This window comes from Cyprinus carpio, chromosome A1 (assembly GCF_018340385.1).
Source record: "Cyprinus carpio isolate SPL01 chromosome A1, ASM1834038v1, whole genome shotgun sequence".
In the NCBI taxonomy this organism is placed as follows: domain Eukaryota; kingdom Metazoa; phylum Chordata; class Actinopteri; order Cypriniformes; family Cyprinidae; genus Cyprinus; species Cyprinus carpio.
In genome coordinates, this window is record NC_056572.1 from 14175702 (window position 1) to 14285733 (window position 110032).

At 36.6% G+C, this 110032-nt stretch overlaps 1 protein-coding gene across 8 annotated transcripts; it reads left to right on the plus strand.

The window, feature by feature from the left end:
* Window positions 1-49679: 49679 nt before the first annotated feature.
* LOC109071062 (runt-related transcription factor 1-like) lies at window positions 49680-106276 on the plus strand. Of its 8 annotated transcripts, none has more exons than XM_042747086.1 (10): window positions 49682-49872; window positions 50667-50805; window positions 51001-51821; window positions 51916-52062; window positions 89665-89921; window positions 91033-91189; window positions 95578-95682; window positions 97049-97216; window positions 103534-103659; window positions 104107-106276. In XM_042747086.1, exons 3-10 carry the CDS (start codon window positions 51758-51760, stop codon window positions 104619-104621), a joined length of 1539 nt encoding a protein of 512 aa, XP_042603020.1. In that variant the 5' UTR covers window positions 49682-49872; window positions 50667-50805; window positions 51001-51757; the 3' UTR covers window positions 104622-106276. The 8 variants fall into 8 exon arrangements, with proteins under 8 accessions (XP_042603230.1, XP_042603146.1, XP_042603020.1 ...); XM_042747022.1 differs by having other exon boundaries at window positions 50667-50744; XM_042747212.1 differs by lacking the exon at window positions 50667-50805 and having other exon boundaries at window positions 49681-49872; window positions 51699-51821.
* The last annotated feature ends 3756 nt before the right edge of the window (window positions 106277-110032 follow it).

Below are 110032 nucleotides of genomic sequence, written 5' to 3' on the forward strand. Positions count from 1 at the left end.
AATGATTCTTGAGCAGCAAATCTGCATCTTAGAATTATTTCTGAAGGATCATGTGACACTGATGAAACAGTCATGTTAAATTGTAATAATATTTCACAATTTGACTGGTTTTACTGCATTTTTATCAAATAAATGCAGCCTTGGTGAGCAGAAGGCACTTCAAAAACATTTAAATGTTAAAAACCCAAACTTTTGAACAAAGTCTACATATTGTCATTAACCTCTTTTAAAAAAGTAATTAATGAAGTCATTAAACTGTCATCAAATTAACAAATAATATTAATAATAATAATAAAAAAGAAATTAATAAATAAAAAAATTTCTGGTTTGCATGTTTATCCCACCAGTGCACTCCTCAATGTATGAAAATATATTTTAGGGTGTTAAATAAGATGGCATAGAGGATGTTATCTTAGGTTGACGGGCCTGTGAAAACACACACACACACACGCACGCACAGAGTGTAGTGATAAAGTGAGAGCGGTCAGCCCCCCTCACCCCTCCTCTATCACATACATCACTGACTCCCGTTTGCATGACGGTACGCATTGATCGGCCGTCATACTGATCACATTACAAGCCGACCAGATTAGATTTGCATTTTTAATTTTCCTTCCAAAAAACTCCATTGACCGGGAGATGAGAGGGGAATTTTTGAGACGCATAAATGTTGGACAGAGGCCGTAGAGGTCAATGGTGGATTTAAGTGATGTGCATTAAGAGACCGTAAACCTCAAGCACAGATTCAAGGTGAGACTGGCGCTCAAGATCATGTTTACACAGCAATAATATCACCAAGACAGTCCTTAAGCTTAACCTAAATTAGCCCTTATGGACTGAACAGTACAAAACCCCATTAACAATTAACATCATGTAAGTGTCAAAAAAGTGTTAGAGGTTTTTTTTTTTTTTTTTTTTTTTTTTTTTTAATTTGAAAAATCAAATACAGGCAGACTTGACATGTATTGAATCAACTGAATCGCCTTTAACTGAACTAATGGACTGCAGTGAAATGTTCAGGATGTTGAAAATTAGATAAATATTTACAAGTCATGAGGCATACATATAGTGCTTTTTTGCAAAAAGTGACACGCATGTACACTACGATTCAAATGTTTGTCGTCAGTAAGATTTCTTAATTTTTTACGTTTTTAAAAGTCTCTTATGCTTGCCAAGGCTGCACTTATTTGACCCAAAATACAGTTAAAATAGTGCAATTGTGAAATATTATTTGAATTTAAAATAACTGTTATTGACATACCAATGAGTATATTGTAAAATGTGATTTATTCATTTGATGCAATGCTGAATTTTCAGCATCATTACTCCAGTCTTCAGTGTCACATGATTCTTCAGAAATCATTCTAATTTGCTGATTTGATGATTAAGGAACATTTCTGATTATTATTAATGTTAAAAACAGTTGTGATGCTTCATATTTTCAGGGAAACTGTAATAGATTTTATTTTTCAGGATTCTTTGATGGACAGTAAGTTCATAATAACAACAATAATAATAATAATAATAATAAATGTTATCATTCACTCATCCTCACGTTTTATTTTATGTTTTGCAGAATAAATGCATACAGGTTTGGAACTACACTACTGGGTGAACTATTTTTTTTTTTTTTTTTTTTTTTTTGCAGGCCACTTTGAGCTTTCAAGAGTCTGTCCAAAATTATGTTGGATTTCTAATCTAGTACAAAGACTGAATGAGACTCTTTAACCAAATAGATGGTTGAGTTTGACTTGCTGCGATCTAAGAGTAACCTCATGACACCTAATCATTAATAACAGTATATGACATGTAACTGGCTGTAGTGGGAAACATTTTAACCCTTTGTTTAAAAAGATAAAATCTTTTGATTGTTGCTTATCTTGAATACAGCCTTAGTCTTGATCACAATCAGAGTGCTTGATATTTATGGCTTTTTGCTTTTGATTTCACAATAGATTGGTAATACACTGGAAAGTGGTGGAAAAACAAGTTCATGCAAGCCAGATTTGAACTCATGTTCTTGAGATCACCCACACAACCCACTATGCCATCTTGCCTGATCAAGTCTGTTGTATATTAGTCTCTGATCTCAAGAGGTGCACTAGCTGATGCTAGAGGCTGTGGTCTTTAGCCTTCTTTTTAGTCCACCTGCCTCCCATACCAGTGACCTGCAGTTCGAGTCCCGTTTGGAGCAGGTGCGAGTAGGACCCATTGGGTTACATATGCAAGTATCCATGGCAACTTATTCTCTTTTTGTTTTGTTTCAGGGTTAATTTACTTCAGAGCTATCAGCACATGCTTGACCTATTGACTAGACTCCAGTGCACGTGGATAAAGCACTATTATAAGTTATATTTATTTTATTCTAATATATTTACTACATTTTATTGAATTCAAACTTTTTTTTTTCTTTTTGCAACAGGATGTTTTCTTTAATGTATTTATTCATTTATTTTTAAAGATTTATTTGTGCAATTTTTGCCTTTATTTGATAGGGCAGTGTAGATTTTGACAAGTGTCAGCGTGTTGCCCACGAGGCTATCAGTGCAGGCTATAATTTCTATAATAAAAATACATATATAATATGTCCTATATAATCAGCATCAAACAAACAATATAAATTTTATTCTCAGTGAGTTAAGAAGAAAGATTTAACAAAATGATTGAAAAAAGATTGCACAAACACCAATTAGTTGGCGATATGCACTACGTATGTAAATGGCCATTGAACAAAAGAAGAAGAAATAAGTAGTAAGGCATGCTTTTTCTTAGTGTCTGTTTCACTGGTGACTCATCAGTTCATCACTCTTTTGAGGATGTCTTGTGTGTTAACCATGAACCCACTCGGAGTTGACTGAACTTACTCCTAGACACGTTTTTGGAACCAGCATTCCTCAAGTAAGCAAGGTTTGGGTTAATCAACCAAGAGTTCAGGGTACAGTATATGTGATGGTAAGTTAACCTTGCTTTCTGGAATACCCCCAGGCAAAGAGCAGAACAAAACAGGGAGTATATACACAGACTAACTGAGGGAGCTAAACAGAAACACCTGAAAAAAATATTTAACTAATGAATAACCAAGGAGACTAATTAGGAACTCAGGCATGTAAACAGGAACATAGAAAACTAAACCAAAACAGAACATAGGACAGCATTAAGTCACCTCTCGATATTTTAGCTGACCAAATGTGATGAATATATACTCTAGCATAAATTTTGATCGTGGTGAGTTTGCTTGTCATATATCCATATTGTTTACACTAAAACTGTAGATGCTAACACAGTCAAAACGCGTTGTCTGTGCATAACTAATGGTTTTGACCGAATATTATTTTTGGCTGCCAAAATTCAGTGCATCACTACATAAAAGAGTGCAAAATATCCATAGATTGGACAGAAGAAAGCCAACACTTTGCTTACAAGATCCTTTATGTTGTAATAGCCTTTAAACGTCATGTTATTATTTAATGATATCATGGAAAGTTGACACTGAAGTACCCAAGTTCCCAAGATTCTTTGTGTTGTAAAATTGCCTTTGAATGTGAGGGTAACAGTGGCTTGTTTGGCATGGAAAGGACTGTTGACTGTTATTTTAAATCGCTACACCCCGTAGAAGATTCAAAGCTTCTGCTGTGAAGGCCTAAGCTTTTGTAAAGGAGCATCTACTGTACATGGTCATTTCTGATTCGAACACGCTAATGTTTGTAATTTAGACTGACTTCTTCCGAACTCAGGTCGCATTAAAGAAAGAGGGTAAGCAAACAGAAGTCTCCGCCACCTCTTGTTCTCTTCCTTATTTCCCAATCTGTTTTGTCTTGACATATCCATTAACTCATAAATCCAATACAGTGGAGCTCAACAGAATTTATCTTATACGGGTCTACAAGTGAGGTTGGGTGGAGGGAGCGAGAGGAGAACAGAGAGGAGGAGAGAGGGATGGGAAATGATGTGAAGATCAATCGGTCCCTGGGCTGTCACTCCGCTCGCTCATTTTCACATCCATCTCCACCCCTCCTCCCTCCATCCATCGGAGACTGACACCACCCCTCCTTTTTTTGGCATGCCTGGCAGATTCTGCAGGCGCGGCTGTTTCAGGGCCACAATAATCCAATTGAATGTGGGATCAATGACAAGCTGTGGTCAGCGATCTGTAGTCGCTCCGGCTCCCATTGCTCGCTGACCACAGGATCCCCAAACCGCTGACCGCCCAACCGGCATGGCCTGACCACTAATTTGGTCCACTATGCCGAGGCTCCCGGCCAAGGTGGGCAAGTGAAACTGGCATGTGAAAAGCCTAAAATAAACTGCAGTCATGATTCCAAATGTTTAATGTTGGACACTTTCCTGTTACTGGTTCTAGTAATAGCAAGAACATGAGTTTACCTTAAAATTAATTATCTTGGTCCCATTACACTTGAATTGATGCCAGATTTTATACTTGAAAGTTTCCCAACTTTTGTCAACTTTATGGACCAAAAGTTATGCTTTTTGCCTGAAATTTGAGTGGTCAAGAAGTCTGCACCATTGCCTCTTCAGAGTTTTTACTGTAAGTTAATTTGAATAAAAGTGTTGAATAAATAACTACTTTCTGTACATCATCACTGTATGTTCAATATGTTGAAAAACACTCACTTTGCTTAAGCTACCTCTGGTTGGACACGTTACTGCAGCTTAACTGATTCTCGTAATGGCAAGGTCATTCGTTTACCTTAAAATTAATGGTCTTTGTCTTCCTTTTATGCAGAAACTGATGGCAGAATTTATACTTGAACGTTTCCCAGCCATTGAGAAATGAATGGACCAAAAGTGGTACTTTTTTGTGTGAAATGTGTTTGATAAATCTGCACCATTGCCTCTTCAGAGTTTGTATTGTAAATGCATTTGAATAAAAGTGTCTACTAAATAATGATTTACTGTTAACAATCACTTTATGTACAATATTTTGAAAAACACTTTTTTTTAACTGTATTTATTGCATTGCCTGACCACTATTTTGGTCCACTTTATTAAATGTTAAACATGTTCTTGTAGCTCAACTACTCCTAGTTATGGCCAAGGTCATTGGTATACCTTAAAATTAATGCTCTTGGTCCCCTGTTCACACTTGAATTGATGCCAGAATGTGAAAGTTTCCCAGCTCTTGACAACTTTATGGACTTAAAGTGATGCTTTTTGCCTGAAATTTGAGTGGTCGATAAAGCTTCGCCCGTGGGTGTTGGTCAGCCATCCTCTCCTCTTGATTGTGTTTGTGTGCTTCTTGTGTGCTTGCGGTGTTCTCGGGTTTCCTTAATGGTTCCCAGGATGCACTGTGGCTGTGGCGGGGGGTCTCAACGAGACACATGAGATGCAGTCCAGCAAAGGATATGGCCATCATTGACATCTTCCACAATTCATATCCTCAGCCATTGCAGAGAATGCACACATCAGTAAACACCTTTCCAATTCGTGCATTATCCACTAACAGCATTAGGAAGTTGGAATCACAGGTGATGGAAACACTTGTTCCATTAGAGTCATGTTTTTGTGCCATTTTTCCAAAAGATTATAGCACACACGCTCTCTCACAATAACCTTTCCTCTTTCCCAGGAGGTTTCAGTCTATGCATGGCAAAACTTTTCTACATAGTTCACAGTTGTTGTTTTTTTACAATAATCACACAGAATCAGCATTATTCTGGTCTGAGGTTTGCTCAATATCTTCGTAAAACTAATTAAACAAAGTCGGTGCATCTGATGTGGATGGATGGCTTTTTAATGATGTCAGCTGAAGTGAATATGCAAGCGTTCCAGCACCAATAGCAGATTGCAGATTGATTTTTCTAGGGTGTCATTACATATTATTAAAATCTCACGCACCGAGTGAGAAGAACATTGTTGAAGACACTGGATTAGATTGTGGCATCTTGCAGACATCAGATGGTACATTTAGTCTCCATCAACAGGCTTCTTCTAGATATGTGCTTCACCATTTCAATGCTCTTCTAAATCACAGAAATTATAGTCATGAAATGCAGTACTGATGGAAACTTACCAAAATAGACAAACTGTAATTAGTGGATAGTGATTAAATTGATGATGTTTCTGCACAACAGATTACACAATTAGAAGAAAAATAAGCGACTAGACTACTTATTTTCACGTAATGGACCAAAATAATGAGACTATTGTTTTCTCTGCTTATAGATGAATTGAACTTGTTTAATAATTAACTTTGCAGCATTGACAGTTATTGAACTGAATTTAAAACAATATTGAATTAAATTGAATTAATGATACTATTACCTTCTGTAGAGAGGTTTTACAGCTGAAATTTAATAAATGATGTTTCATAAATGATTAATTTTACAACATTAACATTAGTTTATCACTGTGAGATGCTGCTTTGAAACGATATTTATTTATTTATTTTGTATAAAGTTCTATATAAATTTGGGTAGCATTTACCTTGCTCTGCAATTGCTTACTGGCCCAAGTCAAAATAACCCACCCAGAAAGGTATAATTCAACCAAAAACAAGCTTTGTCAACATTTTTAAGATATTTTGAAAAATGAAAGTCAGTGGGGTCCAGTTTTGTCATTCCTCAAAATATATTTGTCCATGTTCCATAGTAAAAAGAAAGTCAAGTTTTAGAACAAAATGAGCGTGAGTTAACGATAACAAAAATCTTTGAGAGAACTGTCCTGTGAGGACTGTTTTGACTTTGAGCCACTTAGCTAAGCATCCACCTAGCAACCGCATAGCAACATTCTAAAAACCTTTCAAAGTGACTTCTGAGCAACCCGGTATAATGGCGGAGAGGTTAACTTTTTTTTTTCTTTACATTGTAAATTTTAGTTTACATTAAATTGTATTAATGATTATTTAATTGTCTATAGAGTATTTTGTGTTCAGTGAATGCAAAAAAGTCTTTGTCATATGATTTCATCCTCTTGTGATTAACACTGGCATTTACCAAAAGCATCAAAAAGTATCAATTTTATTGATGCCATCAAGATTTTGTCTTCTGGAACAGGATGTTCATGTTAGTTCTTGTTGATATTGAATGTTCCAGTCTGTGTAATTGTTTAAGGTGTGTATATACAGTATATACACTCTACGTCAAAGCACTAATTTTTCTTTCATATATGAATTGCCTCAGAGAGCCACTGTCCCGTTGCAAGAGTTCATGGGTGTAATGCGACCCCTTTCCTGTGGGCCCTTGGTGCCAATCTGGTCCAGGCTCCAGCTCAGGGTACCATTGATTTCCCAGCACAGGCCGGACGGCCCACACCAGATAAGAAGAAAGAGGATAGAAACGCAGTCTCTCTGTCGGCCCCTAGTCTGTACTGCTCTGACAGCAGCTGTACATCAGTCCAAATGATTACATGTGATGCTATTTATTTCTTTATTTGCATCTACTGTAAAGATCTAGTGTTGATGTCTTTTCAGAGTTTTAGTCCTCATATCCATGATGATATGATATAGCATGATATCTTTTGGAAACACAAGCAGGTTTATCTGTCAGTGTATTTTCAGCCGTATGAAGTTACCCATAAGCACCTGCAGAGGGTGTTGCAGTGTCACACGATACACTGTGCTGACACACAAGCATCAGTTTCTTATTAGCCTATCCGCTGTTCCTGGATCAACTGAACAGCAATCCCAGATGGGAATCGTCATTGTTTTAGCATCAGAGATTACCTCAGACCATCAGATATAGCTACTTTAGCTCCCAGTAAGAAGCATTTTACTGATTTTTACTCAAATATGAGTTTGGGGTCAGTATGATGAAGGAATTTTTTATTTTATTTTATTTATTTTTTTTGAAGAAAGGGTGCATGGAATTAATAATAAAAAGTGACAGTAAAGACATATAATATTACAGAAATTTTCTTTTTCAAATAAATGTTGTTATTTTGAACTCTCTATTCATCAAAGATCCCTGAATTTCTCATGGAAATTCTGAGCTGATATCCACATATTTGAAACATTTGAAACAAAGTAATACACCCATTATTCTCATGAGATATGAAAGAGCAAACTCTATGAAATGTACAGTAAAGTGTTTTTAAAATATTGGATGTTTTAAATGTTGTAGCCAGGATGGCCGAACAGAACCTGAAAATTTAAACTGATGTCACATTTGAAAAGTTGTTGAGATCAGAATGAAAATGGTCTGATTTTAAACAAAATCTCATTTTCCATTTCAAACAAACTGAAACCCAAAGATCAACTGAGAGCGAAATGGAGTGAAACAATGTCTGTCTTCACTCGTCCCCGGGGAGAAGTGAGACCCTTTTAAGTGCTGTCTCTCTCTTCCTCCTGTCTTCCAGCCCTTCATCCTTCTCTCAGCTCGCTGACATCCTATCAGGCTCAGAGCCCAGTAGTCGATAGCCCATTAGTAAATAAGGGATGCATAATTGATTAAATATGCTTCAGATACATATTTCAGCCTTGGGTTACCAGTCATATCTCTTTGAGGAGTTTAGCTTTAATTAGGGTCTCCAGCAGGGGCGTCTCGCTCAAGTGTCTGTGAGTAACGGCACTCTGGACTGTCTCTGGTGACAAGGACGTTAAAAGGGAATGAGGGTGATTTGGTGTAAAGGGATGGTGGAGATTTGGCTTGCTGTCAGAGCATTCTCTCATTTGCAGCCTCTGGTAATACTATACCTGCTCAAACCAGCATATGTTGAGTCTTAGATGCTGGTGTGCTGCTCTCTCAACCAGGCTTCTTAACTTGCTTAAGCAACGAGTCTTCTTTGGTCATGTTAGTTGATCAGCTTTGGTAGATCAGTTATAGACCATAAACCACAAAAACCAGTCTAGAACAGAATGCAAAATGTTTTTTGTTTTTTTAAGCTGGTCTTTTTAACAGGGATGACACAGACATTTCACTTAAAATGGAAATAAATAAATAGTATTTTGCTAAACGAAAATAAAGCCTTTTTTAGAATCACATTTCTGCAGTTGTTTTTCTTTTTTGTAGTATGTAGTTTTTTTGTCATTTAAATTGGCATAAATTAACTCAAGTAGTACAAAAAATACTACCTTTCTTATCTTAGTAAAACCTTTTTATTTTAGCAAAACTACAAAGAAATACTACTGTACCATTATGTATAAACACATAACACACATTAACAGTTTTGCAATTTACATGTAATGCTAGAAGCTAAGCAAAGGTGAGATGAGGCGGATCCATGTGCAAGCTGAGCTTATTAACAAATGATAAGAATAAGTGGTATAAATACACAGGGAAATGAGTTAACAAGGTGGGAGGAGCCAATGAAACACCATATCAACACAATGGTGTAACTAGGGCAACAAACAAGGGAGCAAAGGAACAAGGCAAACAGTAGGTGAGTACAGAAACAATGGAAATGGAAAACATTTCAACTCAAAATTCTTTCAACACAAGACTGTGATTGTGACAGAGCCCGTTTTAAAGCTCCGAGGCTGCAGAGCTGGGGATGTCGGCCACCTGTACTGACATCAGTGGTTGGTCTGCCAAACTGGAAGCCAGACTAAAACACATTTGGACCGCCTGGGTGTCTTCAGATGCAACATTCACGATGACCGGGACCACTGGAGTGGCATCCGTGATGGCTGAAGACTGTGGTGTGACATCCATGATGGCTGGAGGCTCTGGCATTGTGGCCATAATGGATGGAGAATCTTAAGTGGCAGCCATCTTGTGGAGAGGCTCTGGACTGTTGGCCATCTTGTAGAGAGAGACTGTTGGCTGGCAGCCATGATGGGACAAGACTCTAGAATGGCAACCATGATGGGGTCAAGGCTCTGGAATGGCAGCCATGACAGGTCGAGGCTCTGGACAGAGGCCAATGGGCGAATTTTTGCCAGGATGCCGGGGTTACATCCCTACTCTTTTTCAAAGGACATCCTGGGATTTTTAACAACAACAGAGAGTCAGGACCTCATGTCTCATCTAAAGGACAGTGCTTTTTGACAATATAGTGTCCCGATCACTATACTGGGGCATTAGGACCCACACAGACCACAGGATGATCACTAGTGTTAATTTTGTCAGCTATTTTTTAATTTAGTGTTAGTCCTGTGTCAAATGTATCTTTTAGTTTTTATTACATTTAGTTAACTTGCCCTTTTTTAGTTTAAGTCAAGTTTTAGTCAACTAAATGTCTGAGCATTTTAGTCAAGTTTTGGTCAGTGGAATCTTACACATTTTTGTCATATTTTCATCTTACTGTATAATGGTTAAATTGATAAATTATTATTTTGCTCAGTTTTAATTGCAATCATTGATGTCATTTGGGAAATGTATTTTTACATTTCATCAGAAGTTGCTCTTTCATCAATAAGCATAAACCAATAGAATATCAACTCACATGCATGGTTTGTTTTACCTCATCTAGTGTACAGATTCATAACAGGATATCAATGGAGGCTAAATAAACACCAAAGACTTTATATGTACACTTGCCCTGTTTACGTTATGAAAACTAGTGTAACAAAATCCTACTGTCAAATATTATAACAAAGAAATTCCTAATAGTAATTCCAATACTTCCAAATTGCATTAATGTTTTTCTTTTAAAACAAAGGCAAAAAAGACTTATTGCCACACTGAAGTTGCATAAATAATAGACAGATTACTGCACCACTCACCTCCCCCCTTAAGTACCGGCCCAAGTCTCTTTCCTGGAATTCAGCCACAACAAATGCCTTCCAGCTTCTAAAAGAAGCCTTTTGCACAGCTCCTTCCCTGGCACGTCCGAAATCCAAACTCCCTTTCATCAAGGAAATTGATGCGTCCACCACCGGGTAGAAGCTGTTCTGTCTCAGTGGCAGTGTAAGCCTCCAATCCTCCATTCCATGTGCCTTCTACTCCAAAAAGCTGTCCCCAGGAGACATTAGCTGGAGGGAGCTAAACTTCAATTCAAGGTAATAACGGACCATCATAATCTTGAATATCTCTGTGATGCCAAACGAAAAACCCCCTGGGCTTTATTCTTTACCCACTTCAATTTCATTGCCACTTACAGACCCGGACACAAGAGTCTGAAGGTGCTCTCTCCTATATGCATCACCTAGAGAACAACTCCACACCTCCAGGACCAATTCTCCCTCCAGCCGTCATCATCTGCCCCATCCAGTGGTCCATCGATGACCAAATAACAGAAGCCACTTGTTTGGAACCAGCTCTGCTGAGAGGTCCTGAGGGGCTGATCTATGTACCATCACCTCAATGTTTGTTCCCCATGGACTCAGTGCATACGTCTCTGGGCTCTGGAGATGCAGGCAGCCAGAAAAAAAAAAAAAAAAAACTCTCTTGCTCCTATGCAATCAGTACTGGTGGCCTAACATTACACAAGATGTCTCCCGGTATGTAAAGGGTTGCTCAGTCTGTGCCATCTCTAATACTCCATGCCACCTTCCTGAAGGAAAGTACCACTATATAGTACATACCTGGAAGTCTGTGGTCTTATATCATAGTGGATTTCATGTCCGACCTGCCACCTTCAGATTCTTCAGATCCTTCCTATGCTCAAAATTCCCTTCGTCAAACCACCACTGGATTAACACAGTTCAAATGCATACTCTGTTTCCAGCCCGCCCTGTTTCCCTGGTCATGAGAGCTGTTGGATATTCTAGCTGTGTACCATTGGTTCCAGGAGAGTGAGAGGGTCTGGGACTCAGCTCATGTCTATCTGAAGCAAGTAGTACATAGACAGAAGTGCCGGGCTGACACATGTTGCTTACCACTTCCCAGTACCATACATGACAGAAGGTCTGGCTCTCAACCAGGGACAACCATCTTTGACTGCCTTATCATTAGCTGAGTCCCCATTATATAGGTCCATTTACCTTCCAGAGGCAGATTAATGAAGTCACTTATTGGTTAAACTCACCTTCCTACTTCCGCAATTCACCAAACTTTGGTTATGAACTTGAAATCATAACCATCTGGTTTCTTCATCTTAAGGTTCTGGTGTTGCTGACGTGCATCCTCCTCCACCAGAGGTTGCTGAAGAGGAACTCATTTACAAGGTTAAGACCATCCTGTACTCCAGATGACATGGCAGCTGTCTTGAGTATTTAATAGACTGAGAGGGGTACGGCCCTGAGGTGGGGGGGATTACTGTCACAGAGTCAGTTACACCTTCAATGCCAGACTTGTCAGCTCCACGTACTCAATCCCAAACCCCAGAGTTCCAATCCAGCATCTGCAAAAGCTCATCAATACACAGTACTTTCTTCACCTCTCCAGCATCTGGACTCATTGTTCACTATTGTGCTGCTACTCACCTGTCGACGTTTCATCTTCAGTCCTCTTCTATCTTCTCCCATCAGCGATCCATCCCATGGAATCCACCTTCATCCTGCAAAGACATACACCTTTACTCACCAGTTAAGTTTAAGTTTCCTTCCACAAACTCAACTGCCATACCTGAAATATTTTTTGTCCCACATCTGCTTATATATATGTATATATAAGGTATAATAAATGGCTTGCAATGCATTGAAGGATTTTAAATGCACAACGTGGTTGCGAAGTGCATTTAAAATCCTTTTTAACGCACAGCAAGCCGTTGATTATCCTGCTTATTCCATGATTATTTGCCAGCATAGACAACTTCTGGAATTTGAAGATCAAGGTAAATTGTACTTAATTTGTGTTCCGGGAAACATACAAGTATCTTCTGTTGCTTGCGAAGGGCAGAGCTAAATGGAAAAAAAAAATTATATTTCAACAAAATAAGAAAAAAATTGGCCATCTTCATCATGTTCAAAAGTTTTCACCCCCTAACTCTTAATGCATCTTGTTTCTTTCTGGAGCATCAGTGAATGTTTGAACCTTTTTTAATAGTTGTGTTTGAGTGCCTCAATTGTCCTCAGTGTGAAAATATGTATCTCAAAATCATACAGTCACTGCTGGAAAGGGTTCAAATATGCAAAGATGCTGGAAAACTGAAGAATCTGCAGGAACTTAAAGATTTTTCTGAAGAACAGTTTTCAGTTTAACTGTTCAGAACACACAAGGGACTCATGCACAACCATCACAAAACAGAAAGACAGTCGTGGCTCATCCACGTAACCACACACAGTATTAAAGGGTTAGTTCACCCAAATATTAAAATTATGTCATTAATGACCCTCATGTCGTTCCAAACCTGTAAGACCTCTGTTCTTCTTCGGAACACGCTGCTGACGTGTTTTCTTTGTTCTTTGTTATTGGGCGTGCCAGAAAACACGTCAGCAGCGTCATACGTCAACAGTCACAGCAGTCACACTCTCAACAGACCCGGAAGAGAAGACAATGATGAATAAAGTCGGCATTTTTGTTATTTTTGGACCAAAATGTGTTTTCGACGCTTCGACAAATTCTAACTGACCCTCTGATGTCACATGGACTACTTTGATGATGTTTTTATTACCTTTCTGGACATGGACAGTATACCGTACATACATTTTCAATGGAGGATCAGAAAGCTCTCTTACTAAATCTAAAATATCTTAAACTGTGTTCCGAAGATGAACGGAGGTCTTACGGGTTTGGAACGACATGAGGGTGAGTCATTAATGACATAATTTTAAAATTTGGGTGAACTAACCCTTTAAGAACCAAGGGTTCCCAAACTTTTGAATGGGGTTATTTTAATAATTTCAGCATTTTTTTTTTTGTCTTGTGGACTAAATGTAAACATCTTTTATGTACAATATCTTACTCAGGACAGTACTAAATAAAAAAAATAACATGCATTTAGCATCTCTTATTTTTTGAAAATTATTCACATTTTCACAGATTCCGCAAGGGGTGCCTAAACTTTCGAGCCCCACTGTATATGATCTTCAGAGTTACAAGTCTCAAAGTCCCACAAAAGGATTTATTCTATCTAAAAGAGATGGCTGATCCAGACCGGGCTAAACGTCTACGTCACGATGTGGAAATATTTGTGTAATGTCGCCCAAATGTTCATGCAAAGAAAGAAGGCGTGGTTCAAGTGGTGTTGATGCAGCCATGTCAGGGAGACACTGTGTATTCCTATGCGAAAGCAAAAACACTTTATTTGGCCTGGGTCAGCTGGCCAATCAGATTAGACTGCGCTCGTCGGAAGGAGGGGCTTTGTTGGAAACGATGTGTTTGAGAGAGGCGGGGCATAGAGGAACTACAATAATGTACAGTATTTGAAAAATAATGTTTTTTTTTTTTTTTTTTTTGAACATTAAAGCATATCAACATATTCTGTTACTCCAAATACACAAAATAATGCTCTTTAAAATAGCATCATATGACCCCTTTAAAAATATTTGGCATATAAAGAGAAAGGCCATAATAGCATAATGTCTGAAGAATCTAGCCAAGATTCACAGAGCATGTTCATTTGATGCGGTTAGGCATTTAAGATGATTTCCAGCATTAATTATTTTTATTTGAAACATTGAGGTTTATGAGTCAATAATGGTTATAGATTAGATATAGAATTTTTTTAATCGTGAGGTCTCAGAGCATTATGTCTGCAAACCACTAAGGACCAGAAGGCAAGCAAATATTATCTTGAAATCCTCATGTTGCCCGGAAGCTCTCAGTCGAATTGAGCAGCAGGAATGAGAAACACGTGCTTTCCATTTGAGACCTTTCACCCCTGGCATCAAAGTTACAGCATATGTTGAAAGTGTAAACACAGAGGGCCGAGCATCCATCCAGCAGAGCATGTGTCCCTCTCATCTCTTCTCATTGGTTTCAGCACCTTCTCCCTCGTCTTTGCTGCTGAACTAAATCTCTGCTAATGCTCTTTACAACTTTTAGAAGTGAAAGACGTGTAGTGTTATGGAACAGTTCAGTCAAAAATAACAATTCTGCCATAGTTTACTCACATTTGTGTTGTTCCAAATCAGCGTGACTTACTTTCTTATGAAAGCCTTTTCATCCCATGTAAGAGAAAAAAGTTGTGCTTTTGTAAATCCTAATAATGAAAGTCATGAAAGGTCATAATTATGAGATATGACATCACAGTTATGGCATAAAAACGTTGAAAGTCTAGATTATTAGATACAATTATAATTAGTTATGAGATAAGCCATGGTTATGGCAGTTGGAATACTGAGACAAAAACATAATTATGATGTCAAAACTGACAGAAAGTCTTAAATGATAAAATATGCAAAATATGTCAAGAGCAGAGCGCATGCCAGAATTTGGCAGTTATGTGACGTCACTGAACATTCTAAATCTCATAAGTGGAACTGTACTGTGCCAATGTTAACAGTAATGGAAATGAATGGTATTATTAACTTGGGCACTTCAAAATACATGAATAATTCTAGATATCTTATTATCTGAATGGTTTAGATTTTTAAAACACACAATCGCTTATTTTCCTAAAACACTGTGTGTTTGCTGCGTAAAAGTTTGGTCAGATTTTCTCATTCATCTGAACCATAGACTGTAAAAAAAAAAGATGGACGACGCGTCTCCGCTTCCTTCCACTATAGAAAAGTGAAGCCAAAGCATCTCAGTATGGGCGCTGCCATCTTGAGTAAATGATATAATTTGGAGCCAGAGTCTGCACAGTAGTGTCTTAAGGTGGAGCCATGGTATCAAACTCAGGCAGTCAACCCAATCAACCATAACGACACGCCCCTTTTTTATAGCATCAAATTACTAGCTAAAATTTACAATTTAACATATATAACAACTACCTTAAATGACCAAAACCATCTTTCGGAATTTTTTCTTTTTTTTCAAAAGCAGCAAACGTGCTGTGAAAAAACACAAACAAAACAAAACAAAAAAACATGGCCCGCAGGATTATATTAAACTCTGATGTTCAATTTTAAAACGGTTTAAAAGCAAGTCATGTAAAGACTGCTTTCAGTTTATGATGTTAATACAATCTCCAACCAGGAGAGTTCGTTAGTTTCCAGCTGCTCCCCGTATTAATTTCAGCGTAGTAGGGCGTGCGCTCTAACGTAAACAATTAGCAAATAATAAATGAAAACCTAATCATGAAAACAATATTTTCCAGTCAAGATGATAAACAGATTATCTTTTTAACAAGTTAAAGGGGATACCCATATGTTTGGATTGTTTGGAAATCTGTATTTTATTTAAATCGTCATCACACCACTGCTCACAACTGGGACTCCAGAGTTAACTGCCTCAAATGTCAAAGGAAAAATTAATAGTCAACAAAAGCTTTATGCCAAATGCATGACAGAAATGCTTGCACTGAACTATGTTCTTATTAGGGCCTCGCGGGTCTTTAAAATGTTTTGAAACTTGAAAATACTTGAAAACTTGTTACTTGAAAATAAAATGTTAATTGAAATAAAATACAAAAAAGTTGACAAAGCAACATTTCTCATTTTCATTTAGTTTATCTTGATGTTCTAAAATAACTAACTAAAACGTACACGAAAATTTAATAACTATATAGATAATTAAAAACAACAAAAAACTAATAAAAACAACAACAAAGAATACAATTACTAAAACTTTAACTAAAAGGAAAATATAAAAATAGAGCAGGAAATCAATTCAAAATATTAACAAAAAAGTTATAGTAGTACTGTACCTCAGTGATACTAAAATAACATTGCTTTACAATAAGGTGCCAGTGTAGGATGTGTACGTTGGGGGATGGAGAGCACTCTTTTGAAAATCTGCTTAGGGCCCCCATAATGCTAGGGCTGGCCCTGTTCAGGTCAGAGCGGGACATGAGTTTACTGTCTGAGATTTATTGTGTCAATCCGTGCCTCATCCAGTGTAGACAGAATCACTGATTATAATGGGTTCTGTTGTCTAATAGTCCTGTTGCGTCGCTAATGTCCAATGTAAACACAGGGTAAAATTAGCACAGAGCTCCAGTCTGCGTCAATGAAACACTGTTTCTTTGTTTGCTTTACTTTGCTACTGATTCATTTTTTAAACAAGACAGTATGATGGAGGCTTTTCAGAGAGACTGAAAGTAAACGATGATGCAGCGCTGAGTCTGACTAGAGTGGATCCAACAGTAATTTCGCAACACATAAGTGTGAGTAAACGTGCTTTTACCACCATTGCATTGTCTGTTCCAGACCATCTGATATATACTGAGCATTTATAGATTTTTAACCCAAATGGCCCATGTTGTTTTCAGAGTACGACACAGTATTGTCCATTTAATAAGTGAAACTGTTAGTCAATCATAGCAGTGGGTGTTAACTTGTGAGTCTCGAAAACACCCAGCCTATAAAAACAGTTCTGCAGAGAGGCTCAAAAACAGGATAGAAAATCGCATGTTACCTCTAAATTATGATGTTTTTTTATGTAAAATTCACATTAACATTATAAGTAATCCTCACATTATAAAATAATAAATAAAAATGCAGGTCATGACCCCTTTAAAGAGGGGTGATTCTTTTCCATACTCACCGTGCATTCCAAGCCTATAACTGAAGACACATGATAGATTTGTTTGAGGAAAAGACTGAAATTAAAGTGATTATTTATTGACAATTTCCTTGCTTTCTGCTCTCATACATTCCAACACACTAACTTTGATGTCAGTGACAAACCAATGATGAAAGACTGATATTAAATGTCACTGTTGTTAAAGGTTATTGTCATTGTCATCATTGTTAAAGATTTAAGGCGTAATGTCCTTATCCTTTATTGTGGCCTAAATACTCAGGTTTAAGTAAGTAAATAATGATACTTTTAAAGGATGTGCAAATATTTTTCCTGTAAAACAAGCAAAAGTGCATGCAGTGAAGATGGCAATTGTTTAGATATTTTGCAGTGATATGCACACATTATTCACATATGAGCAAATTCAGTATGTGAGAATGTTTCTTTAGTTTTCTCGGCCTGTAATATCCACACTACCGGTTCTACTCAGTGTTTTGTATTTGCATAATGTCTCTGGTGTCTGGTGTCATGGTTCCTCTTATGGCCCTGACAGGACAAAAAGGGATGAGCAGAGTCCCTTGCCTAACCTTGTGGTTTTGCGTTGTTGAACAAAGGTGCAGAAATGTGGAAGTGAAATGAGAAGTGTGGAACAGTTTGAGGTTTTAACATTTCTGTTGTTTAAGTTTGACACTGAGCCAGAGTGTTTGATCAAACCACAGCTCCAATCTATTCTGGTGGCCACCGCAAGCCAAAAGTAGCCATGTTTCAGGCAAAAGATTTCACAATTTGGTCCATAACAAATAACATATGAAATCTTATTAATGTCTCCAAAAGTTTCTCATTGGGAGCAATGAGATTAAATGCAGAGCTTCTCATGAGAAAAACACTTTAGTTATCTCATGTGTCTCTTCTACAGTAAAGAAACATTGTCTCAAATTGTGCTCAGATTTCTCAGGAAAATAGATCTCAGTATGAACTTAAACATTTCTTGTCAAATGATCTGAGCTGATCCTTCTTCATTTTATAGCTCAAAACTCCAAATGACAACCACTGACTCATTTGGGCCTGTTTTTATTTCTCCACAGGAAGAAATAAAGGAGAAACTTCTGAGGCAAAGTTGATATCTATTGAGCAGTATTGTATCCCACTTTGGCTGGATTTTTCCGCCCTGTCACGTCCTCAAACAATCCAAAAAAACAGAAGAGCTCTGTGTTGCTATGGAGACGATACAGTATGGGTATGTGCTTGTTGTGTGGTGAAGGTTGGGTTGGTTTTTGTTTATGAGTTCAGTTCAGTTCAGTTCTGCAAACAATAGCTGACCGCTTGGAATCATCACTGAGCTTTGTGATGAAAATTCCCTGAGCAATTAAACAAATAGCCATTACACAAACACACACACACACACACACAAACAGAGATACTTCCTGTTGTTTAATGGTAACGGTAAATGGTAAGTAATAAACAAAGAGACACTGAATGCTAAGAGAGTCAGTAATGAAGTCCCCTGTGTGTGAGCCAATAGAGCTTTTCTTTCTTTCTTTCTTTCTTTCTTTCTTTCTTTCTTTCTTTCTTTCTTTCTTTCTTTCTTTCTTTCTTTCTTTCTTTCTTTCTTTCTTTCTTTCTTTCTTTTTCTTTTCTTTCTTTCTCTCTTTCTTTCTTTCTTTCTTTTTCTTTTCTTTCTTTCTTTCTTTCTTTCTTGTTTCTTGTTTGCTTGCTTTTTTTTTGGTCCATCACAGATCCAAAAATATTACTCACATTTAAAAGTGTTATTTCTCAGATGTTGCTCCTTCAAAATACTTTTGTCAACTTAATGGAGATTCCGGTTGCATTTAATTATCAACTTTGTTTCAAATGTTTCATAAAAACAGACTCAAATTAGTCATTTGTTGTCATCCAGTAATAGTCTAGAGCTGTAAAATGAATGTGGAGCAGGTCATCATTTGACCAGCTGGTCATTTGATGAGAAATGTTTGATGAGTTAATATTGAGATTCCTGACCTTTGATTGCAGGGTTTAGTATTTTGAACAATGCTGAGCCCAGTTTGAGACATTGTTGAGATTTCTAGGGTTGTGTTTTCTCTGGAGATTCTCTATACGTTTTCTATACAGTCCCGTCTAGGATGAACAGGAGACGTCATTGGTGATTTTTCTTTTGTCTAGGCACACAAATGCTCTCATATTCGTGGTGTGGTTCTGTATGGTTATTTACAGCACATGAGGTGGACACCATGTGATTTCTCCAAACCAGGGGAACTAATAGCATTGTGTGACTCATAGGACAGTTACTAGCAGCTTTAACGACTAATCAACAACAGGCCTATAGACTGATGAGAATAGTGCTGAGAACAGACCCCAATTGTGTTATGCACACGAGCGGTAGTATTTTTAAAGGCTCTGCTCTTAATTTGATGTCAAACTGCAGCAGTAATTATTACATTTTTTGTTTTTTTTGTTTTTTACAACATGTTGTTTTCTGTGAAAGGGAACAAATTGCATCCATTCAGCTTTCTGAGTTTAAAGTGACTAACGGTCTGTACATATCTATACACAGTGCGTATCAGCACTGTACAACACATTGTTTCGCATAACATAGAACTTTAAATCAATTTAGAACTTTAGTTACTTTTAAAGATGTTACACAGTTTTAATGTTTTTTCAGATGCATAAATATTTAATATATATATATATATATATATAATTCAATTTATATGAAATTTCTTATTTTAATTCTTAATATAAAATATATTTAAAGAAGGAATATATATATATATATATATATATATATATATATACTGTTATAGTGTGTGTGTGTGTCTGTCTGTTTAAATAATACATTGAAGTACATAAATGAGAAGGCTAATGTTTAAGTAAATACTTAATTATTTACTTAAAAGGGTATACTATTAATATACAATTATGCTGAAATATATATTATTTATAGTATTTATGAATATAAAATACATTGATAGAAGTTATAGAAAACCTTGACATAAAATGTTGACTGTTTAAACATGGTAAATATTTAATATATACATGAAATAATTTAATATATATATGAAAAAGTAAAAATTACATTTGTAAAATTTCCATGGCATTTTTGTGGATTTTTGAGCACAGTACAGTAGTAATGACATGCTTTTGGACCTTTCCAAAGTACCATGTAAAATAATGGTAAGTGAGTATGGTAGTAGAACAATACCATGGTATATAAAAAGATAAGATGAACTGATACATATGAATGCAGTTTTAGCATGAGGTCACACTGTTGTTTGATATAATGCCCATAGATGGCGCTCCAAATACAGAAGGTTCATATTCCTCCTCAGCTGAGTCGAAGCAGATGAAAATATATAATCTTGAGTAAAACTCCAGACTGTTTTGATCTAGACTCCAGGGCTGGTTAGTTGTTTTTTTTTTTATTTTCTTTTATTATTTTTTTTGTTTGTTTGTTTTTGAAATTTTCCACAGCTCATTATGTCATATAAAGCCATAATTTGTCCCTTGAACATAAAAACAGAGAATTGCTTAAGTGAGTAAGATGCTGGTTCATAGTTTCTGAGCAATGACTTCCAACTGGATTTGTAGGTGTGAAACACTGCCTTTAAAAGTGTTGATGATGCTCTTACTCGGTTTATCCCCCCTACATTAACAGGTTATGGAAATGTTTAAATTTACACAGTGAATTTGAGCTTTCCAGAAATGCAGCTCAAAATTCATTAACATCAAAAAGTTTTTCTTTGCAGATGTTTTGTACAGGTTATAATACCACTTTTGGTCCTCCTTATTCTGTAATAATATGTCACTGTATCGTTGATAAAGAATCACTTACAGTTAGATTAGTCTGTTGTTCATTACCACGACTAACTGTGTGAAGCAGTTTCATTGGAGAACTAATTTACTAAAATATTAGCTCATCTACTGTATAAATGTTAGATGTTATGGTTTATGGGAAGGTCATAAATTCACTGTGGTTACTTTAAGCTGATTTAGCAGAAATAAAAATTCCATTTCAATTGTGTGTTATAGCGATGACCATGGCCATAAACATAACCACTGACCATTATTACTCATTGCTGTGGTCTGCTGTCTCTAACAATTCAAGCCATGTGGAAGCTTTCCCCAGATAAGTTTTAATTATTGATTTCTGTAATTGTACTTATGAACTCAAATGTATATAAAACTAGGTTTATATATTCGTCATCAATAAATCAATCTCATACATTTTAACTCACTAAATATTGCTTGTTACAAAGCTAGTCATATTTGAATCATGTTTATATATTTTTTAACTGAATAAATGTAAGTGTTTTGAAATGAGCAGACTTATGCTTCTAAGAGATTGGAATTAATGCATTTTGATAATATGATTAAATCGAAATAAAATATAATAGATTGAAATAGTTAATAATAAACTTTACTATGGTTTTTGGAGTGGAGGAATCTGACCTTTAGGTGAGAAGTTTCTCTTGTCAAGATGCTCCAACAAACAGAAGCCGTGTTTTTATTTCAGCGTTGGCTTAGACTTTTTTTCTGCATATTAAACTGGTTTGGTACAGAAAGTATATTAACATTCTTCACCTTTAACATTCATTGTTGGTGTCATACTCTTTTTTTTCATATACTTCTCTGCTAACTTCTCTTTTCAGTTACGGTGAAAAAGCTGAGTTCCTCTTTCCAGCAGTCTCATATCAGGAGCCACTCCTATGCAAAATCCTGCGTCACATCCTGCATCACACACCCTACAGCTGATCCCAGGTCAGTCTGCTACAGAACATCTACAGGAAATCAGCACTAAAACTGATCTGAGATCAGTCTGCTGTGAGCATTGATTATGATACAAGAAGAAAATGCCTTTCACATGGCTTGAATGGTTAGAGATAACGGACCACAGCAATAAGTAATAATGGTTAGTGGGTATGTACCACTGTAATGTTCAATTACCATATTGATTTACTGTGGAAAAAATACAGTATTACCATTATGGTCCGAAAACTGACATGTTTCTTACCTGTTTTCATCCTGTTTCATTTATGTATGACTGACACATTTGCATCACATTAAGTTTATTAGTTTATTTATGTTAAAACTTAGCAATCCAAATGGATGGAAATTTGATATGCAATTCAAAAACATAAATCTAAAATTTGGTCATGCTAGAGGCACATAAATGACACGCTTCACCTCAATGAAATCCCAAAATGCTTTGGGCCTGTGAAAACATTAAGTAACTGTAATATATTTTAAGTTTAAGTTAAGTTAAATATATTTTAAGGAAAGTGTTTAGTATCTCTCTGTGACTGTTTAATAGTGTGTGTGTGTGTGTGTGTGGCTGCTCACCATTTATCGCCCATCTCCATTATATCCTCTGCTCTGCTGCCTGTGATTTCATTCAGTTCCATTAATAAAGTATTGGATTGTTTTGGAAAACTTACCAGTCTGTCCAGTGTGTGTTTCCCTGACAGGTGCCTATGTAGGCAGGTATTGAAACAAAGCTAATTTTTAATAGGGCGGTTGTTATGATTTGCTTCACATTGATTGATATTTGAAAGATATCTCTCTGTGGCTGAGCTTCATGGGAACTTGTGGTCAGGACCGCTGTGTGTGTGTTGTGCAATTGTGTGTTTCATCATAGTAAAACAGCCACAGACATTGTTATTGTTCGCCTTTGTCCTCTTTGCCATCATGGGCAACCACTTCCACCACAAGCCGCTGCTTTCGAACACACTGCCGGCGGCCTGCAGATCTCAGACCAGATCGACCGTCCCACACACGTCTTCCAGTTCACTAATGTCTGATCTGAGATAAGCCATCCTCCCAGTGAGTTCATATGTAAAGTCATGGTTTAGCCTAGATAAGGCACTTAACTTTACTTATCAATTATGAAGCAAAGTGGAGAGGAAAAACACATATGGCTCTCTCCACTTTTCACTTTGTCTTCTCGAATTCTCATCATCCACTGGCCCTCACACTATTAGTCCAGTGTAGCCAGACATTAACAGTTTGTTTTGCTTTGAAATGCTGTTTAGAGGAGAAAAATCTGTAATAAAAGATTGCTGTTATTGTTACCTAAATCTTTTAAACATAATTTTGTTTTTCCATAAAAATAAAACAAATGAAATAAATATTAGATGAAAAACTTAAAGTATTGCTTAAAATTAAAGAAAACTTAAGTATTGCTTAAAATACAGTAATTAAATTACTAAAACTTTAACTGAAGCATAAAAAATAATTTAAAAGAATAAAAAATAAACAAAAACATAAAAATGACAAACACAACCAAAAAAGGTTAAACTAAAATTGAAAACTAAAATTGTAAGTTAGTTCAAAATATTAATAAATACTAAAATACTAAGTAATATTAAAATATTAACTCTTTAAAATAAATAAATAGAATTTAGATTGGAGCTAATGAAATTAATAATGAAAATATAAATGAATATTAAATTTAAAACTAACTAAAATAAAATATTAGTTGGTAAATGTTTAAAGTACTAAATTTAGTAAAACTACAACTGAAATTAAAATCTAAACAGAAATATTTAAAAAGAACAAAAAAAATGACAAAACACATGAAAATGACAAACTAAATATATAAGTTATTAAAAATATTAAAAGAAATACTATAATACTAAGTAATATTAAAATACAAAATCTTTAAAAAAGTTGGATTTTGATCATTTCATATTTTAAGATTAAATCTCTTAAAATTAATATTACAAATAATAAACATTATAAAGGTATGAAATTAATACTAAAATAATACTAATATACATGAGTGAAAAACTTCTAACGAGTTACTGATGACAAAATCAGAAAATATTTGTAGAGTTTAGAAAATATGTCTGTCCAAAAGTAATAAGTACTAATTATTTCACAGACTTTACCTAATTGATTCAAATAAAACTCATGATATGGTTGATGAATATTCTGGTAGTTTAGTTTTTCCACTTTTTACTCAAGTCAAATATGACTTGGGTTACTCATTATATATATGTGAAAGTTGATTTGTAAAAGCAGACCTTTTTCACACATTTGTGGTGTCACCCTGATGACTTCTGGGTAATTCATGGTGCCTGTAAATGCATCAATCCACGGGTCATTCTCTGTTATGAAAATCAGGTCTGTTGGGCAGAACAAAGCATCTTTTCTTTTAAAGTTAACATTCAAATTAAGGTGCCTCTCTTTGACTTCATTTTATTCCATCTCTTTTATTTCTCCTCCTTCCAACAGCCTTTTCTTTTTCAGACCAGAGTTGTCATTAAGTTTAATCTAAATTAATGTAGACTGAAGTTTCTGAAATAAACTCTTTTTTTGGCTGTTCTTAGCAGGAAGTTGATTTACCTAAAATGGGATTACAAATGCAAAGTAACAGTCTTTATTAGCGTAGTTCAGCAGCAAAAATATACAGTAGATCTGTGTTTGTGCTGTGGCGCGCTTCTTACACATCTAGTGTGAATGCTGTAACCTGTACTTTGTGAAATAGGCACACTGCTTAAAACTGCACAAAATCAATCCTTGTGTAAATTTTAATTAATATTTTCACATAAAATCTTTGTGCATTTCACATGTTTACAATATAACTATTTTAAGATGGATTTCATATTTCAACAGGGGAACTCTTGAAAAAAAAAAAAAAAAAAATTTTAGTACATTTCCATAATAAAAAAATCCTGATAATTTACTCACCCCCATGTCACCCAATATGTTAATCTCTTTCTTTTTTCGGTCAAAAATAAATAAAGGTTTTTGAGGAAAACATTCCAGGATTTTTCTTCATATTGTGGACTTCAGGAGCCAATGGGTTCAAGGTCCAAATTGCAGTTTCTGTGTAGCTTCATAGGGCTCTACACGATCCCAGCTGAGGAATAATGGTCTTATCCAGCGAAAAGATCAGTTATTTTATATATATAGTGGTGTGAAAAATTGTTGGCCCCCTTCCTGATTTCTTTTTTTTTCCATATTTGTCACACTTTAATTTTTCAGATCATCAAACAAATTTAAATATTAGTCAAAGGTAACAAAATAAAAACAACATGCAGTTTTTAAATGAAGTGTTTTATTGTTAAGGGAAAACAAAATCCAAAACTACATGGCCCTGTATGAAGAAGTGTTTGCCCCCCTGTTAAAACTGTGGTTTACCACACCTGAGTTCAATTTCTCTAGCCACACCCAGGCCTGATTACTGCCACACCTGTTCACAATCAAGATATCTCTTAAATATAACCTTCCTGACAAAGTGAAGTAGACCAAAAGATCCTCAAAAGATAGACATCATGCTGAGAGCCAGAGAAATTCAGAAACAAATGAGAAAGAAAGTAATTGAGATCTATCAGTCTGAAAAAAGGTTGTAAAAGGTTGTAAAGCCATTTCTAAAGCTTTGGGACTCCAGCGAACCACAGTGAGAGGCTTTATTCACAAATGGCAAAAACATGGAACAGTGGAGAACCTTCCCAGGAGTGGGCGGCCGACCAAAATTTCCCTGATTAGCGGCGACTCATCCAAGAGGTCACAAAAGACCCCACAACAACATCCAAAGAACTGCAGGCCTTACTTGCCTCAGTTAAGGTCAGTGTTCATGACTCCACCATAAGAAAGAGACTGGGCAAAAATGGAAAAATCCAAGACAAAAACCGCTGCTGAGCAAAAAGAACATAAAGGCTCATCGTAGTTTTGCCAGAAAATATCTTGATGATCCCCAAGACTTTTGGGACTGACGAGACAAAAGTTGAACTTTTTGGAAGGTGTGTGGCCCTCTACGTCTGGCGTAAAAGTAACATCGCATTTCAGAAAAAGAACATCATACCAGCAGTAAAATATGGTGGTGGTAGTGTGATGGTCTGGGGCTGTTTTGCTGCTTCAGGACCTGGAAGACTTGCTGTGATAAATGGAACCATGAATTCTGCTGTTTACCAAAAAATCCTGAAGGAGAATGTCCGGCCATCTGTTCGTGACTTCAAGCTGAATCGAACTTGGGTTCTGCAGCAGGACAATGATCCAAAACACACCAGCAAGTCCACCTCTGAATGGCTGAAAAAAAAACAAAATGAAGACTTTGGAGTGGCCCAGTCAAAGTCCTGACCTGAATCCTATTGAGATGCTGTGGCATGACCTTAAAAAGGTGGTTCATGCTCGAAAACCCTCCAATGTGGCTGAATTACAACAATTGGACCAAAATTCCTCCACAGCGCTGTAACAGACTCATTGCAAGTTATTGCAAATGCTTGATTGCAGTTGTTGCTGCTAAGGGTGACCCAACCAGTTATTAGGTTTAGGGGGCAAACACTTTTTCACACAGGGCCATGTAGTTTTGGATTTTGTTTTCACTTAATAATAAAAACCTTCATTTAAAAACTGCATGTTGTGTTCACTTGTGTTATCTTTTACTAATATTTAAATTTGTTTGATGATTTGAAACATTAAAGTGACAAACATGCAAAAAAATTAGAAATCAGGAAGGGGGCCAACAATTTTTCACACCACTGTATATATATACTGTATACACAGACATATGTGTACACACACACACACACACACACACACACGTGTGTATGTGTATACAGTATATATATGTGTATATATATAAATATATATACACTCACTGGCCACTTTATTAGGTACACCTTGCTAGTACCGGGTTGGACCCACTTTTGCCTTCAGAACTGCCTTAATTCTTTGTGGCATAGATTCAACAAGGTGTAGGAAACATTCCTCAGATATTTTCATCCATATTGACATGATAGCATCACGCAGTTGCTGCAGATTTGTCGGCTGCAAATCCATGATGTGAATCTCCCGTTCCACCACTTCCCAAAGCTGCTCTACTGGATTGAGATCTGGTGACTGTGGAGGTCATTTGAGTAAAGTGAACTCATTGTCATGTTCAAGAAACCAGTCTGAGATGATTTGAGCTTTGTGACATGGTGCATTATCCTGCTGGAAGTAGCCATCAGAAGATGGGTACACTAAAGGGATGGACATGGTCAGCAACAATGCTCAGGTAGGCTGTGGCGTTTAAATAATGCTCAATTGGTACTAAGGGGCCCAAAGTGTGCCAAGAAAATATCCCCCACATCATTACACCACCACCACCAGCCTGAACCATTGAGACAAGGCAGGATGGATCCATGCTTTCATGTTCTTTACGCCAAATTCTGACCCTACCGTCTGAATGTTGCAGCAGAAATCGAGACTCATCAGGCCAGGCAACATTTTTCTAATCTTCTATTGTCCAATTTTGGTGAGCCTGTGCGAACTGTAGCCTCTGTTTCCTGTTCTTAGCTGACAGGAGTGGCACCCCGTGTGGTCTTCTGCTGTAGCCCTTCTGCTTCAGGGTTCGAATTCTGCATACCTTGTTTGTTACGAGTGGTTATTTGAGTTACTGTTGCCTTATATATGTATATATGTGTGTGTGTATATATATATATATATATATATTTGTATTGTTATTGTATTATTAAGTGTAAAATAACACCGGATAGTGTTCACTGTATCCGTTAAATATAGATTAATCTTTGTTGAAAGTTGTGTTTTGTTGTTTGATTAACATCAGTGACACAGACAGCAGCAGGTATTTATAGACTTCTGTCCCTTTAAGACCGATTGCACAGATCTAGTATAATGATACCCTTGCAATATCTTTCTCCATTGTTCACGTTCACATCAGACAAAACCGACTGTGTTTATTTTATATTTTATATCACCGGGACGTCGAGCTAGTGATTTTGCAAGCCCTAAAATAAGCAGCAAATTGGGATTTTGAGGAAAACTCTTAGGGCCCTATCATACACCCAGCGCAATGTGACGCAAGGCGCAGCGCAAGTGTGTTTGCTAGTTTGAGTCCCGCGCCGTTCACATTTTCCAGTCCAGCTCCACGTCGTTTAATTAGCAAATGCATTTGCGCCCATTTGTGCGCCCATGTGCTGGTCTAAAAATAGAGGTGTGTTCAGGCGCATTGCTGGCGCATTGCTATTTTAAGGAGCTGAAAATAGACCAACTCAAACCTGGTCTAATGTCTAAAGTCAATGGCGCAATATTTTTTTTGTTATTTAAAGAGTGCGTTGGTAGAAAATGCACCTCTGGGCCAGTCCACAGTGCGCGTTGACTTTGCTTATTACACACAGGGATGCATCACACAAACATGCCAAATATTAAAACCAATAGGATTACAGTGTAAAAGAATATTATTGTGTTGGCTGCATAAATATAAAAATGTACTGATGGATAGTCATTGCATGTATTAGAATTAGGCTACCTATTTGCAATTCAGCCTATTACTACGTATAATGATGAATGAAATTGGCGAATTAATTGAACAATCTCATCGCGTGGAGCTTTGGTGGATTCCTTCTTGTCCCCTAGATGATCTGCCAGATCGGTTTCTTCGCTTGAGAAGCGTTCAGCTTTTCCGCCAACAAATTCCGGCATGTAAATAGCGATCCGCCCTGGCGCAAGCCCATCTCGCTCTTAAAGGGAATGGGAGATGACACTCTGATTGGTGTATTGAACGTTAAGCCCATTACTCATTAGGAGAATATGGACAACCCATTCCAAAAATGCGCACCGGCGCACAGACCGTTTTTTCCGTCATTAAAATAGCAAAAGTGGATTTGGACACGCCCTGAGTGCACCTGCACTGTGCGCTTTACACTTTGCGTTTAGATCAATAAAATAGGGCCCTTAATCTTTCCTTAATCTAAAAATCTTCCCAAAAGTGTTACCATTTAAACTCTTGGGGGGAAAAATGTAAAATTTATGATGGATTTAATATTTTAAGATTGATACTCTTGAAAAAGTGTAAAAAGTTTGAAAGATTGAACCTCTTGAAGAAAGTTTAAATTTAAAATCTGTTAGTAATAAACTCTTATGACATAAAAGCATCAGTAACTGAAGTGACATCCATATAGTGTGCAGTAAGCAATACACCAGTATTACATTCTGAACATACTTGTTCCCCTCATTTATGACTAGGTCTCAGTGATGTCAGCTGTCTGACTGATGCAAAGCTTCCGTCTCCGCGAACATGATCTCACACACCTGCTAACTGCTTCATTAGCTCACGTTACAGCATGCTTGGAGGCACGTCTGTCTTTAATGAACCCATAGCTGGTGTTTGTACCATTGTCTGCGAGTGTGTGTGCGAGTGTGACCTGTAATTAGGCCACCTTCGACAGCGTGGTGATCATGTGTCAGTAGTTTGAGGCGTGCTGTAATTACCATGTGCATGATCAAGTGTCATGGCTAGCCTGTTCACTGTATTTGTGTGAGTGTGTTAGAGCAAGGCGCTCAGTAATTAACATCTTTGATCTACTAGAAAGAAAGAGAGAGAGTGTTAGAGTAGGAGAAAGTAGGTGAGAGATAAAACAGGTGTTTATACCTCAATGTTACTCACCCACCGATGCACACATTATCAAGATAGCTAGGTAAAATTACTGCAGAGTTTAGTGTAAAAACAATTTTTACTGAGAAACTGCAAAGAAACAGCAAATAACAAGAAATTTTGAAGTAGAAAAACTTAATATTTTCTTCAATAATCTGTTTTATTTATAGCCTAACTTTATTTACAAAATAGTTTTTATTAAAATATATATTAAATTTATGCATTTAGCAGACACTTTTATCCAAAGTGACTTACAGTTCATTCAGGCTATCAATTTTTACCTATCATGTGTTCCCGGGGAATCTAACCCTCAACCTTGTGCTTGTTAACGCAATGCTCTACCACTTGAGCTACAGGAACAATATATATACATATATATGATACTGTTTTAGCAGCAAAGATACATTAAGCTGATCAAAGGTGACAGTAAAGGCGATGCAAGAGATTTCTATTTCAAATAAATGCTGTTCTTTTGAACATATATATATATGGTTTCCACAAAAGTATGAAGCATTGACAATAATCAGAAATGTTTCTTGAGCAGCAAATCAGCATATTAGAATGATTTCCGAAGGTGACACTGAAGACTGAAGTAATGATGCTCTGAAGCTCTGGTCGTTCAGTTGTGTTAACTTCCTATTTCACAAATTAACAACTATCTTGACACAGAAATGACCTCTGCTAAGATCTAACTGTGTTTATGAGGAAAACCCCAACACTTGTTGATATTCGGGTGGTTTTACTTTAAGAGTCAAATGTATGTTATGTTTGTGGGGTCTTTAACAGCTACAACCAGGCCAGAGGCTCCAAATGTCAAGGGAAGTGACCATTGACACCATCTCAACCACTGAACTGCGGCTCTAATGGCTGGAGGTCGAGGGGTGCGGTTGTCGTAGCTCGTGGTGCATCTAATTTTAGATAAACTAAAACACACACATGCAAACACAGCTTCCGTTGATTATCACTGAAATTGTGACTAACACTAATATGAACTTGTCCGTTTTGTCCTGTTTATTGCTTATTAAGGTGATGACAGCATATGGAGAGTATTTGTTTGTTTCTCTGGGTGCGTGTGTGGGGTCAGGGGTTTGACGAGTGGAAAGCGGATAATTGGCCCCTTGTGGATCAGCCCAAGAGGAAGAATAAAACCATTAGGCTCAGAGAATTTTCTTAAACACGTTGCTTTTTTAATGTGTGTGTGTTTTTTGTGCTTTATGAAAAGAGATGTCAGATTCTGCATATAGGGCACACTTATATGTCTCATCATTAAAATAAATAAATAAATAGAAAATCCTCTTTTTGTTGTTGTTGTTGTGAGAAATTTTACATTTAATTTTATTTAATTTATTAAATGTATATGTTATTTATTTTGTTTATTCATCTGTTTATGATTAACTTAATGCTTATGTTTTTTATTGGTGTGAACTACTAAATGTTATTATTTATTTATTTATTCATTATATATATATATATATATATATATATATATATATATATATATATATATATATATAATATATATATATATAATTATTTAATTTTTTAATCATCTGTTATTTGAAATTCTCAATACTCGTGTTTTTGTGAGAATGTTTACATTTAATTTTATTAATTCATTTGTTTTTGTTTTATTTCATTTGTTTATTTTGTTGTTGTTGTGAGATTTAACATGTAATTTTATTTTATGATTTGTTTATTTATTCATCTGTTTATTTAAGATTAACTTCAAAGTATAAGAATTTGGATTTTGATCTGTCCCACAACTACTTATGTTGATTGACTGTTTCCAAAAAAAAACTAAATAATAATAATAATCATCATCATCATCATACAGCAATGTCATAATTGACATAATCTGTTAATCATTATAATCATGTTCAGTTGACACAATCTATTGTATTTATGTTCAATTCATTTATTCATATTTAGGAAACACACACACACACACACACACACACACACACACACACACACACACACACACACACACACACACACACACACACACACACACACACACACACACACACACACACTGTCAGGATTGGACCTGTTTTGTCATGTGTTTCAGTTACTGTTTTGTCTTATTTGGTCTTGTTCCTGTCCTTCTTTAGTTTGATTTATTAAATGATTCCCCACACTTGTCTGTCCCTCGTTATCCTGTCTTTATAAGCCCCGGTCTGTTCAGTTGTGTGTGTGTGTGTGTGTGTGTGTGTGTATTTGTTGGATCTGCTTGTGTACTACTTGTGTTGCTCAAGCTTCTGTTGTGATGATTTCTAGTGTTTCCTTGATTAAAGTCTGCTAATCATTTCTACGTGCCTCCCGTTGCTCTTCCTGAACAGTGTAACGTGACAGAAGATCCAACCTAAAACAGTAACCTCCATGTGTCTACCCTCCGTTTTGTTTCCCATTTTCACCTAGTGTCTTTTCTTCCAGTTGTGTACCCTCATGGATGCCCTCCTTTGCCCAGAATATCTCCTCCTCCTGCTGGAGCAGGGGGAGAGATCACTCGAGGACCATACAAGACTCCGGCTCTTAGCATACACCACCAGCTACCCGGACTACCTGCTCTGTGCGTTTTATGACACCAGTTTAAACATGCCGTGCTGAGCACCGTCATCCGAAGATGGTCCCAGAGCGGATTTCGCCGCCTTTGTGGAGTGGATATTACCACTAGTGGATAGTACCACTCCTGACCCAGAGCTCAGCCCATCATCTCCCCGCGATGCGGAGCATCAGCCCGAGCCCACGGAGAGCCATTTCCCACTGCGATCAATGAGTCAGCGCAAAGCCGAGAGACTGAGCAGAGGATCACCCCGGACGTAGAGCTTAACCCGTCTGACCAGGTGCGAGAGCGGACAACAGTGCCCTCCATGTGGGAGCAATCTGCAGACAATGTGAGTGCGGAGAGGAGCTGTGTATGGCGCGGCGACTGTGCCACACCAAAGAGGAGAGGGCTCCCATTCCTAAGTTCTGGCGTGAAAGCCCGGAGGGTCATAAATTCCCGCCCTCCCACCTGCTCCTGCCTCCTCCGCTGTGGTCTGGCAGCCCCTCTGCTCGCCTTCAGCCCACCATCAATACAGTGCGAGCTCTGCGGGTCTGCCATCCTCCAGCATCACCATGGCTGGAGAATCCCTCATCTGCCTCCAGCCTCCTAGGCATGGATTCCGCCTTGGCCTGTAGACCCAGCGGCTCCACCTCGGCTTCTTGCTCCCTCACCTCTACGGTCACCATCGGGCTCCTTTGTCCTTCTGGCTCTGCCTTGATCAGGCTTCGACCTGCCATCGACTCTGGACTCCACTGGTCAGGCCCCCTGGAGTCGGTGGCCATTCCTCCTCCATGGCTCCTCCCTGCGTCGGCTTCACTGTGGGTCATCATCGCTGTGGCTGTGCTCTTCCTGTTCCGGGCACCTCCTGTCCCTCCCTCCTCTGTTACCTCCCTGGTCTCTGTCTGCCGGCCCCCTCCCTGGTGTCCGTCCTCCCCCTGAGCCTCCTCCCAAGCTCCCACCTATGCCTCCCTCTGTTGTTGCCTATGGTGCAAGGCCGCACCTTCCAGGAGGGGGCGAAATGTCAGGATTGGACCTGTTTTTTCATGTGTTTCAGATACTGTTTTGCCTAATTTGGTCTTGTTCCTTGTTTAGTAAGATTTATTAATTGATTTACCGCACCTATCTGTCCCTCGTTATCCTGTCTTTATAAGCCTCAGTCTGTTCAGTTGTGTTTGTCGGATGTAATCATGTACTACGTGTGTTGCTCAAGCTCCTGTTGTGATTCCCAGTGTTTCCTTGATTAAAGTCTGCTAAACGTTCCTACGTGCCTTCCGTGCTCTTCCTGAACAGCGTAATGTCACACACACACACACACACACACACACACACACACACACACACACACACACACACACACACACACACACACACACACACAAACACATACAAACTATTATTTCAATTGAAAAACCCCCAAATGTTCCACATTTAGCATGCAGCAAAATTACTTTTAAAAATTATCAAATAATTGATCAAATACATTATTTTATATTATTTATTGGAAATGTGTTTAATAATAACATAAGCATCTCCTGATAACATAAGCCTTATCATTTGCTGAAAAAAAAGTGAATGGTTTTAGCCTCTATTTTTTAGCTTATTGTGGAAAGTGACAGGAATAATACATAAACTAAGCAATAGTGTTTTTATGGGAGTTGTTCAAATCCTCTCAGTGGGACTATTAGGGTTCACTGACGTTGCCTCCTAAAGGGGAAGCGATAATTGGACGGCCCCTGAAGGATCTTATTATCTTTATCAGCTTTAGGCTTTAAACCAATCACCTGCTGGACAGCACTGGATCAACACACCCACCCACTGCAGTAAAATTGACTTACCTGTTGTTATAGTCAAGTCAAGTCACCTTTATTTATATAGTGCTTTAAACAAAAAAGATTGCGTCAAAGCAACTGAACAACATTAATTAGGAAAACAGTGTGTCAATAATGCAAAATGACAGTTAAAGGCAGTTCATCATTGAATTTAGTGAATTTAGTGATGTCATCATGCAGCTCAGTTCAGTTTAAATCATATCTGTGCAATAATTTGCAATCAAGTCAACGATATCGCTGTAAATGAAGTGTCCCCAACTAAGCAAGCCAAAGGCGACAGCGGCAAGGAACCAAAACTCCATCGGTGACAGAATGGAGAAAAACATTGGGAGAAACCAGGCTCAGTCGGGGGGCCAGTTCTCCTCTGAGCCAGACGAAACCAGCAGTTCAATTCCAGGCTGCAGCAGAAGTAAGATTGTGCAGAAGAATCATCTGTTTCCTGTGGTCTTGTCCCAGTGGTTGTCTGAGACAAGGTCTTTACAGGGGATCTGTCTCTGGGGCTCTAGTTGTCCTGGTCTCCGCTGTCTTTCAGGGCTGTAGAGGTCCTTTCTGGGTGCTGATCCACCATCTGGGCTGGATAGGTACTGGATCTGGGTGACTGCAGTGACCCTCTGACTTGAATACAGACTGGTTCTGGTGGCTATGGTGACCTCGGAATAAGAGAGAAACAGACTAATATTAGCGTAGATGCCATTCTTCTAATGATGTAACAAGTACATCAGGTGTTATGGGAAGTGTTCCCAGTTCCGGTTTAGCTAATTAATGCAGCCTAAAAATCCTTTAACGGATTTGGATATTAGAAGCGTATTAGTGTGCTATGTGTAAGCCAGGTTAAAGAGATGGGTCTTTAATCTAGATTTAAACTGCAAGTATGTGTCTGACTCCCGAACAATGTAAGGTAGGTTATTCCAGAGTTTGGCCGCTAAATAGGAAAAGGATCTGCCGCCCGCAGTTGACTTTGATATTCTAGGTATTATCAAATTGCCAGAGTTTTGAGAACGGAGCGGACGTGGAGGACTATAATGTACGTAACAAGAGCTCGTTCAAATACTGTGGTGCTAAACCATTCAGGGCTTTATAAGTAATAAGCAAGATTTTAAAATCTATACGATGTTTGATAGGGAGCCAGTGCAGTGTTGACAGAACCGGGCAAATATGATCATACTTCCTGGTTCTAGTAAGAACTCTAGCTGCTGCATTTTGGTCTAACTGGAGTTTGTTTACTAAGCGTGCAGAACAACCACCCAATAAAGCATTACAATAATCTAACCTTGAGTTCATAAACGCATGGATTAACATTTCTGCATTTGACATTGAGAGAATAGGCCGTAATTTAGATATATTTTTTGAGATGGAAAAATGCAGTTTTACAAATGCTAGAAACGTGGCTTTCTAAGGAAAATTTGCTATCAAATAGCACACCTAGGTTCCTAACTGATGACGAAGAATTGACAGAGCAGCCATCAAGTCTTAGACAGCGTTATTACATGCAGAGCTTTTAGGTCCTATAATTAACACCTCTGTTTTTTCAGAATTTAGCAGTAAGAAGTTACTCGTCATCCAGTTTTTTATATCGACTATGCATTCCGTAAATTTTTCAAATTGGTATGTTTTGCCGGGCCACGAAGAAATATAGAGCTGGGTATCATCAGTATAAAAGTGAAAGCTCACACCGTGTTTCCTGATGATATTTCCCAAGGGTAACATGTAAAGCGTAAAGAGTAATGGCCCTAGTACTGAGCCTTGAGGTACTCCATACTGCACTTGTGATCGATATGATACCTCTTCATTCACTGCTACGAATTGATGGCGGTCATATAAGTACAATTCTTTTATGACAGCTAAGGACACGTTAGGAACTCCATCAAAAATGGAGGTAAAAACTGTGTTCTTTCCCTTTCTAAACTGGTGAATCACGTATAGAAACATATGACAGGGCATTGCAAAAATATGAATTAACAAAATAGTCCAAATATATATTTCTAGTAGTTGTTTCTTTTAGATGGAATTAAATGGAGACTTTTGCTTCTCAGGTATGCTTTTAACATTTAATAATAATAAATAAATTCCATTTAAAAGTTCTCATAACCACAAGAAAAAAACAAGCATTGTGATAATTTTCCCTTTTTGAGCAATAAAACCCTGTTGTTAAAATTTTGAAAGTTTCCTTTACTTGTCATATGTAAACTTTATTTTTCTTATTTATTCAGTGCTGTGTGTACTTGCAGTAGTTCATGCATGGCTGTGTAAAGCTGCTCACAGTGATTTTAAGGCTCTGATGGGCTGACATGCAAACGAGGGGTCAGAACCCTCTGTCATGCCGTTTACCTCCTATACTCGACTAATTAGCAGATTAAACGCCATCGATAACGCTCAGTCCATTAATTATTGTCGGCTGTTGTGGGGCTGTATGCAGCGATGAGCAGAAGATAGGGTGGGTGTGAATTGATCATAAAGATAAATTCAGTTTAACTTAGATAGAAGCACAATGCATTTCTCAGATATTATTGGTCTCATTAGCTGTAAGCTGTGAGTAAATTGGATACTTTTTGAAGTTATTTATTGTTTTTTAAGTCATATTGAAGTGAATATAGGGATATAGATATGAGCGAGGGTAAATGGAACCACATGTTCCACTGCAGTTCATCCCTGATGTCATAGAAACTTAACTCTATTGTTTTAGGTAAGCAGCAACACCCTGTAGCAACCACACAGCAATTTTCTTTTGTAGCAGTTTGTATTTCACAATTCTGCATTTATATCGTGAAATTCTGAGTTTATATCTGAATTGTATGATAAAGTGTCACATTAACATTTGTTATTTTGTTATCCCATGGCGGAAACTAGCTTTCATAACAACCACATGTATTTTTATTAAAAAAAAAAAAAACTCATAATCATAACTCTGACTTTTCTTCTTAAAAAAATATGAGTTTATATCTTGCAATTCTGAGTTTATCACAATTCAGAATGTTATCTCTCACTGCTGAGTTTATCTGGCATGTCAGAATTGTAAGAAAAAAAGTCTAAAAGGTGATAAGTCATAAAATTTACTTTTTACATTTTTACATTACTTTTTATCCTATGAACAGAAACAAGCTTTCATAACAACTGCATTTTCATAAATATTTCATATATGAGTATTAATAAATCAATATAAATGAATCATACTTTGTAGAAGTTATTTTAAATTATAAAAATATTTCACAATATTACTGTTTTTTTTTTCTTTATTTTTGATCAAACAAATGCAACCTTGAGCAGAAGAGACTTTTTCAAAAATATTTTAACATAGTATCGTCCCCAAACTTTAGAACACTAATTTAATCAATAGTAGTTAATCAGCAACAGTTTTTCAATGATTAATGATTCATGAACTTGCATCCTTGAAGAATAATATTGTGTTACTGTGGTGCGTGTTCATGAAATCATGGTAATACCATGGTGCTCTTTGGTACTTTTTTTGTAAAGTAGGACTAAATCAGACCAGTTGTTCAAGTCTCTCCCATACTGAAGGTTAAGCGAATGTTTCCTTTGTGTGTGTGTGTGTGTGTGTGTGTGTGTGTGTGTGTGTGTGTGTGTGTGTGTGTGTGTGTGTGTTTTGTAGGGAGTGTGGGGTGAGTCGTCTGCCAAATACATTTACTGGAATGATGAGAAATGTGTGTGAAAACATTCACATCTGTCTGTGAGCGTCTCGATTTAGCATCGTCCCTCACGTACACTCAGAGAAACTTGAGCGCACTCTCAATTGGTGATCTAACACGCACCGTCAAACAGACATTAACTACATTTTTACAGCCATAATCACAGTCAAAACACCCTCTGTGACAAACACACACACTGTCATCTGTGTTTCAAGGCCTTGGTTCAGTTTCAAAACACCAGCATGTGACCATTTCAGATATTTGAGAGACAGTCGCTGGTTTCTCTTTAAGCCAAATGCCAGTCCTGTTAACTGGTGTCTCATCACACACATCTGCTTCAGCGTGGCTCAATGATTGCTCATTGCCGACATCATTCAGCAGACGTTAGACAGATAAAATGCATATCACACAACGTCTGTGCTGTGTTTGTCATGGCAAACATGACAGCGTAGTGGAGGTATTTGTGTGTGTGTGTATGCCATTTCAGGGTAAACTTGTGTCATAAAGAGATCTGCTATTCTGAAATGTGAGGATAAAGTTTAACTTTCATAATGTGACATATTTCAGACAGAAACTGCAGTATTTGAAAAGAAAATAAGGTGATAAGTGGTCTTAATATGTAAGTGTGATGGCCGATTGCACTGAAAGTTGATTCAGGGGTGGAAGAAGTTTAATTTTGTTGAAATGAAACTTTCTTAGGAATAACTGATGAATCAGTCAGAATGAGACCAGGAACATGCATAAGTAAATACAGTCAAATGCTAATTAAATGCAAGTTAAATAGGTTCTCTGCTTCTACTGATGTCTGCACATTTCCATCTGTGTGCATCTCAGATACTGAATCATAGTTTTGGGAAATCAGATTCATTTCTGAATCGATTCATTAAAAAAAAAATTGTCGCAATGAATCAGTTTAAAGAAGTGTTATTTTACTATCATTAAAATGATATTATAGTATTTATTAATATTTTGCATCAGGTTTTATTTGAATATTTTCTTTTTTCATTGTAATTTAAAAACAATTGTTGTTTTTATTTATTTATTTGTTTTCTTAAATATGCTTAGTATTTAAAAAGTTTTTATAAAATTTTATTTCGGTTTTAGTCGTAGTAATTTTCTTCATACACGATACTTCATCTTTAAATGAAATTGAACTAAAATAAAATATAAAAATACATATTTTATTTCAGTTAGCATTCATTTTATTTAAATGATTAATTAAAGCAATCACGCATATATTTTTAACATTAATAACACTAATTTAAAGGATATTTGTCAAATGCAGTTTTTATTGTTTGTTTTCAGTCAGTTCTCTCATTTCTCTTTTACAGCGTTTTACAACTGCAAATTGGTTCAACTAAATAATTAAAAGAAACCTTATTAAATGAATTAATATATATATATTAATTCATTCATTTGTTTATAGATGGTTAATTATCATATTTGTGTCCAGTTTGTTTTTGCTTTACAGTAATGTGTTTGTTTTACATAATTTGTGTGCATTATGCAATTTTTGTTCATGCAAATACATAATTTTTCTGTATGCAAATAAATAAGTAAATAAAAATAAATATTATCATTTTAAATGGAATTATTTTATTATAATTATTATTTTTTTTAAAATAAATACTTTTCATTTATATATTTATTTAAGTATTTATTAATTTTGCTGTAAATATAGCCTAGACATGTTCTCGACAGGTTTAAGGAGATTCACCCACATACTGTCTCTGATACAAAAGAAAGCTTCATTCATTAGGAGTGTTTTGATGTCAGATGTATTGTGTTCTTGCAGCAGAGAATGCCTGCTTTCACAATCCCGTCTGGGTTAAATGCCTCATATAATGATATCATCCTTCCTTTCAGGAATGAACTGGACTGTGTGGGTGAGAAACGCATGTGTGTTTGATGATTATATGTTGATGGGTCAATGGCCAGAAATGCTGTTGTGTCCCGGGGGTCTCAGTGACTCATGGAGTGTTTGGGGATCAAAGTGCTGCCGTTGTCTTTGTTATGAACACAAAGTGCAGGCTTTCTGCTTTCTTTGGTTTCTTCACCTGGTTTCATGTTTCACTGGCCACTGGGCCGACTGCCAAACAATGACAGTTATGAACATTACCGTAGTGCTTGCATACAGAAAGATATGCACTGTTTCTCTGACTTTAATCTTTCATTGACATGTTTGCTCGAACACACCCTCACTTGTTGTTCATCTTATTATAGCCCGGCTCAGACTACAGGAGTTTTAAAATTCTAACCAATTAGGAAATCTGGTTGAATATGAAACTGGAAATCTGGTCAAATCTTAAACATGCACACACTACAAGATTTGAAAATCATGGCGCATCACACACTACAAGATATACTCAAGATTATAATGTAATCTCACATGTAATCTCACATACCATCTCACATGTAATTTTAACTAATGTTTACATGTCAGCTAGCATGCTAGCAGCTTTCTACACTCACCCGGTACATTCAAAACTGAGGTGTTTTCACCACAGCGCTTCTCTGTGTCCTTACAGTTGTGGTACGTTTTCGAAACATTATTCAGACAGTCATGCTATTGCAAAACTTCCACAAAGCAGTATTGTCCATCTACAATCCAACGGGCTTGTACAGCAGCTCCGGCATACTAACTCTTACAACTCTTTTTTTTTTGAGTCAGCTTTGTTGTGCGTCTTTTGACGTGCATGTTTATTTTGCATGTATAGGGTGAGCAGTTTAAGTTCAAGTTGCAGCTCAACGAACGGACTGTATAGTGTTAACAGGTATTTAACAAAAATGTTGCTGAAATTGCACAGTGTTTGCTTGGCCGTACCAGATAATCCTCGCTGAACATCGGAACCGACCAAGGTTCTCAACAAGATTTTTTTCTCTGATTCTTGGGAGGGGATAAATCAGCCTAAAACTCCTATAGTGTGAACTCGGCTTAAGCTTACGTAATTGGTCACAGAATCGACCCCCTGCAGCTCTAAAGACATACACATACGTACAGTGGCCCAAAAGCATGAAAGCCATTTCTGCCATTGAATAAAAAATATTAAAAGGACGTCAACTTTGGTTGACTCTAACCCTAACCCTAACCCTTAACTTTTTTTTTTCTCAGAATTGCTAGAAAAAAAGTTTGAATTATGAGATAAAATGGTGCATTTATTTTTTAAATCCTGTGGCAGAAACAGGCTTCCATATAACAAAGGATTTAAACACTTAAGTCAGTCATTAATGACTGATTCTGAAAAAAAAAAGACATTAAGACATAAAAAATGTGACTTTTAAGTGGAATATCGCTTTGTGTTTAATGAATGCTAGTTTTAGCACATGTGCAGTACCGTCAGGATTGTTTTTTTAAAGAAATTAATACTTTTATTCAGCAAGGAAGCATTAAATTGACCAAAAAAAAACAGTAAAGGCATTTACCTGCATAATGTTAAAAAAAATTAAAATAAATAATTTTTGGCAAACTTATCATTGATTATCCAGCCCATAGTGATTTTTTTATCCAGCAGTGGTTTGTTGTCAGTGCTGTACCAGAGCCAAATTGTTAGTCTGCATTATGTGAAAGTGCAGTGGGAGGTTTGTGAGTATAATGCGGGTGTTGGACTGACAGGAACAGAGGTCATTCGGGAGGGGAATTCTCACAGTTTGCTGTTCTGTCTGTCTGGGATGCTGTTTGTGTCCTGACTCATCCTCCTCCAGCAGTGGGAATGTCAGCAGGTGTTTGGAGGATCTCTGCATACATGCCTAGCTCTCCACTTCCCTCACTGCCTCATTCCCTCCCCTGAAGGAGAGAAAAACCTCTTTAATGTCTCTGTAATGACTTGTTTCTCCTAAACTACACTGATATCACCTGGAGAGCAAATGGAAACGTTTGTTGAAGTGTCCTGCCATCTGTAACACAGGCTTTTGAAGTGAAGAAGTGAAGTGACGTGACAAACAGCCAAGTATGGTGACCCATACTCAGAATTCGTTCTCTGCATTTAACCCATTCAATGTGCACACACACAGTAGTGAACACACACACACCGTGAACACACACCCGGAGCAATGGGCAGCCATTTACAGGTCCTTCTCAAAAAATTAGCATATTGTGAAAAAGTTCATTATTTTCCATAATGTAATGATAAAAATTAAACTTTCATATATTTTAGATTCATTGCACACCAAATGAAATATTTCAGGTCTTTTATTGTTTTAATACTGATGATTTTGGCATACAGCTCATGAAAACCCAAAATTCCTATCTCAAAAAATTAGCATATCATGAAAAGGTTCTCTAAACGAGCTATTAACCTAATCATCTGAATCAACTAATTAACTCTAAACACCTGCAAAAGATTCCTGAGGCTTTTAAAAACTCCCAGCCTTATTCATTACTCAAAACCGCAATCATGGGTAAGACTGCCGACCTGACTGCTGTCCAGAAGGCCATCATTGACACCCTCAAGCGAGAGGGTAAGACACAGAAAGAAATTTCTGAACGAATAGGCTGTTCCCAGAGTGCTGTATCAAGGCACCTCAGTGGGAAGTCTGTGGGAAGGGAAAAGTGTGGCAAAAAACGCTGCACAATGAGAAGAGGTGACCGGACCCTGAGGAAGATTGTGGAGAAGGACCGATTCCAGACCTTGGGGGACCTGCGGAAGCAGTGGACTTAGTCTGGAGTAGAAACATCCAGAGCCACCGTGCACAGGCGTGTGCTTTTGAACCAGAAACAGCGGCAGAAGCGCCTGACCTGGGCTACAGAGAAGCAGCACTGGACTGTTGCTCAGTGGTCCAAAGTACTTTTTTCGGATGAAAGCAAATTTTGCATGTCATTCGGAAATCAAGGTGCCAGAGTCTGGAGGAAGACTGGGGAGAAGGAAATGCCAAAATGCCTGAAGTCCAGTGTCAAGTACCCACAGTCAGTGATGGTCTGGGGTGCCATGTCAGCTGCTGGTGTTGGTCCCCTGTGTTTATCAAGGGCAGGGTCAATGCAGCTAGCTATCAGGAGATTTTGGAGCACTTCATGCTTCCATCTGCTGAAAAGCTTTATGGAGATGAAGATTTCGTTTTTCAGCACGACCTGGCACCCTGCTCACAGTGCCAAAACCACTGGTAAATGGTTTACTGACCATGGTATTACTGTGCTCAATTGGCCTGCCAACTCTCCTGACCTGAACCCCATAGAGAATCTGTGGGATATTGTGAAGAGAAAGTTGAGAGACGCAAGACCCAACACTCTGGATGAGCTTAAGGCCGCTATCGAAGCATCCTGGGCCTCCATAACACCTCAGCAGTGCCACAGGCTGATTGCCTCCATGCCACGCCGCATTGAAGCAGTCATTTCTGCAAAAGGATTCCCGACCAAGTATTGAGTGCATAACTGAACATAATTATTTGAAGGTTGACTTTTTTTGTATTAAAAAAACACTTTTCTTTTATTGGTCGGATGAAATATGCTAATTTTTTGAGATTTTCATTAGGGTTTTCATGAGCTGTATGCCAAAATAATCAGTATTAAAACAATAAAAGACCTGAAATATTTCAGTTGGTGTGCAATTAATCTAAAATATATGAAAGTTTAATTTTTATCATTACATTATGGAAAATAATGAACTTTTTCACAATATGCTAATTTTTTGAGAAGGACCTGTATGCTGCGGTGCCCAGAGAGCAGTTGGGGGTTCGGTGCCTTGCTCAATGGGCACCTCAGTCGTGGTATTGCCAGCCCGAGACTCGAACCCACAACCTTAGGGTTAGGAGTCAAATTCTCTAACCATTAGGCCATGACTTTCGCACATGCAAACACAACTCACATTTTTTCCTTTCCTCTTCTCCAGTTGCTGGACTCCTGGCCTGCAGTGACTCATTATTATATTCATTATCTTAAATGGGAGATTAAAAAAATATCTTTAGTGGAATCTTTATCCACAGAGACGATCTACAGAACGAAATATGCAAGGAAAGTCCCTGTTTTTATCCCTTAAAGGAGAGGTCTAATGCTTTCCATGCATTCTGACTTACATGACCAAAGTCTAAAAAAAAAACAAAAATTGGATGTATGATGGAGTATTTCTGTGCCAAATACTCTCCTTCAGGGTTCGTCTAAGTTTCAGAAAGATTTTTTAGAGTATGGCCCTGTATGACGTCATAAAGTTGCACTTCTCCCAGAAGAGTGCGCACACATCAAGCAGACCCAGAGCAAGAGCAGCCCATCAACATGCTTCATTTGTTAATTCATTAGCCATTGTTAATTTGAGTTTATAAGTGTTTTGCCCCCGTTTTATGTCAATGTCACAGCTTGCAGACGATCGCTATGCAAAAATGTTGTGTGCTCGTGACTCTTTAGCTCCACCCATGGCACACCTCCAGGAGCTTGACTGTTTTTGAAGAGAAGCGTAAAGCTGTATCTGTCTTTTATAAATCTGATAAAACCAAAGACTCTTCAGAGATATGAAGGATGGAATACTACTCTATGGGTTCTCAAGATTAACATTGGCAGAAACTGTGTGTGTTATGTCTGCTTTAAGGGGAGACACTGCAGGCAAAAACAGAGTTTTTTCATGCACCTGTCAATATCTAGATTTTGGGATTTTTGGCTTTTCATAAAGTTTTTTTTCAGACTTATGGAAAGAAAACATCCAAAACACAGTGTTAAGTGTTTCTTTTATAGCACTTTATCTATTTGTGTCAATAGATTTCAATTACAATACATATTTTTAAAGGGCGGTTTTCTCAAAATTAGTTTTTTTCTCCAACTCTGAGCCATAAATCTCCACTTCAGTGGCACTTACACACACCGAACTTAACATATTTATTCCTGTCTATATTCTGAAGGTTTTTACAGAGGGATTTGTTCATATATAATTTTCTTTATTATATGCAACATTTTATTCCCCAAAAAATGGTGAAAATATATTGTTTTCTAGCTGTTCAAAGTATTTTCTGAATTATGGAGTGACAAAAAGTGATACCCAGAATTCCTTCTGTAAAAAACATTTGACTCTAGTATGTCAAAAAAATTCAACAAGAATTTTGAAACTGACTTCATCCAGTGTTCAGATTTTTGTACTAGAAATTTATGCAAATTACTTAAACTTTCATTAAATAATGCCTCATTCGCATATTTAAATATAACATTTTAGAAAACTTGTAATACAAATTTTTTTTTGCAATTATCAATGTAATCAATCAACTTGGTAAGTAAGGTGATAACTATTATTTTTTTTTTTTCCCTATTCACCTGCACAGGCATAAAAGTAGTTGTGAGAAATATCCTTTACTTAAAAATCTCTAACATGTTTTTTTTGTAGAGATAGGAATAAGGAATGAATAAATTATTTTTTCTTTAATTTAATCATGCAAGCATTATTTAGTTTAGAAGTTAAGTATGTTATGTTCCATTTAAGACTTATTTACTCTTTTAAATTTTTTTCTTTCTGGTCTGTGATTTTAGTACTCCATGGATGGACACGCAGGAATGTTTTCGGCCAGTGAAGCAATGAGTGTTTTTCTCAGGGATGTGACTATGCAGGATGCAGCATGATGTGTTGCCGTGGGAACACAGCAGGCGACTTGTGTGTAGGACAGCTGTGTGTCCCAGATATCAAAAAAAGAAGAAAAGAAAAAAGAAAAAGAGAGATAGACAGACAGCCCCAATCAAGAAAAAAAAAGTTATAATACATGTTTTTTTTTGAGGTTATAACAATAGAAGATCCCTGAATTGAACAACCATTTAAGCATGTTGAAGATTCTTTATATTCTGTCTATAGAATATTTTGTATACCAGAAACATTTTTTAAGGATGTTCTAAAGACAAAAACTGAAGAAGTTTGAATTCCTGAAAAGAATGTTCTAAAAAAAATCATTGATAATCACATCTTAAAGTTAGGATAATTTCCAACTTGCTTAAAACCCCAAAGGTAGAATGTTTAATGATTTTATTGGGTTATTTAAATTATTAAGCATTACAACATAACACATAATATATAATACTACTAGGAATGTTCACAAGTCCTCTGAGGTGGCACAGTTGTAATTGCTGTAATAATTATTAATGTAAACAGTGAATGAAGTGAAGTTTCAGCAGAAACTCTACAAAATCGACTCAACTATCTTAGTTTTTAATTTTATATTTACAGCATCAGTAGCATCAAAAGCGATGTTGAATAAATAGTGTGTGCTTATTATAATTATTACAGTATTCTGCAGTCTGGGCAAAAAGACAGCTGAGGTGATCAGCAAGTCTTCGGTAAGAAGTGCCATATACTCAAATACAGTAACACCAAAGCCTGTCATTTTCTGCTTAAAGGGGTCATCGGATGCCCATTTTCCACAAATCGATATGATTCTTTAGGGTCTTAGTGAAAAGTCTGTAACATAGTTTGGTTAAAATTTCTCAATGGTAGTATAAAAAACCCACCTTTTTCACCCTGTCAAAAACAGCTCTTTTTAGAGCAAGCCGTTTTGTAGCATTTTCCTTTAAATGTTAATGAGCTCTGCTGACCCCGCCCCTCTCTTCCGAGCCGCTCTCTGAGGGACTGTTTACTTTAGCCGCATTCATCGTGAAACTTGCTAATTTGCACATTATTAGGAAAGGCGATTTGCAAAGATTAAAAAAAGAAAAAAACTGTATACTTAATTTTTCTGTTGGTGAAGCTGGACCACTAATGATTCACGCAAACATAGACACATTTAGGTAGATCGGGGGCGCATTCCCTTCAGAAACAAATGTAATCCACTGCATCTTCAGCGGCTCAGATGTCAGGAGTAAATCACGACTGCAATGTTCATTATTACATCCAACAACAGAACACCTCAATCACTTAGGAGACATTCTTGTCTACATCTGCTCCAGTGTTGAAGCAATGGCAGACTGATGACAGCTCATACAGGGCGGGTCTAAGGTAAGATTAGGCCCTTTGTAAGACAAAATCCCCTCTGTAAAAACCTTTAACTTTAATACTAAACTTTAATAATAAACTTCAAACAATTTACTGTGCAAGTATGGTCATATCAATTAATTAGTTAAACATAATTCCGTCCCCTGCTCAAGAACCAATTTCAGTTCTTGACATCATAATTCATGTTCTTCAGACCTCTGTATTGGTTCTAGGTCTGGAATCAGATGTACTAACTGCTTGCACCAGAGCAAATCCCCTTTCAGCCTTACAAAACCACTATCAGGATTTACTAAATACACGCAGTGAAAAATTACCCATGAAAAGGTGTGGAAAGTTCTCTTTGCAGCTGACTTTATTGCATATGCATTTGTAAGAGTTTTCCTTTCAGTTGGAAAACTTATAGGAGGAGAGTGTTTAAATAAATCATGCAACGTGATTTATTAAGGTTTGTGTAAGTCAGTTTACTGAGATTTGTACCTTTATTTAACATCCAAAAACCCATTAATGTATGTGTTAGTATAGTTTATGCACATGTTTGCAGTGCTCTTGGTAGATTGTGTTGGTCATTATGGAAATGAGCTGACTGTATCTGTATATCAGTAGATCAGTGCAACTTTCCACTCTTGTCGGTGGTTTTATGGGATTGGGCTCTCAAGCTAACTTGCCCTGTTTAGTAAATTTGTCCAAAAAGTCCTCTAATGAAATCAGTCTGTAAAACTCTTATTATTGCATTATATAACCAATTATCATCTGAAAAAAAAAATAAATAATGCTTCAGCTTTTTTTTAGAACTGTCCTGTAGCTAATTTTACACAATGATTACTAAATTTGTCTAAAAATGTTTTTTATTTAATGAAAAATAAGCCTTATTAAAACGGTCATATGACGTAGCTAAAAAGAACATTATTTGGTGTATTTGGTGTAATGCAATATGTTTCTGTGGTTTAAGGTTCAAAAACCATTATTTTCCACATACTGTATATTATTGTTTCTCCTCTGTGCCACGCCTTTCTGAAACGTGTCGAAAAACCATTCTGAAAAACAGTGTGTGTGCTGATTGGCCTGCTATCCAGTGCATTGTGATTGGCCGAATGCCTCAAGCGTGTGACGGAAATGTTATGTTGCTTACCACACTGTGATGCCATGTGTCCCGGCACGACAGTGGGAACATAATTACTGATTATAATGACTTATACTGTGTTTTTATGCGTTACGTAGTGTATCGCTCTGCGTAAACCACATCTGCATTTGTGATTGGAGAAATGACAAACAACAAGCTCTAATCTACACTGCTTAAAACTTGCGTTTCAATAATCACAGACAAATCCTTCAAATATGAAAATCACACTAACATACAGAAACACACAACTGCAATACAGTCCACTCAAATCAGGAAACACCCCACTTTATAGAAACAGACAACGGCATTGTAGGCTACTGGGTTCAGGAAACAGTCCTCGTCCTCCGTAAAATGTGCTGCACACATCTGAATATTTGGGTTGAACTGTTCTGGAACAGTGTTGAAATACAACTTAACCACTGATTTCTAGTTGTGTCCTCTTTTGGAAGGCCAAAAAAGTAGCTTCGCTTTCACAACGAAACACAGCGTCTCCACAATATGGCGCCGGCGGCAACAGCGAGAATAAAAGTTATGCCTTCTTTCTTTGCGTTAACATTTGGTCGGCGTTATGCAAATCTTCCCACATCGTGACATAGACATGTGGGGGTGTGTTAGAATGAGCCGTTTTAGGGGGGAGTGGTTGACTCTTAACTTTGATAAATCTCTTTGGGTTTGAGAATTTAGTCTTTGCAACTTTACAGATCTTCTTTATGCATCAAAAGTTTGTAACACTCCAAAGAGTAAGGAAAAGTAGAAATAGCATCATATGACCCCTTTAAACAAACTATTATTTTTAAGCTTTTTTTTTCTTCTTTTTTTTCTCCGTCTGGGGCCTTAAATGGAGGATACTTTTGGTCAATACTTTTGGTCAATACTGCCAATTAAACAATATTTTGATAAATATGTTTTTGTGCTGGCTGGTTTAGGACTGTCATGGATAAATAAAGATGCCAATAAAACCGCCAGTAGGTGGCAGCAAGTCCCTGTTTTAATAAATAATTTATTTAATAATTCAAATCAAACGATTGGTTTAAAATGGCTGATTCAATTCAATTCAATTCAATTCAATTAGAAATAAAACAAGTGAATGGACCGTTGAATCACTGGATCACTTGATTCGTTCAAAAACGGATTCATTCAAGGAATGAAACACTGTGTTCTCTACTATTGTATAAAATTATTAGCATATTTATGCTTGCGCACATTTGGTGATATTCAAAAAAGTACATTGCTTGTGCAATGAATATAAAAACATAAAAACTCATACATGGATATTTTTTAAGGGCATTGCAAATGCACTCGAATGGGCTTCATCGTGCAGTGAATGCTTTTTTGTTTATGTCGGTGACATACACGTTAATGTCAGCTCTCCTCAGTACCTAACAGTCACACATACAGCAAAATGACATTATGATAGGGGATTGTCTTTAGATTTTAATCAAGGAAAAATAACCTTCTGTTGTCTTCTTTTTAAAGAACTTCAAAAGTTGAGTTTGAACCATTTTGCGAGAAAAATTGACGATAACCCTGCTTCAGCTTGTACGCAGCTTGTTACAGTACTGAGTTCTGGTCAATTAGCTAATATCCATGATATAGTTTGTGAATTATCATAAGTAGAGAATTGGAACATTTAAAAATGATAAGTTTAAAAAAAAAAAAAAACATTATTAATCTAAATGGGATGGTTTAGGGGGATGATGGTTTCACAGAGGAGATGCTTTTTGTTATTTTTTTTTCCACCAGGGGGATACCATCCTCCCACATCCCCTTCAATTCGAGCCATGCCGATACCACCTAAAGCACTCCGCCCACCACTCCCAAACCTCCCGTCCAAACGGTTGAGAGGAGAGCCAGGACACAGGTGTGGGTGTGTTTGGCATGTGCTGGAGGCGTGATGCAGGTGCACATGTGCCAATTTGGGGCGTCTAAAGCTGGAGGTGGACGCAGGTGTGTGGCTGCCAGATAATAGAGGCTTGAGGGTTGCAGGGGACCTTTTACGTTATGTGAGCATGGTGTTCTTTAGACAAAATGAAACGTCCTAATCAGTTGTGTGATGGGTAGGACTCTTGTGTGATATCATGACCCACTTGGACATGTTATGCAATGCCTTCATTAAGAGCAGGTGAGACTGTAATGAGGCCTGCAATTATGTTGACACCTGACATGCAAAACACATGATGTTTGATTTCATCCAGGTAATGCAATCAGTTTGGACAAGAAAAATATTTTGTATTTTAAATATTATTGAATTTGCATGTCAGTAAAATGTGGATATTATGGAGTTAATTGTTGGTAAACACTCTTATACTGTCACGGAGAATCAACAGATTAAAATACAGAAGACGCCAAACAATCTGCAAACTGCATAATGAAGTCTACAATTTGAAGCAGATAATGCAATCATTCGCAGCCTGATAATGCAAAGCATTTTACAAAGGGAAATGTTTATGCAATTCACTTTTAAAATAACTTCTTGAAAATCTGCATTCAAATATGACATTTTATTTTCACTAACATCGCTAAGACTGAAAGTATTTACTTGAGTTACACAATATGACTGTCACTGCATTAGACATCAAGATATCAACACAGTGGTATCTTTAAAAAAAAGATGCGATTTTATTGTCAGTAAATACATTATTTGTACACTTGAGTCACACTTACAGATTGTTGCATTATTGCATTAGACAACAAATAAATCAAACAACGCAGCATCTGCAAAGAAATGGTCTTAGATATATTCTCAGAATACCCCCCCATGCATTGATATTTATTGTGGCTTAAATGTCTTTTCATAGAGTATGTGATATTTCTAAACATTATTCTGATTGGATGCTGAAATTTTTAGCCTAAACAAGTGTTCACAATGTATGAGTTTATTGTGAGTAAATACTTTATTTTCTGTTTATCTTGCAGGCTCAAGGCACCATGCAACATGAAACACATCAAATATGATATTAAATCTTCACTTTAGTTCCATGTCAAATGCTAAAAGTAAAAATATTTAACCCCTAAAATTATTTGAATTACACTTAAAAGAATATAAATGTCACTGGTATGATATTTTCTCAGAATATTCTGTTTTTAAGGCAATGACATTCATGATGGCTTAAATGTCTTTGTATATTCTATGTGATATTTTTATACATAATTCTGATTGGACACTGAAATTTTTATACCACACAAGTTGTCACAATGTACGAGATTATCGTGAGTAAATACTGTATTTTATTTTCTGTTTGTCTTGCAGAACCAGCAGATGAGACAGATACAAAAGGCATCATGTAAATTTTGACGATCTGCAGTGCCTTTATGGCATCTGAGACACAGAACTAATTGTGTCCTCTGTTGGAGACAGATTTGCATGCTTTAACTTATGCAGCGCGACTTGCTTAACTCTAGTACACAAACTCTGACACACACACACACATGCATCGACTGTTAAACGCTGCTGCGTTCTAACCTACTCACTTTCAACCCCCTCTGTTCCACTCACACGCTCTTACAATTGAAACAGACCACATCTATTTCCTCCTTTTCAAGCAAATGCGGACAGGTGGAGGTTTGATAGACTGGCCCGAATGCCAGATAATGCAGAACAAAACCTGTGCAGAAAAAAAAAAACAGAATTAAATTCGCTAGAACATGTGACCTAAATGGCCCAATGGTGCTTGGATGCTGTTTTTCCCCCCACTTGTGGGGAACGGTTAAACTTGTTGTCAGACTAAGGGAGAAGCTTTCTGTGGGCCGCCACAACCACAAACCAAGTCTGCCACCGGTCACGGCTCTCTAGGCACTAGAAAACAGTGAGATAAAGATAGACAAGAGGGACTCAAATGCGAGAGGGGGAGGGAGAATACGTGTTGATGTCAGTGTGTGAATCAGCCAAATCGCCGAAAAAAAAAAACCCCACAGTGACTAGTTTGCGCTCCTGCTCTTTTGCACAAGGGTAAGCATCAGTCAACCACAGGCTGACCGCCGATCGCAATCTCCCGTGTCTGTGAACCATGCACAGAATCCAAGGACAGAACCGCCTCGCTGGACCAGCGCAAGGCGACCATGGGTTTCAGGGTGTGTTTGGGGTCGGATTTAGGGGGTGGAACGTGGAGGGCGTTTGAGCTTAACCTCTAGCATGTCATCATGGGTGTATTTTTCCCCTTTGCAGGGCAAAGCCGGGAGCCCTTCAAAATTCGGGAGCAGATCAAGTTGGAAGCGTTGGATTCGGACGAAGAGGAGAAGCAGCAGCCGCTCGCAATGGCCTCGAACAGCATCTTCGAAAGTTTCTCGTCCTACCAGTCTTGCTTCTCCAGGGGTGAGTATCCGAGGCAATTTTTTTATGATTTTGTGCAACCGAGCTCTTATCTCCATCCAGCGCGCATCAATGCAATGTTTGAGCAAAGTGACGACACCGAAGTGCTGGTTTGCAGTGTCAGTGGAGTACTGAAATCTTGTGGCTGAATCTGAAAACCACAGGTCTGTGGGTTAGTGAGTACTTCACTGGTTAACCTCATTCAACCAGCCAATGCATGGTGGACTCCAGCATGTCTTTTTGGATGTTTCCTTATTGACAAAAACTACAGAAAGGAAGCTGCATTTCTACTTTTCCGATTATTGTACTGGGTCAATCTTTGGGTTTTATAGTTAGCTTGTTGCACAGTGAGACTAACCTGTTGCTTAACTTGCATATTATGGCTTTGAGAGTTTAATAGGTCATAATGAATGTCTTTTTGGATGTATGCTTATTAAAAAGGCTAGAGAAAGGAACCTGCATGAGAGTTTGAAAACTTTTTTGGTTCTTGCATTGTGGCAGTTTAGTTTTAGAGTTAGTTTGTTGGGGTTTTTTTATGGCGAGGCTTGCGGTGTGTAACTAACAGCTGCGCTGTAGCAAAACTTTCAGAATATCACTATAATCATTTAAGTCAAAATTAATGATGAACCCTCAATAGTTTGAAGAAGTTGAGGTCTGGAAAGATGTTCTTTGGCACTGAGTCATATAACTTCAGTGGTGAGTTGTCTTTGAAATGCAGTTGTGTTGGAAAATGGGGAAGGTCAACCTTTGAATTGATGTAGTGTTGTAAAACATGCATTATGTGGATATGCATTGGTTCTTTTACTTATTTCTTGAGAAACTTGTTGCATGATGCTGTATTTAAAATTATTTTTACAAAATAATTTGAGCATTTCTGTTATGAAGTTCAATCCTAACTGAATGTTCTGCAGGAAAACTGTCTTGTAATGGCTCAAATAAAATAAAAATCTAAAATAAAATAAAATAAAATACTGTAATAAAATGATTTGTTAACAGATTTAGAGCTTCTTCATTCTGTGAGAAACTAACTGTAAGTTCTGTAATAGCTCTAGGCATTACATTATTTATTTTTGTAAAATAATAATAATAAAAATAGCATAATAAAATCATTGTGTTAACAAATTAAGGTCTTCTTCATTATATGAGGAAGAAGTCAAATTTTGACTTAAATCTCAGTTCTGTTTTTTATTATTATTTTTATGACAGACAGAGAGAACCGGCTTCTTTTTTAGGCAGCAGTGGCATGTCCTTACAGCTCTGGACTTTCCCTCCTTATTAAAGGTTCTGTAGTTTCTGAAGTGCTGTTTTTAATGCCTGTGGGTGTGTGAGTTCACAGCTGAGGCCCAAAGGTGATGCTCTAGTTTTATTTTCCCTCAAACTGAAATGACTGTGAATTATGGGTGAATGGAAAATACCCTGTAATGGTTAAACTGACTCATTTAGCTGGTGTGAGTGGATCATCACACAGATATATTCTGCTGAGCAGACTGACTCTTTTTAAGTCACTTCTGTTTTAAACATGCATTTTATTGCGGATCATGCTGTGGGATCATTTCTAAAGGTGATGTTAATGAGGATATGAGGTCTGGTTGCTTTTTACACAGTTGCTTCTTGAGAAAGTCTCATTTCAGTTTCCTGACTGTCTCTTTCTCATGCACGCATACATCTACGTGTATGCGGGTGCTTTCAGTTGACACAGGAAGTTTATCAGTCGCACCCGATGCATGTTTGTTCTTGAGCACATGTGAAAAGCCTCGATGTAACATCTCAAAGACGAGGCAAAGGCCACAAGAAACTTAATAAACAACCTTTACTTTACTGATGATGTAGGGTTACTGAACTGAAGGCAACTGTGTGTGCAGCTCAATACGTACGTTGTTTTAAAATGTGATGCCATGATGCTTTAATTCATTTTTTAAGGATTAGTTCAGCCAAAAATTTAATTATTTTGAAAAATCCAAGATGTAGATGAGTTTGTTTCTTCATCAGATTTGGAGAAATTTAGTATTACATTACTTGCTAACCCATGAATCCTCTGCAGTGAATGGGTACCGTCAGAATGAGAGTCCAACAGCTGATAAAAACATCACAATAATCCACACAATTCCAGTCCACCAATTAATGTTTTGTGAAGTGAAAAGTTGTGTGTTTGTAAGGAACAAATCCATCATGAAGACAGTTTAACTTCAAACTGTTGCTTCTGGCCAAAATACGAGTCCATAATCCAAAATAAAGCTTCCTCCAGTTAAAAAGTCCATCCCCTGTTGTCCTTTCACATCAAAATCCACCCACATATTTGTTTAGAGCTGTTCTGGCTTGTTAAGAGTGCTTGATCTGTGCATATTTCTCTCCTTTTACTGGAGAAACAATATTATTGATTATGGACTATTGGATATTTTAGTCGGAAGCAACAGTTTGAAGTTAAAAACATTTTAATGAAGGTTTTTTTTCTTACAACCACACAGCTTATGGCTACACAAGACATTAATTGATGGCTTGGAGTTGTGTGGATTACTTGTGCCTTATTGTGATGTTTTTATCAGCTGTTTGGGCTCCCATTCCAACAGCACCCATTCACTACAGAGGATCCATTTCTCTTTTTATTTAGAACTTAATTGACACTATAGAATGTGGCAAATTGTGCTGTTGTTTGGCAACTATACATTTAAACTCCACTTTTCACTTCTTAGTAACAAATTCTTTCTCATCTTGACTTAATTTGGACATATCCAGCACTGTATTTTAGTATTTTTCCCTACAATAACATTGGCAGTCGACTTCTCATTAACATAAAGCAGCTCTGCCCACTTATAGCTCTTAAACGTTATATAAAAATCACATTTATTATGTTGCACAGTACATACCCTGCCCCACAAGTATGATTATCTCAACTGGACAGGCTGTCTGAACATTGTTACATTATTAGCATATCTTTGTGCGCGTGTATCGGCAGTCGTGTTCGCTGATGTACATTTGCATATACATATCAAATGAGAATGTTTGTTGCATACAGCTCATTTGCATTTGCTTTTATCAAGGAAAAACTATGCATATGCAAAGTTGAAGTGCATGTCAACATATGTGCACATGCACATTTTAGGTGTTTCTGGTCTTGTCTAGTCACATTTCTCTTCTTTACTAGCAGCGCACTAACTGACAGTCATGTGTGAGGATTTACCCTCTATCTCTCTGTGGGATCGGTTTATCAGATGGTTTGTGTGTAAATCTAGTACATACACACATACACACCCTCTCTATCGGAATCACTATTCATACTTGCGCTTACAATTCTCATTGAAAGTTCCTTCTTTTGTATTATTTTTCAAGTCAGGTTTTTTTTTTTTTTAAATAAGGGAAGATTGCTTTGATATTTTGGTTTGACGTCATCATTAGCAGTGTTGGGGAAGCTGCTTTTAAACTAACAACTTGTTGAGCCTATGATAATTTAAAGTAGATTTAAGCATTTTGAAGCTTTAATTCAATCAACAGTTATAGTACAAGCTACTAACAAAAAGTAGTTAACCACACTGAAGCTATTTGACACCTTCAGTATGTTTGTAAGTATTATATAATTTATTTTTGCAATCAGAACGGTATTTAAAGAACTGAATATTCCTTCATTCAGTATTTTTTTTATTTATATATATGCTTATTTTAACTATTTATTTGCAATGAACTAATTCTTTTAAATAAATCACACTTCCCAAAGTGAGAAAAAGAGAGTAATTTAGTAGATTTTGTTTGTATATTGTCTCCTTTTGTACAGGTTGTAAAAGTATGTGTAAAGCTACAGTACAAGTGCAATTAAATATATGCTAAAAAAAACCTTCCTTTTGTAATATTATACCTTTACTTGAAGTTAGTAGTAGAATTAATACTTTTATTTAGTACTTTTTTAGTTATTTGGATATACTTTAAAACCATGTTCAACATTATAAAACCAACATTATAAAATTAAAGTATATATTTTTCGTAAAATGTACTCTTGTAATCTTTGTTTTGTTTACAATTTTCTTTCTGGTGACATCATCAGAAAATAAACTTTCTTTTTTTTAGAAGCAGAGCAAGTTATTGCATTTTGATTAAAGTTTGTTTGGGTCTTCCTTTGGTAGACAATGCATTTCTACTTTATTGGAGTAGAAATTATAGATTGATGCAGCTTGATGTACGCTAGTGTATGACTTTTGAAACTGGTGCCATCTTTCTTTATAACTGTATGGGGTTCATATGGTTAACTTTAGTAGGCTGTAACAAATCTGTGAAGGATGATGAAGAAGAGTTTTTCCACTTCTTATCTTCAAATGGAGCAACTTTCACACCCTTGTTCCCTGTTTTATTCTCCTGATTGCGCTCCATGCCATCTGGCACACTGGGCATCATTTCTTTCGATATATCTCTTGAGTGTTGCACCGTAGCTGAACATTTTACAAGGTTGCTTTTGTCCCCCTGTGGGTCAGAGTGTTGACAAAGATGGATTTATGGTGTTGTCAAGGTTGTTCTCGTGGCTGGTCGTGGTCCAGTGGACCTGCAGTCATCCCAGCAGCCTCCCGCCTAGCCATGGCTGATTCTGGTTATCTACAACCACAGGCGAAGGAAGCCGCTTTGCCTGGTCCATGCAGATTCGGAGAGGGACTAGCATAGGGTCATAAATTCCTGTTCCCCACTCCCATGTGTCCCTTTTGTCACTGGGGTGAATCTCAAGAGATGGCTGTATCAGAGTTGTGAGAATGTGGTCACCAGTATTAAATTAGCTGCTTTACCACACCAAGCAACCCAAAGTAAACTCATAATTTACCTCTGCAATAACAGGCTGAAAAGAAAAGTGCATCGGCATGGCATTTGATTAGAAACAATATAGCCCATTCCCAGCACCTTCCAAGAGACTTTTTACGGGCCTTTTTTTTTTCTTTTTTTCATGTTTGAGAAAATGTTATCAGAAATAAATCATATTAAACTAGATATTTATTTGTTTATTTATTTAGAAATAAGTCCATTTATAAAACGGTAAGTTCCATTCCTCGATTCTGATGGTCAGGAGCTTGTTTTATTATTATTATTGCTGTCAGGAACTATTTTTTAGCGGAAGGACAGCATTTAATGAACTTGCTTCAAAAAAGTAACATTTCAATACATAAATTTTTGGTTTTAATATTTTTGTATTGTGTGGTACTCAAAGCCGTGCTGTATCGTGACTAAATAACGGCTGAAGGGGTTGCCCTTCAGCCGTGATTTATTCACGATACAGCACGGCCTATCGTAACTTATTGCTTACACATATATTTATTAGACCTATAAGTTATGGAAAAAAATTGTGTGTAATTTTTTTTTTAATGCAATTAACACACTCGCCCCACCCTACCCCACATACGTCATACATGTGTTCGACTTGAAACAGCGCTGCACAGACCAATTGGTGTCTGCTCGTGGTGCTTTAATGTCATGCCCAGATCGGTCTATATATGCGTGTGTGTGTGTGTGTTTATATATATTCTGTTTTTACAATTATTGAATTTTTTTTTTTAAATATGTATATTATTATTATTATTATTATTATTATTATTATTATTATTATTATTATTATTATTATTATTTTATTTGTAATTATTTTAGTACTTCAACTTAAACTAAACAGAAATGTTGCCTTGGAAACTAGCTTTTTTGGGGGGATTCTATAATATTTGATATGTTTTGAAGAGCCTGTTATTTATACATTTTCATTACATTTTAATTTTTTTTCATTGATTTAGTTTTAATTATTTAATACTTCAACTTTAAACATAAATGAGGAATGTTGCCTTGGCAACTAGCTTTTTTTGGGGGGGTGGAATTCTGACTCTCTATAATATCTGATACGTGTTAAAGAGCCCTGTTCTGATATGAAATGCTGATGTCTCAATATCAGAGTATCTTGCGTGAGGAGTCGTCTCTCACTGGCTTATATTGAGTTTCCGTCCCCCAGTGTGTCGCTGTGCTGAAATGGATTTTCTGACCCTGCTCTCTTTACATGGAGCAGCTGCTGGGAGAGTTTGGCCCTGGTAATATTGAGCCCAGTGTCTGGTAGACAAGCAGGCAGGCTGGTCGCTATTGAGCCCAGTGTCGGACAGAACCACGATGGGAATGTATTGAGTGGCGTCACCAATGCGCAGCTCCAGGAAAGGAGATAAAGATGGTTAAAACCGGTGGAGGGACTGAGCCGATGGTCAAAACAGGCTTGAAGCCTGTGGTCATGTTTGAGACAGGTGTTCAAAATTGTTAACACAACCAAGACAGTGTCAAACGTCTCTGGGAAATGCTGTTGAGAAATTGTGAATATATTAAAAAAATTATGAAATTCACAGTTGTTGATTTGAACTGAACCAGCTCTAAACTTACTTCACTTGTTCTGAACAATGACACTGTTGTCAAACCAGAGCTACTTTCTGAACTATGTACATAGTTTTTCAAAACTGATATTTACTTACTACAGATGTTTTCCTTAACATTAGGCAATACATCTACCAATCTATCATTATTTTAGTAGAATTTGTACATTTTGACAAGTATTTTGAATTATATATATGTATATATATATATATATATATATATATATATATATATATATATATATATATAATATAAAATACACATACGGAAAAGTATAGCGCAAGCTAGTGTTAGAGGCCCTTTTTTGCCTTTTCTAATTGTATGATAAATAAAAAATAAAACAAATACAAAAATATTAGTGAAGGTGATTAGTTTCTTTTTTTTAAGAGAAGAAGCTGTTAGTAAATAAATAGAGTGCAAGTCTAAAAGGGGCATGTTTTTTTTTTTTTTTTATAGAATTAGAATAGAAAGTGCTAGAGTTAGAGAGTCAAATAATGATGGAAGAAATGTGTTTTGAGCCGATTCTGCTCGGATTGAGTTAGACAGGTCATTTCACCAGGAGAGAACATTTCATTTAAAAGTCTGTGAGAGTGATGTTGTGCCTCTTTGGGATAGCAGAATAAAGCGATGTTCACTTGCAGAAGGCAAGCTTCTAGAGGGCACAAAAGTCTGAAGAAATGAATTTAGGTAAAGGGGTGCAGAGCCAATGGTGGCTTTGTAGGCAACCATTAATGCTTTGAATTTTATGTGAGCAGCTATTGGTAGCCAGTGCAAATTGATAAACAGAGGTGTGACATGCATTATTTTCAGCTCATTAAAAAGTAATCGTGCTGCCGCATTCTGGATTAATTGTAAAGGTTTGGTAGAACTGGCTGGAAGACCTGCCGAGAGAGCATTGCAATAGTCCATCCTGGATAGAACAAGAGCTTGAACAAGGAGTTGTGAAGCGTGTTCCAAAAGAAAGGGCCTGATCCTCTTGATGTTTAAGCAATGTGGTCTGAGAAAGTCAACTGATCATCAATCATAACTCCAACGTTTCTGGCTGTTCTTGAAGGAGTTATGGTTGATGTGACTGGATGTTGAAATTGTGATGATACAGTGGGTTAGATGGAACCAGTTCTGTCTTAGCATGGTTGATTTAAAGGTGATGATCCTTCATCCAGCAAGAAATGTCTGTTAGACAAGCACAGATGCAAGCAGCTATCTTCAGATCATCAGGATGGAATGAGAGGTAGAGTTGAGTGCCATCAACACAGCAGTGATATGAAAAGCCATGTTTCTGAATGCCAGAACCTAGTGATGCCCTGTAGACAGAGAAGAGAAGTGGACTAGGACTAGGATCAGAGCCTTGAGGCACCCCAGTAGTTAGATGTTGTGACTTGGACACCTCACCTCTCCAAGATACCTTGAAGGACCTATCTGAGAGATAAGACTCAAACCACTGGAGTGTGGTTCCTGAGATGCCCTTTGCCAATAGGGTTGACTGGAAGATCTGGTGATTAACCATGTCAAAAGCAGTGGACAGGTCCAGCAAGGTAAGTATTGAAGATTTGGAATCCACTTTTGCCAGTCTTAGGGCTTCAACAACTGAGAGCAAGGCAGTCTCGGTTGAACACAGCTTGTTCAAGATTTTTTGCAATGAAAGGAAGAAGAGAAACCGGTGTGTAGTTCTCCAAAAGAGATGGGTTAAGGGTGAGTTTCTTAAGTAGTGGGGTTATACAAGCCTGTCTAAATGCTGAGGGAAAAACACCAGTGTGAAGGGATGTGTTAATGAAGTGAGTGAGTGCAGGTACAACTGCAGGAAAATGGCTTGAAGGGGATGAGATGGAATAGGATCAAGCGGTCAAGTATTAGGATGATTAGAAAGGATGAGTTTGGAGACTTCTGTATCAGAGAGTAAAGAGAAGGATGTAAACGAGTGTATGTTGGCTGGTAAGATGTGCTTGACAGATTGTGGTGTGGAAAATTGATGGTTTTAATTTTTATTAATCAAGAACGCGACAAAGTTGTCAGCTGTTAGAGTTGATGAAGGAGGGGGAGGAGGACAAAGGAGGGAGAAAAATGTTTTAAAGAGCATGCAGGAGTTAGACGAATTGTTATTTTTGTTATGATAGTATGTCCTTTTAGCAGTGGAGACATTAGCAGAAAAGGAAGAGAGGAGTGTCTGATACACATTAAGGTCAGTAGTATTTTTTGACTTGCTCCATACACTTTCAGCAACCCTAAGCTTAGAATGATGCTCACTGAGAACATGAGACCGCCAAGGGCCAGAAAGGGTGGTACGACCTGGCCTGGAAGATAAGGGGCAGACAGTGTCTAAACAAGATGTAAGAGTGGAAAAGAAAAGTATCAGTAGCATTGTTAGCATCAAGAGATGATAACTGTTTGGTGGGGGGGGGGGCGGGGGGGGGGGGCAAGATGAAACCATAGCAGATAGCTGGGAGGCTGAGAGTGAGCGAAGGTTACGTCAAAAGATGACATGTGGATGGGTAAGTGATGTGTCAGGGACCATGTTGAGGTTAAGAGTGAGGAGGAAGTGATCCGAGGTATGCAGTGGAGTAACCAGTACATGATCATTGGAGCAGTGTCATGTGTAAATAAGGTCCAGTTGGTTGTCTGATTTGTGAGTAGGCATTTCCAATCATTAGAGATAAGCAGACCAGTACCTCCACCTCCTCCAGTCAGACAGGGAGTATGGAAAAATGAAAAATTATTGGAGAGTGCTGCAGGAGTAGCAGTGTCCTCTGGTTTGATCCATGTCTCTGTCAGGACCATGAGGTTTATGCCCTGTCCACACGAATGCGGGTATTTTCAAAACTGCAGCTTTTTCTATGCGGTTTGGCTGTTCGTCCACACACAAACGCAGGACCAGGTCACTGAAACTGAACATTTTTGAAAATTCCTCCCACGGTGAAGATTTTCAAAAACTCCGGTTGCAGTGTTATCGTGTAGACAGCGAAACCTGAGATTTTGGCTTGTGACGTCAGAGCATGCGCTGTTATCTCCACATACTGGAATTTTTTTCAGGCTTCTGATTGGCCAACATGGCTTGACGGTTGAGATTATACCGCCACCTGTTGGCTTGGCATGCTCTTGACATTGCTTCATAGCATGTTTTTGCATTTTCATGTGCATTTTATAGCGCTTTATACAAAACCGATTGTGTCAAAGCAACTGAACAACATTAATTAGGAAAACAGTGTGTCAATAATGCAAAATGACAGTTAAAGGCAGTTCATCATTAAATTCAGTGATGTCATCATGCAGCTCAGTTCAGTTTAAATAGTATCGGTGCAATCATTTGCAATCAAGTCCACGATATCGCTGTAAATGAAGTGTCCCCAACGAAGCAAACCAGAGGCGACAGCGGCAAGGAACCAAAACTCCATCGGTGACAGAATGGAGAAAAAAACCTTGGGAGAAACCAGTCTCAATCGGGGGGCCAGTTCTCCTCTGACCAGACGAAACCAGCAGTTCAATTCCAGGCTGCAGCAAAGTCAGACTGTGCAGAATAATCATCTGTTTCCTGTGGTCTTGTCCCGGTGGTCGTCTGAGACAAGGTTTTTACAGGGGATCTGGGGCTCATCTAGTTGTCCTGGTCGCCGCTGTCTTTCAGGGCTGTAGAGGTCCCTTCTAGGTGCTGATCCACCATCTGGGCTGGCTATAGTGTGTGATGTGTGGTTTGTGAGTCATACTAAGAGTCGGTCATACAAACTGAAACAGAAGTGAAGCAAGGTGTAGAAAAGAGGATGAGTCAAAAGCGATCCCTTGCCGTTGTCCCTGCACGGTGGAGTTGCACAGTAGAGTCGATGGTCTTTACACTCTTCGGTCTTCAGGCAAAGGCTGCCGCGGTATACTAACCTTTTTTATACCCATTTGCCAACCAGAAATAGAATTCAGCTGAACACACTTTACTGTTAATCACAACAAAGGGCTAAGCAATCGCACAACACGGACAAGGTATACAATACAGTACAATCGCAAATTCAGCACGTCTAAACACAGTAAACAAAACAAGTGTTTCCTAGCAACAACAACTGCGCTAAACACCGAGACAAGAAATAAATACACTTACGATCTGCTTTTAACTTCCGCTGATTGACTGCGTCTCTCAGAGTATTTCTTTACACTGCCTTTTGCTAGCACTTGAACACACTTTACTGTTTATCACAACAAAGGGCTAAGTAAGGCACAACACTGACTAGGTATATATATATATATATATATATATATATATATATATATATATATATATATATATATATATATATATATATATATATATACATATACTGTATATATATCTGTGTGCATATATGCAAATTTGTTTACTTTTGTACTAGATTGTACTAGCTTGCCGCAATATTGTGTAATTTGTAATGTTAAAAATAAAATTAAAAAGTCTGACTCTGGTGGTTTGATGTGTATTTCTCCAGGAACATTTGTTTTGGTGTGAACGCACCCACCAGTTTCGTTTAATTTCAATAATTATTTTGAGGGCAGACATTGATTCGACTGACCACATCATATTAAATTAACCGCTGATCAGTCAGCCATTGATCTGTTCAAGTTTCATACTGAATCGCAGCCATTCCCTTTGTCATAATGAAGATTTCATGATCAAAATTACTTTTGGAACCCAAGCAAAGCTCAGATAATATGAGAGGTGCCCAATGTGTCATACACATGTGAAAGTAAAAGAAAGCAGCGCCCTCAGCTTCGTTGTGTATGTTCAGAAACCACAGAGAGGTTTTGTTAGTGCAGATAAGAGGTCGGGAACTCTTGAGTTCTTCAGTTCTCCTTCACTATTGCCTTCCCCTCACCCACTTTTCCTGTAAGTCAACAGCTTCTTGCTATGAGGGAGACATGTTGTTGAAAATAACTGTATCGCTGTGAGCCCGAGTCACTGTTTTAACACCTAAAGCCCTGCATGTCATTTGAGAAAGCGGAATAAGGCTCAGTTCAAGGCTCTGACAGGAAGAAGCAGCTTTTGCAAGGTGCGCGAGGAGCACGTCCCTCTCTCTCCGTCTGTTTTGTGTGCACAGGATATGTGCAAAACCCTAGTGCAACTCTAAACTGCAAATATCCTCATCATGTGGGTTTAATATCGAGTGTTCGTGAAGCTGCTTTCAAGCTACAAACTTTCATAATTCAAAGTAGCTGAACTACAGTCAGGCTACACTTAACAACACAAGTTGCTAATAAAAAGTATGTTATTTATATATTTATTTATTTACTTACTTTTACTGAACCTGTTTATTTATTTATAATTTTATTCATTGTTTTGATTGAACTTGTTCATTTAATTAAACTGACTATTTTCATTCCAACAGTTCAATTAAATCGTCAATGATCAAAAATATTAAATATTAATTCAACTATTTTCATTTAGACAGATCAAAATAAACAGGTTGAGAGTACAATTCATTCATTCATTCATTCATTCATTCATTCATTCATTCATTCATTCATTCATTCATTCATTCATTCATTTTTTCCCTGTTAATTTAATTGAACTGAATATTTTGATTCAGACAGCCCAGTTAAATCAGCGGGTTCCAAAATAGTTTATTTATCTTATTTTTGAATCCATGGATTTAATTGAATTTTAGATGAATATTTGTATTCAAATATTTATTTATTGCACCTGTTAATTTAATTGAACTGAAAATGTTCATTTACACAGTTCAATTAACAGGTTCATAAATAAGATACATTTATTTATTTGTTTGTTTGTGAACCTGCTGTTAAAAAACTGTTTAAAAACTGTCCAAAAGAAAATATAATAGAAGATGAAAAACATTTTAGGGGAGCATATTCAGCTGAATGCAAATGTGCAATGTAAAAAAAAAACAACAACAAAAAAAAAAACCTAAACACCTGAATGACAGTTGCACAACTGGACAACTGTGCTTAAGTTTGTAGCATCGTTGCTTTTACTTTAGTGTTCATGGCACTGTTAACATCAAGTAAATGATCATTTCATTAGAGAGGCTGCATGCTTTGTGTGTGTGCCTGTTTACAGCTGGGTTTGTGTGTTCTTGAAGTTTCTTTGTTGAGCATTTGTAAATGTGTGGAATCAATAACAGAAGCCTATCTGTGGTAATGCAGTGGTGACTGTGGCTACCTGGCTAGCCGCACTTCCGTACCCACATGCAAAGTAGCCTAACCAGAGATCTCATTCAGGCAAAGATAATCATGTTGAAATATGCCTGCAGTAAAAACAGAACTACATTAGTCATTGGCTCACTTTCTACATTTTTAACATTCGCAGAACATCCAAGAAGTAATGTTTTCATAACTTAATCTGGGGACGTTAGCAAAACGTTCTTAGAAAATATTTTTGTTAGCTGGGAAGACAGCTGCTTACTAACTAGCGTCAAACTAAAAATTAGTTACTTTCAAAATTGGCAACTTGCTAAACCATTTAACTGGCTGATTTGAAGTTTGAAATTTCTGCATAGACAACAAATTTGAAAGCTTTTCAAAACTTTCAAACAAGCTTTCGTCATGTAAACCTTCATAGGTAACACATTTAGGTTATAAAGACATTGTTGGAACATGTTTTGAAATGTTTCTGAAACATTAGAACGTATTTGAAGGTTACATTTCTTAAATGTTCTACTACTTTTACCCAGAATATAACATTAGCCGATTCATTGAATGAAGCAAGTGACCACAGACTTATGAATGTGCTTTTGAATCATTGATTCATTAGATTCGTTCAAAAACGGTGAATCATTTAAAAATGAAACGCCATTTTGGTGGGAGAAGCAACTGTTCTGCTTAGTGTAGAAATATTTTTTTGTTGGCAAAATAGAGCAAAAACAGTCCAAAATGGTCAATTAATATAATTAAATTATTGTTTATTGAGCTGTTGTATAAAATACATATCACGTTTGCACTGATATTCAGGAAATAGCACTCTTGCTTGTGTCATATAGCTGAATTATACTGTAGGCTAGTGTAAGAACTCATACAGGGGCATTCAATTTTGGGGGTATTTATATTAATTTTGGTGGGATTTCTGACCTTACATGACACTATTTTACACCAAAGCCAGATTAGCTTGCTGGCTGTTAAGCTTAATGAAAGGCTACTGGCTAGGTTAGGCTGGCTGTATTAAGATGTTTTAATAGTGGTTTAATTTCACTGCAGTGACAAACATTACTGAAGATCAGTGCAAACACAATTGTTACCTTTCTGTCAACCAATTAAGGCAGGTCCGGGGGAAAAAAAAGTCACTGGGCCAGGAGACATCTCTCTCATACAATTGGAATTACAATTAGACCTTCAATGCAAAAATTTAAATAATGATAAGTCGATAATAAAAACGCTTTAAAAAAGGGGGCATTTATCTAGCAGAGGCCAAAAGAGTCCACCACTTGGGGTCTATCTGTGCACTTGCCTGCTTAGAACATTCATTCATGTGTAAATGACATCATAAAGACGTTCTGAGAATGTTGTTCTGAGGACGTTTTCTTTTAACGTTATGAGAATGTACAGTATATCAACTATTAATAAATAAGAACAAACACAAATAAGAATAAGAAAGAAATTATAAGACAGTTCCAGAAACATTTCTTTAAGACCGTTTTGTCCTAATATTTAAATATATAAATAAAAAAAAGTTATTTGTATATATTATATATTTAGTGAAAACTGTGAGAACATTCCAATTAATTTTGGTCTAAACAAGGTAGTTTAGCATTAATTTGATTAATGTATGTCTGTTCTTAAAACATTAGTCAACATCTGAGTACAGGCCCCATAAAAATCGTAATATCTAGAGCTCCTAGAGACCAGTGAAATTAAACTTCTACGCATTCATTTCTTTATCTTGGTTGATGACCAGCTTTCGTAAGTCTCATTTTAAGAATAGTTAATCTCAGTGCTAGTCATTACCCAAATGAAAAAGACCACAAAACTCATTTCATTGGTTAAAGTTCATGCAAACAGCAACATTCAGACTGAATCTGAAACTACAGGGTTTACATGCATGCTTCTCTTTTTCTGTTAAATGATTGACAGGCCAGTCATTGGATGGGGGAGACTTCCTGATGGTACATCCTTTGCAGCATCAGTTATTGGGCCTGTGTGTGTCATGAGATGTCACAAAGACCCTTTCAGTTAGACAGTCTGAGAGTTCCTAACGGTGGCCTTACAGCTGCAGCTTCCTTCCTCTGCAGTATCAGCTTCACAGGAAGCTGTTTTTCAGTGTTTCACAGTCGCAATATTAAGTAGAAATTTTAAAAGAACTGCAGAAATCAACACTTACAAAACCTTACCGGTACCAAGACCGTCGCTAGTGGGTGTGTGTGTGTGTGGGGGGGGGTTGATTTCAAACGACTCCCCGAGACCAGCATGAAATACACTCAGGACAGTTGATGAGCCACTGCTGCGTGTCATCACGAAAGCTTATCATTTGCATGTTTTTTTAAGCCTTGCCAATTAAAACATTTAAAGAGATTTTAAAGCATTTAAGCACAAGTAGATGCAAAAGAACTGAGTATCAGATGCATGAGCACCGAATTGATTTCTCTTTCGCGTATTCTTTCAATTATCAATTTAAACATTCAAGCACAAAAAGACGCGAAAGAGCTTAATTCAACACCCGCACACTGTGTTCTGTGCACACACAGAGATCCACATCTCACAGCCTGCAAACACCGAATTGAGTTTTGCCTCTTGCGCTTGAACGGACAAATACATACAAACTTATGTCGAAATACCTGTCTTGGCAAGTATGTTCAAAATAACTGTTAGTTATGTCTTAAGTAAATGTAAACAGTTGAGAAAGAAATCAGATGTGTATCATTATATTGGATGCATTGTCTCTTAAAGTGACAGCACCTAATTTACTAGCTGCTGTTGGTGTCCTTAATGTTAAACCAAGAAAATAAAAGACAGAAAATCACTCACTGCTCTTGACTTGAACAACTTTGTAGTTTTAAGAAGAATTCATCTGTATTTAATTTAAACAGTAAGGACTATGCAATGATATTTTACATTTGATTATTCTGTTTTTGTACTTGAACAACTAAAAAAATTGTTTAATTTGTATCTTTGTTCCATTTATTTATTTGTGCTATTTACATGATTTCAAACAAGACCCACTGGTATAAGCCTGCACCGGGGGCCCGCAAACCCTAGCTATGGCCCTGGGTGGTACCATTGTACAGTGATGGTCAGATGGCTGTAATATGGTACTTTTATATGTACCATGGTGCTACTATGGTTTTGGGATATGTATAACATGGTTACCATGGTACTACTATGGTTTTTGGACATGCAATATGGTTTTTGGACATTTACCATAATACTGCTATGTTTTTTTTCTACATTTCTACAATTCAGAGTTCATTTACATATAATACGCAGAGCTAATATATTCTCATGGTTCTGCATCCTATTTTTTGGCCTGTACAGTAGATGCCTCAACACTATTTGACTGCAATCACCTCAATCTTCAATTCTTATCACATTTATTTACATAATCTCTCTCCGTCTGTCTCTTTTTCTTGCACCAATGAAATCAATTCTTCAGAAAGATGACTCACTTTAATACACAGATAGTTCCGTCTTGAATGTCTCCTTTTAAAGGACACATGCGGCAGTCTGTGTGTGCTGCTGCAAGAATGCCATCCGCAAACTTTACCATGCACGTCTGCTGCAGTAATTATGTACGTGTGACTCAGCGGCTCTTGGCTAGCGTCCTGGGCACAGTTAGGATCACCTGTTTCCAGCACAGTCATCCAGGCGCCCGTGTGTGTGTGTACATGGTGAGCTATGCTTTGTCAGAGGAGAAGGCAGCGAGCAGCAAAGCAGTTGTCTATGTTTAGTCACAGCATCAGTGATACAGCACACAGCCGGACAAACTCTCCTCTGGTCGCCGTCTGGCTGAGGAAGAAAGCCATAGTCATGTCTAGCCACCTTGTCTCGCTCCGTTTAGCGATATTGCTTAAACACGGCCATGCGGAAATGGATTACATGAACTTTCTGTTCTATCTATCTATCTATCTATCTATCTATCTATCTATCTATCTATCTATCTATCTATCTATCTATCTATCTATCTATCTATCTACAGTATCCATCCATCCATCCATCCCTGGTTTTCTTACCCAATGCCAAATTATTTTTTGCATTTGAATATTTTACTTTTGTTTAACGTTTGTTAAATTTATGCTTAAAACAACAAAAATGATGCATTTCATGAATTTAAAATTAGGCTAGTTAGTATTAGTAATACAGCATAAGTTAGAAAATTTTGTCTTGGGAGAAATTATGAGAAATATTTGAAAGAGATCTAAAATCTGAAGAGAAAAAAAAAAAGCTTTCTGAAATCTGAGACATCTTTTGATTGCAGCCTTTGGTATTTTGGCAAATCTGAGACATTATTGACATTTCTTATGAAAGGAGACACAAATGAGATCTTGGGGTCTTTTTCTCAGGATAAACATCTGAGAAGCAGGATACTTTCCATTTGTTCTCCATTTAATCTCGTCTCTGTGCAGAATAAATAAATGACCTTTGTGCCGTTTCTTTCCAGTAGTCTTCAGACAGTAATGCAGACTGTCTGTGCGATCCCACGCTGTCCTCTCAATCTCTGTAATCTATGGGAGTGAATTACAGGCTGGCTTCTGATGCCCCGCCCCCTCGACTTCTTGACTCCACCCACAGTTTGAAGGAGCCTGGACCATGTGGCGAACTGGCCCAGGATCAGAGAGAACCGCCGGCCCGTTTGATCTGCTTTCTGCACTGCTCCACACAACATCCGCAGCACAGGAAGAGGATCTCTAATAAAGCCTCTTCATTTCCTTTTATTTTCATTTCTCTACAATCTCCGTTCTTGCCGAAAAAAAAAAAGCCTATACATGCTAAACTGGATCAGCTGGTGACCATTGGAACCTTGACACTTTCCTGTGAAATTCGCCCATTTGAGACAGTTTTATACCTGTTTTAGCACAGCATTGCCCATCTAAATCCAGTTTAAGTGATCTAAATTATATTTAAATTTTTTTATTTTACAGGATAGACCAGAAACTAGGGAAAGAGAGGAAGGAATGGGTTCAGAAAACATCGCCAGTCAAACTCGAACCTGGATAACAGGTGTAAAGAGTTTGTTCCTTTCGTAGCTTGTGTAGACCTCAATATCTTTTGTTTTTATTTATTTATTTTTAACATTTTCACTAAAATTTAAATAATTAAAAAAATATATATTTTAAATGTATAAAATGATTTAATAAAATTTGTATATATATATATATATATATATATATTACAATATATATATATATTACATAATTTATTATTTTTAGTTAGTTAAATTTAAAAAAAAATTCAGATGGAAAAAATATGTACTGAAGAATCATAAACAGTAATACCAAAAACATGCTGTACATGTTTTATTGTATATGATCATCGTTATTCCAAAGAAAAAAAATAAATAAACCTTTCTAAACTTTTATAATGTTCCTTTACCAGCCTGTTTAGACTTCCCAGTATCTCTTCTCAATTCTTTTACAATTTTAAATAAATATGTAATAATTTAAGTTAATAATAATAATAATAATAATAATAATTAATAAATAAATAATACAAAATATTTAATGTAAAAGTTAAAAAATTGTGTATGTAATGTATTAATGTAATTGTGTAAATAACGTATTTAATAATAAATAATAAATACAAAATATTCAATATAAAAGTTAAAAAATTGTGTATGTAATGTAATTGTCTAAATAACATTTTTTTATTTTTTATTTACTAATTTACAATTTAAAAAAAAAAAATAGCATTAAATGTTTTGTGTATTATCATTATTATTCCAAAGGGGGAAAGATCATATTATTTTAGAAATGTTATTGTTTCATTTTGCCTGATGTCACAAATCCCTTTTCTATGAACATGACTCTAAAATGTTAAATGCACTTTTCACTATCCAACTGATTGATGAAGTACAAAATTGAGCCCCACCCTACATTTTTTCCCCCACTGAATATCCTGTTTGAATCTGAAATACTCCAGGTCATGTGACCTAAACTGTGTCGTATGTTTGTAAGTACAAGGCCTTGCCTTCATGACAGCAGTCAATAAAAATCCGTTAGGCTGTAGATCCATGAAGCCGGTTCACTGATACACTCTTCAATGATCCAGTAGAGACGCGGGGCCAGAAACTGGCAGCAGCAGCTTACAAATATTGATCAGTGTCCCATAAAGCTTGAATAGACTGGCTGAGGATAGGAGGGTGTTGCCATTGATTGCAACATGGCTCTTGACAGGAGCCTCTTTGTTCCTTTGAAGACTGTAACTGAGAGCGCTAATCGCTCCTTGACAAATGGTTTGTCTGATGTTTTATAGACAAATGATCTGTCTGACTGCTGAGATGTTTAGGCTGGATGTGCGAAGACAATAGTCTACTGTTCGCTGTCATCAGAAGTGAGGAACAACTGCAACGGCCTTTGTGCAGCCCGAGGCTAAACGCATGAGAGGAAGTAGCACCAACTCCACGTTTCTTTCTTTTTCTAAACCTGTCTCTCCACCTGCGTCTTTGCCTAAGTGCGGTCAGCACTTTTCCTGTCGCAGCATCTGTTGGTGAGTTTCTGATGTGCTGGTGAATGTCTGATGGTGAGGGCAAATGCAAACACAGCATGGTGGCGTACCAACTTCCCACATTCACCTGATCTAATGCCACAAGGCCTCACAAGCTTCATTCAGGGAAACCTCAACTCTCTACATGCAAAAATGTCCTTTGTTACCAACAGAATGCATCTCCAGAATGTTAAATTGAAGACATAAAATCCATTGCTGAAAGATACATTTATTAAAGCAACACTGTATATTTTGAAGCTTTTTATCAAAACAAAAGTCAGAATTGTTAAATAAAAAGTTGATTATTTTAATTTTTATTTTTATTTAGTGGTAAAACAATTATGAGAAATAAAGTCAGAATTGCAAGAATTTTTTATTCTGTGGCAGAAGTAAGAGTTATAGTATATTATATCTTCTTACATATTGCATTGTGTAGTATATCACCTATGTATAGGAGTATTTTGTACTGCAGCAGTGTAGTTATGTAAACTAAAACTATTAAAAAATAATTATGAAATATTAAATGAAATAAAACTAATATTATTACATGAAAAATGAAAATGAGAAATGACCCCTTGGCAACTCAAGTTGAAGTACTAAAATGACTAAAACTAAAATTTAAATAAAAATAAATTAAAGCTAAATATAAATATGCAAATAAGTAAAAATAAAATAGTGACAAAAGCATGTGACAAAATTATTACTTAAATTACTTGTTTTTTTAACTCATTTAAACTTAAAACAATTAAAAAAAAACATTAAAATAATGTGAATTTCATGCAATGTTTTTTTTAAGTCCTTTCAAGTCCTAATATTTTATGCATTTTTGCTTCTCAAGTGAATGCACCTGATTCATTTGAACTTGAAAATGAGACAAAAATACTCATTAATGCTAATACAGGGTTTCTCAAAGGAAATATATAAATTAATGCACTGAAACATATATTAATTAAATGTATATTCATGAAAAAAATATATATTCATTTAGTTGTCATGCTGTAGATATGTTGCCTAACAACAGAAGTTTCTGAGTAACTTCTTATCTGTCCTGTCTGATTAAAGTGTGTACTCTAGTAAGAAGTCACCTGTCACATTTGGCCTACTCCATTTAATTACATTAGCTGCATTTAAGTGCTGACGGTGATGGTGAACGACGTTTTAGAAGCTTGCGGTCATTCGAAATGCATGTGGCCACTTCATGCCACTCTGTCCCATCACTGCTGCCCCAAAGCTGTGAGACCGCAACAGGAAATGCCAATATAATGGTCGATACTGGCATGGAGCAGCACATGGTCAGAGCCTCTTCGCCAAACCACAGAAACCCTCCTAGACTTTGATAATGGACCATCCGTTGCACCAATGATGGGATCCGTCCCCAAGTGGACCTCCACCATACTTCTGTGATGTGGTTAGTGACTTTGCCACTTGCAGCGTTCCTCACTCCTCATTAAGGAGCTTTCTGTGTGTCCATTGTTAATTTATTTATCTGTGAATTTTTACGCGACGATCCCATTTGCTGGAATTTTTTTCTGGGTAATTTGGTAGGACCTCATCCGCATAATAGTTTAAGTGGAGGAGAGTGCAATGAACGGTGCTACTGGAAGAGGACTGAAAGTGACTTTTGTCCCAGGACTTTCTGAGTTATTAATTGATTTTGTGGGTGACTAATGACTTTTTTATTGAGCAATTTCCTCACGCTTCCTGGAGGGAGAAAAGCTGAACTGACCACACCAAACTCTGTGGCCTTGATGTGGAGGACGGCTTTCATAGCAGAGTTCTGGTTACCATCCGACACACACGGCATAGACTAAATGAATGTTTCCAAAAATGTACACTGTATATATCCATTGATATATATCCATTTAATCTTTTATTCAAAAATATCTAAATAAAATAATCAAACCTCTAATTAAAGTAAAAAAATAAAATAAAATTAAAGGGGGGGGAAATAATATTGTCAAATGTTTTTCTCAAATACATGTTCGCCTCAATTATTCAAATTACATCAAATTATCTAGCTATGGCTTCCTAGTTCACAGGATTATAAATATGAGGAAACATAAATGCCAAATTCCTTTAATCATCCGACACAATGAGAAAAACCGAAGAATGTAGTTCTGATGTGCAGAAAAATATTTTTGAGCTACACAAAATAGAAAGTGGCAGTAAGAAAACAACTGAAGCATTGAAAATTTCTTTTTCCAGCATCTTTTGTCTTAAAGCAAGATGAGGAAGATAGTTTGAGTGGCCAGAGATCACAGCTGGAGAACTGCAAAAAAAAAAAAAAAAAAAAAAAATGTATCAAACAGCACCTACATCGCTGCATTGTTTTGGAGGGTTTTGAAAAATAAATAAACAAAAAAATAAAGAAAAGAAAATGCACTCATCCAACTCCTGCATTTTCATTTGCCAGACACTACTGGAACTTCAAATGGGACTGGCTTCTATGGTCAGATGAAGAAAAAAAAAAAGAAAAGCTTTTTAGCAGAAAACACTGAAGAGAGGTTTGGTACATACAGGGGTAAAAAAAAAAAAAAAATATTCCCCATGTGTACAATTAAATACACTGCTGGATGTTTATTGTTGTGGGCCTATTTTTCTCTCTTTGGAGGTCCTGGACATCTTGTTTAGACACATGGCATCATGGATCCTATCAAATACCAACAGATCAAAAATCTAAACCTGACTGTTCTCACAAGAAATCATATAATAGGCCAAAGTTAGACCTTCCAAAAGGACAATGATCCAAAAAAAAAAAAAAATCTAAATCAAAACTGTTCACTGAGCACAAAACCAAGCTTCTGCTATGGCCATCCCAGTTCTCTGACCAGAACCCTATAGAAAATGAGTGGGGTGAACTGAAGTGGTGAAGCACCAACATGTAGCTGGGAATCTGGAGGGTCTGGAGTGATTCTGTATGGATGAATGTTCTCTGATCATCATGCATTATAAGAGAAAACTCAGAGCTGTTATCTTGGCAAAAGGAGGTGGTTTTATTAGAGGAAAAACATGTCCCCCATTTTAAATTCTTATTCTCCAATGAAAGGTTAGATTCTTGTACATTTTTTAATAAAATAAAAGATCAAAATAATTAACAATCCAGATTTATTTTATATTAAAATGCCCAAAATTATCCAAAATAAAAGTTTGTTTACATAAGATATGCGTGTATATAGATAGATAGATAGATAGATAGATAGATAGATAGATAGATAGATAGATAGATAGATAGATATATATAAATACATATATAAAAAAATAAAAATATATAAACAAAATCATATATATATATATATATATATATATATATATATATATATATATATATATATACATAATATGGGTATCAAACTAAGGACATGATATGATTCAGTTGCTTGTAGATCCACTTTTAGCTGCAATAACTTGAAGTAATCATTTTCTGTATGACTTTATCAGTCTCTCAGATCGTTCTGGAGGAATTTTGGCTCACTCTTCTTTACAGCGTTGCTCCAGTTATTAAAGTTTTTGGGCATTTGTTTATGCACAGCTCTCACCACAGCATTTCAGTCAGGATGAGGTCTGGTCTTTGGCTGGACTGCTGCAACCCCTTGATTCTTTTCTTTTCAGTCGTTCTTTTGTAGATTTGCTGGAGTTCTTGGGATCATTGTCCTGTTTCATGACCCAATTTTGGTCCAACTTTGGACGATGGCTTGATGGACTCAAATTTGACTCTAGAATACTTTGATATACAGAGGAGTTCATTGTCGATTCAGTGACTGTTAGGTGCCCAGGTCCTGTGGCTACAAGACCAGCCCAAAATCATCAGCACTCCACCAACATGTGTGACTTTTTGTATGAGGTGTTTGTGCTGATACGCTCTTTAGGTTTTCACCAAACATGGTGCTGTGCATTATGGCCAAACATCTCCACTTCAGTCTCATCTGTTCAAAGGACATTGTTCTAGAAGTCTTAAGGTTTGTTCAGTCGCAACTTTGCAAACCTAAGCTATTATACCATGTTCTTTTTAGAGAGAAGAGCCTTTCTTCTGGCAACTTTTCCAAACATGAAAAAAAAATTAATGTCCCCAACACTGCTTTTAACTCCCATATTTAATAAAAGGCAACGTTTCGACCCTGCTGGGTCTTCTTCAGGCCTGAAAGAAACATTACATTTTTTCACTTTAGTAGTTTCTTTCGTCCTGCACCTGCCAGAAGGTGGGATGTGCACACAATTACTTGTTTAACAACCTTTCCAAACATGCCATACTTGTCTGGTCTTTTTCTAATTGTACTGTCATGAACTTCATAATTTAACATGTTTACTGAGGCCTGTAGAGTCTAAGGTGAAGTTCTAGGGTTGTCTGCATTTGTAAGGTCTGACCATGGGGTGAATTTCCTGGAACATCCACTCCCGGGAAGATTGGTGTCTGTCTTGAATGTCTTCCACTTGTGAATAATCTTCCTCACTGTAGAACGATGGACTTCAAATTGTTTGGAAATGGCCATATTACCCTTCCCAGATTGATGACAGCAACAAATGCTACTCTTATATCATTCCTGATGTCTTTTCTCTTTGGCATTGTGTTAACACATGCCTGAAGGCTCCGCTCCAGACCAGCAAACTGCCAAAAATTCTGCTTTTATAGACCTGCTCACAGTTGCTGGTGGTCAGCTAATCAACGGTATTTGATTAGCAGTGCATTCCTGTGTTAACACTAAGGGTGTTACTCTGCATTGTTAATCCTTTTGGTCTTTTATTTTAAAAATGTACAAGAATGTAACTATTCATTGGAGGATAAGAATTTAAAATGTCATGTTTTTCTCTAATACATGTTGGACACAATTAAAGGTACCCCTTTATTTAATAATTTAAACCGAAGATAAATGAAAATTAAATAAACCTGGAATTAATTATATATTATAACATAATTTTATATATTAAATTTTAATATATAGTATCAAAATAAATAATATATAAATAATATTTTAGAATTGATATTTTCAAAAATTATATACTTTATGTAAAATAGGCTACACTAACTTTCACAAGTTTGGGGTCAGTTTTTTTTTTTTTTTTTTTAAGAAATACATTTATATTTCAGCAAATTGTTCAATATTGACAGTAAACACACAGACACAGACAGTAAAGTCCATCCCAAAATTACACAATTTACAATTAGCCCCCTTCATGCATGCAAAGTTTAGTGAGTTTTTTAGCTGTTGGAAGTGAGCTAAATATATTTTTATAGTATCATTCAATCAGGAGCTCTTTGTGTTTAATGAATTGGTCACTTCTGTTCTGTGACCTGTGTGTTTAAATGCACTAGTGTTTGAGAGCTGCTGTTGGACAGGGAGAAGCTGGTGAGTGTTTTTGTGTGTGTTTGAGATCTGAGCTCTGAGTCACTGTCTAAAGAGCCCATCTGCCTCCGCTGACCACAACTCATCCAGCGTTAACCGCCAGCGTTGGTCAGGCTGACCTTCTGCTCAAACAAAGCTGTTTTGTTTGCCACTGTGGCTCTGCGGTCCACGCTACATAATCACAGGCTCGCCACAACACGACAACACAGAGGTGACACAGTTGTCTGTCTTTGAGCTCATAATTTGTCGGTGAATCCCGGAACTCGGATTCAGAATACGGTTTAAGTGAGTAAACAAAGAAATGTCTGCAGTAAAACACAGGATGGATATACAAGGAAATGTGTGCAGTTGATGAAGGGAGGCACTTTGAGTGATTCAGTCGGGTTTAATTAGAGGCTTTATGTTGTGTGGAACAATAGCAGTTTTCACAGGGTTTAAGTCGTGTCTGCATGATTCATTTGGAGACAGATGTCACATCACTACATGCATTTCTCAACTGTAAGTAAGAATGTGAGCGTAGCATCAGTGAATACTGCCTTAGCAAGCCTAATTTGCTTTACCATAAAAACGTGGCAGAACAGCTTCACAAGTGAAGTTTGCTGGTCCTCCAGCCATTTCTGCGTCAAACCAGTATAGAACCAGCTTAGAGATTCATAGCAGCCTGAATTTGGTATTTTCAGCAAGGAAAGTGTCTCTGTTATAAATCATAATGGTTTTCATATTCAATTTTATACCTATTGTATTTCGTAGGTTCTTGGAATCTGCGGCCAGTTTTAAAGGTTTTTTTTTTTTTTTTTTTTTTTATATCAGATTTGTTCTGCTTAGCAATACAAAGACATTACCATTCACACTACCATTTTTTTTTCGTTAATTCTCTTCTGCTCATAAAGGCTGCATTTATTTGATCAAAACTACAGTAAAAGCAGTAATATTAAGAAAAAGTATTAGTTTAAAAGAACTGTTTTCTATATAAGGTAAAATCAAATTTATTTCAGTGAGGAATTTTCAGCATCATTACTGCAGTCTTCAGTGTCACATGATGCTTCAGAAACCTATTCTAATATGCTGATTTTCTGCTCAAGAAAACATTGCTTCATATTTTTATAGAAACTGATACATTTTGTTTTGTTTTTTCAGGGTTCTCTGATAAATAGAAAGAACAGCAATTATTTAAAATAGAAATCTTTTGTAACATTATAAATGTTTTTACTGTCACTTTTGATCAATTTAATGCATCCTTGCTGAATAAAAATATTTTTTTTTTTTCTTACTGACCCCAAACTTTTGAACAGTACTTGTGTATTTTATAATATAATATAATATAATATAATATAATATAATATATTATATTATAATTCAAGTAAAATAATATATTTATGTAAATATAATGATATATAATATAATTATATTTATATAATTATATAATTTCATTTTATTTAAAAAAATAGTTTTTGAAATAAGTATCTTTAAAATTCTAATTATGTATTAATGAAAACTACATATTATATATCATTATATTTTTTAATACATAGCTATAAAATATATTTCATATATTTTATACTTTAGTAACTTTTAACAAGTGTATTTTCATATATTTTCAGGCTGTAATGGGATGGTGAGCAGTCTTTGAGTGTCTGTCTCTGTTATCAAACTCCTGCTTCTCATTTCCTCACGCATCTCCGGCTCTCAGTCCTGCCACATCCTTGCGTTCCTGTACCAAAGGCAGCGGCTCATCACACTCTCTGCTGCTTGCAGATACGCTCTGCTGGAAGATCTAGTCCAAAACGTTCAGTTAATTCAGTTTCCTTCCATATTTACTTAAACAATCTCTTATAAATGTTGTTAAATTTGCTTCTCATTGAGCATAAAGCAGTCGAGTAGAGACAAACCGTCTAGTCTGCAGATTGGATTGAATTCAAGGTTAATAACGTTGTGTTTGAAAATCATTGCATGGTGCATTTCTCAGATATAGAAACATTAAGTCAGCGTGTGCATGTGAAATCCATTTTTGGAGTAGTTTTACAGGAAATCTCAGAATTATAAACATCAGTATTGCTGGGATCTACAGGTATTACTGGAATCCCTTAATCAAGGTAATTTTAGGGAATATTAAATTAATCTAATCTTCTCTGTTGCTTCATAGTAAATATAAACATTAGTGACCAATAATGGTATTATTCTGAAATCGTACTGTACAACTGATTCCAACTGAATATATATATCACTTTACTATAGATTTATATATGACAGAAACTTTAAAATGTACTTTATGGTTGCATGAGACGAATACATTCTCAGCTATGGAAGTTCCTATCAAACATTGACGCCTGCGAAAGTCAGTGTAACTCACAGCAGCATTCATGTTCAATAGTGTGTGTGTTTTCATCTTCAGCTGCACTATGTCTACTCATCCATTCAAACTGCACTAAATAGTGCCTGAGGCAGATCTCTATTCGTCTCTCAGCCTCCTCCCACACACAGCGCTCCAGGCAGCAGCAGGCCAAACCGGGCTGAGTGCGCACCTCAGACTCTTACAGGACACTTAAAATCACCAGAGGACAGAATGTGGATGTCTGCCTTCAGAGGAGCTTCAAGTTGAAGTTTGAAGCGTCTCCTAGTGATCTAGTGTGAGATTCCCTCTGCTAAAATCTCTTGAAACTGTCTAGTCTAGTAAATGTCTGTACTGAGAGCATAAACCTGCGCTTTAGCGTCAAAAGACCAGTGTTTTACTCTCTGTCTTCTAGCGCTTTGGTACTTTCTTCTCAGCGTCCTGCTACCACACTCTCATCCTGTGTGTCAGAAAATCAATCAGCGAATTTTAGAGGAAGTTCTTGTTGTTTGTCTCTGAGGGGCTTCTGAATAATTCACTTCAAATCGTGACCCTCCAGCCCTGGCTGCAGTGCACTGACACGTCCTCAATGCTTTGACATTTCCCCAATCACCACTATGATGCTAGGGTGTTCTGGCTGGTTGCTAAGGTATTCTGGATGGTTGCTAGGGTGTTTTGCTTGGTTGCTAGTGGTTACTGGGGTGTTATGGGTCATTGCTATGTAGTTGCTAAGGTGTTCTGGGTTGTTGCTATGTAGTTGTATCATTTTAGTATCAATGATAGTAAAATAACACTAGTGGTTGCTAGGGTGTTTTGGCTGGTTGCTAGGTTGTTTCTTACTGTTTCCAGAGCAAAAAATCTTGCACTCTTAAGTTTCTGGTTCTTCCTTTACTGTTATATTGCTTTCTAATTGCAGACCTCTCTTCAACAAGCCCGATTATTTGAATTATTATTCATGCATATAGCATAGACATTCAGTGTTTATGTTATATATACAGTATTTAGAGTATTTTAAAGTTGCAAGCAACATCACAGTTTAATGCATTAATACGGAAATTATCTATGCAGCCAGTCACTTTGTCTTTATCGGATTTGAAAGCTGTGTGTTTATATTCTGCTTTAATCTATTGTAAATGTTTAATTTAGTTGCTTGATATTAATGTAGTTGATTGTGCACTGTTCTTTCCCAAATGCAGTGTGTGTAGCCCATTAGAATGTGCGGCAGTCGGATTCTCATTACAGTAAACGAGGCCTCTGGGAGCCGTGATGGAGGTAGATTGAAACTCACAGCGGGATCGTTCCATGTGCTGTTGTTTCCTCTTAAGGGCCAGGACGGCCCCTCTGTGAGCTCTTACAGTGTTTTAGCTTAAAGCTACGCTGCAGACACAACTGTTCTGAGGCAGGTGTTCACTGGCAAAGGATCAACTCAGTAGTGCTCATGGACCGGACTAGAGGACCATGGGAAAATCAGCGCCTTAGACAGTGGTGACCTTAGATCGAGTGTGTGTCCATACGGGAACGCTCTGATCGGCAGCAATGTCAATACAGCTGGATCAAGTGTGTGTGTGTGTGTGGCCCTGACTGAAGGACATCTGTGCCTGTCCTGTCCACATCCACACACAGATATAGTGTTATAGTCTTAGTGCATCACAATGTTAAATACTCCATGTATTAGTCTCTGTACTTTGAGTTTGGTACTTCTACTCTAACATAGTGTCCTGTCTGCTGTCTACATAGGCCACTGCCTTGTAAGAGAACATTCTGACCAGCATGGAACCTTGTAACTAGAACACACTACAGTACATCGGCAGCAGCTACTCACTTCATGTAAATAGCAATTACATGGTGAATCACAATTGAGTCCAACAGAGTTTGACTTTAGTAAATTAAATTCTAATAATGCAATAATAAAAAAACAAAAAAACATTTATTTATTTGTGTCATTTTCAGTATTTAAAGAGGTTTTAAACATTTTTGAATAATTATTTAAATGAATATTTAAATTTTACACACATATAATTTAAATAATAATTCCTGAGTATAAATTCTACTTGCAAATCTGTCGTTGGTGCTGTGCGTTTTGGCCTTCTTGTCAGGAGTGTTGCATACAATGTCCTAAAATACTGTCTAGTTAGGCAGCTCACTAGGTTGTGTGTGTGTGTGTGTGTGAGAGAGAGAGAGAGAGAGAGAGAGAGAGAGAGAGAAAGAGAGAGGGCAAAGTGCTTTGCTCTGTCACTTGGCTGCGCTGCTAAACGATATGTCAGAAAATCAATTAATTACTTTTTAAGCAGCAGTTAACGGCATCCACACAATACAGCTGCATGAATTATTAAAGAGGACAAAAGCTGAGTTATTTTCCCCTCTCTCTCCCTTAACTAACCTCCCCATTCTGTACAGAGGACAAATTACAGACTTAAAAGAGATGCAGCAAGGACGATTTGATAAAACATACAAAAATTAGGAGCGAGAAGGTGAAAGAGGAAACAGACTTATACATTTGAAGAAAGTAGAACACATTCTTGTGATGGTATGCAGTTGCTAAGGTGTTCTGAGTGTCATTTAGAATGTTGCTATGTGGTTGCTAGACATATTTAGAGAGGTTTACAGTAAAAGTCAGCGATCTCAATATGAGCTCAAACATTTCTCATCCAGTGATCTGATCTGATCCTCATTCATTGTGTTGCTATTACTCTTACTGGATGATAACTATAGTGACTCATACTTAACTAAGACCTCAATTAATTCCTCAGATTAGTGAAAGTGCAACCTATGAGCAATTTTCCTCTTGGACAATACATGCGATTAAATGATGATTGACTTTGAGCTGGTATTCAGCTCCTGATGGGTTTGCTCAGTAGTTTCGGCAGCATTGATTGTCGGGCCCCAGGAAGCGATTATTGATCCTGTGTGCCCAGCATTGCTGGCCCCAGGGTGGCCCATCTCTGGGGGCCCACAGGGGGCAGACTGCCTGCGGGCAGTAGGGAAAATGACATCTAAATCTGTTCTGTCTTCCGTTAGTGTGAATGTGATAAATTAAAGGGTAAGACTGTATAGATGTGTATTTTTTGAGAGTTCGCTAGACAACCATGTGGTCTGTGTTGCGTCTTTCCACATCCATCTATGTGGTATTAGCGGTGACAGGACCTGTCAAATACACCCCAGTCATAATGTTATGACCAGCACGACTTACTGTGGCTTACCAACTTTTTCCTGCTACCCACCCAGACTGCCAAAGTCCTCCAAACCCTTTGAAACTTGAGCTGTGGTCTTTGCCAGTGTAAGTCTGAAATCTCTAATGCTAGCTTTCATATGGAGATCAAAATAGACAAAGACACCATCAGGGCTGGTCTGGGGTTAAAATTCGGCCCTGGACAAATCCAGCACATCGGGCCCATGAGTTCCCCCATGAATGTTTTGCTAGGTTATAGGGCCTTAAAATGGAGCAAATAAATAAATAAATAAAACAGGACAGTAACAAATATTGATAGATATTACTGAATTCATGGCAAATGCAGCAAAATTAATAATGCAGTTTTGTCATATAGAAATGCACTTGACAGTAAAGCACCGATTTTGAGCTAGGATGCAGTTAATTTACTGCTATTAAATTCTGTCATGGTTTCCTCACCCTCATGTCCTTCCAAACTTGTGTGACTTACTTTCTCCTGTGGAACACAAAAGGAGATATTTTGTAGAATGTTACTATGAAATCGTTTTGGTTACCCTTGATTTCTACTAAAATGGGCAAAAGTTTCTTGAATTTCTCAAAAATATCTAAGAGAAAGACACCACTAAAGCTATTCTGTTTAATTATCCTTTGCCCTAATGAAATTTACTATAGATCTTGCACAGAATTCAGAATTTAACTGACTATTAGTAAGATGTTGGTCACAACAGGTAAAACTATGGTCATTGTTACCATGGTTATATGCTTTTTAAAATAGATAATAAGCAATAATAAACCATTAATAAACCAAAAATTTGTAATTTAAAAAAAAGTGTAGAAACTACAAAAACAACTTCTATAAATGTAAAATATTCCATATTTAATATATGCAATAACCGTAATATTTATAATAAATACATTTCTGTCAAAACACCATAACAGCTATTTGTACAGTGTTAATAACTGCAAGATAAAATTACTATGGTGCTGAATTGACAAGCTTGTAATTTTTGCCGTTTTCCACTTTACCTCGTCATACAGTTTACATTGTCGTGGCTATTTCCAGCTAGCATCACTAAAGAACCTTTAATGTTCTCATATCACATGACTGGAAAACACAATTCTGTGTCACATCTGCATGGATCGAGCGACCTGGGCTGTTTATCCCTTTACATTGTGCTGGAATGTAACGTTTTTCAGTGCTGTGCAATAAAATTAGTAATAATGTGAAATAATATTCGAATTTAAAATACCTGTTTCTTTGTAAATATATTGTGAAATGTAATTTATTCCTGTGATCAAAGCTGAATTTTCAGCATCATTACTCCAGTCTTCAGCTTAACAAAAACCTCCGAAAATCATTATAATAAAAAAATTACATCCTTAATAAACAATACATATAATTAACAATTCTAAAAACAGTTGTGCTGCTTCATTTTTTGTTAGTTTATAAATGTCTTTCCTGTCAGGTTTGATCAATAAAGGGCATCCTTGCTGAATAAAGTTTACATTTATTTATTTATTTAAAAAAATATATATAAAAAAAATCACTATTTCCAGTAAGACATGTACTGGTGGTTTAAAGAACCCAGAAACTAAAACACTGATCTGAAGAACCTATCAGTAACTTTTCAACTCAAAAATTGAGTCAAAACTTTTATTTTGTTTCTTTTTTTTTTTTTTTTTTTATTATACCTTTTATGTTTAAGAGTTCACAAGCTCTTCTTCATACACTTCACCTGCTCTCTTATGCATTTTCACTGCATCAGGATGGAGAAAGCATGAGACAGGAGGGAAAAATCAGTGGCTAAATGAAATTAGCAGGTTAGAAGTGCCCCAGGGCAGTGAGACGGGCCTGTCTCCTGAGGCCATGGTTACTGATGGGATATATTAGTGTTGACTGCATGTCAACTTTTCCCCCGTCGCCTCTTCTCCTAATCTGTATTTTGTGTAATATGGAGCAGGGTGGTGGGAGACACGAGGGTATAAATGCAGTGAGGTGAAGGAGGGAATCCGTATTTTGAACACTGGATTTAATCAGAACTGCTCGAAATGAATTCAGGCCCCTTCAAAGCATCCGGACCGCTCTCATGGGCCATGTACTTCATGAGGAAGAGCCGAAACAGCAACACACTATTTGGTAAAACAAAACTCTTCTAGTTTGTCAGCTCCTGTCATATTTGTCTCACTTTCGTTCTCCATGAATCACATTATCCATTGTTTTTTTTTTCCTTTTATCATCAGTAGTTTCTCTTGTTTTATCACTTTAGAATGTGAAAGAGGAACTGTTGAAATAGGGAACAACAACTTCTTGTACCTTCATTGTGTGTGCTTGTGCACTATCAGGCCTTTGTTTTTCTTTTCATAAGAATTTTAAATTCTCTCATTTGCTTAACGCTTAGTGTTAACCAAATACAAATATGCTGACATTTAATGATGACAGTCTTTTATATATATATATATATATATATATATATATATATATATATATATATATACAGTATATAATATCCTATAATATATATTTAAAGTGCCTAGCATGTATATTGTTTGCTTCCTTGAAACGTTTTGCTGCTACACTGCAGTTGCCTCGTGGAATTTTTTCTGAAGGCCAAATTATAATTATTGTATTAAGTTAGAGGAAATATTTTTGAGGGAAGAAACTGGTTGTATCATATTGTTCACTGTTCTTGTATAGAATTATATTTTATTCAGCATGTTCTTCCTCCATGACTCGACCAAACATGATCAGATATTTGTAACCCTGCAATGCTTGTCAATATATTTTATAGCCGACTACAAGCGCTATTGATTGCTCAACTTTCAGAGATCAGATTACTCTAAATCAGTAAAACACAAGACCGAGATCCTGCACATCTAAGACCTGCGGTGCCTTTGTGCTAGAAAATCATTTATGATTGGCGTGCAGGTTATATTATTTTCCCTGGAATTGATCTTTGCTTTCAGATTCAGGCGTTATCTCTGCTTTGGTTGCTTTGATTATACTGATCCAAAATTATTATTTATAATAATTTTATTCAGGCACTATGTTGTACTATGTATGCAAAATGTTGCACTCTTACAAAACTATCATATAAAGTATTATCAAGTGTTATGTTCTACACAATATTAAAAATGATTATGACTTGGATTATACATTATAATTTTCTGAATTATATGATTAGTGATCTAATATGAAGTATTTTAGTCTGTAAGTTGTGTATGTATACACACACACACACACACAAACACACACACAATACAGTATATACAGTATATATATATATATATATATATATATATATATATATAGATATATACATTATTTTATAAAGTTGAATTGAAAATGACATTGAATGTTTTTATAAACGTCTTTTTTGTCCTTCACTATCAATCTACGAAGATCTGTTTTGACATTTAAACTCAGAAAAGAAGCCACTTTATTTTCAGTTGAACCAATGTGCATTACATTTGTTTACAATAAGACAAATTTCAGAGCAAAACGAAAAAGACTGACTCAAGCATACTTAGTGTAATGACCAGGATGGCTTGTACAGAGGCTGCGTTTGCATTACTGTGACTGATATCAGAATTTGCATTTTGTTTCGTGTTTCTTGTTCAGTACAAACAACAAGGAAGATGAGACGGGAATAACATAGACCTCATAAAGCAGGTCTTTACATTTTAACAAATGAATCATGCCCTGGCTGTTACCAGAAGAGAACAAGGTCTTTTAGTTCTCTGTGTTATTGTTATGATTGACTCTGACTTTTTTAGATATGACTAATGCAACTTTATCTTGGGAATTTGCAGCATTTGCAGCTTTACAGTCCGTTTGAAGAATCTGTCCGATGTTGCTCTATTTAACATGAACTTTTCATCAAGTGCAGGCACTTTTTTAAATTTGTTTTTGATAATGATGGATGTAAAACTTCTGAATTTGATTGAAACTGATTCTTGTCAGTACTGACTGCGGTATTTACATTTAATGTAATTAGCCAGACTTGTTCTGTATTTAGGCCTCCCATCCCATGTTTATAATTATTTACTATTATTATTTACCACACATGTGGTAAATATATTAATAAAACTAAAAATCCCCTCATTTCAGGTACCACACTCTCTTTAAATAATGATCAGTCTTTTCTGAAGGCAGGATCTTTCAGATTAATTCACATTCTGTTCATTTTATTGAAAGATGACGAAATGTTTCTGTGTTGCTTGCCTTTTCCACTTCATGCATTCTGTATCAGGACCTAAGAGACTCCATATGGCCCATGTAGATCGTCTGCTGCCCCCTTTTGGCTACAAAACACAGATTATTTTAGATCATTACTGAGTCACTTTCCATCAGACATTCTTTCATTTATCCTCTTTTTTTGCGTCTTTTTCATTCTTTTTAGAATAAATAATTCTAGACAGTACTTATTTAGATGTTTTGACTTTTCACTGGAATTAATATTTTCTTGCTTTTTTATTTTAATTTTATTTATTTATTTATTTTTTATTTTTTGTTGGGGTTTTTTTTGGACAGAATGTATTTGTGTCAGCAAATTCTTTGCTTGCATGCTTTGTTAGCATCACACAAGTCATAAGTAAGCATCATATCTCATAAGGATGGTGTTTTGCAACTTTTCTTCTTGTTTCTCCTGACAAAACAGAAAACAACATCTGCTGGTACAAAACGAACTATCCATTATATCTGTTCCTTAAACTTTTTACAAATTGTTTACATGATTTCTTGAAATAATGTAAAATAAATAATGATTAGAATATAATCTAATTAAACAAACGGTTTTAGTTTACACTACATTTCATCTGCCACTTGATAAGTAACTTAAATCCGAAAAATTCAACAATGAATCAACTACTTGACGAGTGCGCGCGTCGAGCCACGCGCCAGGAATTCCATTGACTGCGCAGATCCATTTTTCCCCGATTCGGACGGTCTTTTGATTAGTCGAGCCCGTCGAGGTCTGTCATCGCTGACCAATGAGAACGTTAAGGGGGGAGGCGTATGCAAATGAGCTCTCCTGGCTGGCGTTCCTGCGCTGCCCATTGCCAGTAAAAGCCCGTCGCTGCCGGGATATTCATTCACACCGCATCATACTTCTCATTGCGACCGCGCGTTCTGGATTCGGGAAGAAGATTTTCTCCCAAAAGCTTAAAGTTTTATAAAACAGACTGAATGCACTTTTTAGACAGTTAAAGACTGACAGCGTTGGCGTCAGGTGCGCGACTTTACGCGCACTTTCTCAAGGATACCCAAGCGCTTGATCATCCTCTCTGATGACTCCTGCTGAAAGAGGAACAACATCTAAATAAACTGTTTAAAGTTCAGTCCAGACTGAAAGGCAGGGTGTCCACATCACCAAACGGATAGTAAGACGCGCGAACTTTCCACGTCGCCCTTGAGCTCGTACCCTTGATCCGCGCGTCCGAATCAGCTGCTCGTCTGGAGCCCTGGATCCTGATCCTGACTGAGAGGGTGTTCAAAAGATACCAAATGGTTTTTCTTTGGGACGCCAAATACGGTAAGAGCGTTTCTCAGCTCTGCGTAACGGCGGTTTCACGAGTCTATTTTTACGCGTAAGATTTCATGTCTGCATGTTCATAGCTGTTGGTAATAACTGAATCCTTTAAACTTAACTCAAACCATGATGTAAATAACATTCCCTTAGTCAAAAACACTGCAGATTCCCTGTCTCAACTTAAGTTCCCTTTGCTAAGAATGCAAAACACAAACGAAATTGCATTAATACTGTATGAGAAATTAATCAGCAAAACGAACAAAAAAGAAATAAGTTAATGAAAAACTAATTAAATTTGAGTTATTAAAAAGGAAAGAGATTAAAAAATAAGATTAACAATGAGAGGTCAAAACAAATGACATGATCTAGAAATTCATTAAAAACTATTTATACAAATATTAATAATATTTTCCATGATAAACTTGTTTTTAAATGACTGAATTAAGTAATTTTGATATATATAGTCAGAGAGTTTCTGTAGTGTTAACTGTCCCAAAGAGTGTAAAAATATTAACATTTTAAAAAAATGCTAAGTGAATTAAAGTCAGTGTAGTGTAAACAAAATGATGGAAATCATTATGTTGTCAAATGGGTGTGTGTGTGTGTGTGTGTGATTGTGTGTGTGTGTGTGTGTGTGTGTGTGTGTGTGTGTGTGTGTGTGTGTGTGTGTGTGTGAGAGAGAGAGAGAGAGAGAAGCATCAGAAAAGACCTCCATAAACCTTAATGACTGTGTGTCAACATCATTAGTTTTTATTTTTTATCTAAAAAAATCTAAAAATCTAATGTTTAAAAATCTAGTTTTCATCCCACATACAGTACTGTGCTGTAACAATAAGTCTTTGCATTTTCATTCTTTTCAAAGTCTCTTATGTCTGGCCTATGTATGTACGTGTGTGGCTTCCCGAATTTGTGCTGTGTTTTGTGCTTTCTGTCTGCAAATGCATCTCTCTCTGTTTTCTACACCTCATCTCACTCACCCCAAACACCCGTCAACAAACTCCAGTTTTAGCCTGATGTAGTGACTGTGTCTGTATTTATATTAGGCAGTGGGTTTGGAGAGAACGCAGTGGCTCGCTGTGCGCAGCACTGTAACATGTGTAACCGCACTCATGTGGCATCGATTGTGGTTGGCTGAATGACTGTGGGCCGCAGCGCTGTCTGACGGTTTTAATGTTTTTTATATGCCTGCGAGGCACTGCTGCTGCTGCTGCATGGGCACTGGGAGTTGCTTAGAAAAAAGTGTTTATTTTTTTTTAAATATAGTTTATAGGCATGACAAAAACTAAAAATGCATAAGCATACACTGAGCATAGGTGCATAAAATTAGATTTTTGTGCAATAAAATAGGATGAAAAGGCATGAAAAGCTGTGCATTGAGGTGATTTTACTATGGTTAAGTAAAAAAATAAAAATAAAATATCTATAATACAAGGCTGAAAGTGTCTTATTGCCTTTATTTAAGATACCAATGTTTAATAAGCAATCAGTTATATTAGAAATGATTTTTACGACTGGAAATACAGTGCTGAGCAATGCAACATCTCATACGTAATTTTTGCAGAAGTGATATATTGTAAATGTTTCTAACTGTGTCCGTGCATTTAGCGTTATTTTACTAGGATTGAGGAGTCATTTTGTGTCCCGACTCAGTGAATTACTGTAATACATGGCAGAAAGTGTCTTATTGTTTTTATTTAAGATGCCAATGTTTAAAAAACAATTAATTTTACTAGAAATTATTATTCAGTCTAGTAATAAAGTGCTGAGCAATGCAGCATCTTGGTGCACATGTGGTCATTTGTGTGTATGTAGGCCTTATCGTTAAAAGCATCAAATGTTGTCTCACTTTAGATTTGGGGCTGTTTAAAAATAATAATAATAATAATAATAATAATAATAATAATAATAATAATAATAATTATAATAATAATAATTATATATATATAATATATATATATATATATATATATATATATTATATATATATATATATATATACACACACACACAAAAGTGATATACCATAGGTTGTGACCAACAATACAGTGTTTTGTTTTTGTGGCCCAACTAGTAAAATCAAATAAAATCACTGTAATTCAGGCCAAAAGTTTTAATTTTACTATAGACGTTTTTAATTCTGCCTAGTAATACAGTGCCGAACAATGCCACAATGACACATATCAGATTTACTTTTTGCAAATGTGATATATTGTAAAATGTTTCATATTGATGAATTTATTTCTGTAAGTTTAGTAAAAAGCCTAATGCATGTTTGTGTTTCAGAACCTGTGCCTGGGCGACGCTTCACGCCTCCCTCAACAACCCTGAGCTCGGGGAAGATGAATGAGGGGTTGCCCCTAGGGGCTCAGGAGAACAGCGGCGCCGCCCTGGTGGGCAAACTGCGCATGGCTGACCGAAGCATGGTGGAGGTGCTTTCCGACCACCCAGGAGAGCTGATGCGCACCGACAGCCCTAATTTCCTCTGTTCTGTCCTGCCAACACACTGGCGCTGCAACAAGACGCTGCCCATCGCCTTCAAGGTAGCTGACCACAGACCGCTGTTGTCATTCAATTACATATAATGGTTTAATAAAATTGGACAATATGAAGAAGTATTTTTTCTCAGGCTCAAGGACATTTTAAAATCCTACAATCTCACATTTGACTTTAATGCACATCCTTAATTAAGCTAATGATTTGGCGGGAAGCATCAGTAATTGATGTTAATCTCCTGTCATCAAGGGTGACTGCAACAACTTTTATCATCATCTTTCACATTTGGCAAATGATGGCAAAAATCCGAACCACCCAGTCTTGCCAAATCCAGAGTGTAGTGCTTTGAGACGTGTGCGCACTGAAACAAAGAGCCGAAGAATATGCTGACATTTACAGTTAAAATGCAAATAACCTGCTCATTTAGTTTAGATGTGGAGATATTGTGCAAGTGAACGTGACGTAGGAGAGTGAAAAGGATTTGAATGTTGTTTGGATTTTATTTTCACCCTCTGCCCAATGTTTTTGCTTAGTAATAAAGTATTTAAATAAGATCTATTGTTAAGTATAATGATAGTGAAGTTACAGAAAATATATAGATGCATTTAAATAATTTTCAGTTGCATAGTGTTCAAAATTAATTAATACTTTTATTCAGCAAGGATGCATTAAATTGATCAAAATTGACAAGACATTTATAATGTTACAAAAAAAAAAATCTAATTAATGCTGTTCTTTTGAACTTTCTATTCATCAAAGAATCCTAAAAAATATATCATTTCTGAAGGATAATGTGACACTGAGAACTGGAGTAATAATGTTGAAAATTCAGCTTTGCATCACAGGAATAAATTATATATTAACATATTCAAAAAGAAAACAGTTCTTTTAAATTGTAAATTTTACTGTATATTTGATCAATTAAATGTAGCCTTGGTGAATACAAGAGACTTCTGACAAAATATATATCAATTAAATCAATGAATTATTTTATCATTTACTAATATTATCATTTGTCTTCTTTATTATTCATCCTAAATTGACAATTGTGGCGTAGTGTGATAATTGTCATATATTGTATTTTTGGTATGTTTATAAAATGCAGTTTTGAAAGGTTTAAACGTATCTAACATATTTTCCTCATTCATTGGTTGACAGGTAGTTGCCCTTGGCGACATCCCTGATGGCACCCTAGTCACAGTGATGGCCGGCAATGATGAGAATTACTCTGCCGAACTTCGGAACGCCACAGCTGGCATCAAGAACCAAGTGGCCCGTTTTAATGATCTGCGTTTTGTTGGCCGCAGCGGACGAGGTAAAATGCATATAATGCTTAAAAATATAATGAATTCACTCCTTCTCACCTAGACATACATGTTTGAGAAAAGGAAACACACATCAGACTCACCGCTGAGTCGTGACGCAGATATTTTAAATCCAATATCTGTGTGTATACATGCTTGGTTAAATGTGTATGTTTTCCCATGTGTTTTGATATTGTGCTCAAACACATCAGCACAGACCATTATCTGTCACTTCCACTTCCTGTGGCAGGGAGTCGGTGCAGTCAAATACTGCAGATCTTATCTATTTAAAACACAAGGCTTTATGTACACTTGCTAGCCATCCACTCCTTTGTACCACCATCTGATTGTTGAACCACTTCACTGTGGTAGCAGAGCACAGCAATGCCTTTTTTTGTGGCCTGTATTTTAGATATTTAAAGCAGCAAAAATGTGGCTTGTGAGAAAATTAGGAGTAGCTTCTTACAGTATTTGTGATGTATGAATCATACGGCTTCTGTAATGACAGAGTAGTTAGTCAACAGAATGACTGGCTTCTGGGAAAACTAGGGGTCCCGCAGGGGTCTGTTCAAGGCCCGATGTGATTTAACTGATATAGTCCTCAACGCAAACACCACTGCTTTTAACTTACATGTCCAGACCTGCGATAAATATATGAATGCATACACACTCCTTTGTCCTGCTCTCTCTTGTCTGTGTCATCATTTGAACGCAGCATAATAGAGGCAACTAAGTCGATGTTTGCAGCAGGTGTGCTTGTATGCTTTGAGTGCAGAATGCATGCATTGAAATTGGAAACTGAGTTTGTTTACAAAGAAAAGCATAAATGTTTGGTCAGAATTGTTAAACGAAACATATTTGTCCATTTTTACTGCATGAAAGTCTTGCTTTTCAGTGAATTTCAGACATGCACATCCTCACAGACTGTTGTTTATCCAAGTGTGTTTGTGAGCGCAAGAGCAGCTGCACTCTGCTGCGATGGAAGTGATTAGGTTTAGTGCCGGAAAAGAGTGCAGGTCGAGAAGAAACAGCAAGAGCGTGTTAGGTAAGAGAGAAATGTAAACTATCCATATCTACACACACTCTTGCTACACTGTATTATGTAGACATGTAGATAAGACAGCAAAGACTGCATCTGTGTGGCTTTTTTGTCCATCTTTCATTGTTTTCGCAGCATCATGAGTCACTTGATGTTTTCAGGAACATTTACATGCACACATTTATAAAGTTTCTTGCTTTGTGAGTTTAACTTGTACGTGCTCACACCCCCACACTGTACAGTACTCTACAAAACAGACACATATAAACAAATTATAAACAAATTCCCCCACCTCACACATGCACACACACTATGTAGGGACATTCCCCTGAGAAAGGTTCTGCACTTCCTCCCTGTTTGGGCAGTGAGTCTCTCAGACAGAACGTCTCCCATCCAGACGCTAAACCGCTGAACCACAGTCTGTGTGTGTGTGTGTGTGTGTGTGTGTGTGTGTGTTAGTGCAAAAGATTTTGTAATGAGTGTGTTAGACAGGAAGAGATGAGTCAGTGTTTTGCATTTCTATTTTTTAAGATTTCATATAAAGTATGGAGAAACTATAGTACTATGGAATGATTAACATATTCGTATACCAGTGTATTTACATGGCTCCAGAAGGTACAAAAAATATCATGGTATAATCATGGTAAATGTTTAAAAATGGATCATATAAATGTAGCAGTACCATGGTATCAGATCTGAAATATGCCTTGATACTGACCTCAAGGTACTTAATTTAATGGCATGCTTAGACCATGCTGCATGTCCAAAAATATGGTATTATCATGGTAATGGGACCAAAAACTTCGAAGAAGTATGATGGTACCATTTCCAAAAAAAAAAAAAAAAAAAAAAAAAAAAAAAAAGGTAGCATCATATTACTTTTTTTTAAGTGAGATATTGTGGTGCCATGTTCAAAAAATGGAGTAGTGCCATGGTACTTTCATATATGGTGCTGATGATTTACAATACTCATACACTTACATAAACGTACCACGGTACTACCATGTTTTGGATAGTGCCATAGTATTCTTGAAAATACCTCAGAGTTCCATAGAAATACCATGGTACATGAATTTTAGTACCATTAAGTATATATAATCTCATACCATCACTGGTAGACACATCACATACCATGGTAGAGCCAGAGTAGTTTTTCAGGGTTTACTATTGCATTTACATGGTTCTTCAAGGAACCTCAAAAATACCATGCTAAATGTCGAAAATTGTGGTGTTATCATGATGAATGTTTAAAAATGGCCAATAAAAATGTGGCAGTACCATGTTATCAGATACTATGTTACTTTGATATAATCAATTGCATAGAAATTCATGCACCATCAAAAAAGTGCCATTGTAATGCCATGTTTTAGTACCATGTAACACACACACACATATATATATATATATATATATATATATATATATATATATATGTGTGTGTATAATTCACTATATTTCAAAAAAACATACTATTACCATCTGATACCATGGTATTGTCACAATAGTTTTTAAAGGTTTTACTGTGGTATTAACATGGTTCTTCAAAGAACAATATGCTAACACCATGCTGTATGTCTAAAACGTGGTATTATCATGCTGCTAGGTGAAAAAAAAAAAAAAACGGTAATATTGCTTTTTGAAGTTTGTTTTTTTTTTTTTTTTTTTTTTTTGGAAATGATAACATGATATGGTGTACCATGAAAATACCATGGCACTTTTTTATAAATCGAATGTTCTGAACATTTTGTCATAAATATTAGTGCAGTATTACAGCATTTTTTTTCTGGATGTGATGTGTGTTCTTTGTGTGTGAGGTCATGGCAGACAGAAGTGGAACGGTGTTGTCACGGCGACTGTGCTCAGAATAGCACCTGATTCTTGGCGCGGCCGTGTTTGTGTGTGCGTGTCACATCTGTGCATATGTGTGTGGTCAGACCTCATAGTTTGTCAGATTTTGGGGAACAGCTTGGAGTTTTTCCCAGCTCTGTTTTTCTGGCTGAATAACGACTAGCGCGTGTGCGTGTTACCGTACCTTGCTTTGGCTGGAGCACTTAGGCCCATTTAGTGCTGTGTAACTCAAACCTGCTGTTGGCACGAAAGCGGCCACCTCCCTGGGGTCCATCTCATCGCCATAGCGATGAGTGACAGGTGAAGGCATCAGGAATTGTGGGTACAAACCCCAGTTCCCATAATCTTTGTAGTTAAATCCAGTATGTCATTTGGCACATATGCATGTCTCGCCTCATAATGTCAGTCAAAGCATGAGACGCAGCTCATTGTGAAACTAAAATCGTGCATCTCATTATAATTTGCGTGAGTTTGTTGACTATAGCAAGAGCAACCAGAGTTAATAAATATAAACACTGACTTTTAGGGGAGACTGTTTTGGAGCAGTATGTTGAGGATTTGTTTCACAAAGTTCATCATTTGGCACCAGTAACAACTAAATGGCAATTATACCGAACACTTCTCAAAACACTAAAAACAAATGTATAAAAACACATTTTTAAAACAATACTTTCAACAATAACACACCAACACATCAAATTTCAAATAAACACTGTTTTGTAATGTTCTATTCATCAACAAATCCTAAATAATATCATACATCATGGTTTCCACAAAAATATGAAGCAGCACAACTGTTTTCAGGATTGACAATAATCAGAAATGTTTGTTAAGCAGCAAATCCGCGTATTAGAATCACTAAAGGATTGTGTGACACTTAAGACTAGAGTATAACAGTATAACAGTTTATTTAAATTGAAATAATATTTCACATTTTTTACTGTATTTTTTATCAAATAAATATAGCCTTGAGTGGAACATTAAAAAATCTTAACGACCGCAAACATTTTAATGGAGATTCTTCTCATAAATCAAATTACTGACCATAATATAGGGTTTTAGGCTCCTCTCGATATCTCACTGTATTCTTTCTTTACTCTCTCTTTCTCTCCCTCTATGTCTTTTCGAGATCTTCCATGTGTCATCTGTTTATTTGGGGATGTGGTCACATGACGTGCTGTTTGGCCCGTGTCTCCGCTGTACTGTCTGAACTCTGTCTCTGTTTAAGGACACAACAAAGGCGACTTTAAATTCCCTTCTGCATCTGTTTGTGGGGATTTTATTGTGACATGGCCACTTATGATGACAGCCACCTTCATGATAGATCAGCCACAATGTCTTCATCCAGAAATACACTCACTCTCATCTCGCTTACTGTGTTTTACAGTCTCACACTCCTTTAAATATGTACTCCTCACATGTAGATACTAATAAATATATCCTGTGAAGAAGTGCTAAATATATTCTGCAAATGCTGAATTTTTAACCTGTTTGTTTGTCTGTATTTTTCAGGGAAGAGTTTTACTCTCACCATCACTGTCTTCACAAACCCTCCTCAGGTGGCCACGTATCAGAGAGCCATAAAAATTACTGTAGACGGACCCCGCGAACCACGACGTGAGTGATGAGATCAAATATATATATCGTCATGTGACCTTCAGACACTTTTAAGCATTACAATACTATTTGGGGCCAGAGATGTGATATATGTGCTGCCAACTAGTGTTTTTATTATGATGTTAGTTCTCATTCTCATTTGATTATTGTAAAACAGCAAACTAAAGATGTAGGCGTGTTTGTGTTTGGTGCGGTTTGGCTGGATGGGTTTTCGTTTTGTCTCTAGTCAGTTTAATAAGTAATATGTGAGATATAGGCCTAAGTCTGATTTTTATGTTGGTTCACAAGAAACTTTTTATGCCCCTTACAAACCAGTACATACTGTAGTGTAGTGATGGTATCTGATGCAAATTCTATGGTACTGAATGGTTTTAGCAAATGTGCTGAACCCCTTGGTTATAATAATAATAATAATCATAACAATAACAAAAATAATAATATATTAGTATTAACATAATAATAATTTATAATAATTATTTTATAACAACTTTATAATTATATTTATTGTGTATCAAGTTTTTCATTATTATTTTTACTATTATTACTAAGTTTATCATTATTAAAGTAGCAGGACTGTCATTAATATTTAGTTAAAAAGTGTATCTCCTGCCTAAATACTTGTATTGGTATGCCACATTATTGGTATATTTCTGAATCATGTTGGTTTTAGTCTAGTATTTGTTGGTCAGACTAGTGTACAGTGTGTGTGTGTGTTGTGTGTGTTTTAATAGCATGTCTTTATATGAGCGCATATAATGCTGTGCTTTCGTGTTGGTGGCTGTGACGGGTCTATTCCCCGTTGGTCCGTTATTCCGGTCGGGAATCCATTGGATGGCACCACCCTGAATATTCTGGGCCTGTCTGGCGGGATGCGCTGGCCTCGTCTTCAAAGCGCTCAGACTCGCTCTCTGATTTCAGGGGGACTTCCTCTCCTCGCGTGCGCGCCGACGACTATGTGGATGAGTGCGGCTGATGGTTTCACACAGCTGCAGCTGTGTCTTTTCTGTTCCTTTCCGTTTGCCTTTTTCTCTCATCGCCAGTGATCATTAATCCCACTGTGCTCTCTATGTGTGAGGTCAGAGTGACACACACACACACACACATTAGACACCACAGCGTCTCCTACTGGTGCAGTGACAAGCTCATTCAACATCATTAGTAGGAAGTGAGATGTACAGCAGTGTGTGTGTGGTCAGATCATGGTGTATATGTTGTGTGAGTCTTTAAGTGGCTTTGATTGTGTTAATGGACAGTCAGTTACTAAATCATTCTTTCTCATCTCCATTCTGTGTGTGTGTGTGTGTGTGTGTGTGTGTGTGTGTGTGTGTGTGTGTGTGTGTGTGTGTGTGTGTGTGTGTGTGTCCAGGCCACCGACAGAAGCCTGATGAAGCAGTAAAGCCAGGCACGTTAGCTTTCTCTGAGCAATTGAGGCGAAGTGCCATGCGGTGCAGTCCACACCATGGCCCTGCCCCCAACCCCCGTCCCGCCCTCAACACGCCCCCCTTCAGCAGTCCTGCCCACAGCCAGATTTCCGGTGAGTTAGACTCAAAAACTCTCTGTACCTTACGCACATCTACATCATTGATGACACATGAGGGCAGTGCTGTTTGTTAGCTCTATTCAGTTCCATTCTGTTCTGCCCTATTCTATTTTAGATTCTACTCTTCTACTGAAGATAGACCTGTTTGTTAATTTTATTCAGTTCTTTTCTATTCCCTTCTGTTTTGTCCTATTTGATTCTTTATTGTGCTCTCCTACTGAGGGTAGACTTGTTTGTTAGTTCTATTATATTCTATTCTATTCTATTCTACTGTAATCTACTCTTCTGCTGTAGGGGTTGTTCTTCAGTTTAATTTTTTATTCCTAAAGTTAAAAAAATATATACTGCTGAACCCCTTAAATATTTATTTATGCAATTACTTTTGATAATTTAAATATTTACTTTTACATTTACTTTTCCCCCTAATATTTATTATTATTTAAAGGGGTCATATGATGCGATTTCAATTATTCCTTTCTCTTTGAAGTGTTACAAGCTCTTGTTGCATAAAGAAGATCTGTAAAGTTGCAAAGACTAAAGTCTTAAATCTAAAGAGGTATTCTTTATAAAAGTTAAGAGTCAACCACAATCCCCTAAAACGGCTCGTTCTAAAACACCCTCACATGTCTACGTCACTATGTGGGAAGATTTGCATAACGCCGCTCCAAATGTTCACGCAAAGAAAGAAGACGTAACTTTTATTCTCGCTGTTGCCACCGCCATGTTGTGGAGACGCTGTGTGTTTCATTGTGAAAGTGAAACTACTTTGTTTTGCCTTCCAAAAGAGGACATGACTAGAAATCAGTGGTTCAACACTTTTCCAGAACAGTTCAACCCAAATATTCAGATGTGTGCATGCATTTTGCGGAGGACGAGAACTGTTTCCTGTGAGAGTAGCCTACAATGCCGGTGTCTGTTTTTATAAAGTGGGGCAGTTCCAACTTTGCAAGGACAGTCTGGCACTTCTGACTCACAGTCTGTAAGTACATTTTCATATTTAAAGAATTTGCCACTGCTGATTCAAATGCGAGTTTTGAGCAGTGCAGAGTAGCGCGTGTTGTTTGTCATTTCTCCGATCACAAAAGCAGACATGGTTTAATGTTTACGTGGCACGATATGCAACGTAACACGTAAAAATACAGTAAAAGTCATTATAATCAGTAATAATGTCCCCATTGGATGCAACAAATGCCTTATTTGTAATGATTTTTATTGTTTTAGTCTTGTCGCGCCGGGACACGTCATCACAGTATGTTAAGGGGCGTAACATTTCCATCACACGCTTGAGGAATTCGGCCAATCACAACGAACTGGATAGCAGGCCAATAAGAACGATGAGCTTTGCAAAAATCAACGTGTTTCAGAAGGCGGGGCATAGGAAAATAATGTGTTTTTGAACCTTAAACCGCATAAACATTTCTTTACACCAAATACACAAAATAATTTTCTTTTTAGCAACATCATATGACCCCTTTAAATATTTAATTGAAATTTCATATTAAATATTTATTAATATTTCAATCATTTAACATTTGCATATTCATAGTTCTCTGATGCCGGTTAAATGATCACATGGCATGCAGATATAAAATATATATACTCTATTCTAATCTAGTCTAGTCTAGTCTAGTCTAGTCTGTTTGTAGTCCTTCAGCCCTACTAAACCCACTGTAGATAATTCTAAACAAAAAATCATATGAATTGCTTTTCTGGGATAGAAACATTTAATAAAATCAATCAGAATTTGCTGCAAACACTCTTTGTGTTGTGCTTTTGCATTAGCGTGTAATAGTTCAGGGATAGTGAAAGGAAGTGTGTGTGTGTGTGTGTGTGTGTGTGTGTGTGTGTGTGTGTGTGTGTGTGTGTGTGAGCGCACGGCACGTTGTTTTTGGTTCTGCTTGTTCCTGGCAGGTGATGGGGGGAAGCGGGGACACATCACACATCATCAGACGTTCAGACATAACAAATACAGCGAACAAGGCCTCCTTTGATTGAAGCTTAGACAAGCATGCCAGAGCGTGCTGCCACACACACACACACATGCAGTGGAAGGGAAAGTTTACAATCATCAAAAGCCTTGTGGGGACCACAAATGTTTCTTTGCTCTCTCATTGTTTCTTTTGAGCATTACAGCATATGAAATATTCCTGCAGATTTATGGCAATCAAATGTACGATGCCTTGTGTGAAGCACATTCATTACGCCTTCAGTTATGAATAAGCAGCGTTCACACACATTGCATTGAAATCAGTTAGATTATATATATATTCAGGGTTGCTGAAAGAATGTCTTTTCTGCTCACCAAAGGTGCATTTGTTTAAACAAAAACAGGAAAAATAGTAAATATTATTACAATTTAAAATGACTGTTATATATTTGAATATATGTTCAAATATAATTTATTCCTGTGATGCAAAGCTTAATTTTCAGCATCATTACTCCAGTCTTTGGTGTCACATGATCCTACATGTGATCATTCTAATAAGTTGATTTGCTGCTCAAGAAACATTTCTGATTATTATCAATGTTGAAAACAGCTTTGCTGCTTCATATTTTTTGTGGAAAACTTGATACATTTTATATTCAGGATTCTTTGATGAATAGAAAGTTGAAAAAAAAAAACAGCATTTTCTTTTGTAACATTATAAAAATTTTACTGTCACTTTTTTAATTTAATGTATCCTTGCTGAATAGAAAAATGAATTTCTTTCAATCTTTTGAACAGTAGTGTATATATTCAGAGCCATGTTCTGAGAAATCAACTCATCACAGCTCTAAGTTTGGCCCATGCAGCACTTCTGCTTTTCATGCGTGGTTTAAAACATTTCCCAATCTGAAAACACATACCTCCTGCTCCGAAACACTGAGATCCTCTTAGTTTCTCTTCCCTTTCATGGGTGCAGATGGGAGAAAGGTGTGAGAGAGAGAGAGAATCACAGAAAGATGCAAATGCGTAACAAGGAGGAAGCAGAATGCAGAAAAGAGGAAGTGAGACGCGTTTGACAGGAAGCAGGCTTGTGTGAAAATCCCTCATTCAAAGCGCAACCAAATCTAGTGCTGTTTTATTTTGTTCATGGAAATAAGGTGATTAAATGAGACAAATTGGTTTTAAACCAAAATTATGTTAGTTGGTGCTGCTCTGGGTGGTGGAGCTGTTTACTGATCAAAATGCAGACTTCCTAAAACACAGAAGTTTCCATTTAAAAGTCTTATTTGAAAAAATAATTGAATTTTGTAAGAAATATTAGACAAACTTGACAAGCCCTGAGTGATAAATGTTGCAGTGGAATTGAGCTGAATGGCTGGATGGAGTGATGAAAGGACTGAACCGGGCCGGCCTGTATGTTTCCTGCCGCGTGCTTCTCTCTGATCTACTGGCCAGAAATAGCAGTGGGATTATGGCCAGCGGAAACTGTTATTAAGTCATTCAAGAGCTCTCTTTCTCTCTCTTTCTTTGCTACTTCTCTTTTCATACCATGAAAATCAGAAGCAGCTGCTTTCATGGGCCCGATGTGTCCGTGTTTGTTTGTGTGCCGACATGTTTGGATGAGCTCTGCTGCATCCAGATTTGAGGAAACGCATAAATGTGCATTTGTAACTCTTGTTTGTGGAGGTTTCTGGTTTGACCAAAAGTGTGTGAAGATTAGGGAAGTTTGGAAAAAGTCTGTTTGGAAACTGATTATGTTTTTATCATATAATAGTTTAATATTTTGTATTTTAGTGTCTTTTATTTGTATTTGTTTATTTATAAAGATTAATATGTATGTTTTTATATTTATTTTTATTTCAGTTTTAGTTTTTTATTTTAGTTATTTTTAAATTAATATATACTGTGTGTGTGTGTGTGTTGAAGTGTTTTGGTTGAAGTTTTTATTTGAGCAAATTAAGTGCTTCAACTTAAGCTTCTCAAATGTCCTCAGTCACTTTGATTTCTCCCAATAGTTTTCAGAAAGTTGATGAAATGGAGCAAATGGTACTGCTGAAGGGGATTTTGGAAGCTAGAAACGTCTGCAATTCTGATAACTGAGACTTTGGTCATTATTCCCGCAAATCAAACCTCAGAGAATCACAATGAATTCTTCTCAAGAAGACGATTTCAAACCCACTTCTAAAAGATGTGTTTCCATACTAAGAGTCATTACAGAAACACTTTCCCAAGTCAACTCTTCTCACCTAGAAATGATTATTCCAGAATGATCACCTAGATCATCAGAACACCTAGAAATGATTTTTCCATCATTATTTACTCACCAAACCCATATGCACCACTTTTTTCCATGGAAGACAGAAATTGTTTAGTAGAGCTGCTCCCAGGGGCGGTTCTAGGGTGATAAAAAATGACCAGTAGGTGACAGCAAACCACTCTCTTAAGTCAGTCACTGAGTCATTTATTCAGTCGATTCTTTCAAAATGACTGATTCATTCAGGAATGAAGTAAGGGTGCTTTCACACTTGGTTCGCTTGCCTAGTCTGAACCAGAACGGCACTTTTTTTTAGCAATTTTATGTTTTAATTTTAGTCATTTTATATTTATTATGCTTTTATATATTTCTATTTAACTTTAAATTTATTTTGGTTGTACTTTTAGTAATTTTAGTACTTCAACTTCAACTTATTTCATTTCAGTAACCAAGACATTCTAATTTCAAAACTTTTGTTTGTTTTTAAGTTGAAATTTTATCTAATTTTAATCTAATATTTTATTTTAGCATTATTTAAGTTTTATTTTAAGCTTAATTTCCATTAGTTTATTTTGAATTTTTAATTAGTCTTAGTATTAGTTAACAAGAACAACACTGATTTGTAAGTAACTTATATTTGGTGTGTATTTCTCCCATCTCCATTTTTGGTAGCCGTGTCTGAGTGTGTGTTAAAGCCCAGTGAAAAACGAGTCCCGCTCGCACCGGATGCCCGAATCCGCCTCCAGCCACCCACCCAGCCATGTGTGACTCCTGCTCCAGATCACAAGCCCTGAGTCTGGAGAGCGAGGCAGGAAAAGAGGGGGTTTCTGGGGGGCCTGGCAGCGAGCCCTGCTCTGGCCGTACTTGAAACGGGCCGCACACTTTTTGGCCGCTGTGCATAATTTGCTTCCTCTCTGATGGCTCTCCCTCCCCTTCAGTCTGGAAGTCTGCAGGCAATCGGCTAGCGTTTATTAGACCATGGGGAGTGAGTGAGTGAGAGAAAGAGAGAGAGAGAGAGAAAGACTCATACTAAGAGAATGTCTTCTCCTCCTCCTGCTCTTCTCGCTCCATTTTTCAGTGTCCTCATGTTTTGTCTTGAATAGAGATCCTCTTTTAATATTCTACTGATTTTACATACACTACCACTGAAAAGTTTTTGAAAGAAATTAAGGGTGTATTCACATCATGAAAGTCCGCTAGTTCACTTGCTTTGGACTGGACCAAATACAATGTTGAATTATTATTATTTTATTTTTTTTGGTGTGGTTCGCTTTCAAACTGCCATTTTTGCAAGTGAAATTGTAGAAATTATAAACAAACCACACTTGAGCTAAAGGTCATTCGAACCAAACAAGACAGGTGTGAATACACCCTAATACTTTTATTCAGCAAGAATGCATTAAATTGATCAAAAGTGACTGTATAAATATTTGTTACAAAAGATTACTATTTCAAATTAATGCTTTTCTTTTGAACATTCTATTCATCAAAGAATCCTGAAAAATTTAATTGATCACAGTTTCCACAAAAAATGAAGCAACACAACTGTTTTAAACATTGATAATAATCAGAAATGTTTCTTGAGCAGCAAATCAGCATATTAGAATCATTTCTAAAGGATAATGTGACACTGAAGTCTGGAGTAATGATGCTGAAAATTCAGCTTTGATCACAGGAATAAATTACATTTTACAATATATTCACATAGAAAACAGTTATTTTGAATTGTAATATTTAAACAAATTTACTGTATTTTTGATTAAATGCAGCCTTGGTGAGCAGAAGAGACTTCTCTGTAAAACATAAAAAAACCTACTGACCGCACACTTTTGAACGCAAGTGTAAATATCATAGTGCATTAATATGGCAATCGTTTACTATATTATCATCTGATACCATCACTATACCACTGTTTTGTAAGGTATGTGATCATGTGAGCTGGACAGAAAAACTGTAATGCATAAACCATGTGTGTATGTTCAGTTTGTGCAGGTGTGTGTTTATGTGTGTGTTCTCATTAACCATTAATAATATTTCTGTATTTTTGAGTGTATTTCTTGGAATTGCTAGTGAAGTAGAACAGTCATAAAGTCATTTATTGAATATGAATATTTGTGTTTTTGGTTTTAGATTCTAGGCAGATGCAAACGTCTCCATCCTGGTCGTACGAGCAGTCATACCCTTACCTGGGCCCCATCTCTACCCCAGCGGTTCACCCCACCACACCCATCTCACCCAGCCGCAGCGCTTTACACTGTGAGATCTATCTATCTATTAAATATTTATAAAAACAATTCAAATGTGTATGTATGATGGAAAAATGTATGATTTTTTATATAACAAAAAGGTTTTTAATACTTTTATTTAATAATAATAGCTCCATTTTGCACACAAGATTTAGCAACTACAATACACAGATAACATGTGGACTTTTGGAGATGTTTCTGCAGAAAATGACGACACAAATCTCACACACAAACATCTCCTCTAGAGTTTCAGATCTCAACAGTGTCTCAAACTTAGCTCAAAAGTCTATAATCAAAACTCAATCTGATCTCAGTATAAATTAAATCATTTTGCATCCAGTGATCTGAGCTGCTCCACATTGGTTTCACATCTCTGTACTTGAACTGGATGATTACTAGTGACTAATTTGGCCCATTTTTAACTGTGTAACTAAGCAAATGTTTTGTGTTCCTATAGGTCCAGATCTGACGGCGTTCACTGACCCTCGTGTCAGTCTGGAGCGTTCCTTCCCATCGCTCCCCTCTCTCCCGGATGGCCGTTTCTCAGACCCACGGGTTCCCTACCCAACCGGAGCGTTCACATACACGCCCACCCCTGTCACCAACGCCATCGGCATTGGCATGTCAGCCATGACCAGCCCGGCGGGCCGCTACCACACATACTTACCCCCAGCATACCCTGCGGGCTCCTCCCAGGCTCAGGCCGGACCCTTCCAGGCCGGTTCGTCCCCATATCACCTGTACTACAGCAGTGCTGCCGGCTCTTACCAGTTTTCCATGATGCCAGGCGGAGGAGGAGGGGGCGAGCGCTCACCGCCACGCATCTTACCGCCCTGCACCAATGCCTCCACAGGCTCTGCCCTCTTGCACCCCTCTCTGCCCAATCAGAGCGAGGTGGTGGTGGAGGCAGAGGGAAGCCACAGTAGTTCACCAACCAGCATGTCAGTGGAAGCCGTCTGGAGGCCGTATTGATGTTTAAATCAGTTGTTGACCATTGGGACGAGGGCAGCTGAATGAGATGGTTTCTGTTTGGACTCAATAGACAGACTTATGTTTTTCACAGATCAGCATGAGGCTCATTTGTTTGTTTTAAAGCTGTGGATAGTTTGTATTATTATTATTATTATTAATATTATTGTTGTTGTTATTATTGTTGTTCGTCTCATCATCACTGTGTGAAACTGTTCATCAGCTCCACCCAGTTTCATGTCAAACAGAACTCAACAGGTTACATCTAAGGTCAGAAACAGACTCTACACAAGTACTCAGATGCAGATGTGACCGACATGATGTAAGCAATTTAACACAGTTTGGGTATTAATAAATGCATATCGCTAAAAAATAGAACAACTTGTGCATCAATATGGTTTATGCAAAAGTTAAAATAATAAATAAAATACTAGTAATGAATTTTGTTTCAATTTTTTATTGTACTCGAATGATTGGTTATTGTTTTATTTCTGCTTTTGACAATAATTGAATATTTAAGTAAATATTGCATCAGTTATCAGACACCTAATACAAATAATTAATATCAAAATATGCTATAAATAAAATGAATTATGAATACTTTTACTGTAGTCTAATGATTAATACTGCTTTTTGACAAAAATAAGTATTAGTTAAGTTATCAGACACTTAAAAATTATTAATATCATATCAGTTGATCTCTATATATAGAATTCCTTTTAAGTAAATTATAAAAACATGCACAATGACTTTGCAGTAATATAGTGTTATATGCCATTTATTAAAATAAGTTAAATATTGGTTTAGTTACCAGATACTTACTAAAAATAATATCAGAAAACAATCTGATGTTGATCTGAATGGAAACAGGAGTCATGTCCACTAATTTTGCTCAATTTTCTTCAAACTTTACCGTAACTGTAGCTGACCATAGAAGAAGACGATTTACGATTATGTCCATTTGCGATATTGCCATCGAATTACATTCTGACACATTTCTGAATGTAAAAAATGCATGAAATGAAACTTGTGTTGCTGGAAGAGTTTGTGTTGAACTTGTGTAGAGTCTGTTTGGGATCTAATACTTTTAAATTGATCTACAATATAGAATTTAAATGTAGTCCATTCACGAATTGTGTGAATAGGTCAACAAATGCCCAATAAGTTCCCAGCCTGCTGTTTCTTTCCCGCTTCATTGTCGTCCCCGAAGCCGAGGTGAACAAAGCAAAGCCTCTGCTGGCGGCGATATGCTCTTAAGAGCTTCAACAGACTTTTGACTCTTTACATTTCCAGGTTTACGAGACTTTGCCCGGTCACTGCCTTTAACAGTCGTTTTCTCCGCTAGATTTACAGTGCAACATGGTCTCTGTAAATTAAAGCTTTCCAATTGATGCTCTCACTTCACGGTTTGATGGTCAGCTGGATGGAAGATGCAAGAATCATGGACCTGATTTTTTGTGTAAATAGATTGTAAATGACTCTGGAGGTTAATGGTAGTTTGATCACTTCACACACTCGACACGGTTCTCAACTACCACAACTGTGAAATGAGCAAAATCTTTTGAAATGCAGCTTCATTTTTTTCCCTTTTTGTCCCTTTCCAACATTTCTTTTGGAAAATATAACACTTTGTTGTGAAGAAACTGCTTATTTCTATACCACGTCTATTGTGTTTATTTCTTTTCAGTGTGCGCGTCATCCTGCAGAGTTTCAAATCACCTAAACTGATGGTATCATAGAATTATTGTTACAGTGGTATAACATGGACTTCACATGCTTCAAAGTACATGTACTGTATTTAATACAGTTGTCCAATTATCATAGCACCTGGTCCAAAATAGTACTTTTTCATCTTATAGAGACCATTACAACCGCAGCCTGATATTGTACAGGCAAGCAACACTACAGTTTCCTTAAGAAAGTGTTTTTGTATTATTTATTATTCTTTTCTGAACAGTTTCAGCAGAGACAAAGATGGATTTGCTATTGAAGCACTCAAAACTATTGTTTTAAGGCCAACATGAAATCAAAATGGGCTCAAATAATACTGTGAATGATTGATCAATGCACATTATCCTAAAGGGGAAAAAATTATTTTCGACAAAATCAAATTGTCAAATGAATTTCCTTCTTGTTTTTCAGCCAGCTGTCAGACAGAAACACTTATGATCACACAATCAAGAGTCAAGATTTGTATCTGTCACATACACAGTAAATCTGGCCAGCTACTTTGACTGGGCATTAAGTAAAAATAAGTAGTAAGCAAAAATGGAACAATAAGATAAGAAAAATAATGAAAAGATAAAAATAATAGCAAAATATAGTAGCAATAATTTCAACCATTATATTTCTATATTAACTATTTTTATTATTATAATTGTTTTTTAAATATATGTTGCATTATATTTATTATATATGTTTAAAGCATAATTGCATCAGATTTCAAGTAATTTTGTTGTGTTCTTGTCATTTTTAGTTTTTTTTCTTTAATATGTCTATAGTTTTCATTATTATTATTATTATTATTTTTACAGTTTTAGTTTCAGTTATTTTAGTACATCAAGATAATGAAAATGAGAAATGTTTTTTTTTTTTTTTTTTTTTTTGGTTGTAGTTATAATAACCCTGTGAGTCAATTCACGTTTATCTAGGTTTTGTTCTCATTCAAACTCATCAGTGCAGTTAAATCAATAATATTAATAAATAGTAATTGTCGATAATGAGTAACAAGTGCTCAAATGTACAGAGATATGCAGAGTACGAGGAAATAACCAATCTAATAATAATAATAATAAAGAATAATTTAAAAAAAAAATTTTTCATGGTTATGCGAACATTTAGAGAACATTCCATTTTAACATTTTGCAAAAATTATGGGAACATTACTTTTGGATGTTCTCTGAAACAAGTAACATTTAAAAATGTCTAACTGAAGTGTTACAAATAAATAAATAAATAACATTCCATAAATGTTTTTGTGTTAACATTTTGAGAGCATTTTAAAAGATCCAACAAAAATACATTTTAAGGCCCCGATCACATGGAACACGTTTTTTTTTTTTTTTTTTGCAGTGCAAGGCGCCTTTTTAAAATTGTTTTCTATTGTTTATGTGCCCCTGGCGCCTCGCGTTTTCAACTTCAAAAACACATTCTGTGTGATCGGGGCCTAAGAAGGTTTTGCTTCCATTAAGTTCCGTAAACGTTATTTCTGAATGTTCTCTGAACTTTCAAAACATCCAGATTTTTTAACATTTAAAAGAACATTGTTTCTTAGTTATGCAAACATTAAAGGAAACATTCCGTTTTATCACTTTGCAAACATCATGAGAAAGTTTCTCTTGAATGTTCCTTTAAACAAGTAACATATAAAAACATCAGACAAGCAAATCATATTTATAAAATAATATTTTAAAAACTTTATAACTTTGACCAGATAACTGTTGGTCTATCTATTAGTCTAATGAGCATGAGCCAGTGTTAAACACCCCGTCTTTCATGTTCATGTGTCTGTGTATACTATTCTCGACCCAGGAAGAATTTACACAGAGACGAGCCTCGACCTGCCCGCAGCCTGCAGATACAACAGATAAACTGCTCTCGCTCTCTCTCTCTCTCGCTCTCTCGTTACAATGTTCTTTCTCCTCAATTTGTACTTCCCTCGATCTGGCCAGATTTAAACACATACAGACCCGCAGGAGACACAGAGGCTAAATAAAGGCAGACCTGTCCCAGGACACTGTCAGCCGGGCCTCGGCTATAATTGTGGTCTAGGAGTCGGGCCAAGGCCTATAAAATCAAATCGCCTTTATAAAAAGAGCAGAGGGTGTATGAGCAGCATGACAGAAACACCACAAACACACCACTGGCTGTCTGTCTGTGAGAGAAATACTCGGCTGAATATGCTGGGAAATTGAAACCAGACTTTCTGCTGCTTTTGTGCTTCAATTCTACTTGATTATTTACTTGATTAAGGTATTCCACCGTACAAAAAGAAAAAACGATCTAGATCACAAAACAACTTTGCATACATACTAATATGGTACAGTATATGCCATGATTTTTTTTAAATAATTAAATATATAATATATATTTTTTTTCAAGAACTTAAAATAATATCCAAAAACAATATCAGTTGCAAATATCTTTCCATAAATATAATTTTATATAACATTAAAAATAATAACTAAAATATTCATAATGCATTTTTTTATTGCTATCTAATGATTACTCGCTAAAGTTTTATTTCAGTTTTTTTTTTTACAATAATTTAATATTTAACTAGTCAGAAAGTTTTGCGAAATAGTTTTGTGTAACACAGTAAAACGAAGTTCACATAAAAAGCACAAAGGAATAAGGAACTGGCATATAAGAACAATTTTTAGGTGTTAAATGTATTAAATTAAAATAAAAGAATTAATATTAACTATAGTTGAAACAATAAATAAATAAATATGAACAGTCTGATTTTGCAGTGGTGTGCCTTTACTTTTCAGGAAAAAAAAAAAACAACAACAACAAAAAATCCGCAAAATTTTTGCATATCTGCTAAATTAATAAATACACATTAGGGGGTTGAAACCTATTTGTGCATATTTGTAAAGGAGTTTCATTAACATATGCTTCTCCTACAATTCCCTTGTAGAAGTACAGTTTGTAACAAATAAATTGTCATCTATAAACAAGCTGTTAAATTAATATGGCGCAGCTCGGAAATGTTTGCATTCATATTGAGATGTCTGACTTTTTATCGCAGACTTTGGCATCTTGATCAAGTCTGAGCAGAGTTTGAGACATTATTGAGATCTGAACTCTAGAGGAGTTTACTGGGCTCATTCACCTCAAATGAAGAGGCTTTTTTACTTTTGGCAAAGCTGATTTTGTTTTCATGTAAATAGATTATTTAAAACCCAAGTCTAATCTCTATATTATTATAAAAATGCCCAAATTTAGCTCAGGGTCAGGCGATCATTCATCACATGTGTCATCATTCCTGACCAGCAGCAGATCGATCTGAAGAGCCAAAACCTCTGACAACTCATCCATACCCACAATATTCAGCTCCTGACACTTCACATTGTCATTTATCACTAATGCAAATGCTGAATAGCGGCAATTAATCGTGACATGAAGCAACATTGTCCCATTAATCTAGATGCTGACATATTGAAAGACAGGAGTGAGAGAAGCTTTGCCTGAATTCTGAGTGAATAAATTATACAAATATCAGCTTTCATTTATTTTAGATTTTAAAACCAAAGTTTTACTGACTATATTGCTGGCAAATACACTGAGGCACAATACCTTCATAAAGTACAATTTTGTTTGCCAGTATAAAACAGCAGGTGGAAAATATTTAAAGGGGTCATATGATGCGATTTAAATTTACAAGCTCTTGGTGCATAAAGAAGATCTGT

Excerpts from the sequence above, each read along its gene's own strand:
- LOC109071062 (XM_042747212.1), top strand. The coding sequence starts at position 51,758 with ATGCACAGAATCCAAGGACAGAACCGCCTCGCTGGACCAGCGCAAGGC. Across the intron at positions 89,922-91,032 it reads CGCTGCCCATCGCCTTCAAG|GTAGTTGCCCTTGGCGACAT; the intron begins GTAGCTGACCAC and ends ATTGGTTGACAG. Across the intron at positions 95,683-97,048 it reads CGGACCCCGCGAACCACGAC|GCCACCGACAGAAGCCTGAT; the intron begins GTGAGTGATGAG and ends GTGTGTGTCCAG.